The sequence below is a fragment of the Bufo bufo genome, chromosome 2 (genome assembly GCF_905171765.1).
Source record: "Bufo bufo chromosome 2, aBufBuf1.1, whole genome shotgun sequence".
Classification (NCBI taxonomy): domain Eukaryota; kingdom Metazoa; phylum Chordata; class Amphibia; order Anura; family Bufonidae; genus Bufo; species Bufo bufo.
The window spans coordinates 353,084,130-353,228,308 of record NC_053390.1 but is presented as its reverse complement, the minus strand read 5'-3'; the positions used below and the strand labels follow the sequence as shown (position 1 = coordinate 353,228,308).

General features: G+C 44.5%; 1 protein-coding gene across 1 annotated transcript; it reads left to right on the top strand.

The window, feature by feature from the left end:
- The first annotated feature begins 50,372 nt into the window (after positions 1-50,372).
- LOC120989180 (COBW domain-containing protein 2-like) lies at positions 50,373-141,432 on the top strand. The gene is made up of 16 exons (XM_040417105.1): positions 50,373-50,512; positions 81,413-81,540; positions 85,155-85,241; positions 85,770-85,866; positions 87,570-87,661; positions 95,695-95,754; positions 97,303-97,340; positions 102,059-102,105; positions 104,643-104,729; positions 108,554-108,598; positions 112,435-112,491; positions 117,528-117,576; positions 135,723-135,791; positions 135,867-135,932; positions 138,641-138,764; positions 141,122-141,432. Exons 2-16 carry the CDS (start codon positions 81,435-81,437, stop codon positions 141,178-141,180), a joined length of 1,083 nt encoding a protein of 360 aa, XP_040273039.1. The 5' UTR covers positions 50,373-50,512; positions 81,413-81,434; the 3' UTR covers positions 141,181-141,432.
- Positions 141,433-144,179: the final 2,747 nt, after the last annotated feature.

The following is a 144,179-nucleotide window of genomic DNA, read 5'->3' as shown; positions in this document are numbered from 1 at the left end:
AAGCTTAGCGACCTCGGCTCAGTAAACGCTTAGCGACCTCGGCTCAGTAAACGCTTAGCGACCTCGGCTCAGTAAACGCTTAGCGACCTCGGCTCAGTAAACGCTTAGCGACCTCGGCTCAGTAAACGTTTAGCGACCTCGGCTCAGTAAACGTTTAGCGACCTCGGCTCAGTAAACGCTTAGCGACCTCGGCTCAGTAAACGCTTAGCGACCTCGGCTCAGTAAAGCTTAACGACCTCGGCTCAGTAAACGCTTAGCGACCTCGGCTCAGTAAAGCTTAGCGACCTCGGCTCAGTAAACGTTTAGCGACCTCGGCTCAGTAAACGCTTAGCGACCTATTGCTGTGGTGGCCACCTGACACCCAGGTTACCGTATCTCTGACAGCAGCAGCTTTGAGGTTCACAACCAGCAGTACATGTGTTTGCCATTTTTAAATGCAACTGGGACAAAACTCGCCAGTGGTCACCACACCAGGCAGCGTCGGACTGGCCCACCAGAGTACCAGAGGATCCTATAGCCTCCTGATACTAGAGCGGACCCCAAAGGTCCAGAGAATAAAATATTTTAGAGCTGCCTTTGGAGACAATACATTATCACTAGGGTCTATTTCTTTGAATCAAAACCTATTAGACATTATTGATGTAATAGGGGTTGGGCCCCAAGTGCAATGTTCTCTGGTGGGCCAAAAGAACCCCAGTCCGACCCTGACACCAGTGCCTACAGTGCAGGGTGACAGGCAGCATTAGGACCCACAGAATTCTACTGACAGGTTTTCTTCAAATTCTGAGGTGGTTTAAAAATAATTTCCTTCAATGTACTGCAGTGACCACAAAAACGTTGTCTTTCCTTTCCTGCCTTCCGGGGTGTGTGGTTGTCATACACCAAAATATTCAAAGTAAGATTTCTAAAAATACTGGTTTGGCAGCGTGTACTGTGCTGGTAGAAGTTAGTCATTTCCAGAATACTTAGCTCCATTTATACAGCACAAGCACACATTATCGAGAAGCCCGCTGTAGAACATACCCCTCCTGCTGCAGGGGCATACTATGGAAGCTTTCAGATTCTTAGATTTGCCTATGAGTTTCCATTAGTCTTCTAGTTCATGGTTGGCTTTAAATGAATAAACCTAGCTGTAGAGTATGATAAAATAATAATATTTATTTCTATACAGCCACCATATTTCGCAGAGCTTTTGCAAATCCAAAGGGGTCATGTGCAAAACAAAAGACATCACAACGTAACTGGCTAATATACAACTGAAACATTAGGAGTGAGGAACCTGCTCGCAAGAGCTTACAATCTAAGGCAAGCATGTCAAACTCAAAGGCTAACATGGGCCAAAAAAAAAAAAATTTAAGTTTATGTGGGCCGCATCAAAAAAAAAAAAATTTTTTTACAATATAATGCAGACGGATCCGTTCTGAACGGATCCACCGTCTGCATTATATGAGCGGATCCGTCTCAGACGGATCCGCTCTGAACGCAAGTGTGAAAGTAGCCTTAGGGGCGAGAACCTGGGATCTTTCATCCCTTGTCCTATTCAGCTCTATTAGGGTGAATAGGACTTCAGGGATGTTACCATGGCAACCAGGGCTTCTGTAGCGTCCTGGCTGCCATGGTAACTGATCGGAGCCCCAGGCTTACACAGCTGGGGCTCCGATCAGAAGCTGCCACTGCACCACCAATGAGGGGGAGGGGAGAGGTCCCTGTGGCCACTGCCACCAATGATTTTAATACTGGGGGGGTTGAGAGGGGCTGGCGCACTGTGCCACCAATGATTTTAATGGGATGGGGGGTTGAGGGGGGCACACTGCACCACCAATGATAAATTTCCCCTTTATACAGGAGGCTGGTACTGGCAGATCAGCAGTTAACCCCTCAGGTGCGGCACCTAAGGGGTTAACTGCCTCTGATCGCAGCTCCCTGTCAGCGGCAGGGTGCCGGCAATGCGATTCTGCTGCCGGCACCCGCCTCCTGTATTGTGTTAAAGACTGACTCTTACTATCAGGCCACACAGAGCGGCGCCCAGCGATGTCTCAGCACTCACCATTAGTTCTGTTCGCCGCTCCGTTCGCCTGCAGTGCTCCATTACTGTCTCCTCTCCTGCTCCACATGCTGCTGATTACTATCGGAGCGATGGGAGGAGACATCAGCTTCACTAGTGGGCGTTCCTTCTTCCTGGCTGTAGCGCTGTCCAATCGCAGCGCAGGGAGAAGGAACGCCCACTAGTGAAGCTGATGTCTCCTCCCATCGCTCCGATAGTAATCAGCAGCATGTGGAGCAGGAGAGGAGACAGTAATGGAGCACTGCGGGCGAACGGAGCGGCGCCCAGGACTAATGGTGAGTGCTGAGACATCGCTGGGCGCCGCTCTGTGTGGGAAATGGGAATAGTCCGTCCTATCATTGGTGGCTCAGTGCGCCCGCCCCTCCTCCCCCCCTCTCTTCTCATTGGTGGCAGCGGCAGCAGCACAGGGGGGAGGGAGGACAGCTTCCTTCTCCCCGTGCTGCTGAGAGAACATGAGCGCGCCGATAGCAGCGCGCTCATGTTCAGAGATACTAGACTGCCGGGCCGCAAAGATATTCATTGCGGGCCGCATGCGGCCCGCGGGCCGGATGTTTGACACCCATGATCTAAGGTATATGATAGTGTATACAGTACTGTGCAAAAGTTTTAGGCAGCTGTCGTAAAAATGCTGTAAAGTAACAATATTTTCTTATCAATTAACAAAATGAACGAAGAATGAACAAAAAAGAAACTGAAATCCATGGAGGCACATCGCACCCTCCTCAAAGAACTTACGAACAATAAATAAGACACCACAATCTGGGTTGGATAAATAATGGCCACAATGCTTTATTATGGGTTACCTTAATTAAATTAACACCAGAATTAATTATAGTAAATAATTAAATAATTATAAATACTTCTGCAATAAATAATTAATTCAATAACCGATAAGCATAATCAATTAATTAGAACTACATCCACCCAGCTACACTGAGTGATTCTGCTCCACTAACTCAGCAAAGCGACAAAAAACTTTATTTATTTATTTATATTTTTTAAAAAGGGGGGAGGGCAAAGATGCTCCTCTTCTTTCTTCAGACTGGCCTCGAAACCACTGGAGCACCTGAAATATAAAGGGGACAAGATTCCCGCCGCAAGCATCACAACAAATCACAGCTCTGGAATTCTCCCCCAGCAACCGTTCTCCACCAATCAGCTTCCAGGATTCTTCAGCCAGACAATGTCCAAGAACTGGAAAAAAACGGTTACCTCAGAACACCTTTACAGGTACCCTAAAGCAAAAGAGCGGGAAAAGAGAGAGAAGAGGGGGGGGGCAAGGAGGCACTACCTATATATATATATATATATATACAGTACAGACCAAAGGTTTGGACACACCTTCTCATTCAAAGAGTTTTCTTTATTTTCATGACTATGAAAATTGTAGATTCACACTGAAGGCATCAAAACTGTGAATTAACACATGTGGAATTCTAAACAAGTGTGAAACAACTGAAAATATGTCATATTCTAGGTTCTTCAAAGTAGCCACCTTTTGCTTTGATTACTGCTTTGCACACTCTTGGCATTCTCTTGATGAGCTTCAAGAGGTAGTCCCCTGAAATGGTTTTCACTTCACAGGTGTGTCCTGTCAGGTTTAATAAGTGGGATTTCTTGCCTTATAAATGGGGTTGGGACCATCAGTTGCATTGAGGAGAAGTCAGGTGGATACACAGCTGATAGTCCTACTGAATAGACTGTTAGAATTTGTATTATGGCAAGAAAAAAGCAGCTAAGTAAAGAAAAACAAGTGGCCATCATTACTTTAAGAAATGAAGGTCAGTCAGTCAGCCGAAAAATTGGGAAAACTTTGAATGTAAGGGCTATTTGACCATGAAGGAGAGTGATGGGGTGCTGCACCAGATGACCTGGCCTCCACAGTCACCGGACCTGAACCCAATCGAGATGGTTTGGGGTGAGCTGGACCTCAGAGTGAAGGCAAAAGGGCCAACAAGTGCTAAGCATCTCTGGGAACTCCTTCAGGATTGTTGGAAGACCATTTCAGGGGACTACCTCTTGAAGCTCATCAAGAGAATGCCAAGAGTGTGCAAAGCAGTAATCAAAGCAAAAGGTGGCTACTTTGAAGAACCTAGAATATGACATATTTTCAGTTGTTTCACACTTGTTTGTTATGTATATAATTCCACATGTGTTAATTCATAGTTTTGATGCCTTCATAGTCATGAAAATAAAGAAAACTATTTGAATGAGAAGGTGTGTCCAAACTTTTGGTCTGTACTGTATATATACAGTATATATACATATATCTCACACACACATATATATATATATATATATATACATACCTATATACACACATAAAAACTTACCAATATACACATAACCTATATATATAACAGAGGTGCCTGTGCTCCTATGTGTCCCCCAAGCTAAACGCTCTGGGGGACTATTCAATCAATATTTGGTGTGACCACCCTTTGCCTTCAAAACAGCATTAGTTCTTCTAAGTACACTTGCACACAGTTTTTGAAGGAACTCGGCGGGATGTTGTTCTTGACATCTTGGAGAACTAACCACATATCTTCTGTGGATGCAGGCTTGCTCAAATCCTTTTATCTCTTCATATAATCCCAGACAGATAATGATGTTGAGATCAGGGCTCTGTGGAGGCCATATCATCACTTCCAGGACTACTTGTTCTTCTTTACGCTGAGCGCCGCGGCCTCTTCCTGGGCTAGTGACACCATGGCATAGGCCAGTGATGGCGAACCTTTTACAGACTGAGTGCCCAAACTGCAACCAAAAACCCACTTATTTATCTCAAAGTGCCAACACGGCAATTTACCCTGAATACCAGTATAGTATATCTTCCATGTACTTTATCACTTAGCTATAATAGCCTGCCTACAGTGAGTGCACTGCCTGTGCTGTTCATAGTGCACCCTGCGCTGGTGAATGGCAGGAAAAGTCTAAGGCATATTGGTACACCATAGACTTTTTCAGGGTGCGGGTGCCCACAGAGAGGGCTCAAAGTGCCGCCTCTGGCACCAGTGCCATAGGTTTGCCACCACTGGCCTAGGCTATGTAAATTTAGCTGAGCTATAATACAAAGCACAACTTCTATCCAATGAACGACGCTGTACTTGGTAAGCTGCAAGGAGGCCGCAGGACTTACAGGTTGAGTGCTTAAATAGCTGATTAGCGCGGGTGCCGGGTTTTGGACCTCCATGATCTGATATTGATACCGTATCCTGAGGATAGGTCATTAGTATTAAACACCCAGAAAACCCCTTTTAGCAGCAATAATCTGCGCCACATGGTGTCAATTGTGTCAATGCTGTCTGAAATTCATAGCATAAATAGTGGAAAATATGCAGCATAAATTGACGTTGCAAATTTAAAATCCACACCATAGGTTATGTGCGGATTCTATTGCAGATTTTTTAATCTGTAACTGATAGGTCATCAGTATCTGATCAGTGGGGGTCCAACACCCAGGAGCCCCCGCCGATCAGCTGTTTGAGAAGGCAACAGTGCTCGAAGTAGCACTGTGAGCGCCTAGGCCGAGTGAGGACACGTTCATCGGTCACGTGGCCTAGGCATAGCTCAGCCCCATTGAAGTGAGTACAGCTGCTATACAATGTTCGGCGCAGTGCTTGAGCTGCAAAAAGGCTGCAGTGCTCACAGCAGTGCCACTGCCTTCTCAAACAGCTGATCGGCAGGGTGTCGGACAGCCACCAATCAGATACTGATGACCTAAACAGAGGATAGGTCATCAGTTTAAAATCTAAGAAAACCCTTTTAATTTTTATCCAAGTCATGTGTCAAGGCCTGTTTAAAAGGTTGAACATTGACTTCTAGGATAGCTACCATACATCTGGTGGCATTACAGGCAGAACTTGGTAAGAGCTCATTTGCATCTCATCTTCCTAAAATATTTCTAAAATGATTCTAAAGCCGAAACATGGCTGGGTCTTGAAGTCAATACCAGTTAATTCTCTTGCGATGTGACCATCCTATTTTCAGCCCATATAACAAACCTTAGCCCTTGAAATCATTTATTGTGTCATCTGAGTAAATGTATGAATAGCCAAGATGCTATATGACATTAACTCATAAGAGGTGGGATTTAAAAAATAAGTGTGGTTTCCAGAACATGCTGTGAACAAACTAAGAAACAAGACAGAAAAGAAACACCTCCAACAAGATGGGATGAAGAATTGTGAATTGTAGAAATGTAAAAGCACCTGCAGTAGGAACTACCGAAAACAAAGCCATAGCAGGAAGCGAAACAGATGTCAGGCTATTACCAGCGAGCTAGAACAAAGAAAGGAACCTGAAAAGTGTGCTATACAAATGTAAAGAAACAGGATGTGGGTCTTGATGAGTCTACAGTATACTCTTCATGGAAGAGAAAAACTGAGAACAAAACACTGAAATGGCGATAGAGGGACATATCATTGTCTTCCAGGGCTAAGGAACATGTCTAATGGCTGATTTGCACAGCATGATTTTCGGGCTGAATATCAAGAATAAACGTTTGTTCATCGGAAGAAATGATATATTGAACATCTCAGTCATTGTTTCTGGGTAGCAGATGGTGCAGTGTGAACAGTGATCTGCTGCCCAGAAATAATGAATGTGTATGAGGACGAGCAATAACAGTAGCCATCGCTTGCCCCCGTACAGCAGAGGTAATCACTGCAGTGGAGTGCCCAGGGTGTTTGGCACCCGGGGCGGGTCATTTCTCTGGCACCCCCCTAATACTTGACCACATACCTCTTACATCCAGGGACATCTCCTGTCATGTAGACCTTCTCTTTCCTCTTCCCCTCCGTTAGACCGCCATGAGAGATTCTGTCAGCTGCATCTCGTGTCTACAGAGTTTGTAACACAGACACGTTAGATTTCTCAGTTTTTCCATCAACCTCACCGTCCTGGTGTCCCCACAGTGTCATCCTGCTGTCACCCCCAATACTGTGCCCGTTGTGCTTCCCAATGCTCCAGGTACTATACTGCTGAAAAAATAGTGACCCTAATAGACATAATTGGGGTCCTTTATCAAACTGGTGTAAAGTAGAACTGGATTTCCAAAAGAGCTGTCAAATATGAAAGGTGGAATTTGATTTGTTGCTATGAGCAACTAAGCCAGTTCTACTTTACACCAGTTTGATAAATTACCCCAAATGTCCCTATAGTGTCTACAGCAGCTATAATGTCCCCAGGAGTGCCCCCAGTGAAAATAACACCCAATACTGTGCTCCAGGTAATAATCCCTGTATAGTGTCCCCAGAAATAATAGACCGGCCCCTACAGTGCCTCCCCAATAGAAAGGCCCCCACGCTGCCCCCCACACAGTAATTTCCCCCACACTGCCCCCCACACAGTATTTTCCCCCACACTGCCCCCCACACAGTAGTGTCCCCCACGCTGCCCCCACACAGTAGTTGCCCCCACACAGTAATTTCCCCCACACTGCCCCACACAGTAGTGTCCCCCACGCTGCCCCCCACACAGTAGTGGCCCCCACGCTGCCCCCCACACAGTAATTTCCCCCACACAGCCCCCCACACAGTAGTGTCCCCCACGCTGCCCCCCACACAGTAGTGTCCCCGACGCTGCCCCCCACACAGTAGTGTCCCCGACGCTGCCCCCCACACAGTAGTGTCCCCCACGCTGCCCCCCACACAGTAGTGTCCCCCACGCTGCCCCCCACACAGTAGTGTCCCCCACGCTGCCCCCAATAAAATATGACAAACAAAGAAATCCCTCAAAGGAGTTGCTACGCAACTATTTACCAAATTTTTTATTTTTAACGGTCACTAGGACCAAGCGTATTTTTGCAATTCCTCCGACTAATAATATAAAAAACTCAATTTTATTATAATCCTTTTAAAACCAACATATTACTTGGGAACAAAAAAGGTTAAAACCTTCAGGAGTAACAATTCCAGGGTCAGTGGCCAGTATTCATGTGTGCAACTTGTATCCAATATACTTGGACTTGCCTAATTGTTTTTAATCAGTCAGTAGTACAGGGAGTGCAGAATTATTAGGCAAGTTGTATTTTTGAGGATTAATTTTATTATTGAACAACAACCATGTTCTCAATGAACCCAAAAAACTCATTAATATCAAAGCTGAATATTTTTGGAAGTAGTTTTTAGTTTGTTTTTAGTTTTAGCTATTTTAGGGGGATATCTGTGTGTGCAGGTGACTATTACTGTGCATAATTATTAGGCAACTTAACAAAAAACAAATATATACCCATTTCAATTATTTATTTTTACCAGTGAAACCAATATAACATCTCAACATTCACAAATATACATTTCTGACATTCAAAAACAAAACAAAAACAAATCAGTGACCAATATAGCCACCTTTCTTTGCAAGGACACTCAAAAGCCTGCCATCCATGGATTCTGTCAGTGTTTTGATCTGTTCACCATCAACATTGCGTGCAGCAGCAACCACAGCCTCCCAGACACTGTTCAGAGAGGTGTACTGTTTTCCCTCCTTGTAAATCTCACATTTGATGATGGACCACAGGTTCTCAATGGGGTTCAGATCAGGTGAACAAGGAGGCCATGTCATTAGATTTTCTTCTTTTATACCCTTTCTTGCCAGCCACGCTGTGGAGTATTTGGACGCGTGTGATGGAGCATTGTCCTGCATGAAAATCATGTTTTTCTTGAAGGATGCAGACTTCTTCCTGTACCACTGCTTGAAGAAGGTGTCTTCCAGAAACTGGCAGTAGGACTGGGAGTTGAGCTTGACTCCATCCTCAACTTGAAAAGGCCCCACAAGCTCATCTTTGATGATACCAGCCCAAACCAGTACTCCACCTCCACCTTGCTGGCGTCTGAGTCAGACTGGAGCTCTCTGCCCTTTACCAATCCAGCCACGGGCCCATCCATCTGGCCCATCAAGACTCACTCTCATTTCATCAGTCCATAAAACCTTAGAAAAATCAGTCTTGAGATATTTCTTGGCCCAGTCTTGACGTTTCAGCTTGTGTGTCTTGTTCAGTGGTGGTCGTCTTTCAGCCTTTCTTACCTTGGCCATGTCTCTGAGTATTGCACACCTTGTGCTTTTGGGCACTCCAGTGATGTTGCAGCTCTGAAATATGGCCAAACTGGTGGCAAGTGGCATCTTGGCAGCTGCACGCTTGACTTTTCTCAGTTCATGGGCAGTTATTTTGCGCCTTGGTTTTTCCACACCCTTCTTGCGACCCTGTTGACTATTTTGAATGAAACGCTTGATTGTTCGATGATAACGCTTCAGAAGCTTTGCAATTTTAAGAGTGCTGCATCCCTCTGCAAGATATCTCACTATTTTTGACTTTTCTGAGCCTGTCAAGTCCTTCTTTTGACCCATTTTGCCAAAGGAAAGGAAGTTGCCTAATAATTATGCACACCTAATATACGGTGTTGATGTCATTAGACCACACCCCTTCTCATTACAGAGATGCACATCACCTAATATGCTTAATTGGTAGTAGGCTTTCGAGCCTATACAGCTTGGAGTAAGACAACATGCATAAAGAGGATGATGTGGTCAAAATACTCATTTGCCTAATAATTCTGCACGCAGTGTATAGGTTCTCTTATACCAGAGACCTATAAATATCGCCCTGTCTTTCTCCTGCCTAAAAAACAGCACCCTGTGTCCCTACATGTTTCGCCGAGCCTGTCGGCGTCTTCAGGGGAAACTAAACAGGTGGGGGCGGGGTCAGGGCTTTTTAAACCTTCCGGTTAACTTCAATATCCAATCCACCTTCTTGCTTTCGGGTGGACTTTGCAAGGGGACTGCCGATGAGTATACCCTACATCACCAAACTGCCAATGGGTGAGTGCCATGTCTTGCTCACAATGGGTGTGCGCTGCATACTCATGCTGTTGACGTCACCTCATTCATCTACCGTCAGCCTGCCTGGTCATAGTAGTGATGTCATCACCGGTGCGCCGCGCTTGCTTCCCGGATGAATACTCATGCGTCATTCACCTACGTCCTACAACTTCACAATAATACTATGCGCATGAGCAAGAACTTCTTCTCAATTACAGTTGTCAGCTGAATCTGCGCATGCGTGCGAACTTAACCTCCGACGAGATCACAGCAGGATTTTTTGGACTGTGTGGGTAACTGGTAAGGGGATGGTTAATGTGGATATATGTTATGTATTACTGTTTTAATAGCCACTTCTCACATATTATCAGAGATTCCCAATATTTATATCCTCTTGCTTTTAACTACCCTCTTTTTAGATTCTAATTATAGATTTTGCTTTTATAATACCCACTAGTTCTGATTTTAGATACCCAGGTTTATGGTCATGATGGTTGTGTTTTATTGTAGTTTTATGAGAACATTATTATCATGATATTTTATATATCTATCAATTATTGATTTTGACCATATATATTTATAATTCTTAATTATTATTCATAATTATTCTTCCCTTATTGATATCTATTTTCTATTTTATCCCTAGGTACCTCGAAATCCTCCAATCGGATGCCTCCCCAGACGTAAGTATCCCTCATGACGACTTGTGTGTCCTAGTTGTCTCTAAACTCCTACATTTTCTACTTACTTCTACCCTTCCCTAAACGCCCGTACCCCAATTTCTTTTCTGCCTATTCTCCCTATCGGGATAAATATTTATTTATCAATTAATTTTTTCTTCTTAATGTCTGTCTTCGTTTATTTTCATATAGGGAGGAAAGACTTTTTATTTTATTTTTATTTTTTATGCTCCATATTTTTGATATGGTTCTCACTAAATCCATTATATATTGTACTCTAAATGATCCATTTGACCTTACAAGAAAGAAGCAAAGGTAAATCCTTCATTCAGCCCATTCGGGGCAAGAGAGTGGAGACGATAGATCCACTTAGTCTCCTCTTGTTGTAGCTTACGGTCAATACTGCCCTGTCTGGGAGATACCCCGATTTTCTGTATCCCCCAAATTTTTAGTCCATTTGTTTTGCCATCATGGCATGTTAGTAAATGCCTAGAGAGGGGTGTTTCTTCGGTGGTATTTAGTACACTAAAATGCTTGGAGATCCTCCTCCTTAGTTCCTGAATGGTTTTCCCAATATACAGTTTTTCACATTCACACTGTATACAGTAAACCACCCCAGAGCTCTTACAGTTGATGAATTCTCGTATTTGGTATATTTTGTCATCATGGGGATTTTTAAATTCCTTCTTTGGAATCATAAATTTGCAAAAACTACAGGCTCCACACGGATAGGATCCTGTGGTCTTGAGCCATGTAGTTTTGCTTTTAGAAGTTCTTTGAAAATGGCTTCTGACTAGCATCTCCTTCAAATTTCTGCCCCGTCTGTATGTAATACTTGGATTTCTGGGTAGTATCTCTCTCAGATCCTTATCCGCCTTCAGGATATGCCAGTGTTTTTTTTTTTTTTTTTTGTTTTTTTTTTTAGGTGTTGCACAAGATTTAATGGAAAATAGAGATACAATTTCAAAATTTCACTTTTTTGGCAGATTTTCCATTTTTTTTTTTTATATTTAACAATTTTTATTGTTTTAAATAAAAAGATCTTACAATCAAAAGATGTGCAAATATAGTATACAATTATGGTATACATAAAGAAGACAGAGAAATGACAATATGGGATGAATACAATCATACTGTGATCCCTTGTAGGCAATTATAGACATTTCGTATTCAAAAGCATATTTTTTGGAAAAAAGTTTTACAAGTAAAAACAAAATAAACCAAAATAAATCATAAATATGGGCAACTATGCTTGAAGATAACGTGCTTAGCTATCAATAAAAAGCTACTTTTTACATAAATTCCATATATGTCTCTAGGTGTGAAGGGGTAACAGAGGTAAGAAAAAGATATTGTGGGGGGGGGGGGGTTGAAGGAAGATAAGGGGAGTCAAGAGAAACCCCTAAAGCTCTTCCATGGGGACCACACCTCCACAAAGACAGAACGTGTGCGTGTCTCCCAATGGGAGAGTTCCTCCAGTCTATAAATCTGGTCGACTTTTTGGATCCATGCGGCTTCAGCTGGAGCCTCACCAGAGAGCCATGCCGTAGCAATAAGGATTCTGGCAGCAGCTAATAGCGTAAGGAACAGAGACCTAACTTTTTTGCTAACCTTACCTAGCCCCAGACTAAGTAGAGACAGATCAGGAGAACATAAGAGAGCTGTGTTACATATGCTATTGCATTTATTTATTATGTCAATCCACCAGTTATTGATGATATGACAACTCCACCATATGTGGTAGAAGGTGCCCTTCGAGACTTTACATCTCCAACAGATGTCGGAAACACCAGGGAAGTATAAAGCAATGTTTTCTGGGGTCTTATACCATCTCATCATAACCTTGTAGCCATTCTCTTGTATGCGAACGCATCTAGAAATTTTATGAGGTATAGAGAACATCAATTTGGTTTCTGAGGGTGATAGTGAACGATCCAGATCTTTTTCCCATAAACCAACAATAGCTGGTTTGACAAGAGAACCTGGTATTTTCAAACGTTTATATAGGGATGATATGATTTTTTGTGGTGGTAGTTTTGATCCAATTAAAATGTCGAACCAGGAGGACAGCTGTTGCAAAGGAGAAGAATTGAGTATAGATGTAGTTTCGGACATAAGGAAATTTTGCGTAAAAGAAAGGGACAAAGAATCCTTCAGATCTGTAAAGAGAGATGATAAAGGGCGAATTTTACCCTCTGTGTTCAGAATGTCAGCAATAGGCAAATCTGAGCGACTAATCCGAGGGTGGCATGTCTCTTTTAAATCTGAAGGAGCTAAGTCAACAATATCTTTAAGGGTAAGGAGCGGAGAAGGAGTGGTTAATACCTTATTGAATGAAAGAAACCAATCCCATACTGTTAAAGTGCATCTTATCAATGGGTTTTGAATAAGTTGTGGAGGAGGGAAGGGTTTCCCAGCAAGGAGTAAAGCTCTAGGAGAAGAGGGAAGGAAAAGACCTTCCATTGAAACCCACTGCTTATGAGAAGGAGCTCTAATCCAGTCCACCACTCTGGCTAGATGTATAGCCTTTAAGTATTTATCAGGGTCAGGGAGATTGATGCCCCCTAAATGCTTGGGCTTTGCGAGAGTGTCAAAGGAGATTCTGGGTCTGCGGTTTTTCCAGATAAACTTACGGACCGCCCTATTGAACTTATTGAAGAAAGATTTCGGAAGCTTAATAGGGAGGGTCTGCATAACATATGTTAGTCTGGGTAAGATTAGGGCAGATATCAGATTTTTTCTGCCAAACCATGAAAGGTAAGGGAGGTCCAATGAGTCTAACTGAGCAATTATGGAATGTAGGAGAGGGATAAAGTTGAGTTTGTATAAATCCGCCATGTTAGGAGAGATCTTTATCCCTAAGTAGGTAAGTATCTGTGTGGACCAATTGAATGGTGATTGGTGTTTGAGGGATTTAATCTCAGAAAGAGAGAAACCCTTATGTATGAGTTGGGATTTAGTGGGATTGACCTTGAAATTTGATAAGGAACCAAAAAGTTCTAGTAAGGATATAATAGATGGGAGGGATTTTTTCGGATTGGTTGTGAGGATCAAGAGATCATCCGCAAATGCAGCAAGTTTGACCTCTTGTTCCCCCACTTGAAGTCCTAAGATATCTTTTTGTTGTCTCAAAGCCTGTAGAAGTGTTTCCATTACTAGCACAAATATAAGGGGAGAAAGGGGGCAGCCCTGCCTCGTTCCATTTTTTATATGAAAGCTAGGGGATATGATACCATTTACCGATACTGATGCTGAGGAAGAGTGATACATAGCTGCTATTGCGTTTGAGAATTGTTCAGGAATATTGAACTTGGAAAGCGTAAGTCTAATAAAATCCCAGTCTATTCTATCAAATGCTTTCTCAGCATCAGTACCCAGCAAAACTATAGGGATCTTCTTAAGGGAGGAGAAAAACAAAGCGTTTAAAACTTTCATGACATTATCTTTACCTTCTCTACCCTTAACAAAACCTACCTGATCTGAATGAATTAAGGAGGGGAGGAAAGATTGTAGCCTATTTGCTAGCATTTTAGCAATTAATTTTAAGTCTGCATTAAGCAGCGATATGGGCCGATAGTTAGAACATAGTGAGGGGTCTTTTCCTATTTTAGGGATAATTGTGATTGTGGCTCTGGACATATCCGGGGATAGCGGGGAATTCAGAAGGGCATTATTACATATTGGGAGAAGTTGAGGGAGTAATATATCTGAAAACGCTCTGTAGTAAGATACAGGAAGTCCGTCCGGGCCTGGACATTTTCCCATAGGGGAGGATTTAAGTGCCAACTGAATATCGTTTAAGGTAAAGGGAGCAGCGAGGAGGTCATGCTGTTCTTTTGAGAGGGCTGGAAGTTTTAAGGAATTAAGAAAGAGGGATATATTTTGATTTTTATCTAAGTTGGGGTAAGGGAGTGTTGGGGAGGGGAGGTTGTAGAGGGATTCATAGAAGAGTCTGAATTGTTCTGCAATATTTTCAGATTTCAGGTATTTGTCACCATGAGGGGAGGTTATACTTTGCACATAGCTTGCTATTTTTCTATGTTTGATCCTCTGGATTTGATATTTGGTGGCTTTGTCTCCATGGGCGAAGATTTTTTGTTGTGAGTTCAAGAAAAATTTAGCAGAACGTTCATTTAGCATATTTTTAAGCTCAGTTTTTAGGATTAACAGTTCTGATAGGTGCGATTGGAGTAGGGATATTTTATGGGTTTTTTCTAGTGTATTGATTTTGGAGAGAAGGGAGTTCAACTTCTTTTCAGATTCCTTTTTTAAATGTGAGCCAAGGCTAATTAATTGTCCTCTAATGTAAGCCTTATGGGCGTCCCATAAAGTGCTAGGAGAGGTGTCAGGGGATTGATTTAAAAGAAAGTATTCTTCTAATAGGGATAGTATACGATTCTTGTGTGTTGTATTATTCAGGATAGACTCATTGAACCTCCAAACTGTTTTCTTACCCAGATCTAGAGGAGGGCGGAATGTGCAGAGGATAGGCGAGTGGTCTGAGAGCGTCATGGTCCCAATTTTTGCCGAGGAGCATAGTTGTAGATATTCCTTTGAAATCAGTATGTAGTCAATTCTGCTATAGGAATTGTTAGCTGAAGAGAAAAAGGAATAGTCAATAGTGTTGGGGTTAAGACATCTCCAAACATCAGTGAGCCCTAGGTTAAACAGTCTAGCCAGAGTAGCGCGGATTGCCTTTGCAGATATAGCTGATTTTTTCGAGGAGGTGTCTATCAGAGGATTGAGAGCCATATTTAGGTCTCCCGCAAGAATGAGAATTCCTTCCCTGTGTAATTCCACCAAGGAGAGAAGTTTAGCAAGCCATCTAGGTTGATCAGCATTGGGGGCATATGCATTAACAAAAGTGTAAAGCGTTTGGCCTATTTTACCTTTTAAAATGATGTAGCGACCCTCCGGGTCTTGGATATGACTAATGTAAGAGAAAGGGATGCCTCTGCGGAAACCAATGCTGACCCCCCTAGAAGCCGCCCCATCTGCGCCACAGTGGAACCAAGTAGGAAACCTAGAAAAAGACAAATCTGGATATTTGTTATGCTTAAAATGAGTTTCTTGTAAAAATATCACAGAGCCTCTCTCCTTCCAAAGAAGAGAAAAGATTTGGCTGCGCTTTGATGGAGACCTTAAGCCCTTCACATTGTATGAAACTATGTTTAAGTCTGACATATTTTTAATATCTTAAGACATTTAGTGTAGCTGCGAGCGGATAGCTTGACAAGCTCGAAAAGCCCAACAATATAACAATAAAAAAGGATAACATAAACTTGAGTCCACTTTACGTGGAAAAATAACATAAAGATAGGTAGCCTGGATAGCAACCTGTAACGAGTAGGGGGAAAGTGAATTACGATTCACTAATAACCCGCATCTAGGTGGGGACGACAGATGAATAAGAGAAATAAAACCCCAGAAAGGAGACAAACAAAAGTAAAAAGTGAGAAAAGGCCTTAAGTGGGGCTCTAAGTAAGAGAGTGGAGAATATTAACATATTCATGTAGAAGATATAAGAAGGACAACATATTAAGCATTATCACTTATATATATAGGAATAGGAACATAGTCCTCAGGAACCATCTTGAAAGGAGAGGGTCTTCTTAGGTGTTGTTGTTGGATCCTTGGACTTCTTGGCTTTTTGCTTCTTAGGAGTTGCAGAAACCTCCCAAGGCTGAAAGGTAGGCAGAGGAGGCAAGCCAGAGATATCTTGCGCTTTATCCCAGTCCGGGATATCTAATGGAGGGGAGTCCAGAGCTTTGCAGGCTTTCAATAGATCTGGGTAAGAGGAAATGGTGATCCTATTTCCCGCCAACGTGAAGGAAATCCCAAACGGAAAAGTCCATCTATAAAGGATTTTTTTCTCTTTGAGGAGAGATGTAAGAGGTCTGAGAAGCCTCCGTTTTTGTAAGGTTGATGGCGATAAGTCCTGAAATATTTGTATGGGAGCCTCCTCCAGGAGGATCGTGGGAGCGATTCTAGCCGCTTTCAGGATCGCTTCTTTATCTTGAAAGTTCAAGAAACGGCATATGATGTCCCTGGGGGGTTCATTGTCCTTAGGACGCGGGCGTAAGGCTCTATGTGCCCGTTCAATTATGAGCATGCCCGGATCAAAGTCACCTAGCAGAGAGGCAACTATTTTCATGATGGCACTCGGGATTTCAGAGGCCGACACCGATTCAGGGATCCCCCTGAACCGGAGGTTGTTACGCCTGCTTCGGTTTTCCTGGTCTTCCAGGGACACATAAAGCTGATTTACATGAGCTTGGCAGGCTGATAATGAATGTGTTACTGCGGCGCTATGATCCAGCGCCGCAATCTGGATAGTTTCCAGAGAGTCCACTCTCTGGCCTATTTGTTGAATATCTTGCGCCACCTCCTGCAGTTTGGAGTAAATAGGGTGTATAGCTTCTTCTAAAGCTTGTTTGATGAAACGGCGAGAAATAGGGAGGTTATGCGACTCACCGGGGTCTTCCGTTTCTTCCTCCCCTTCAGATTGACTGGATGTGCGTCCTCGTGCAGCACCACCAGAAGCCGCGGCCATCTTGGGATCTTTGGCCGGGCCTGTTGCTGGCTGTTTTTTCAGATATTTCGTCATGTCTGATACGGCATGCAACGGTTTTGCTTGTAGGGAAGCATCCCCTTGTTTCTGGTTGCCGTATTTGACCATTTTTCTCTCTTTAGGCTAAAGGATGTCGTCCCCACAGCAGGTTGTAAGCAGGAGCTCTAGCCGAACGCTGCCATGCAGTTCAGGCGCTAGCCGGCAGCAGGATATGCCAGTGTTTTTGGAGAATCCTGTATATCCTAGCATTCTGCACATCATAGGTCCCTATGCATCTAATGGTCTTCTCATCATCCTTTTTCCTATTATTTAGGAGTTCTTCCCGATTTGTATTGACGGCTCTGTTATACGCTTGATGTAGGACCTTTTTGGGATAACCCCTCTTTCTAAACCTTGAGTATAGGATGTTACTTTCCTTTTGAAAGGTCTCTTCATCAGTACAGTTGCGTCTGGCCCTCAAATACTGGCCTACGGGAATACCTCTCTTTAATTTTGGTGGATGATAGCTCTGCCAATGAAGAAAACCATTAGAAGCTGTATGTTTTCTATACACCTCTGTTCTGATTTCTCCTATCTTGTCCAGTGTAATTTTTAAATCGAGGAAATTAATGCTTTCGGATTGTGTTTATAAGACCTAGTTCTTTCCTACCTGGATCCTGTCTTTCTCTCTCTTTGAATTCTTTATGTAAAGCTAGCTTCCTAGCAAAAAGATTAACATCCTTTACCCAGGAAAAACAATTAAACCCTGGTGTAGGGGTAAAGGAGAGACCCTTTCCCAGTAATAATTCATACTGGGGATCCAGGTCAATCCCAGACAGAGTGATAATCCCACACAGTAGTGCCCCCCACACAGTAGTGTCCCCCACGCTGCCCCCCACACAGTAGTGTCCCCCACGCTGCCCCCCACAAAGTAATTTCCCCCACACTGCCCCCCACACAGTAGTGTCCCCCACGCTGCCCCCCACACAGTAGTGTCCCCGACACTGCCCCCCACACAGTAGTGTCCCCCACACAGTAATTTCCCCTACGCTGCCCCCACACAGTAGTGACCCCCACGCTGCCCCCCACACAGTAGTGTCCCCAACGCTGCCCCCCACACAGTAGTGTCCCCAACGCTGCCCCCCACACAGTAGTGTCCCCCACGCTGCCCCCACACAGTAGTGTCCCCCACGCTGCCCCCCACACAGTAGTGTCCCCCACACTGCCCCCCACACAGTAGTGTCCCCCACACAGTAGTGTCCCCTACGCTGCCCCCACACAGTAGTGTCCCCCACGCTGCCCCCCACACAGTAGTGTCCCCCACATAGTAGTGTCCCCTATTCTGCCCCCACACAGTAGTGCCCCCCACACAGTAGTGTCCCCCACGCTGCCCCCCACACAGTAGTGTCCCCCACGCTGCCCCCCACACAGTAGTGTTCCCCACACTGCCCCCCACACAGTAGTGTCCCCCACGCTGCCCCCCACACAGTAGTGTCCCTGACACTGCCCCCCACACAGTAGTGTCCCCCACACAGTAATTTCCCCTACGCTGCCCCCACACAGTAGTGACCCCCACGCTGCCCCCCACACAGTAGTGTCCCCAATGCTGCCCCCCACACAGTAGTGTCCCCCACGCTGCCCCCCACACAGTAGTGTCCCCCACGCTGCCCCCACACAGTAGTGTCCCCCACGCTGCCCCCCACACAGTAGTGTCCCCCACGCTGCCCCCCACACAGTAGTGTCCCCCACACAGTAGTGTCCCCTACGCTGCCCCCACACAGTAGTGTCCCCCACGCTGCCCCCCACACAGTAGTGTCCCTGACACTGCCCCCCACACAGTAGTGTCCCCCACACAGTAATTTCCCCTACGCTGCCCCCACACAGTAGTGTCCCCCACGCTGCCCCCCACACAGTAGTGTCCCCCACGCTGCCCCCACACAGTAGTGTCCCCCACGCTGCCCCCCACACAGTAGTGTCCCCCACACTGCCCCCCACACAGTAGTGTCCCCCACACAGTAGTGTCCCCTACGCTGCCCCCACACAGTAGTGTCCCCCACGCTGCCCCCCACACAGTAGTGTCCCTGACACTGCCCCCCACACAGTAGTGTCCCCCACACAGTAATTTCCCCTACGCTGCCCCCACACAGTAGTGTCCCCCACGCTGCCCCCCACACAGTAGTGTCCCCCACACTGCCCCCCACACAGTAGTGTCCCCCACACAGTAGTGTCCCCTACGCTGCCCCCACACAGTAGTGTCCCCCACGCTGCCCCCCACACAGTAGTGTCCCCCACGCTACCCCCCACACAGTAGTGCCCCCCACGCTGCCCCCACACAGTAGTGTCCTCCATGCTGCCCCCCACACAGTAGTGTCCCCCACACAGTAATTTCCCCCACACTGCCCCACACAGTAGTGTCCCCCACGCTGCCCCCCACACAGTAGTGTCCCCCACATAGTAGTGTCCCCTATTCTGCCCCCACACAGTAGTGCCCCCCACACAGTAGTGTCCCCCACGCTGCCCCCCACACAGTAGTGTCCCCCACGCTGCCCCCCACACAGTAGTGTTCCCCACATAGTAGTGTCCCCTATTCTGCCCCCACCAGTAGTGCCCCCCACACAGTAGTGTCCCCCACGCTGCCCCCCACACAGTAGTGTCCCCAACGCTGCCCCCCACACAGTAGTGTCCCCAACGCTGCCCCCCACACAGTAGTGTCCCCCACGCTGCCCCCACACAGTAGTGTCCCCCACGCTGCCCCCCACACAGTAGTGTCCCCCACACTGCCCCCCACACAGTAGTGTCCCCCACACAGTAGTGTCCCCTACGCTGCCCCCACACAGTAGTGTCCCCCACGCTGCCCCCCACACAGTAGTGTCCCCCACGCTACCCCCCACACAGTAGTGCCCCCCACGCTGCCCCCACACAGTAGTGTCCTCCATGCTGCCCCCCACACAGTAGTGTCTCCCACACAGTAATTTCCCCCACACTGCCCCACACAGTAGTGTCCCCCACGCTGCCCCCCACACAGTAGTGTCCCCCACATAGTAGTGTCCCCTATTCTGCCCCCACACAGTAGTGCCCCCCACACAGTAGTGTCCCCCACGCTGCCCCCCACACAGTAGTGTCCCCCACGCTGCCCCCCACACAGTAGTGTTCCCCACACTGCCCCCCACACAGTAGTGTCCCCCACGCTGCCCCCCACACAGTAGTGTCCCTGACACTGCCCCCCACACAGTAGTGTCCCCCACACAGTAATTTCCCCTACGCTGCCCCCACACAGTAGTGACCCCCACGCTGCCCCCCACACAGTAGTGTCCCCAATGCTGCCCCCCACACAGTAGTGTCCCCCACGCTGCCCCCCACACAGTAGTGTCCCCCACGCTGCCCCCACACAGTAGTGTCCCCCACGCTGCCCCCCACACAGTAGTGTCCCCCACACTGCCCCCCACACAGTAGTGTCCCCTACGCTGCCCCCACACAGTAGTGTCCCCCACGCTGCCCCCCACACAGTAGTGTCCCTGACACTGCCCCCCACACAGTAGTGTCCCCCACACAGTAATTTCCCCTACGCTGCCCCCACACAGTAGTGTCCCCCACGCTGCCCCCCACACAGTAGTGTCCCCCACGCTGCCCCCACACAGTAGTGTCCCCCACGCTGCCCCCCACACAGTAGTGTCCCCCACACTGCCCCCCACACAGTAGTGTCCCCCACACAGTAGTGTCCCCTACGCTGCCCCCACACAGTAGTGTCCCCCACGCTGCCCCCCACACAGTAGTGTCCCTGACACTGCCCCCCACACAGTAGTGTCCCCCACACAGTAATTTCCCCTACGCTGCCCCCACACAGTAGTGTCCCCCACGCTGCCCCCCACACAGTAGTGTCCCCCACACTGCCCCCCACACAGTAGTGTCCCCCACACAGTAGTGTCCCCTACGCTGCCCCCACACAGTAGTGTCCCCCACGCTGCCCCCCACACAGTAGTGTCCCCCACGCTACCCCCCACACAGTAGTGCCCCCCACGCTGCCCCCACACAGTAGTGTCCTCCATGCTGCCCCCCACACAGTAGTGTCCCCCACACAGTAATTTCCCCCACACTTCCCCACACAGTAGTGTCCCCCACGCTGCCCCCCACACAGTAGTGTCCCCCACATAGTAGTGTCCCCTATTCTGCCCCCACACAGTAGTGCCCCCCACACAGTAGTGTCCCCCACGCTGCCCCCCACACAGTAGTGTCCCCCACGCTGCCCCCCACACAGTAGTGTTCCCCACATAGTAGTGTCCCATATTCTGCCCCCACCAGTAGTGCCCCCCACACAGTAGTGTCCCCCACGCTGCCCCCCACACAGTAGTGTCCCCCACGGTGCCCCCCACACAGTAGTGTCCCCCACGGTGCCCCCCACACAGTAGTGTCCCCCACATAGTAGTGTCCCCCACGCTGCCCCCCACACAGTAGTGTCCCCCACGCTACCCCCCACACAGTAGTGCCCCCCACGCTGCCCCCACACAGTAGTGTCCTCCATGCTACCCCCCACACAGTAGTGTCCCCCACGCTGCCCCCCACACAATAGTGTCCTCCATACAGTAGTGTCCCCCAAACTGCCCCCACACAGTAATTTCCCCCACGCTGCCCCCACACAGTAGTGTCCCCCACACAGTAGCGTCCCCCACGCTGCCCCTCACACAGTAGTGTCCCCTACGCTGCCCCCCACACAGTAGTGTCCCCCACGCTGCCCCCACACAGTAGTGTCCCCCATGCTGCCCCCACTAGTGTCCCCCACGCTGCCCCCACACAGTAATTTCCCCCACACTGCCTCCACACAGTAGTGTCCCCCACGCTGCCCCCCACACAGTAGTGTCCCCCATGCTGCCTCCCACACAGTAGTGTCCCCCACATAGTAGTGTCCCCCATGCTGCCCCCCACACAGTAGTGCCCCCCACACAGTAGTGCCCCCCACACAGTAGTGTCCCCCACGCTGCCCCCCACACAGTAGTGTCCCCCAAGCTGCCCCCACACAGTAGTGTCCCCCACGCTGCCCCCACACAGTAGTGTCCCCCACACTGCCCCCCACACAGTAGTGTCCCCCATACAGTAGTGTCCTCCAAACTGCCCCCACACAGTAGTGTCCCCCACACAGTAATTTCCCCCACACTGCCCCCACACAGTAGTGTCCCCCACACAGTAGCGTCCCCCACGCTGCCCCTCACACAGTAGTGTCCCCTACGCTGCCCCCACACAGTAGTGTCCCCCACGCTGCCCCCACACAGTAGTGTCCCCCATGCTGCCCCCACTAGTGTCCCCCACGCTGCCCCCACTAGTGTCCCCCACGCTGCCCCCACACAGTAATTTCCCCCACACTGCCTCCACACAGTAGTGTCCCCCACGCTGCCCCCCACACAGTAGTGCCCCCCATGCTGCCTCCCACACAGTAGTGTCCCCCACATAGTAGTGTCCCCCATGCTGCCCCCCACACAGTAGTGCCCCCCACACAGTAGTGTCCCCCACACAGTAGTGTCCCCCACGCTGCCCCCCACACAGTAGTGTCCCCCACATAGTAGTGTCCCCCACGCTGCCCCCACACAGTAGTGTCCCCCACACAGTAGTGTCCCCCACGCCGCCCCCCACACAGTAGTGTCCCCCACGCTGCCCCCACACAGTAGTGTCCCCCACATAGTAGTGTCCCCCATGCTGCCCCCCACACAGTAGTGTCCCCCACGCTGCCCCCCACACAGTAGTGTCCCCCACGCTGCCCCCCACACAGTAGTGTCCCCCACGCTGCCCCCCACACAGTAGTGTCCCCCACGCTGCCCCCACACAGTAGTGTCCCCCATGCTGCCCCCCACACAGTAGTGTCCCCCACACTGCCCCCCATACAGTATGTATTGATGGAAGTGCTCATTGCTTCTGGGCCTTCTGGCACCCCTGTCAGAGCCGGCACCCGGGGAGCACTCTTCCCCCCCCCCCCCGGGCACGCCACTGAATCACTGCATGTGAATGCAGCTCTTCCCCTTCACTGATGAGCAGGCATCAGGAAGGATCATCTCCTTCACGAAAATTGTCTGCTCCGTGGTGCGAAAAAATCAGCTTTTTCTCTAGAAACAATGCCACTATTGTCCAAAGGCCGTATCTGTTATAGTTCCTTCACATTCAAGTTTCCTTCCTTCTAGAGGAAAGCTAATTTAAATACTATTTCCCAGGGAGCATTACCTGTAAGATATCCTACACCTGCTGCAGAAACAGAACCGCCTGAGATACATATTTAAGTGAATGGGACTAGCCCAAAAGTAGCGCTATTTATGGGGGAAAAAAATGTTTTAATCCTGAACAGTCCTTTTAAAAATTATAATAACTGATACAGCTCACTTGGCATAGCTCAAAAAGTATTCAAATTTTTTTGAAACTCTTTCATAATTTGCTTCCAAACCATTGGTCATGAGGTGGCTATTTTTTTTACTTACATCTCATCTCCTATGATGAAGCCTATTATAGATTTACAGGATGAAAGGCTACTTTCTTGTGACCTGGAAGATGAGCTTCAGACCAAGCTGTAGATTAGTATTAAGATCTACTGGTGGATGTCTGCCACAAGAGCTTCTCTTCAAATAAAGTAGTTAACATAACTGCAATAGGAAAAACACTTCTTGTAATTAGGCGTCCATTTTAGGGTATATTCACACTGTGCAGTCAAATAGCATAAAATTTTTTTATTTGACAGCACTGTGTGAAAACAGCCTTAGGCCTCATGCACACGACAGTATTTTTTCGCGGTCCGCAAAACGGGGTTCCGTTGTTCCGTGATCCGTTTCCGTTTTTGTTTCCGTGTGTCTTCCTTGATTTTTGGAGGATCACCAGACATGAAAAGTGAAAAAAAAATCTAAGTCAAGTTTGCCTTGCAAATGATAGGAAAAAAACGGACGCGGACGCACGGACGCGGATGACAATCTTGTGTGCCTCCGTGTTTTTTCACGGACCCATTGACTTGAATTTTTTGACGGACTGGAAACACGGATCACGGACGCGGATGACAAACGGTGCATTATCCGAGTTTTCAACGGACCCATTGAAAGTCAATGGGTCCGCAGAAAATCACGGAAAACGGAACAACGGACACGGAACACAACAATGGTCGTGTGCATGAGGCCTTAGGGAGCATTCACACAACCGTGTTTTTCTTCCGTTAAGTTCAAAGGCCATATTAAAACAAATTGTGATTGACATTGTTATGGGAGACCTGTGGATGACACTGTTATGGGGGATCTGTGGATGACACTGTTATGGGGGATCTGTGGATGACACTGTTATGGGGGATTTGTGTATGACACTGTTATGGGGGATCTGTGGATGACACTGTTATGGGGGATCTGTGGATGACACTGTTATGGGGGATCTGTGGATGACACACTGTTATGGGGGCATCTGTGGATGACACTGCTATGGGGGATCTGTGGATGACACTGTTATGGGGGTTCTGTGGATGACACTGTTATGGGGGATCTGTGGATGAGACTGTTATGGGGATCTGTGGATGGCGCTGTTATGGGGGATCTGTGGATGCCGCTGTTATGGGGGATCTGTGGATGGCACTGTTATAGAGGGGATCTGTGGATGACACACTGTTATGGGGAGTGGGATCTGTGCACTGTTATGGGGGGGATCTGCACTGCTATGGGGAGGGGGATCTGTGGATGGCACTGTTATGGGTAGAGGGATCTGTGCACTGTTATGGGGAGGGGTATCTGTGCACTGTTATGGGGAGGGGGATCTGTGCACTGTTATGGGGAGGGGGATCTGTGGATGGCACTGTTATGGGGAGGGGGATCTGGGGATGACACTGCTATGGGGGATGTGTGGATGACACTGCTATGGGGGGGATCTATGGATGACACTATATAGCATCTTATACTATATTGTGTCATCCACAGATCTCCCCCATAACAGTGTCATACACAGATCCCCCTCCCCATAACAGTGCCATCCACAGATCCCCCTCCCTATAACAGTGCACAGATCCCCCTTCCCATAACAGTGCACTGATCCCCCCTTACCATAACAGTGCACAGATCCCCCTTCCCATAACAGTGCACAGATCCCCCTTCCCATAACAGTGCCATTCACATATCCCCCTCCCCATAATAGCCCCGACCCCGCCGCTCACAGCAGTAGACTATTCCTTAACTGGCAGTAACTTTTACTTCAACTTTAAATCAGAGCATCTTTATTACCTGACAATAAAGCTCCAGCAACAGGCAGAGCAGGCGGCAGCGTAACTTCACTCACTCACTCACCTGACGTGCCTGCTCCGCCCACTTTATGAATGAAGCAGGCGGAGCAGGCGTGTCACGTGAGTGAGTGACGTTACGCGGCCGCCCGCTCTGCCTGTTACTGGAGCTTCATTTTCAGGTAATAAAGATGCGCTGATTTAAAGTTGAAGTTACTGCCGGTTAAGGACCCGCAGGCATAGCGCCTGACCGCCCGCATAGCAACGAATCGGCCGATTATTCAATAACGGGATTTGAACAACTAATCCCGTTATCGAATATTACCGATAACTTCGATTAATCGTTGCAGCCCTAGTTCCGCTATCAGATGTTTATCTCCCTCCCTCCTTGCCAATTGCTTTTCACTTTGAAAAGTTCTTTGAATTCCATCTTGAGATGGACCAGCTACAAAAGGAGGATCATATTACACATGCCAATACAAGTCTATGGAGAGGGGAGGAGTGAGCAGCTGCATCAGTAACACAGGATTCAAAAAGAGACACTAAAGCGACTGCACGGCTACATAGAAGATTTATATTTCAGCACAAGTGCTTAATTCACAATCAATACAGATCAGTTCCTCTTGTGATGTCCTTTATAATCCTGGGGTATACTTCAGAGGGAGTATGAGAAGCTTAGGAAGCAGCTTCTCATTTACTTTCTGTGTGCACTGAATGGCAGCTAGTCTCCATCCACCATGTCTGAGAGATCTGAAAACTCCATATGTACAGAAAAAACTGCTAAAAATGCCGGATACAAGTATATTGTGGCCAGAATTTGTGTTATTCCTCATGTACACACACTGCGCTATAGATTAATGCAGAGTTTGTTAAAAGGTTAGGCTTGCTTTAAAGGCGCACTGTGATTTGTTGCTATGGGCAACCAGGCCAGTTCTATTCTCCTTGTCTGTGTATAAATTGCCTTTTTTTTTTTTCCATGCAGATTTCAAAATTAGGTCAAAAAAGGAAAAATTTTGAAGTTAAAAAACGTGACTTGAAATAAATCAGATTCCGATGCAGAATACATGCCAAAATCAGTGAAGAAAATCTGACGCGTAAACGTGCCTTAATAGAGTGTATTCACATGAGTTGTTTTTGTTGCACTTTTTGCCTCGATGCCTTTGAAATCACTGAAAATTGGTGCCTTTTTAAATTGCTGCGATTGTGAAAAATCACAACAGAACCACAATAAAATATACCATCATGTGCAAGTGAAGTTTCTGCTTTATCTACTAGCCTGGGCTAGGTAATAGGAATGGTGTATCCTGATCTCAGGAGCAGTAAGTCATTTATTAACCCGAGCTGTGTGATAAACATTCACTGTTTTATATATTGTTACAGTTTATGGCATATCCTCTCAGGACAGCCTTTTCCCTTCCAAAATAATATAGTGTGATCGGTCATTTACATCGACTGTGTTTTTAAATGTATTTTAAATCATTAGATCTAGGGGTGCACCGAAATTTCGGCAGCCGAAAATATCGGCCGAAAATGCACCTAATCCACTTCGGCCGATATTGTTACATATCGGCCGAAAATATGGGGTGTGGGATTTGTCACCCACCATCTGCGGGCGGGCGGTTTACTTTGTCACTGCATCTTTATTTTACCTTACAATCGTGAGGCTCCAGTAACTAACAACTCTGCAGGCAGAGCGGAGGCCGGCGTAACGTCACTTACTCACGTGACGCGCCTGCTCCGCCTCCTTCATTCATAAAGTGGGCGGAGCAGGTGCGTCACGTGAGTAAGTGACGTTACGCCGCCCTCCGCTCTGCCTGCAGAGTTGTTAGTTACTGGAGCCTCACGATTGTAAGGTAAAATAAAGATGCTGTGAGCAGCAGGGCCGGGGCTGTTATGGGTAGGGGGGATCGGTCTATGGAACTGCTATGGGGAGGGGGGATCTGTGCACTGCTATGGGGAGGGGGGGATCTGTGCACTGCTATGGGGAGGGGGGATCTGTGCACTGCTATGGGGAGGGGGGATCTGTGCACTGTTATGGGGAAAGGGATCTGTGCACTGTTATGGGGAAAGGGATCTGTGCACTGTTATGCCCATAACAGTGCACAGATCCCCCTCTCCATAACAGCGCCACCCACAGATCCCCCTCTCCATAACAGCGCCACCCACAGATCCCCCTCTCCATAACAGCGCCACCCACAGATCCCCCTCTCCATAACAGCGCCACCCACAGATCCCCCTCTCCATAACAGCGCCACCCACAGATCCCCCTCTCCATAACAGCGCCACCCACAGATCCCCCTCTCCATAACAGCGCCACCCACAGATCCCCCTCTCCATAACAGCGCCACCCACAGATCCCCCTCTCCATAACGGCGCCACCCACAGATCCCCCTCTCCATAACGGCGCCACCCACAGATCCCCCTCTCCATAACGGCGCCACCCACAGATCCCCCTCTCCATAACGGCGCCACCCACAGATCCCCCTCTCCATAACGGCGCCACCCACAGATCCCCCTCTCCATAACGGCGCCACCCACAGATCCCCCTCTCCATAACAGCGCCACCCACAGATCCCCCTCTCCATAACAGAGCCACCCACAGATCCCCCTCTCCATAACAGCGCCACCCACAGATCCCCCTCTCCATAACAGCGCCACCCACAGATGAATTTCATTCATGAAAAAGAATTATTAATAAAATCATTAAAAAAAAAGTATTTTAAAAGTATTTGGGCAAAAAGGCAGTTTCGGTTTCGGTTTCGGTTTTCGGTCAAGGGCATCCTGAATTTTCGGTTTCGGTTTCGGACCAGAATTTTCATTTCGGTGCACCCCTAATTAGATCCTTAAAGCGAGCCTTTCACCTGGATTTCACTTAATAAACTATTACCAGTACCTTATAGATTATCCTCATTCTGTTTCAATGCATTCTTGTGCCGCTTTCCTGGGATGTATATTCATGAAAAAAATGACTTATAAAGTCCTCGTCTCCAGCTCCTAAAGTCACGCTAGAAGTCAAGGGGGTAGCCCTTCCCTCACTCCGGGCTGTAACTCCCCTGCCCTAACCCCTCCTCTAAGCAGTGTAACTGACACCCGGCTCAGTCGCCGGGACCGCGCTTGTACAGGCGGCGCATGCGCCGTTGGCCTCAGTAGCAGCGCGATCCCGTCTATCGCGCTGACTCAAGCGCGATCCTGTAACTGAATCGCGCATGCGCCGTCCGTCCCCGATGCCTGCCTGTCTTCTGTTCCTCAGGCGCAGGCATCGGGGACGATTTAGTTACAGGATCGCGCTTGAGTCCGCATCCTTGATGCGGAATGCAGTCCATAATTCCGTTCCGCATCACCGGATTTGCGGACCCATTGAAGTGAATGAGTCCGCATCCTTGATGCGGAGTGCACACGGAACGGTGTCCGTGTATTGCGGATACGCAAATGTGGTCCGCAATACGGCAACGGGCAGCACACGTTCGTGTGCATGAGCCCTTATGCTATTTTCAAAAACTCTCAGCATGTACTGAGCTAAAACCACCTCAAAACCAGTGCAAAGAAAGATGTGGATAAGAATTCATACATTTCCATTGACAAAGATTGACCACAAATCCCAAACACAATGTAAATGTGCTGTGGAGGAAGAGGGGTAGGTGACCCTTCAGGGTAGGTGTCCCATCAGGACGAACCCTGTCCATATGCCCTATTAGGATGTATAGAGGTCATAGTGGAAGACCTAGCTATCTATTGCAAGGCCACTTACTTGAATAGACACCATGAAGTACCATGGAAATGTGTAGGGGATACTACAGGGGAGATGTACAGGCTGGAATTGGGGCCTTCAGCAGATAGACCCCCTACACTCAACTCATCAAACTGTAGAACTGCAAAAGTTTTTCTTTCAATTTTACTTTAATTTATGACACGTAACATTAAGGCTACTTTCCCACTCGCGTTTTGGCTTTCCGTTTGTGAGATCCATCATGGGCTCTCACAAGCGGTCCAAAACGGATCAGTTTTGCCCTAATACATTCTGAATGGAAAAGGTTCCACTGAGAATGCATCAGTTTGCCTCCGCTCCGTCTCCATTGCGCTTTGGAGACAGACACCAAAATGCTGCTTGTAGTGTTTTGTTGTCCGTCTGATGAAACTGAGCTAAACGGATCTGTTCTGACACACAATGTAAGTCAATGGGGACGGATCAGTTTTCACTGACACAATCTGGCACAATAGAAAACGGATCCGTCTCCCATTGACTTTCAATGGAGTTCATGACGGATCCGTCTTGGCTATGTTAAAGATAATAAAAACGGATATGTTCTGAACGGATGCAGATGGTTGTATTATCTGAACGGATCCGTCTGTGCAGATCCATGACGGATCCACACCAAACGCGAGTGTGAAAGTAGCCAGACAACCCATTTTAGGTAAATACTTAAGCATTTGCTGCTTTAACTTAAAAAAAATATTATTAAGAAAATAACAGTAGCCATTAAAGGGTTATCCCATGACATCATATGTTAAATGATAATCTTTTTCTAACATAGCTAAAACCAGCTATGTACCTCAAATGGATTCAGAGACCTCCACCCATGCATTGCTCTAACTGCTGGTTTTATTTCAAGCTGGCAGCTCAAGGGGCATGTTTGGCATTCTGCTGCACCTCTCTCCCTATGACAGCTCAGTGGATGTGTCCTGCCGCAGCTTTCTCCCTGTCACAGCTGAGATGGTGTGTCCCTTTCTCAGCAGATGTAACCTGGGTCCCTAGCAGTCCATCTGGTCTCACAGTGTGCTCTGGTGAAGAACCTAAGGTAGCGTTAGTTTCCTACCAACTAGTGAGGTTAAAGTGGTATTCCCATCTCAGACAATGGGGGCACATCACTAGGTGCAGGTCTCACCTCTAGGACCCTTACCTGTCTCTAAAACTAAACCTAACACGAGGCCGGTAAAGTGATGGCCGGCGTTGCTGGGTCCTGGCACCACAAGCTTTTCTATTGCCCTGCCGAAAATAGACAAGCGGTGTGCTCAGCTTTTTTCGGAATCCCCATAGAAATGAATGGGAGTGCACCGTGCATACACACTGCGCTTTCCGGGACTTTGCCAGCTCCGTTTACGAGATAGGTGCCAGCACCTATCAGACAATGGGGGCATATCCTAGCGATTTGTTCCCATTGTCTGAGAAGACACAACCCCTTTAAGTAAGACTGGTAGCAGTTTCTGAGCTTCCTTACACCAGCATTCACGTTTCAAAAGAAATTCAGAATTATCTAGAATTAAATTCTATCTGCACAAGCTCCAGCCATACATTATCATTCATTCTTATGCACTCCTACATCTTGAGGACGTTTTAAAACGGTCTACATCTTTGCAGTGGATTGCGCACAAGCTTATATGAAGAGCACATGTTAAAGGGAACCTGTCATGAACTTTATGCTGCCCATACTAACGGTAGCATAAAGTAGAGACAGATGACTTGATTTCAGCGATCTGTCATTTAAAAGTTAAAAGTAAGTGGTTGCCGAGAACCAACATCACAATCATTGCAGACTGGGCCTGGAAAATATGAAAATTACTCTTACTGGTAATTGGATTTTATAGCCTCCACAACGGCACCAACAGCAGGATATCCCGCCTCCCAGGGACAGGAAACAACATGGAGACCAATAATTTAAAAGCCCCCTCCACTTTACCTCCTCCAGTTAGTAACCTAGGACAAGGAATTAATGCAGAACAGAATTTTTTGTTATATAAACGACAAAAAACAAGATAATAATAAACATCCGTTCATCATAACTTCTCAAAAACATAACAAATTTGTTAAGCAAGGGAGGGAAATAGTGGTGCCGTTGTGGAGGCTATATGGAAAATCTAATTACCGGTAAGAGTAATTTTCATCTTTTCTATACGTCTCCCCAACGGTACCAGCAGGAGGATTGACAGAGTAAACATCCTCTAGGGTGGGACAACCACAGAAAGGACTTTATGTTCAAAGGATAAGTCCTTGTTATATGCAATATGTGGCTTATAGTGTCTGAAAAAAGTAGATGGATTTGCCCAGGTAGCAGCATTGCAGATTTGAGCAAAAGAATGCTGAGGCACCTTCTGCCCAGGAGGTTGATACAGTTCTTGTAGAATGGGCATTTAACCCTTCTGGAATATCGACCCCTTTCTGAGAAAAAAACTGAGAAATGGTCATTTTTATCCAACGTGCAATAGTTGCCTTACTTGCTGCCTGTCCTTTATTTGGGCCCTAAAACTGGACAAATAAATGGTCTGACTTTCTTAAAGGGGTATTCTCATCTTAATGATCACTGTTAAATCTGTTAATGATTTAACAGTGATCATTTTTCTAAATATACTTAATTAACTAATTCGCACCCCTTAGAAGAAAATAAACATATACTTACCTGACTGTTGTCTTCCGTCTCCCCTGGTTACGGCCACCGCTCTTCTCAGGAAACGCGGTGGCCGCGCTTGCGCAGACGACTTCTTCTCTTCTCCCGGCCGGCCGCGCGCAGTCCAGAAAGCGCACGCCGAGGCCACGCATGCGCTATGGTAATTTCTTCCTGGCCAGTATAGTACAATTGCCAGGAAGAAGTCACCAGGGCGCATGCGCGGCCTCGGCGTGCGCGTTCAGTCCAGCGCGCGGCCCGGCCGGGAGAAGACTTCAATCAAGATGGAGCCCGCCCCCTGCTGAGTGCCGAAACCAGGAAGTGGACAGCGCGCCGGGAGCAGGTAAGTATGAAACGGTGTGTTGAGAATACCCCTTTAACTGCTCTGTGGATTGTAAGTATTGTACAGTAGAACGCACCTCCTGACATCTAGATTATGGAAATTTGACTGTCTAGAAGAATCTTCCTGCATACAAAAAGGAAGGTAGGGAAAACACTTGCTGACAGTGGAATCTAGAAAAACCTTTGGTAAAAAAGCAGGAGAATGCTTCAGGACAATTCTGTCATCCAGGATGGACAAGTAAGGGAGCTTACACAAAAAATCCTCAATTTCTCCTACCCTTCTGGCTGTAGTAATAGTTACTAAAAAGGCCGTTTTTAATGAGAGTAAGTAACTTTAGGGAGATCTCACTAATGGGCCCAAAGGGAGGATCTAATAAGCCAGGTAAAATTAGGTTTAGATCCCAAGGTGGAACTGAAGAATGGAAAGCAGGTCTAATTCTATAGGCTCCCGTTATAAACCTCTTTACTAGCTCTATTTCTACCACTTTGATGTCTAGAAAGGCAGATAGGGCAGCTCTCTGTACCTTCAAAGTACTTACTCTAAGACCTATGTCTAGGCCTTTCTGAAGAAAATTCAAGATGATTTTAATATCCGGAACTATGGACAGGTCCTAGGAACCTGCAGAAAATCCAGAAAGGCCTTCCAGGTTCTTACTATAGATTTTGAGGTAACTGTTTCCTGCTCTTAAGCAGGGTAATCACTGAATCCGAGAGGCCCTTTTCCTTTAAGATGTCGCGTTCAACATCCAGGCCAATACCATGCAGAAGAAGGTCTGGAACCTGAGGAAGACGCCAATAATCCCCTTTTGACAGTTGAAGCAGGAGAGGAAATCAGGACCTTCTTGGCCAACAAGGAGCTACCAGGATTACTTGACAGTTCTCCTCTGCTATTTTTGCTAGACATCTGGGAATGAGGGGAAGAGGAGCGAAGGCATACAGAAAAGGCATCCACCAAAGGTCTGTTTTGATAGGACAAAAGGGAACTATTTTCTTGTTGTCTCTTGTCGCAAAAAGATCCATTATCGGGGACCCCCATCTTTTTAAAATCTGGTCGAAGAGTTTTGATTCAGAGACCATTCTCCTTCTCTGAGGGTCTTTCTGTTCAGTTAATCTGCTAGGCTATTCTGATCTGATTTCAGGTGGACCACTGAGATGGAAAGAAGATGATCTTCTGCCAACCTGAAAATTTTGGCCGCTATAGAGGCCAAAGCTCTGCTCTTTGTTCCACCCTGCTTGTTGATGTATGCCACAGACGTGGGATTGTCTGACAGGATCTTTACATTTTGACTTCGGATTTTTGGAAGAAATCCCCTAAGAGCATTCAGGACTGCCGTCAGCTCTTTTACGTTTGAGGAGGATCTGGTCAGGGCTATGCTCCAAGAGCCTTGTATCACCTCTTGATTGCAGTGTGCTCACGTGGCAATCCAGCTCTATCCCTAAAAAGTTTTTTCTCTTGCAAGGCTGGAGATCAGATTTTTCTGTATTTATCATCCAATCTAAAGAGGACAAAGCTTCTTTCACTATTATGATCTGATCCAGAAGAATCTGTTCTGTTTTTGCTGCAAGAAGAAAGTCGTCGAGATACGGAATAAATAAGATCCCGTTGATGGAACTGGCTTGAATTTTCCGCTATAATTTTCATAAATATCCTCGGAGCTGAAGAAAGGCCAAAGGGGACAGCTTGAAATTGTAAGTGTTGGAGTCGACCTTGAATATAGACGGCTAACCTTAAAAACCTCTGATGATCTACATGGATGGGGACATGATAATAGGCGTCCGCCAGATCTAATGTTCTAATGTTACCATGAAGCAGTCTTTTGTTAAGAGATTTATTGTTGATTTTTTCGTTTCCATCTTGAATTTTTTTGTAGCGTTCAGGCCTTTTTAAGTTTATTATAGCCCTGTGAGTTCAGTTTTTTTTTTTTTTACAAGAAAAATCAGAGAGTAGAATCCTTCCTTCTCTTGATCCGACAGTACTGGAATCAACACATTCTTTTGTAAAATGAGAATAATCTGGGATTCCAAGCCTGGCTTTTTCCAAAATATCATCAAGAACAGGCCCAAAAAGCCTGTCCCCCTCACACAGGATGCTGCACAGTCTGGATTTGGATGTTGCATCCCCAGACCATGATCTTAGCCATATTGTTTTTCTGGCCAAGCTAGATAAGCAGCCAATCTAGCAGCCAGATTAAACACATCAGCGGAGGCGTCAGCAATAAGATTTGAAGCCTGTTTTAGGACTGTTAAAGAAGCCAGAATATTTTCCCTTGGAGTACCTGGGGTTAGGTGCTCTTCCAATTGAGATAACCAAAGGGACAAGGTTCTAGCTGTATAGGTTGCGGCAATCCCTGGTCTAAGAATAGCCGTGTTGGCCTCCCAGGACTTTTTCAATATGGACTCTACCAAAAGTCATACACCCTCAAAGGGTAAAGAGGATTTCTTTGAGATTCTTGCTACTGGAGCATCAACTTTAGGAGTCTTGTCACAGAGAGCAGAAGCCTGTTCCTCAAACGGATATTTTCTTTTGAACAATTTAGAAATACCTGACCTTTTTCATCCAGATCTTTACATTCATTATATTATTAACTTTTTAATTGTGTCATGTACTGGAAATACCCTCCTCTTTTATTTTATTTTTCCAAGCCCTTTAAATTAAATTAAATTGATCTTGGATCGAATGCGTTTCTCTAACGTTTTCTACATTAATGGTAACACGTATGGTTTTTAATAAGGCTTCAGTTTCATCCACACAGCGACCTTCCAGAATCGTCTTCAGAGGAGGCAGAATCTGAATCCTCAGTTTATTCCCCTTCATCCAGCTCTAATTCCTCCTCCATAGACTGTTGAGGGTCCGATTTAGAGGTGGAAGGTCTGTGGGGTAGATTAGATAACTTGGTATCTATGGCAGAGCTAACCTCTTCTTTATTGAGTGCTCTGAGGTTTTCCATAACAGAAGGGCTTTCTTCTGAAACTTCCTTCTCCGTGCATCTAACATAGTAACATAGTATATAAGGCCGAAAAAAGACATTTGTCCATCCAGTTCAGCCTGTTATCTAACACATATCTGCTATTTGTATGAGGAAGACAGCAGCTTCTTGCATAAAGCAAATTTTTTGCTTTTTAGTGATGGTTCTGCGGATTTCCCAGAGGTCTTGCCCTAAAACATAGAGGGAATCCTGATGAAAATAGACTCTAACTCTGAGTAAGGACCACCACCAAAGGCAAAAAGGAAGAAATAGTATTGAAAAAACTTCTCAGGCATTGCCACTATCACCCAGTGCATTAGCCAAACAGGATTAATCTTACCCTAGGAGGGTCAGAGATCTTTTTCCCCACATCTGCCTCAGGAGGGAGAGACATCTGTGATCACCACGCTAAACACACAAGGCTCTGTGTCAGCCTCCATTTTTAAACCGGCTTCACGTGATCGCATCATGACACCGGACCCGCCCCCTTGTGATCACATGAGCGGCCCGGCAGACCCGTAGCGCCGCTTCCTCTCCCGTCCTGCAAGAGGAAGGCTCGGCCCTAGCCTTCCACATATGCGGGCCTGATCCTCCTGCCTGCTGATCCCACTGAGGACTTACAGCCCTCCTGAAATATTCTCAGGGCCAACAAACCAAAGGCTGAGCGTCTTTTCAGGGCAGAGATAAAAAAGGGACTCCTCTACCTGTGAAGGTCTCCATCCGTCCCGGGGACAGGAAACAACTGGGGGAGGTAGGGGAGGGGGCTGTTAAATTATTGGTCTCTATGTTGTTTCCTGTCCCTGGGAGGCGGGATATCCTCCTGCTGGTGCCGTTGGGGAGGAAAAGAGTCATGAAAGGGATTATGTAAAAAGTGAAAATCGGTCATTACATGGTACATGGAAATTTCTTTCTAACAAAGCTGTCCTTTCTGGTGCAGCTCAGGGGCATGTTCTTTCTCAGGGGGCAAGTCCTTTCAGCTGCAGCCTTTTTCATGTAACGATATGGCTACACGGCGCCACTGTTTGCGGTATACAAATAAATAGGATTGCAAAAGGAGTCACAAAAAGTCCAACAATGCTGTAACACTATAGCCGTACTACTATATAGTTTCTAATAAAATATCTGCCTGATGGCATTGGAAGATGGAACTGAGCATGTGCGACCACCTCAGTGATGTTACTGAGATGGACAGAAAGGCACTATATAGTTTCTAATAAAATATCTGCCTGATGGCATAGCCTGCGGGTCAATGTCAGTAAAGCACTGACATTAATATGCAATGCACTATAGGGATAGTGCATTGTATTTTAAAAACAATAAAAATGCGGTAAAAAAAAAAGTTAAAACCCGCACTACATAAATATCTCGTAAACAAAAAAATAGAATAGATAATTTATTCGTGGATGCCACCGAAAAAACTTAACCCCTTAAGGACCGGGCTCATTTTCACCTTAAGGACCAGGCTCATTTTCACCTTAAGGACCAGGCCATTTTTTGCAAATCTGACCAGTGTCACTTTAAGTGCTCATAACTTTAAAACGCTTTGACTTACCCAGGCCGTTCTGAGATTGTTTTTTCGTCACATATTGTACTTCATGACACTGCTAAAATTGGGTCAAAAAAGTTAATTTTTTTGCATAAAAAAATACAATTTTTACCGTAAATTTTGAAAAATTAGCAAATTTCAAATTTTCAGTTTCTCTACCTCTGTAATACATAGTAATACCCCCAAAAATTGTGATGACTTTACATTCCCCATATGTCTACTTCATGCTTGAATTGTTTTGGGAATGATATTTTATTTTTTGGGGATGTTATAAGGCTTAGAAGTTTAGAAGCAAATCTTGAAATTTTTCAGAAATTTACAAAAACTCAATTTTTAGCGACCAGTTCAGGTCTGAAGTCACTTTGCGAGGCTTACATAATAGAAACCACCCAAAAATGACCCCATCTAAGAAACTACACCCCTCAATGTATTCAAAACTGATTTTGCATACATTGTTAACCCTTTAGGTGTTGCACAAGAGTTATTGGCAAATGGGGAGGAAATTTGAGAATTTCATATTTTTGTCAAATTTTTCATTTTAACCCATTTTTTCCACTAACAAACCAAGGGTTAACAGCCAAACAAGACTGTATCTTTATTGCCCTGACTCTGCCGTTTACAGAAACACCCAATATGTGGCCGTAAACTACTGTACGGCCACACAGCGGGGCGTAGAGTGAAAGGTGCACCATATGGTTTTTGGAAGGCTGATTTTTATGGACTGGTTTTTTGACACCATGTCCCATTTGAAGCCCCCTGATGCACCCCAAGAGGAGAAACTCCCTAAAAGTGACCCCATCTAAGAAACTACACCCCTCAAGGTATTCAAAACTGATTTTACATACGTCGTTAACCCTTTAGGTGTTGCACAAGAGTTATTGGCAAATGGGGATGAAATTTGAGAATTTCATTTTTTTGCCTAATTTTCAATTTTAACCCATTTTTTCCACTAACAAAGCAAGGGTTAACAGCCAAACAAGATTGTATCTTTATTGCCCTGACTCTGCCGTTTACAGAAACACCCCATATGTGGCCGTAAACTACTGTACGGCCACACAGCGGGGCGTAGAGTGAAAGGTGCACCATATGGTTTTTGGAAGGCTGATTTTTATGGACTGGTTTTTTGACACCATGTCCCATTTGAAGCCCCCTGATGCACCCCAAGAGGAGAAACTCCCTAAAAGTGACCCCATCTAAGAAACTACACCCCTCAAGGTATTCAAAACTGATTTTACATACGTCGTTAACCCTTTAGGTGTTGCACAAGAGTTATTGGCAAATGGGGATGAAATTTGAGAATTTCATTTTTTTTGCCTAATTTTCAATTTTAACCCATTTTTTCCACTAACAAAGCAAGGGTTAACAGCCAAACAAGATTGTATCTTTATTGCCCTGACTCTGCCGTTTACAGAAACACCCCATATGTGGCCGTAAACTACTGTACGGGCACACAGTGAGGCGTAGAGTGAAAGGTGCGCGGTTTGGTTTTTGGAAGCCAGATTTTGCTGGACTGGTTTTTTGACACCATGTCCCATTTGAAGCCCCCCTGATGCACCCCTAGAGTAGAAACTCCATAAAAGTGACCCCATCTAAGAAACTACACCCCTCAAGCTATTCAAAACTGATTTTACAAACTTTGTTAACCCTTTAGGTGTTGCACAAGATTTAATGGAAAATAGAGACACAATTTCAAAATTTCACATTTTTGGCAGATTTTCCATTTTAATATTTTTTTTCCAGTTACAAAGCAAGGGTTAACAGCCAAACAAAACTCAATATTTATGGCCCTAATTCTGTAGTTTACAGAAACACCCCATATGTGGTCATAAACCGCTGTACGGGCACACGGCAGGGCGCAGAAGGAAAGGAATTCCATACGGTTTTTGGAAGGCAGGTTTTGCTGGACTGTTTTTTTTGACACCATGTCCCATTTGAAGCCCCCCTGATGCACCCCTAGAGTAGAAACTCCAAAAAAGTGACCCCATTTTAGAAACTACGGGATAGGGTGGCAGTTTTGTTGGTACTAGTTTAGGGTACATATGATTTTTGGTTGCTCTATATTACACTTTTTGTGCAGCAAGGTAACAAGAAATAGCTTTTTTGGCACGTTTTTTTTTTTTGTTATTTACAACATTCATCTGACAGGTTAGATTATGTGGTATTTTTATAGATCAGGTTGTCGCGGACGCGGCGATACCTAATATGTATACATTTTTTTTTATTTATGTAAGTTTTATACAATAACTTCATTTTTAAAACCAAAAAAATGTTTTAGTGTCTCCATATTCTAAGAGCCATAGTTTTTTCAGTTTTTGGGCGATTATCTTGAGTAGGGTCTCATTTTTTGCGGGATGAGATGACGGTTTGATTGGCACTATTTTGGGGTGCATATGATTTTTTGATCGCTTGCTATTACACTTTTTGTGACGTAAGATGGCAAAAAATGGCTTTTTTTACACTGTTTTTATTTTTATTTTTTTACGGTGGTCATCTGAGGGGTTAGGTCATGTGATATTTTTATAGAGCCGGTCGATACGGACGCGGCGATACCTAATATGTATACTTTTTTTTTATTTATGTAAGTTTTACAGAATGAGTTCATTTTTGAAAAAAAAAAAATCATGTTTTAGTGTCTCCATAGTCTAAGAGCCATAGTTTTTTCAGCTTTTGGGCGATTATCTTGAGTAGGGTCTCATTTTTTGCGGGATGAGATGACGGTTTGATTGGTACTATTTTGGCGTACATGCGACTTTTTTGATCACTTTTATTACTTTTTTTGGGAAGTAAGGTGGGCAAAATTTCAATTTTCTCATAGTTTTTATTTTTTTATTTTTATGGCGTTCACCGTGCGGGGAAAGTAACATGACCATTTTATAGATCAGGTCGTTACGGACGCGGCGATACCTAATATGTGTAGTTTATTTTATTTTTTTAATTTTTATTCAGTGATAAATGTTTTTTTTTTTATCTTAACTTTTTTCACTTTTTTTTACATTTTTGTGACCCAGACCCACTTGGTTCTTGAAGATCCAGTGGGTCTGGTGTCTGTATAATACAGTACAGAACAATATATATTGTTCTGTACTGTATTTTACTTACACTGAACAGATCTGTGCTTTTAGCATAGATCTGTTCAGCACCATGGACAGCAGGACGCCTGAGCAGGCGTCCTGTTGCCATGGGAACCCTCCCCGTCTGCTCAGAACTTCGCAGACGGGGAAGGGTAAGCACGGGGCTGAGGGGGGCTCTCTGGGGGCTCTCTCCCTCTCCATCGGGGGGCTGCAAAGCCACAGCAGCCCCCCGATGGAGAGGGAGGGAGCTCCCTGACCGATGACAGTTAACTTTTTCCATACAGCGGTCCGTACGGACCGCGGTATGGAAAGGGTTAAACGGCTGACATCTTCACAGATGTCAGCCGTTTATACCAGGGTGCCAGCAATGTGCTGGCACCCTGGTATACCCACTAGAAGCCAACGATCGTTCATGGGGAGGCGGGCGGGGGATCGCGATCCCGCCTGCCGCACCGCCCGCCTCCCGCAACGCCCCCACCGCCTGCGACACCCCCCCCGCACCACCCTCCGGCATAAAATCGTGCAGGGGTGCAGGGGGGGGTGAAAAATAATGATTTTAGCCACTCTAAAGTTTCTGATTCCCGCGGTCAGGGACCGCGGCGATCAGAAACTGCAAAAAGCGCAGCAAACCGCAGGTCTGAATTGACCTGCGGTTTGCTGCGATCGCCGATACGGGGGGGTCAAATGACCCCCCCCTGCATTGTTACGGGATGCCGGCTGAATGATTTCAGCCGAAATCCCGTTCCAATTAACCCCTGGGGCGCCGGAATACAGATTTTAAGTCAGGACGTACCGGTACGTCCTCGGTCCTTAAGGACTCGGGAAATAGGGCGTACCGGTACGTCCTAGGTCCTTAAGGACTCGGGAAATAGGGCGTACCGGTACGTCCTAGGTCCTTAAGGGGTTAATAACAAGCGATTAAAAAGCGAAATTTACCCCAAAATGATACCAATGAAAACTATAAGCCGTTCCGCAAAAAAACAAGCCCTCACACAACTCCATAGAAAGAAAAGTAAAAAAAAGTTAGGGATCTTGGGAAGCGGCGATGCAAAAAGATTTTCTTCCTTTTAAAAAAGGAAGGGTTTTATTGCACAAAAGCAGTAAAACATAAAAAAATATATATGTATTTGGTATCACTTTAATTGTACTGACCCAGAGAATAAAGATATTATGTTATTTATACTGAAAAATGAACGCCGTAAAATCTATAACATAAAAACGCAGTGACAGTATTGCTGCTTTTCCCATCTCCCTCCCTGAAAGAGTTAATAAATAGTGTTGATCGAGCAACAAAGTGCTTGGGTGCTCGGAACGAACAACTCTGGGTGCTCTACCAAGCACTAGTACACAATGGAAGTCAATGGGAGAACCCAAGCATTAAACCAGGTCTGGTTCATAGAAAAAGGTCAGAAATTGATGGAAACACCACCGAAATGGTTCGGGAACAGTATGGGAAGGATGTCTGAATGCATCTTGGACAATGTTGTCCGAGAAGTACGCCACTTTTACAGACTGACACTAATACGCATAAAACTGAAGATAAAATAGATTTTAGAGGAAAAATTGTTAGGAAACATTCTTTCCTATATATTTACTTGTATATAAAGTGCAAGTGCTGACAAAAATTACAAGGAAGAGGCACTCCGATACAACCTGTATATCACATAATGGAGGGCCTCATTCACACTGTGGTACAATTGTTCAGGTAGTGGGACTCCTACACTCATAAAGCCTATGCACTAAGTGAAAGGGCTTCCACAAATTACAAGGAACCTGCACTCCAATACACCTTTTATTACACATAAAGGAGGGAATCATACACCCTTGAAAAATTATGATTGATGGCCTGCTGGTGAGCTGACCCTCTAAAAAATTATATGCGAGGGCCTGCAGGTGAGCTGACTCTGTAAAAGATTTTAGGTGCGGGCCTGCTGGTGAGCTGACCCTGTAAAACATTATATGCAAGGGCCTGCAGGTGAGTTGACCCTGTAAAACATTATATGTGAGAGCCTGCAGGTGAGCTGACCCTGTAAAACATTATATGTGAGGGTCTGCACGTGAGCTGACCCTGTAAAACATTATATGCGAGGGCCTGCAGGTGAGATGACCCTATAAAAACATTATATGCGAGGGCCTGCAGGTGAGCTGACCCTGTAAAACATTGTATGCAAGGGCCTGCAGGTGAGCTAACCCTCTAAAAGATTGTAGGCGAGGGCCTGCAGGTGAGCTAACCCTCTAAAAAATTATATGCGAGGGCCTGAAGGTGAGCTGACCCTATAAAAGATTTTAGGTGCGGGCCTGCTCATGAGCTGACCCTGTAAAACACTATATGCGAGGGCCTGCAGGTGAGCTGCCCCGATAAAAGATTTTAGGTGCAGGCCCCCTGGTAAGCTGACCCTGTAAAACATTATATGCGGGGGCCTGCAGGTGAGCTGACCCTGTAAAACATTATATGCGAGGGACTGCAGGTGAGCTGACCCTGTTAAACATTATATGTGAGGGCCTGCAGGTTAGCTGACCCTGTAAAAGATTGTAGGTGAGGGCCTGCTGGTGAGCTGACCCTCTAAAAAATTATATGCGAGGGCCTGCAGGTGAGCTGACCCTCTAAAAAATTATATGCGAGAGCCTACAGGTGAGCTGACCCTGTAAAAGATTGTAGGTGAGGGCCTACTATATTACTGTATATGTGAGGGCATATATGGGAGGCCATTATATGCAACGAATAAGCATGTTGATTTGATGGAAGAGGAAGAGGAGGATGATAAAAGGAAGATTCAACGTTATACCCTTGTTTGTGGGTTGCAGATCCCTCCCCCTCTGTACTGCTGTCCTTGCTCAGCTTTCCACCTTCCCAGGTTGGGTCAGTGACTTCATCGTCCACCACCTCCTCTTCCACTTCCTCACTCTGCTCATCCTCCTTACTTGTTGACCTAACCACAACCTCAGTGATTGACAACTGTGTCTCATCCTCTTCATCAACCTCTTGAGACAGTAATTGCCGTTAACTTATTGGCAACTGTGTCTCATCATCATCCACCTCATTAAACAGTAATTGCCGTTCCCCACCGTCATCTTCTTGTGACTGTGGATGCTCAAGAGTTTGGGAATAAGGGCACAAGATCTGTCCCTCTTCAATCGTGCTTGGCGAGAGGGCCAAATCAAGGATTGGCGCTGAAAAGAGCTCCTCAGAATATCCGAGTGCGGGATCAGTTGTTTGCCCAGAGTCTCCATGGTGGGAGGAAGGAGGATCAGGGTAAGGATTGTGTTCAGTAGATTCTTGGCTACTGAGACTGGACTTGGTGGAAGACAGGGTGGTGCTTAACCGACTGGAAGCATTATCTGCTGCAATCCAACCGACCACCTGGTCGCCCTGCAAACTGGGACATGAAGCTAGGTATCGTAGATGATTGTTTTTCTTGTGCTCTGGCAGCAGGCACAGTTTCACAGCACCCAGGGCCACGGCCTCTGCCTGCACCATCAGCATCACTGCCCCGTCCCTTACTGCTCGTTTTTTTCATATTAAATGTTATATATGATTGAAAGTCTGTCACACATACAGTAGCGTAGGATTTGGAAGTGTATGCGCAAACAAATTTAAAAAGGTATTTGATATGTGGAAACGTCACACAGGAGATATCCCGCAGATAATGTCAATGCTTTCACCAGCGGCTAATAAATAATGACAGGGAAGGTCACAGGTATTTGGGATGAGAAAACGCTATATAGGAGAGGTACCACCGGTAATGTCACTGTCCGCAGCGTCTGCGAAAAAAGTACACTGTATGTCACAGATACATTTTTTCAGCGCTCACGTTACACTGCAGATGTGGCACTGGTTATGTCACTGTCAGAAGCGGACAGCGTCTTTTGAAAAAGTACATTGTATGTCGCAGATAAATTTTTTAAGCGCACACGTTACACTGCATATGTGCCGCTGGCAATGTCACTGTCCGCAGCAGACACTGTCTACAGAAAAAGTACACTGTATGTTACAGATACATTTTTTCAGCGCACACGTTACACTGCAGATGTGGCACTGGTAATGTCACTGTCAGAAGCGGACACCGTCTATTGAAAAAGTACACTGTATGTCACAGATATTTTTGGGATGCGCACACTTTACACAGGAGATGTGGTGCAGCTAATGTCACTGTCCGCAGCGGACACCGTCTATGGAAAAAGGACACTGGATGTCAGATATTTTTTGGATGCGCACACTTTACACTGGAGATGTGGAGCAGCTAATGTCACTGTCCGCAGCGGACACCGTCTACGGAAAAAGGACACTGGGTGTCACAGATATTTTTTGGATGCGCACACTTTACACTGGAGATGTGGCGCAGCTGTCACTGTCCGCAGCGGACGTCTACGGAAAAAGGACACTGGATGTCATAGATATTTTTTGGATGCGCACACTTTACACTGGAGATGTGGCGCAGCTAATATCACTGTCCGCAGCAGACACCGTCTACGGAAAAAGGACACTGTATGTTACAGATATTTTTTGGATGCGCACACTTTACATTGGAGATGTGACGCAGCTAATATCACTGTCCACAGCGGACACCGTCTACGGAAAAAGGACACTGTATGTTACAGATATTTTTTGGATGCGCACACTTTACACTGGAGATGTGACGCAGCTAATATCACTGTCCACAGCGGACACCGTCTACGGAAAAAGGACAATGGATGTCACAGATATTTTTTGGATGCGCACACTTTACATTGGAGATGTGACGCAGCTAATATCACTGTCCACAGCGGACACCGTCTACAGAAAAAGTACACTGGATGTCACAGATATTTTTTGGATGCGCACACTTTACACTGGAGATGTGACGCAGCTAATATCACTGTCCACAGCGGACACCATCTACGGAAAAAGTACACTGGATGTCACAGATATTTTTTGGATGCGCACACTTTACACTGGAGATGTGGCGCAGCTAATGTCGCTGTCTGCAGCGGCCTTACTATTGCACGCTATTTAGCGCAGGATGCGCTAAAAATAGATATTTCTGCCACACACAACAGTCCTTAAAAGGACTTTTGGGTCTGTAAAGTTTTAGCAATTTAGCACAGGTTGCGCTAAAAATATATATTGCTGCTGCCACACACAACAATAGTCCTTAAAAGGACTTTTGGGTCTCTGAAAAGTTTTTCTATTAAAAATATTTGTATATCACTCCCTACACTGTCTGTTCCTTCCTCAGCACAGCTCTCCCTGACTAAGACTGAGCCGAACACGCGTCATCGGGTGCTATATAGCACCCGATGACGTGTACTAGCCAGCCAATCACTGTAATGCCAGTAACCAGTGAGGGCAGCATTACAGTGAGGGCAGTACTTACCTGCACATTTATTGGCAACGTGCGGGGAGGAGACTCGAGCATTGCGCTCGAGCACATGTGGCATTCGGCCGAATACCACCATGTGCCAAGCATCGAGATGCTCCTGCCGAACTAGTGTTCGGCCGAGCATGCTCAATCAACACTAATAATAAAAGTTAATCAGAAAGATGTGTACCCCAAAATGGCGCCATTAAAACTACTTGTCCCGCAAAAAACAAGCCCTCATACAGCTACATAGATGGAAAAATAAAAAGTTATAGCTCAAAACAGGTTGATCACTAAGAAGTTAAGGGTACTTTCACACTTGCATTAAACTTTTCCGGTATTGCGTTCCGTCCTAGGGTCTCAATACCGGAAAAAAAACCTGATCAGTTTTATCCTAATGCATTCTGAATGGAGAGCAATCCGTTCAGGATGCATCAGGATGTCTTCAGTTCAGTCACTGTACTGTTTTTGGACAGAGAAAATACAGCAGCATGCTGCGGTATTTTCTCCATCCAAAATTCCGGAACACTTGCGGCATTATTTTCCATTAAAATGCATTAATGTCGGATCCGGCCCAAAGTGTTCTGAAAAAACGGATCCGGTTTTGTGGTCTGCGCATGCGCAGACCTTTAATGATGTCAAAAAGATAAATACCAGATCCATTTTTCCGGATGACACCAGAGAGACGGATCTGGTATTGCAATGCATTTGTGAGACGGATCCGCATCAGGATCCATCTACAAATGGTGTCCGTTTGCAAACAGCAACGGAACTGCCTGCCGGAATCCAACAACGCAAGTGTGAAAGTACCCTAAGGCGATTATGATCAACTTATAAAACATGGTGACTTCTAACAAAACAGACAAGACAAAACAAAAGAAATGAGGAACTGGTGACGGAATCAGGCCAGCTGTCTGCAGTCACAGATGCATGCACATATGTTAGCAGAAATCTAAAGACCGGCGTTTTAGTGTTGAATCTATTTTTATTGAATAGAAAAAGAACACAACAATCATACATAGCAACCAAGACATTGTATGAAAAGTATATCTCCAATTCCATTTCCAAGACCATGTAAAACATAAAATAAAGTGCACAGATGGATTCAGAGACCACCATATTTCTCTGGGACGCAACCATGAAGACCAGAGAAAACAAATGCCATCAAATAAATGCTAAAGGAGAGGTTCAGCAATATTAGATACATACAGTACGATATGAAGAACCTTGACTACTGAAAGGGAAGGCAAAAGGAACTTAGGACACAATCCTGAGATACTCAGTGATGGCGTTTTGAACAAAGGGCTACTAATATGTAACTCTTAAGTGAAACAGATTAAATCGTTAACCTAGGAGAGACAGGGGGACAGACAAGAACAAAACACGACGAAACAAAAGACAGGGGAGGGAGGGGGGGTGGAAAGTAGGGGGGGGCGGGGGGGAAGGGGAAAGGACAAGACCGGCGTTTTAGACTGCCCTGGCGGTGGATCGCCTAAGTTATGTAGAGGCGCAGACCTCTACATAACTTCGGCGTATCCACCACTGATTCTAAATGTAAGCCAGCTTCCTTGCTGTCTTACATTTAGACCACCAGAAGAAATATATAGTATATAAGTTAGGGGTCCATTATTGTCAGAGCTTAAGCCCACCGGAGGATCCTCTGGTATCATGGTGGGCAAGTCCGACCATGCTTAGCTTGACTTCCAGGGACAAGTTGCCGCCCTTTGTGACTTCCTCCCGCTCAATAACATACAGCAGGGATGGAGAAAAAAGATTATTTTTACTGCATTCTGAAGTCTGAGAAAAGATATTTGAACACCATCGGGAAACACATGACCCGATTATAAGCGTAATTCGGGGGGCTTGGCCGACATTTTAGGGCTCTTTCACACTTGCGTTGTCCGGATCCGTCGTGCACTCCATTTGCCGGAGGTGCCCGCCGGATCCGTAACACCGCAAGTGAACTGAAAGCATTTGAAGACGGATCCGTCTTCAAAATGCGTTCAGCGTTACTATGGCATCCAGGACGCTATTAAAGTCCTGGTAGCCATAGTAGTAGTGGGGAGCGGGGGAGCAGTATACTTACAGTCCGTGCGGCTCCCGGGGCGCTCCAGAATGACGTCAGAGCACCCCATGCGCATGGATGACGTGATCCATGCGACACGTCATCCATGAGCGTGGGGCGCCCTGACGTCACTCTGAAACGCCCCGGGAGCCGCACGGACGGTAAGTATACTGCTCCCCCGCTCCCCACTACACTTTACCATGGCAAACAGGACTTTAGCGTCCTGGAAGCCATGGTAACCATTCAGAAAAAGCTAAACGTCGGATCCGGTAATGCGCCGAAACGACGTTTAGCTTAAGGCCGGATCCGGATCAATGCCTTTCAATGGGCATTAATTCCGGATCCGGCCTTGCGGCAAGTGTTCAGGATTTTTGGCCGGAGCAAAAAGCGCAGCATGCTGCGGTATTTTCTCCGGCCAAAAAACGTTCCGTTCCGGAACTGAAGGCATCCTGATGCATCCTGAACGGATTTCTCTCCATTCAAAATGCATTAGGATAATCCTGATCAGGATTCTTCCGGCATAGAGCCCCGACGACGGAACTCTATGCCGGAAGACAAGAACGCAGGTGTGAAAGAGCCCTTAACAAACCTGGGAGTTACCTAAACAGTATAGCACATGCTAGTTCTGTAAGTATGGCAGCCGCTGGCTGTTGCATATGAAGGGTGTTCGATCTCAACCATAAATGGCCAAAATAGGTATACATGTTTAAAGCGAATAAGGAATTATGCAGCGGCATAATATTGATGACCTATCCTCAGACTAGGTCATTAATATCAGATTTTGAGGGGTCCAACTCCCGGCACCCTGACCAACAGCTGTTTTAAGGGGTTGCGGTAGGGGCGGGCGATATAAATTTGTGCCACGATATGGATTTTGTGCATATCGCCTGACCGCGATATGATCGCGCTCTTGGCGCGCACCATGTTCTCCTGAGCCGGCCCGGCACAGTGGAGGGAGAAGGAGGGAGTCCCTCCCCACTGTGCGCGGCTGCTGCTGACCACCAATGAGAACAGGAGTAGGAGGAGGAGGGGAGGGACTGTGGCCACTGCGCCACCAATGAATGTGGCGGCCATATAACCGATCGGAGCCCCTGCATTACACTGCTGGGACTCCGATCGGTTACCATGGCAGCCAGGAGTCACGCTACTGAAGTCCTGGCTGCCATGGTATGTTAGTGAGCAGCATTATACTCATGTGCGCCGTGGCCGCCGAGCGCTCCTTTTTCTGTCTGTGCGGCGCATTGCTAATGCTTATAGCATTAGCAATGCGCCGCACAGACCTATGAGTAGAAGGAGCTCCCGGCGATCACGGCGCACGTGAGTATAATGCTGCTCACTAACATACCATCGCAGCCAGGACTTCAGTAGCGTGACTCCTGGCTGCCATGGTAACCGATCGGAGCTCCAGCATTACACTGCTGGGACTCTGATCGGAACTGCCCACTGCCACCAATGATGGGGGGAGGAGGGGGACCCTGTGGCCACTGCCACCAATGATTAATATTGGGGAGGGAGGGGGTGGGTTTGAGTTTCCAGAGGGGGCTGATAAGAGGGAGAGGCTGGGGGGCTGATCAGGGGCTGGGGCGCACATGAGAGGCTGGGGGGCGGATCAGAGGCTGGGGGCACATGAGAGGCTGGGGGCACATGAGAGACTGGGGGCACATGAGAGGCTGGGGGGCATATGAGGGGCTGGGGGGCACATGAGAGGCTGGGGGGGGCAGATCAGAGGCTGGGGGGGCAGATCAGAGGCTGGGGGAGCAGATCAGAGGCTGGGGGGGGGGCAGATCAGAGGCTGGGGGGCACATGAGAGGCTGGCTGCCATGGTCAGCTCCCTGCTGTTTTGTGCACAAAGCACAGGGCAGCAGGGAGAGTGTAAAGTCCTATTCACCCTAATAGAGCTCTATTAGGGTGAATAGGACAAGGGTTCTAGCCCTTAAGGAGGCTAATAGTTATTAAATAAAAAGTAAAAAAAAAAAAAAGGTTTAAACACCCCCCCCAAATATAGAAAACAATATATCGCGATATATATCGCACATGCTTAAAATTATATCGCAATATAGATTTTAGGCCATATCGCCCACCCCTAGGTTGCGGTGCTCGTGCTGCATTCTTGTCACTGTTTACCAGCAAGCCATCTCCATGTTGATCGTCGGGGGTGCCGGGTGTCAGACCGCCATCGATCAGATATTGATGACCTGTCCTGAGGATAGGTTATCAATATCTGTAGCCTGGAAAACAGGGACATGGTAGGAACGCTGTTCACCAGCTATAGAGAGGTATTCTAGAGAGTTCATCACATCACCAGGGACAATAGTCATCATTATGGGGAACTGGATATTATTATTATTACGGAGTTCCGGAGAATTTTTCGTTTTTGCGGTTTTATTTTTTCTCCTTGCCTTCCCGGAGCCATAACTTTTTTATTTTTCCATTCACATAGCTGTATGAGGGCTTATTTTTTTGCAGGACAAGTTGTTTTCTGAGATCCGTCATGGGCTTTCACAAGCGGCCCAAAACGGATCAGTTTTGCCCTAATGCATTCTGAATGGAAAAGGATCCGCTCAGAATGCATCAGTTTGCCTCCGTTCCGTCTCCATTCCGACACCAAAACGCTGCGCCAAACGGATCCGTTCTGACACACAGTGTAAGTCAATGGGAACGGATCCGTTTTCTATGACACAATAGAAAACGGATCCGTCTTCCATTGACTTTCAATGGTGTTCAAGAAGGATCCGTTTTGAACGGATGCAGACGGCTGTATTATCTGAACGGATCCGTCTGTGCAGTTCCATGATGGATCCGCACCAAACGCGTGAAAGTAGCCTAGTTTTATGGGTTTTGTATGGCTTTCAGTATTCGATAAAACTGACCTGTGCGCTTCATTCGGAGCCACAAAATACAGATGTGATCGGTGTATATCCCGCAATCTTCGCAGGGCATACCGTAAAAAAAGCCTATTCTTGTCCACAAAATGGAGAAGAATAGGACAGTATCTATCATTTGTGGTCCAGCCATACAAATGTTTTTTTTGGAAGACCCATAGAAAAGCATGTGTCCGTGCGCAAACCGCAAAAAATGAGCATTGGCCATGGACCAAGAAATAGAGTTGTGTGCATGAGGCCCTAGACTGAGAAGGTACACCCTCCATAGCCCTTTTATCCTGGGACTCATTGGTGAGGGAAAGCCCAGATTTATTCCTCTCTCTGGGGTCTACATTCCGTGTTTTCTCAGGACACCCCCCGAGAGTGCTTCGTGCAGAAGGGGCTGGTGATGTGGGACCTCCACATACAAGAGGTTCTTCTGCGGGCTGATTGGCTGAAGCTGCTGTCTGTCACACTCCACAGAGAGCCTTCTCCTATGGCACGCAGTACGGCGGCTCCAGCCTACGGAGGAGTCCGTGTTTCTGGGGGAAGCATTTAACTGCTGCACCACAAGACGCCGAGCGGGTGCACGTCTCGGGCTGTGATCCGTGTGCGGTGATGTATGCGGCATTTTGTCATAGTTGCTGCTGTCCTAATATTGAAGTCTGTTGGGGGGAGGGAAATCAATGGGCTTCCCCGTGAGGTGGTGACCATGGCAACGAGGCACCGACCTGTGTATAAGTGCAGGACCCTGCGTGACTGTGATAGCCGATCAGATTGTGCTCCGCAGTCATCATGCAGGTCGTGTGGAGTTGGCCTGGAGCTCAGTACTTATGGGGGTCCTCACCCAGTCTGCTGGGGTCTGTGGCTCATCAGCTTTCCTTGCATGATGCTCTTTCCAGTATGGAGGACATAGGCAGGCTTCCCTTAGGTTCAGTGGGGGACTGCTAGCTTTCAGAAGTGCTCTGCTGTGGTTAATAGAGGGTGGTTCTGATCAGGGACCCCTGCTGTTACCTGAAAATGCTCTAATTGGGATATAAAAAGGGGAGGTAACAGTGTGCCAGTCCCTTACTCCAATGTAGCGGGCAGGATTACAACAGGGCAGTCAAGAAAGCCGCAGGTGTATATGGAAAAGAAAGTGGCGCCAGGGCTTCATCAATATGGTGCTCTTTCCAGACGCCCTATTTTGCAATGCATTTATATTAAAAAATTGTGTAAGTACCTTATTTTTCGCTTTATAAGATGCACCTAGGTTTTTGAGGAGGAAAATAAAAAAAATATATTTTGAACCAAAAGGTGTGCTTTTGGTAGGTTTCGAACTAATGGTGGTCTGTGTATGCCGCACTGTTATGGGGGGATCTGTGGATGCTGCACTGTTATGGGGGGATCTGTGGATGACGCACTGTTATGGGGGGATCTGTGGATGCCGCACTGTTATGGGGGGATCTGTGGATGACACTTATGTCATTCGCAGATGCATCAGTGTGGAGGGAGGAGGCGGGGACACTCGTGGCGGGGCCCGGCGCAGTGACTCTAATACACCGGGCCCCTCAACTGTTAAGTACATTCAATCCGATCCATATCTTAATGTATACCGCACTGTTCGGTACTTACTGTAGTACCGTAAGTATAGCATTAAGATGGCGCAGACCTGCAGCTCCCTCCTCATGCGCCGCCTGCCGCAGCTCCCTTGGTCATGCGCCTCCTGCCTGTTCATTCATAAAGTGAGATAAGCGGGCAGGCGGCGCATGAGGAGGGAGCTGCCGGTCTGCGCCTCCTCCCTCCACAATGATACTTCGCTGGCTGTGCAGCATAGCGGCCAGCGAAGTATCCGCTTTATAAGACGCACTGCCATTTCCCCCCCACACTTTTAGGGGGGGAAAATTGCATCTTATAAAGCGAAAAATTCTGTATATACACTACTCACAAAAAGTTAGGGATATTTGGCTTTTTGGTGAAATTTATGGAAAATTTAAAAAGTTCACACTACAGTGATATTATATAATGAAAGTAGGGCATTTAAGTAGAAGCAGCAATGGTGATCTCCTCATCTCAAACAATTTATTGAAACAAAAGTCGACAACCGTGGTGGGTATATCCCACAAAAAATATCACTGTCTCAATAACTTGTCATGTGGCCTTGAGCATCAATTACAGCTTGACAACGATGTCTCATGCTGTTCTCAAGTCGACTTATTGTCTGCTGAGGCATCCCATCCCACTCTTCATGAAGGACGGCCTTCAGGTCATTGAGGTTCCATGGACTCCCGACTTGGCACCACGCTGCAGGGCCTTGCCTTCACACATCGCCAGCGCACTGGCTGACGCTGTGTGTGCCAGGAAGGGTAAGTATAAAGTTAGCACCAGCGGGGGGCGGGGGGTTGGCAATGGGGGCACCTGAGATTTGGCAATGGCATGTATAAAGTTATTGGTGGGGGGGAGGGGTTAATGGGGGCACCTGTGATTTGGCAATGGAAAGTATAAAGTTATTGGCGTGGGGGGGGTTAATGGGGGTACCTGTGATTTGGCATGGAGGGGCTGATCTGGGGCAGTGGGGGACATGGTGGATGGCATGAAGGCACTGGGTAAGGGGGACATCATGGCAGCCAGTGAACTCCTTCCCCCGAACAGACTGCCGGAGTTCACAACATGACCTTAGATACACATTCTGGCAGAAGGACAGCCTGCTGGAGTATACCGTATTGGGTATAGCCGGATACAACCAGCTATATGCTCTCATTGACTATGATGTGGTCCAAGGCCATGGCATACATGCTGCTATCATCCAAAGCTTTTTTTTTTTTTTTTTGTCCTTACAAAACCCAGCTTGAATGCTGTAACAAGGCCGGACCCCATTACAGTCGATCGCTGCACCAGCCGGCAGTAACCAGCTATACCCGATACGGTACATTCTGGCTGTTCTTCTGACAGAATGTATATCGCAGCTGTGAAAGAAGCCTTATGTGTGTGCAATTATTTGCTGTACCACTGTAAGAAATAAAAAATATTGTTTTTATAAAGGAATACGTTATTTTAAGAAGGTTTTTCTTATTAGATTACTCGATTCATCGTAAAAAATAATTGATAGAATACTCGATTACTAAAATACTCGTTTTACTGCAGCCCTAATCAGGATTCATTGTGGGTGCTAGGCGTTAACTTCACGCCTTGCACCCGCACGGAAAACTCGCTCATGTGAAAGGGGCCTAATATGTCACCGCTCACGTGTTGCTATATTAAAACTCCCGCAGATCCATTGGAAGAAAAGTAATGATGTTGTAAGAAATTGGTGAGCCAGTGCTGTGCCCGGTCCTCTTTTTTCCTGGTATCCAGTATTTGTGGTGCAGGTGACTCATGCCAGTGTACCCCCGTCCCTCTTGTGTGGTCCGTGACCCCGCAAGGACCAGTGCACACCATGTGAAGCAGTAGGGCCAGATATGTTTAGGACCTGCTATTCACTAGAAATCTAGCCTGAAGGTACAATTGTCAGAGCCACCATGACAGGAGACGAGATGGAGCTTGTTATTGTGTCGTCCTATGTAATGCCTGTCAGTGCCTCCATTTTGTCCTCTGTGTGAGGAAATGTTTCATCCCTTGTATTCTGTAGGTTTGCAAGGATAAAGACCACACTGCAGGCTCTCCGGGGCTAGTAATAGTGAGAGTGGGGCCCTGGGTAAAACGCAAAGTAAGGCCTCATGCACACGACCATATCATTTTTGGTCAGTGGAAACCTGCTGATGGGTACGTGTGCTGTCCATGGACCTGTCCGTGATTCACTGAAGTGTGAATGAGGCCTTAGGCTGCTTTCACACATCAGTGATTGTGAGCCAAAACCAGGAGTGGAGCCTCCACAGAGATGAGGTATAAGGGAAAGATCTGATCCTGTTCTGTCTTCTGGACCTGCACCTGGTTTTGGCGCACAATCACTGATGGAAATACCTGACCAAAACACTGACGTGTGAATGAGGCAGTTTTCCCCAGAATAGGTAGATCTGAATACTACCATACCCTGCCAAATGATGCAGCCATTCAGAGCCCAAATAATACCATACAATTCCTATATTGTGCCTCCATATGATACCGCCATACCATGCCTAAATGTTTTTTTTTTATATTGCCAGAATAATACTGCCATATACAGCCCACATTATGAATTCAGAATCCAAGTAATTGTCTTGTAAAGATCACATGTAATACTGCAAGTTACTTTCCTAATAACACCATGATTTAGGGTTAATTCAGTATAGGATGGTTAAGGTATATAGTTACTTACAATATCTAGTGATCTAGTTGGTTAATTGGGAGAGTGATAACAATCCTGGGGGTGTAGGTTAGTGCAGGGGTTAATGGCGGTGTCCCTATTTGTCTAGGGCAGTAACATGGGTTATTGATGGTTTAGCTCAGGCATGCTCAACCTGCGGCCCTACAGCTGTTGCAAAACTACAATTCCCTGCATGCCAAAAATTGCCTACAGCATACAGCAAGGCATTGTGGGAGTTGTAGTTTTAAAACAGCTGGAGGGCTGTAGGTTGAGCATACTCTAGCTTAAAGGGTAAGTGGCGTTTATCAAGTAGAAAAAGTTAATACAAGGCACTTACTAATGTATTGGGATTGTCCATATTGCCTCCTGTGCTGGCTGGATTCATTTTTCCATCACATTATACACTGATCGTATCCTTGGTTATGACCACCCTGCAATCCATTAGCGGTGGTCATGCTTGCACAATATAGGAAAAAGCGATGGCCTCTCTGAGGGCTGGGACCCTGGGAGCTCACAAAGGCTGGTACCTTTTTCTAAAGTGAGCAAGCATGACCACAGCTGATGGATTGCAGGGTGGTCGTAACCATGGAAATGAGCAGCGTATAATGAAAAGGAAAAATGAATCCAGCCAGCAAAGGAAGTAATATTGATAATCACAATACATTAGTAAGTGGCTTGTATTAACTTTCTCTACCTAATAAATGCTATTATCTGAAGTGGGACAACCCCTTTAAGTGAAGGGTTAATATTAACATCTATGTAGTTGTTGGATGATGTATAAGGTTAGCATCTTCCTGAATCAGCGATTTTTAACTTTTTTTTTTTTTCTACTCTGGAATTTTTTTTTGCTCACTTAGCTGTATGAGGGCTTGTTTTTTGTGGGACAAGTTGCACTTTCTCATGGCACCATTTAATATTGCATACAATGTAGTGGGAAGCTGGAAAAAAATTCTAAATGGGGTGGAATTGGAAATACAACTATGGCGGAATTGAATTTTATGGGTTTCATTATTACAGCATTCCTTATTACTACGATCACAGCAATACTGCATTTGTGTAGCTATTCTTGTGTTTTAATACGTTAAAAAAAAAAAAAAAATTGAAAAAGATTTTTATTTTGCATCACCATATTCTGACCGCCATAACTTTTTTATATTTGTGTCCTCAGAGCTGTGTGAGGGCTCTTTTTATGCTGGACGATCTGTATTTTTCTTTGATACTATTTTGGGGTTTGTATGACTTTTAGATCACTTGTCATTCATTTTTTTGGGAGGTGAAGTGACCAAAAATCATTAAATTGGCTATTTTGATTGTTCCTTTATATTTTAATAGTTCAAGCATTTGGGACACGGTGGTACTAATGCAGTGCTTCAGATAGCAACCAAACTGGTCGCGACTCAAAAATTGCTTTTGCGATTAGACCTGTGCACCGTGCTGCAGCTGAATACAGTGGCAGGGCACAGATGCCGATAGTTCCCTGCCCCGCCAATCACCCTTATAGGCCTCAGGCTTTGGGCCTAGTAGGCCTGAGGCCTTTGAGATAGTAAATCCTGACGTAGGCGGATGTGATGACATTATCGCTCCCGCCTTTGCCGGGACACGGTACAGTCATGTGTGCGTCTGGTCGCCAGTGTGCCACCATCCCAGGCCATAGACCAGAAGAGGTTGCAGCCTGCATCGTGAACACCAGCGATATGGACATAACTGAGTATTAATTTTTTATTTTTATTTTTTCAGTACCCATGGGAGTTTACTATAAATAGAAATAAATACTGAAGGGGCATGTTGGATGATATTACTATCGGAGGAGCACTGTGGGGGACATTACTACTGGAAGGGGACTGTGGGGGACATAACTGGCAGCATTATTGGGGGCATTCCCCAGGAATTTTTAATACTGGGGACAGTATAAGGGGCATTACTGGTGGCACAATAAGGGGCATTACCAGGGCATTTTTTTTTTGAGGGCATTATATGGGGCATTATTGGAGGCACTGGGAGCATTTTAATACTGGGGCATTATGGCGGATTTTTTGTACAGGGGGCATTATTAGTACTGGGGACACTATAATACTGGGGGTAAAATAGGGGATATTAATGCTGGAGGCACTGTAGGGACATTTCTATTACAGTGATGTTAAAGATGTGTGAATTTTATTCTATATTTTGTATCTCTAGGACTGTAATGAGTTAACTTTTTCTTCTTCAAGTGCCTCCCACCCCCTCTTTGTTTCAAGACTGGAGAAGAGAGGGGGGGGCAAAGAGCTGTGCTGTGGGAAGTGTCTGTTTTCTCATCTTTCTACAGGTGTCCCAAGGGAGGTATATAGATTGTGGAGGAATGCATAAGCCAATTATATGACTTGATGATATGTATATATTATTCACTGCCTATAGAGAAGCACCTCCTTAACCACTTCCCGCCACGCTAACGCCGAAAGGCGTCATTTCTGCGGCGCTCCCAGGTCACACTAACGCCAATAGGCGTCATCTCGCGTGAGCCGAGATTTCCTGTGAACGCGCGCACACAGGCGCGCGCGCTCACAGGAACGGAAGGTAAGAGAGTTGATCTCCAGCCTGCCAGCGGCGATCGTTCGCTGGCAGGCTGGAGATGTGTTTTTTTTAACCCCTAACAGGTATATTAGACGCTGTTTTGATAACAGCGTCTAATATACCTGCTACCTGGTCCTCTGGTGGTCCCCTTTGTTTGGATCGACCACCAGAGGACACAGGTAGCTCAGTAAAGTAGCACCAAGCACCACTACACTACACTACACCCCCCCCCCCGTCACTTATTAACCCCTTATTAGCCCCTGATCACCCCATATAGACTCCCTGATTACCCCCCTGTCATTGATTACCCCCCTGTCATTGATTACCCCCCTGTAAAGCTCCATTCAGACGTCCGCATGATTTTTACGGATCCACTGATAGATGGATCGGATCCGCAAAACGCATCCGGACGTCTGAATGAAGCCTTACAGGGGCGTGATCAATGACTGTGGTGATCACCCCATATAGACTCCCTGATCACCCCCCTGTCATTGATTACACCCCTGTCATTGATCACCCCCCTGTAAAGCTCCATTCAGACGTCCGCATGATTTTTACGGATGCACTGATAGATGGATCCGATCCGCAAAACGCATCCGGACGTCTGAATGAAGCCTTACAGGGGCATGATCAATGACTGTGGTGATCACCCCATATAGACTCCCTGATCACCCCCCTGTAAAGCTCCATTCAGATGTCCGCATGATTTTTACGGATGCACTGATAGATGGATCCGATCCGCAAAACGCATCCGGACGTCTGAATGAAGCCTTACAGGGGCATGATCAATGACTGTGGTGATCACCCCATATAGACTCCCTGATCACCCCCCTGTAAAGCTCCATTCAGATGTCCGCATGATTTTTACGGATGCACTGATAGATGGATCGGATCCGCAAAACGCATCCGGACGTCTGAATGAAGCCTTACAGGGGCATGATCAATGACTGTGGTGATTACCCCCCTGTAAAGCTCCATTCAGATGTCCGCATGATTTTTACGGATGCACTGATAGATGGATCGGATCCGCAAAACGCATCCGGACGTCTGAATGAAGCCTTACAGGGGCGTGATCAATGACTGTGGTGATCACCCCATATAGACTCCCTGATCACCCCCCCTGTCATTGATTACCCCCCTGTCATTGATTACCCCCCTGTAAAGCTCCATTCAGACGTCCGCATGATTTTTACGGATGCACTGATAGATGGATCGGATCCGCAAAACGCATCCGGACGTCTGAATGAAGCCTTACAGGGGCGTGATCAATGACTGTGGTGATCACCCCATATAGACTCCCTGATCACCCCCCTGTAAAGCTCCATTCAGATGTCCGCATGATTTTTACGGATGCACTGATAGATGGATCCGATCCGCAAAACGCATCCGGACGTCTGAATGAAGCCTTACAGGGGCATGATCAATGACTGTGGTGATCACCCCATATAGACTCCCTGATCACCCCCCTGTAAAGCTCCATTCAGATGTCCGCATGATTTTTACGGATGCACTGATAGATGGATCGGATCCGCAAAACGCATCCGGACGTCTGAATGAAGCCTTACAGGGGCATGATCAATGACTGTGGTGATTACCCCCCTGTAAAGCTCCATTCAGATGTCCGCATGATTTTTACGGATGCACTGATAGATGGATCGGATCCGCAAAACGCATCCGGACGTCTGAATGAAGCCTTACAGGGGCGTGATCAATGACTGTGGTGATCACCCCATATAGACTCCCTGATCACCCCCCCTGTCATTGATTACCCCCCTGTCATTGATTACCCCCCTGTAAAGCTCCATTCAGACGTCCGCATGATTTTTACGGATGCACTGATAGATGGATCGGATCCGCAAAACGCATCCGGACGTCTGAATGAAGCCTTACAGGGGCGTGATCAATGACTGTGGTGATCACCCCATATAGACTCCCTGATCACCCCCCTGTCATTGATCACCCCCCCCTGTCATTGATCACCCCCCTGTCATTGATCACCCCCCTGTCATTGATCACCCCCCTGTCATTGATCACCCCCCTGTAAGGCTCCATTCAGACATTTTTTTGGCCCAAGTTAGCGGAATTATTATTATTTTTTTCTTACAAAGTCTCATATTCCACTAACTTGTGTCAAAAAATAAAATCTCACATGAACTCACCATACCCCTCACGGAAACCAAATGCGTAAAATTTTTTAGACATTTATATTCCAGACTTCTTCTCACGCTTTAGGGCCCCTAGAATGCCAGGGCAGTATAAATACCCCACATGTGACCCCATTTCGGAAAGAAGACACCCCCAGGTATTCCGTGAGGGGCATATTGAGTCCATGAAAGATTGAAATTTTTGTCCCAAGTTAGCGGAACGGGAGACTTTGTGAGAAAAAAATTAAAAATATCAATTTCCGCTAACTTGTGCCAAAAAAAAAAAATTTCTATGAACTCGCCATGCCCCTCATTGAATACCTTGGGGTGTCTTCTTTCCAAAATGGGGTCACATGTGGGGTATTTATACTGCCCTGGCATTCTAGGGGCCCCAAAGCGTGAGAAGAAGTCTGGTATCCAAATGTCTAAAAATGCCCTCCTAAAAGGAATTTGGGCACCTTTGCGCATCTAGGCTGCAAAAAAGTGTCACACATCTGGTATCGCCGTACTCAGGAGAAGTTGGGGAATGTGTTTTGGGGTGTCATTTTACATATACCCATGCTGGGTGAGAGAAATATCTTGGTCAAATGCCAACTTTGTATAAAAAAATGGGAAAAGTTGTCTTTTGCCAAGATATTTCTCTCACCCAGCATGGGTATATGTAAAATGACACCCCAAAACACATTCCCCAACTTCTCCTGAATACGGCGATACCACATGTGTGACACTTTTTTGCAGCCTAGGTGGGCAAAGGGGCCCACATTCCAAAGAGCACCTTTAGGATTTCACAGGTCATTTACCTACTTACCACACATTAGTGCCCCTGGAAAATGCCAGGGCAGTATAACTACCCAACAAGTGACCCCATTTTGGAAAGAAGACACCCCAAGGTATTCCGTGAGGGGCATGGCGAGTTCCTAGAATTTTTTATTTTTTGTCACAAGTTAGTGGAAAATGATGATTTTTTTTTTTTTTTTTTTTTTTCATACAAAGTCTCATATTCCACTAACTTGTGACAAAAAATAAAAACTTCCATGAACTCACTATGCCCATCAGCGAATACCTTGGGGTCTCTTCTTTCCAAAATGGGGTCACTTGTGGGGTAGTTATACTGCCCTGGCATTCTAGGGGCCCAAATGTGTGGTAAGGAGTTTGAAATCAAATTCTGTAAAAAATGACCTGTGAAATCCGAAAGGTGCTCTTTGGAATATGGGCCCCTTTGCCCACCTAGGCTGCAAAAACGTGTCACACATCTGGTATCCCCGTACTCAGGAGAAGGTGGGGAATGTGTTTTGGGGTGTCATTTTACATATACCCATGCTGGGTGAGAGAAATATCTTGGCAAAAGACAACTTTTCCCATTTTTTTTATACAAAGTTGGCATTTGACCAAGATATTTATCTCACCCAGCATGGGTATATGTAAAAAGACACCCCAAAACACATTCCTCAACTTCTCCTGAATACAGAGATACCAGATGTGTGACACGTTTTTGCAGCCTAGGTGGGCAAAGGGGCCCATATTCCAAAGAGCACCTTTCGGATTTCACTGGTCATTTTTTGCAGAATTTGATTTCAAACTCCTTACCACACATTCGGGCCCCTAGAATGCCAGGGCAGTATAACTACCCCACAAGTGACCCCATTTTGGAAAGAAGAGACCCCAAGGTATTCGCTGATGGGCATAGTGAGTTCATGGAAGTTTTTATTTTTTGTCACAAGTTAGTGGAATATGAGACTTTGTATGAAAAAAAAAAAAAAAAAAAAAATCATCATTTTCCACTAACTTGTGACAAAAAATAAAAAATTCTAGGAACTTGCCATGCCCCTCACGGAATACCTTGGGGTGTCTTCTTTCCAAAATGGGGTCACTTGTGGGGTAGTTATACTGCCCTGGCATTCTAGGGGCCCGAATGTGTGGTAAGGAGTTTGAAATCAAATTCTGTAACAAATGACCTGTGAAATCCGAAAGGTGCTCTTTGGAATATGGGCCCCTTTGCCCACCTAGGCTGCAAAAAAGTGTCACACATCTGGTATTGCCGTACTCAGGAGAAGGTGGGGAATGTGTTTTGGGGTGTCATTTTACATATACCCATGCTGGGTGAGAGAAATATCTTGGCAAAAGACAACTTTTCCCCATTTTTTTATACAAAGTTGGCATTTGACCAAGATATTTATCCCACCCAGCATGGGTATATGTAAAAAGACACCCCAAAACACATTCCTCAACTTCTCCTGAATACAGAGATACCAGATGTGTGACACTTTTTTGCAGCCTAGGTGGGCAAAGGGGCCCATATTCCAAAGAGCACCTTTCGGATTTCACAGGTCATTTTTTACAGAATTTGATTTCAAACTCCTTACCACACATTTGGGCCCCTAGAATGCCAGGGCAGTATAACTACCCCACAAGTGACCCCATTTTGGAAAGAAGAGACCCCAAGGTATTTCGTGATGGGCATAGTGAGTTCATAGAAGTTTTTATTTTTTGTCACAAGTTAGTGGAATATGAGACTTTGTAAGAAAAAAAAAAAAAAAAAAAAAATCATCATTTTCCGCTAACTTGTGACAAAAAATAAAAAGTTCTATGAACTCACTATGCCCATCAGCGAATACCTTAGGGTGTGTACTTTCCGAAATGGGGTCATTTGTGGGGTGTTTGTACTGTCTGGCCATTGTAGAACCTCAGGAAACATGACAGGTGCTCAGAAAGTCAGAGCTGCTTCAAAAAGCGGAAATTCACATTTTTGTACCATAGTTTGTAAACGCTATAACTTTTACCCAAACCATTTTTTTTTTTTACCCAAACATTTTTTTTTTATCAAAGACATGTAGAACTATAAATTTAGAGCAAAATTTCTATATGGATCTCGTTTTTTTTGCAAAATTTTACAACTGAAAGTGAAAAATGTCATTTTTTTGCAAAAAAATCGTTAAATTTCGATTAATAACAAAAAAAGTAAAAATGTCAGCAGCAATGAAATACCACCAAATGAAAGCTCTATTAGTGAGAAGAAAAGGAGGTAAAATTCATTTGGGTGGTAAGTTGCATGACCGAGCAATAAACGGTGAAAGTAGTGTAGTGCCGATTTGTAAAAAAGGGCCTGGTCTTTAGGGGGGTATAAACCTGTGGTCCTTAAGTGGTTAAAATGTCACATATGACATATGCAGTATTATTGTTAGGATAAACGCCATTACAAAATGGCGACGATAACCAGATGTTTACATTAGTTCACATTCCAAAGTAGTGCGCAGATGCCAGGGTGTTATCTCCTCTCTCTTATCTCTTCTTCCTTTTGAGCCAATGAAATAATGCCTGGGCCTCAGAAAGTACTGCCCTTTTCTGAAGATACATATACCGCTTACTTTCTGTAATAAATTAGAGATTGCTTTGACCAGCTTCTGTGTCAGTGTCCAGTCTCTCAACCACGCGTGGATATTAACCCCCTGGGGGTACATTGATTTGGAGCACCAGAGTGCATCTCAAATGCTCTAATTTAGGGCTACTTTAACAGTGACATATTAGAGGATATTATTTTTGGGGACACTATAGAGGCATTATTACTTGGAGCACAATATAGGGTTTTATTATTATTACTGGGGGCATTTTAGTGGACATTATTATTTCTAGGGAGCATTATAATTGCTGAAGGCACTATAGGGACATTATTTCTACTGGGGTCACTATTTTTTCAGCAGTATAGTATTTGGGGGCAAATTTTGGTGCCATTCTTCATCTTCAAGGGAACTGAAATTGGGCCCAAAACGTTGCAATAAGTGTTAAGAATGTACCACTGGTGTTGAAACTTGAATGAATAAAAACTGAATTTTAACCCATTACTAAGGTCTCATATGGCTTGTATTATTTCTTCCAGTCGGATCGGTTGGTCCAATTGGGCACTTTGTGAATTAGAAAGTTTAGGAAAGGTTACTCCCTCTAGATACGTGGCTATTTCTGTCTCAGATGCTGTTATGCTAGAGCTATACAGGTTCTGATAAAACTGCGTAAAAGTACGTATAATTGTTTCTTGTGTGCAGGATCCTCGTCCTGTTGGGTCCCTGATTGCCAAAATTCCTGATGATGGCGAATCAGCTGAACCAGTAATTTAGCAGATTGATTACCCAACTCAAACGCAGTTTGTTTCATGAAAAACAGTTTCCTGTCTGCTTTAACTTTGAGTATCGCTAGGTATTGTCTGGAGCCAGGCAGTTCTGTTGGCATCAGGCGGGTGACGGATATATTGCTGTTCCAGTGTAGTACACTGAGATTCCAGCTCCATCTACGAGCGTTTGGTGTCCTTTTTAATATATGTTATGCTAGATTGTAAGGACCTGCGTAAATACGCCTTTAAAGTATCCCATACAAGAGCCAAGTTGGGCTTGTCCTCATGCAGTTTCAGAAGTTCACTTAGTTGGTAGGAAATCCTATCTATTGAGCCCAAAAGGTTCAGCCAAAACGGGTGAATGTTCATTCTATACATTACTAAGGGTGCACTACGTAACACCTAGTATTGGCGAGTGATCTGATATCCCCCTGGGTAATAATAATATGGAGCGGAGATTTAACAATGTCATCTCATTACCCAGCATATAATCTATCTGGGTCAGCGAATTATGGCCGCCACTATGGCAGGGATGTTTAGCCCTCCAGAGGTCAGCCCATCTAAATTCTATCAGGAGCCTGTTCAGTCGCAAGGGAGTTCCGGCTCCTGTCGGGTCAGCTTCAACTCGAAGACTGTCTAAGGAGGGGTCTAGCATCATATTTAGATCTCCCATACATATTACCTTACCATGTGGATGGGTAGCCGCAAAAGACGCTGCTAAATGTAAGATCTGCATAGAACCGGGGGGAGGGTTGTAAATGCCTAATAAAGTATACTGTACATTGTCGATAAGAGTGAACAAAGACATATCTGCCTTCTGTATCAATGACTAGACCTCCCTGCGTAATTGTTTGTGTATCAATAAGGCTACCCCTCTTGAAGAAGAGATGTGGTGAGAATGTGCGGCCCATTGAACTCAGGGTTTCTTTAGTACCCGAGAAGTGTTGGTAGTGAGATGCGTCTCTTGCAGACACAGAATGTGTGGATTACAGTTCCTAATAAATGCGAACACCATAGATCTCTTTTGCGGTGTACCCAGTCCCCTAACATTCCATGATACGATTTTTAGCTCAGTCATTGCTTCCATGACAATTATATGAATAACTGTGACTAACTGATAAAACATAGTTATTAGAAACTGGAGAAACAACCTAAATTCCTAACTTTGTATTTTCTATAGTTATAGTGTTAGGCCTGGACCGGTTGACAATCCAGACTATAGGTCAGTCAAACCGGGATGCCTCTGCCTATGATGCTGTGTGGCAGAAGCATGCTGGCTGTGGCTACAGTATTGGTATAAGTACATGTATGTAAATACTAATATTTGAGCCCTGTGTCAGTAACTAGAGTGCAACTAAGCATTGTCAAGGAGTTGCATTTAAATATAGCTGAACATATCAACTTGAGCAAACCAGTCCATTGACTACTTCTAGTGACCAGTCCCAAGATGACGTCGATGGTCTCAACGACTTGGAGATCTTCTCCGTAGGGTCAGCCATTCTGAGACTTCTCCGGGTGAGGTGAAGAGTATCGCTCTGTCGCCGTCCACCACTCTGAGTTTTGCCGGATAGCCCATGAAGTAAGGGATGTTGGCTCCTCTCAGGCGTCTCTTGACATCCATAAAAGTAGCGCATTGTTTCTGCAGTTACATGGAAAAGTCTGGAAAGATGGATACTCTTGTGTTGTACTTAATTTCTTGCTGTCTTTTGGCTAGAGCCAGTATCTTATCTCTATCTTTACACTTGAGAACTCTGGCAAGCATGGGTCTGGATGGGGCCCCCGGTGAGGGAGGTTTTGCTGGTACTCTGTGGGCTCTTTCTACCGCATATGCTGAAGAGAAATCTGCATCAGGAAAGAGTTTTTATCCATTTTTCTATAAACTCATCTGGTGCCCGACCTTCTGCCCTTTTGGGCAAGCCGATGATCCTTATGTTGTTTCTGCGGAGTCTGTTTTCTAGGTCGTCTGCCTTCTGGTTCCATAGCTCCGCTTTAGTGTTAAGGTCAGAGATGGATCTGGGAACAGTAGCAGTAGTATCTTCTATACGTGATATACAGTCAGGTCCAAAAATATTGGGACATCGACACAATTCTAACATTTTTGGCTGTATACACCACCACAATGGATTTGAAATTAAATGAACAAGATGTGCTTTAACTGTAGACTGTCAGCTTTAATTTGAGGGTATTTACATCCAAATCAGATGAACGGTGTAGGAATTATAACAGTTTGCATATGTGCCTCCCACTTGTTACGGGACCAAAAGTAATGGAACAATTGGCTTCTCAGCTGCTCCATGGCCAGGTGTGTGTTATTCCCACATTATCCCAATTACAATGAGCAGATAAAAGATCCAGAGTTCATTTCAAGTGTGCTATTTGCATTTGGAATCTGTTGCTGTCAACTGTCAAGATGAGATCCAAAGAGCTGTCACTATCAGTGAAGCAAGCCATCATTAGGCTGAAAAAACAAAACAAACCCATCAGAGAGATGGCAAAAACATTAGGCGTGGCCAAAACAACTGTTTGGAACATTCTTAAAAAGAAGGAACGCACCGGTGAGCTCAGCAACACCAAAAGACCCGGAAGACCGCGGAAACAACTATGGTGGATGACCGAAGAATTCTTTCACTGGTGAAGAAAACGCCCTTCACAACAGTTGGCCAGATCAAGAACACTCTCCAGGAGGTAGGTGTATGTGTGTCAAAGTCAACAATCAAGAGAAGACTTCACCAGACTGAAAACAGAGGGTTCACCACAAGATGCAAACCATTGGTGAGCCTCAAAAACAGGAAGGCCAGATTATAGTTTGTAATTTCTACACCAATCACCTGATTTGGATGTAAATACCCTCAAATTAAAGCTGACAGTCTGCAGTTAAAGCACATCTTGTTCGTTTCATTTCAAATACATTGTGGTGGTGTATAGAGCCCAAAATGTTAGAATTGTGTCGATGTCCCAATATTTATGGACCTGACTGTTCTTCAGTGTATTGGACTCTTTCTCGCAGGTTCTGCAGGTCTTGGCGCAATAGTCCTAGATCAATCTTGAGTTTGTCTAGTTTCCCTGTTACAGACATCTTGCATACAGTAATAGCTTCCAGAACTTAAGCCGATACTTGCTTGAGAGTGAGCTCTCCATGATCTTCCTCAGGGGTATTTGTAGGAGCCGCTGAATCTGATGTGGTGCTTGCCCTGGTATGCACATTCCTCTGCGGCAGAGGTGACCGCGTGCCGTCATCTAGTTGTCTGGCAAATTCTCGCAATTTTTCGGTGATGCTTTGTGTTTTTTTGCGACCCCATTATTATATCAGATTAGTAGCCAGTGTATATTAGGTGAAACTGACCTAGGACTTTGAATGGCACACTTTATTTGCTCTTATGATAAATCTGCTAGTCTGCAAGGACATGCTCTTGTTTATTTTTTTGTGCCTCTGTAAGTGATCTTCAGATCTTATATGCAGCCAAGCAGTCTACAGTGTTCTCTTTAGGGACTCCATTCAAGAGATTATGCCTGTACTGTGTGGGAAGGGGTATTGACTGTGCCTCAGTCTTAGGAGCCTGCTTATCTCTGAGCTCCTTCCTCCTTCCACGCTGCTGGGGAGCCGCTAAGATGGCCGACTTGTGGGAAAGTGAGGGGGGCTGCAAGGTTGGTTGGGGTCTCTCCCTCCACTGTTATTGCTCTGCCCTTCGCTGCCCGATCCTTTTCCCCTTTCTCTCACCCAGTCTAATATGCTTGGCAAACCACAGGTCGATCTCCTGCGCCTTGCTTACTGCGCACTTTTGTCCGGCTCCTCTCCTGATGCAGTTCCCAGTGCGGCACTCTCGGTGCTCTCAGGAAGGTGGGACCGATGCATGCTTCTTACTATGGGCAACAGGGGTCCGTTCTGCCTTTAAATGGCCTTTGTTGTTTAGGATTTGTCCAGGGCTGCAGCGTCAGCCATGGAGCTCTCCTCACATATGTCCAGCCATCTTGGCTGCTGGCCACGCCCCCTGATTAGAATTTTTATATACCGTATTTTTTGCTCCAAAGACGCACCAAACCATGAAGAGTACCTAGCATATAGAGGAGGAAAATAAGAAAAAAGAGTATTTTTCAACAGACCTCATATTAGACCCCTAATCCTGATCAGACCCCGTTCTTATCACAACTTAGATCCGACCCCAAAATCAGACCCCCCCCCCCCATTCCTCATCAGATCTCAGGTCAGACCACCCAAAATCCAACAGGCCTCAGATCAGACATAGAACAATTAGTAACATAGTTTATAATGCCAAAAAAGACATTTGTCCATCCAGTTCGGCCTGTCATCCTGCAAGTTGATCCAGAGGAAGGCAAAAAAAAAAACCTGTGAGGTAGAAGCCAATTTTCCCCACTTAAGGGGAAAAAAATTCCTTCCCGACTCCAATCAGGCAATCAGAATAAGTCTCTGGATCAACGACCCCTCTCTAGTAGCTATAGCCTGTAATATTATTACCCTCCAGAAATACATCCAGGCCCCTCTTGAATTCCTTTATTGTACTCACCATCACCACCTCCTCAGGCAGAGAGTTCCATAGTCTCACTGCTCTTACCGTAAAGAATCCTCTTCTATATTTGTGTACAAACCTTCTTTCCTCCAGACGCAGAGGATGTCCCCTCGTCACAGTCCTGGGGATATATAGATGATGGGAGAGATCTCTGTACTGACCCCTGATATATGTATACATAGTTATTAGATCTCCTCTTAGTCTAAAGTGAATAACCCTAATTCTGATAATCTTTCAGGGTACTGTAGTCCACCCATTCCAGTTATTACTTGCCCTCCTCTGGACCCTCTCCAGCTCTGCTATGTCTGCCTTGTTCACAGGAGCCCAGAACTGTACACAGTACTCCATGTGTGGTCTGACTAGTGATTTGTAAAGTGGTAGGACTATGTTCTCATCACGGGCATCTTATGCCCCTTTTGATGCAACCCATTATCTTATTGGCTTTGGCAGCAGCTGCCTGACACTGGTTTTTGCAGCTTAGTTTGCTGTTCACTAAAATTTCTAGGTCTTTTTCCATATCAACGTTACCCAGTGTTTTACCATTTAGTATGTACGGGTGACTTGCATTATTCCTTCCCATGTGCATATTCATACATTTGTCAGTGTTAGGCTACTTTCACACTAGCGTTCGGGTGTCCGCTCGTGCGCTCCGTTTGAAGGGGCTCACGAGCGGCCCCGAACGCATCCGTCTGGCCCCAATGCATTCTCAGTGGAGGCGGATCCACTGAGAATGTATCCGCCTGCCAGCGCTAAGCCTCCGCTCCGCTCAGTGAGCGGACACCTGAACGCTGCTTGCAGCGTTCGGGTGTCCGCCTGGCCGTGCGGAGGCGAGCGGATCCGTCCACACTTACAATGTAAGTCAATGGGGACGGATCCGCTTGAAGATGACACCATATGGCTCAATCTTCAAGCGGATCCGTTCCCCATTGACTTACAATGTAAAGTCTGAACGGATCCGCTCAGGCTACTTTCATACTAAGTTTTAATGCAGACGGGTCCGTTCTGAACGGATGCGAACGTCTGCATTATAGGAGCGGATCCGTCTGATGAAACATCAGACGGATCCGCTCCGAACGCTAGTGTGAAAGTAGCCTTAAACCTCATCTTCCACTTATCGGCCCAAGCCTCCAATCTATCCAGATCCCTCTGTAGTAGTATACTGTCCTCTTCCGTGTTAATTACTTTACACAGTTTAGTGTCATCTGCAACAATTGATACTTTACTATGCAAGCCTTCTACAAGATCATTAATAAATATATTGAAGAGAATAGGGCCCAATACTGATCCCTGAGGTACCCCACTAGTGACCGTGACCCAATCTGAGTGTGTACCACTAATAACCACCCTCTGTTTTCTATTACTGAGCCAGTTACTTACCCACATACAGACGTTTTCTCCCAGTCCAAGCATTCTCATTTTATATACTAACCTTTTATGTGGTACAGTGTCAAATGCTTTGGAGAAGTCCAGATATACGACATCCATTGATTCGCCGCTGTCAAGTCTAGAACTTACCTCCTTATAGAAACTGATTAAATTAGTTTGACATGACCGATCCCTCACGAAGCCATGCTGATATGGGAGTGTGTCATCGCTTGTCCTATTGACGGCAATGAATTACCAATGCAGACTATAGGAGTTGTGTTGTTCCTGTGGAGCCCTGACACCTGCAGCCCTCCATAGGTTCTACTGCTGAGATGGCCTCAGTCCCTCTGAAGAATCTAAGCCTATCACAAGGAATGAACGGCTTCCCTGATCACCGTACAGGGGAGCTGTTCGTGCTTCGGGAGCGCAGTGCTTCTGGGGTAAGCTGACTCAGATGCTTTGGTCACAATTGACCACAGCATCTGAAGGGTTAAATGTCTGCAATCAGTGTTATCAGGCAAATTACAAACAGGTCGCAGGAAAGTTGCACCTGAACATGCCGTAAGTTTTATTTCTGTGTATGCTGGCAGAGTCTTTTGCAACCTACAGCCAAGAAAATGTTATACATTTTTTTTCTTTGTGACAGTCATATTGCGGTTGTAGGCTACAATACAGTGCCAGTGACAGTCATAAGATGTGACGGTGCAGCGTCATCTTGCAGTCTTCTTGTTGCACGACACACGTCGCTATGTAGCCCTGGCCTGAGGGTCCCTATGCACATGCTGGTAGTAGCACACAGAAATAACCATGGCACATAACACCTTTTCTAGAAACCAATTTTCCTGTTGCTTCTATGCTAAAATGTGATTTTGGTTTTTCAGGCATAAAATTGGGACAGAAAAGGCATGCTGCCAGAGGTTGCACTACATTTTTTCCGGAAGACTTAAAATAATCTCCTCTTAGCATTTTTGAGGAGTATTCTTAGCAGAGGAGGAGTCCGAAAGTTGCAGTAATTCAAATATATTAACCACCTCCCGTCCGCCCATAGACTATAAACGTCCGGGAGGTGGTTCTCTATTTCTGAATGGACGTTCCAGAACGTCCGTTCAGAAACTGCAGCTGCACGCCAATCGTGCAGCTGCTGATCGGGTTGCACGCTGTCAGTGACAGCAGGGCAACCCTTAGAGAAGGCAGGGACAGTGCCCACGTGTCCCTGCCTTCTGGATCGCTGCATACACAGCGCTCACCGAGTGCTGTGTATGTGGAGCAGGAAGCGCTATGTGCTTCCTGTTCCGGCCCGGCGGTCATGTGATCGCCCGGACCGGAGAGTGCAGGAGCTGTGTGAGGTCTTTCAGAGACCTCAATCAGCCCTGCACTGATGCTGTACAGCGCTGTATTGCGCTGTACAGCCTCTCTGGGGGGATGGGGGGGGGGGGGGGGGTGTATTTCTCCTGTAACTAGGGCTACTATGTTAGCCCCAGTTACAGGAGAAATCAACAGTGAAAAAGAAAAAGTGAAGTAAATGTCCCCCAGAGGTCTTGTATGACCTTATGGGGGACGAAAAGTGTAAAAAAAAATAAAAAATAAAAAAGGTTTCACATGTAAAAAAATAAAAATAATTCCCCAAGTAAGGAATAAAAAAAAATGTTAAAAATATAAAAAATAAAATAAAATAGACATATTTTGTATTGCCGCGTCCGTGACGGTCGGCTCTATAAATATATCACATAATCGACCCAGTCCGATAAACACCATAAAAAAATAAAATAAATAACTGTCAAAAAAAGCAATTTTTCACCTTACATCACAAAAAGTGCAACATCAAGTGATCAAAAAGGCGTATGTCCCATAAAATGGTACCAATAAAACCGTCACCTCATCCCGCAAAAAATGAGCCCCTACATAAGAAAATCTCTCAAAAAATTAAAAAACTATAGCTCTCAGAACATGGACACATTAAAACATAATTTTTTTTTTCAAAAATGCTATTATTGTGTAAAACTTAAATAAATAAGAAAAAGTATACCTATTGGGTATCGCCACGTGCATAACAATCTGCTCTATAAAAATGACACTTGACTGAACCCCTCAGGTGAACACTGTAAAAAAAAAGAAAAGAAAAAAAAACTGTGCTAAAACAACCAATTTTTTGGTCACCTTGCCCCATAAAGTGTTATAATGAATGATCAAAAAATCATATGTACCCTGGGGTGGTAAGAAAGCTAGACTGCCATATAAACAGATAATACAGCGAACTGATGTGGGAGGTCTCGGAGTTCCGGATCTTTACACGTACCATAAGGCAATAGTATGCTCTAGATGCCTTGATTGGTTAAGACCACACGGGAATAGATTAGACATTGAAGTGGAAAATAATATGTCCCCTTTACCGATTAGATCTTTGCTCTTTCTGGATCGTCATCTAATAAACAAAACAGTAAGCTTTCAAAGCCCCATCACGGGTTACACATTACGCATGTGGAAGGAGTCAGACTGGTTGACACGGCTTTCTCCAAATTATCAAACACTATTGCAAGTGAGAGATGTGTTCTTTAACTCCACGGTCCACTTCCAAGAGACTTTACCAGAAAGAGCGAGGTCTATGTCAACGCCAGCCCTAGACCTATGCCCAGATAATGACGTTCCATCATTAGAGATCCTGAGGGAGAATCCTTTACTGACCAGTTTGTCTACCTTTCATTTGATGCATTTTAGTAATTATATGAAAAAACACCTAATAGGATTGTCCAATACTCCAGAACATTCTCCTTTTTGAACAGCTGGCTTTACAGATTAAAGAACCAAAGGGTAAAATCTCAAAGTTGTACAATCTTTGTTATCTTTAATGGGTTCCGACACACGACCCTATATTGCCCGATGGGAAAAAGACTTAAACATTGCATTCACCCCCAATGAAGTCAGAACTGCATTATCAAATCCACCCAGGGTGTCTAGATGTGCCAAACTACAGGAAAACAGTTATAAGATTTTAACACAATGGTATTACACTCCGTTTCGCCTTGGCAGCATGTTCCCTGACTGTACTACAGAGTGCTGGAGGTGCCGGAGGGAAGTAGGTACCCATGGTCACATTTGGTGGTCTTGTGACAAGATAAAGCCTTTCTGGCATAGTTTATGTAAAACCATCTCTGACCTCACTAAGATCACTATTACGCCATCCCCGAAAATGTGCCTTTTTGGGATTTATAGTGATGTTCAATGCTCAAAACACACCCGTACTCTTTGCAACATTCTATTAGCAGCAGCTAGGCTATTGATTGCAGTGAATTGGAAATCGGTAGATCCACCCACGAAGCCACATTGGTTACAGAAATGTGATCAGTTATACCGCCTTGAACGAATAGCACACTGGGACTCCCGTACTACTTTTATATTTGAAAGTATATGGGGTCCATGGAAAAAGTACAGGAATTTCTCCAACACCTAAGGATAGAGTAAATAGAGTGTGGATATTTCCCCAGGTGAATGGTCTTAAGTAGTGCCGTACCTATGAAAATATTGTATGATCTACCATACCTAGCCTTTGACTACACGCTCCTGCGAATCCCTTTTTCGGGATCCCCCCTCCCCCCCCCCCCCTTTTTCGCCTTGACTTTCCCCAGTACTGTTCATAACGGTTTACGTTATTGTAATGCAATGTTATGTTTTATAGATTTGCACAGTGATCTATTATTGTATTTTATATTTGCACTCGGATACTGTGCTTTATGAATATTCAATTGTAACACTAAGTACCCAAAGATGTGATGACTATGCAATAACACTTTGACTAAGGGTACTTTCACACTAGCGTTTTTCTTTTCCAGCGCTGAGATCCGTCCTAGGGGCTCAAATCCGGAAAAGAACTGATCAGTTTTATCCTAATGCATTCTGAATGGAGAGTAATCCGTTCAGGATGCATCAGGACGTCTTCAGTTCAGTCTTTTTGACTGATCAGGCTTTTCAGAAAAACGTAGCATGTTGTATTTTTACCTCCGGCCAAAAATCCTGAACACTTTGACTGAACGCCTGATCCGGTCTTTTTCCCATTCACTTGCATTAACGCCGGATCTGGCGCTGTGTGTTCAGTCAAAACGGATCCGGCTTTTGCATGTTAAACCCGAAAAATGTGAAAAAAAAAGTTAAAGTCCATAAATGGCGGATCCGTTTTTTCCAATGCATTTTTTCATTGTGATCAAGATCCTGATCAGGATTCAAATGTAATCCGTTTTCACACGTCTTCCCGGATCCGGCGGGCAGTTCCGGTGTCGGAATTGAACGCCGGATTAAAACAACGCTAGTGTGAAAGTAGCCTTAGTGTATTGACTAAGCTGGAAGAAAACAATAAAAATAATTTTACAAAAAAAAAAATCATATGTACCCAAAAATAGTACCAATGAAACTGGCACCTTATCCCCTAGTTTCCTAAATGGGTTCACTTCTTGGGAGTTTCTACTGTAAGGGTGCATCAGGGGGGCTTCAAATGGGACATGGCATCTAAAAACCATGTGGAGTTCCTTTTCTTCTGCGCCCTGCCGTGTGCCCATACAGCAGTTTATGACCACATAAGGGGTGTTTGTGTAAACCGCAGAATCTGGGTAATAAATATTGAGTTTTGTTTGGCTGTTAACCATCGATGTGTTAAAGAAAAAATTGGACTAAAATGGAAAATCTGCCAAAAAAGTGAAATTTAAAAATTTGATCTCCATTTTCCTTTAATTCTTGTGGAACGCCTAAAGGGTTAACAAAGTTAGTAAAATCTGTTTTAAGTAACTTGAGGGGTGTAGTTTCTACAATGGGGTCATTTATGGGGGGGTATCCACTATGTAAGCCCCACAAAGTGACTTCAGACCTGAACTGGTCCTTAAAAAATGGGTTTCGGCAATTTTCTTAAAAATTTGAAGAATTGCTTCTAAATTTCTAAGCCTTCTAACATCCTAAAAAAATAAAATGACATTTCCAAAATGATGCCAACATAAAGTAGACCTATGGGGAATGTTAAGTAATAAATATTTTATGAGGTATCACTTTCTGTTTTTAAAAGCAGAGAAATTGAAATTTAGAAAATTTGGGATTTTTTCATAAATAAAGGTGAAATATATTGACTCAAATTTATGACTATCATGAAGTACAATCTTTGAATGACTTGGATAAATAAAGGCGTTCCAAAGTTATTACCATATAAAGTGAGAGATGTCAGTTTTGCAAAATTAGGCCTGGTCAGGAAGGGGGCAAATGGCCCAGATGGGAAGTGGTTAATACTTAGTCATACATAACTGTAAAAGATTGCTATTTATGTGGAGAAACAATTATTAGTCTACTCCAGGACTGTCTATCATGCATAAATAGAAAATGTACACAATTTTAAATTTATCTGGCTTTTATTCCTTTTAAAAACTCATGTTTTCCCATCATTTTTAAAATATAATACTATGTCAAACATTACATCCTAACTGAACCAGCATGCACTGGCTGAGCAGCTGAGCCCCCTTATACCTGGTGAGCGGAACAGAAGACCAGAGGCTTTGCTGGTGCAGTGTAGTCAGGATGTTATGTTTGCCTTGATAAGTCCACATAATGTTTGGGCTGCACACGCAGTTCTGGGTCTCCAGTATTACATTGGCCCATCAACACTATTATTAACCCCACAATGAGCTGTTCTGCTCTGTAGGTCCAGTGCCCCCATATGAGTTGACAGAGCAGCAAAGTTTTTCCACCTCTTTATAGGGATAGTGATGAGGGAACAATTTAAAGAAGCACTACCGCAGAATTTTTTATTCTCTGACCTGTTAGAAAGGCACATCATGTAAACTGTACTGAAGGTAATTTTCTTACTGGTGACTGTATTTGTAAGTTATAGCCTCCCTTCTGATCCTCAGCTGTGTCATGTGATCAACACTCTGATCTCCAACTGACACAGGACAGGAAGTCAGTTACTTCTCTATTTATTCCTATGAGACTGACATTGAGGCTTCCATAGGAATACATAGAGAAACTGACTTCCTGTCTGCACATAAGATGCTGGGTTATTTGGAAAGTCAGAGTGCTGGTAACATGGCACAAAAACACAGATACCAGCTGAGTGCATAGAAACGTCCTATCCTTGTCCGCAAAATGTAAAAAAATAGGACATGTTCTATTTTTTTTTTTTTTTTGCGGGGCCGCGAAATGGAAGTGTGGATGCATACAGCACTCGGGGTATTAGAGGGACACCCATCAGAAAAGGGTATTTGTTTGGCAGTTTTTCTTTTTAGCATAACTATACCATTGAAAATGAAATACAAAATATTGGTCTTCTGTAGCAGTCAACAGAAATGATAAGACCTGATATATAGATAGGCAATCCATGGTCAGTTTACTGCTGCTGTGAATCTGCAAGGCAATTCTCGTTACAATAGTAGGTGTAGAATTGAGATAACTGTATGACAGCTCTGTTGTTCTCTTAGGTCTAGATAAAGATGTCCACAGAAGAGAATTACACTTTTCAGTGTAATTTGTGATTTTGTAATTGAGGCAAGTACTTGGGGAAGTCTCTCTCGCAGCTGACTAAGGGCTCATGTACAAAGTCGGTGCCCAGATTGCGACCCGCTAACAGTGGGTCCGCAATATATACGGGCCATCGGCTGTCTGTGCACTGCATCACGGATGAGGACCCATTCACTTCAATGGGTCCGCAATCTGGAAGGTTGGGTTCAGAACGGAGGCACGGAAGCACTACCTTCCTGCAATGGACTCGCTTGTGTGAAATAGCCCTAAGGGCTCATGGACCGCAAATTGCAGTCCGCAATGCACGCCATTTGCGGATGCAGATACATTGACTTGAATGGGTCAGCAATCCACAAGATACGGAGCGGAGGTACAGATCGGATGCCCACGAAAGCACTGCAAAGCATTTCCGTGGGTTTTTGGTCTGTGCCTCCACACCGCAAAAAAATAGAGCATGTCCTATTTTTTTTTTTTTTGGCGGTGCAGAGGCACAGACTGAAATTCCTCGGAAGCGCTTATTAGTGCGTTTGTGGGCATCCGATCCGTACCTCCGCTCCGTATCTCCGATACAGAGTGCACGCGGCTGGTGCCCGTTTATTGCGGACATTCATGAGCCCTAAAGTTAGCTACGTTGTTTGCTGTACTCAAGGTCCAAACAGGAAGTTAAAGAGCATGGACGGGAATTAGAATACATAGAAAAACTTTAAAAAATTATATCTAAAAAACCACCCACAAATTTTTTATTTTTTTTTACATAGAATAGTCACAAAAAAAAGTGATAAAACCTTTTCAATGGAAGTGTCCCTTTAAAGAAGTATTAACTTATGTTTTAGACTAATTCATTACCAATAATTACCTAATATAATGTAAATTTCACATATTTACCGTTCAGTAGTTATAAAAGTAGTTTCCTCATAAATTACCATGGCATCGACCTGTAGTTCTGAGCCTTTGTTAGGTCGAGCATGCTCAGTGTGTTGTGAAACAAAGGGCGTGTCAGTGTGCTGGTGATTACTGAGTAGAGGGGGCGTGACCGGACTGTATATCAGGCAGCCAATCACTAAACATCAACACTCACTGCAGGAAAGCTAGGGATTGTGGGGGTTGTAGTCTTTGGGAAGATCAGGCTCCATGATACTCTGTGTTGCAGCCTCACACAGGAGCTAGACAAACGGATTGCAGAGTAAATTGAAGCTCTGGTTATATGTATAGGTATGGGTTCTGGTTGGGTCACAGCTTGCAGCCTTAATGCAGTTTTTCAAAAATTAAAGGGGTTCTCCAGGAATTAAGAAAAGGAAAATACTTAAATGTTACTTTATTATAAATATATTTCCAAACACCACAGAAGCACTCCGTAGTGCTTCCGTGAGGTTCCGATCCGTGCTTCCGCAAGTGAATGGGTCCGCATCTGTGATGCAGGGTGCACATGGCTGGTGTCCCGTGTATTGCAGATCCGGCGTATGTGGGCCGCAATACGGCCACGGCGGGGCAATGGCCGTGTGCATGAGCTCTAATACAAATAAATAAACAATTAAAAATAAAGAACATACCCGTAATTTTCGCCCCATAAGACGCACCCCCCACCTAAAAAAAAAAAGCGTCTTATGGAGCGAATGCTGACATTTTTACATTGCAGGATGCGATGTATGAGCGAGCGGGGAGGGACTGGGAGGAGGAGCTGGGGGCCGGCAATTGCGGCGGGGCGGTGCAGTCACTGTAGTCCGGCCCCGCCGCTCCAGTGCTGCACTATACAAATATAAAATGTCTCATTCAATTAAAAGTGATTAAACATGCCCCCCCACTTTTAATATTACCGTACACCCTAACATCTTCTGTAGAATGCAGGCAGGCAGGCCGGGCGGGCGGCAGCGTAACTCCCTGATGTCACGTGCCTGCGCCGCCTACTTTATGAATGAAGCAGGCGGCGCAGGCAAGTGACGTCAGTGAGTGACGCGCCGGCCGTCCGGCCTGCCTGCATTGTACAGAAGCTGTTAGGATGTACGGTAATATTAGGAGTGAGGGGGCATGTTTAATCACTTTTAATTGAATGAGACATTTTAGATTTGTATGTGGATGACCGTTTTATGGGGAACATCTGTGGATGGCACAGTTAAGGGGGTGGGGGGTCTGTGGATGGCACTGTTATGGGCTGGGGAGTCTGTGGATGGCACATATATAAAGGTGCCACCCACAGATTCCTCCCCCCCCCCCCCCCGTAAGGGTGCCAGCCACAGATCCCCCCCCCCCGTAACGGTGCCAGCCACAGATTCCCCCCCCCCCCCCGTAACGGTGCCAGCCACAGATTCCCCCCCCCCCCCCTGTAACGGTGCCAGCCACAGATTCCCCCCCCCCCCCTGTAACGGTGCCAGCCACAGATCCCCCCCCCCCCCCCTGTAACTGTGCCAGCCACAGACCACCATTAGTTCCAAACCCACCAAAAGCACACCTTTTGGCAAAAAAATTTTTTTTTATTATTTTCCTCCCCAAAAACCTAGGTGCGTCTTATAGGGCAAAAAATACGGTAGGCACCACCACGTTCAAAAATGCCCAAAAATTTAAAATATAAATGTATTTATCCTGTAATGAAAAAATAATAATTTGATTTGCAGTTTTTTCATCGGTTCACCGGATGAAATTGAATAAAAAGTGATCAAAAAGTTATACATACTTCAAAATGGTAGCAATAAAACTACAGATCGCCACACAAGAAATGGGCCCTCACACAGGTCCGTAGATGTAAATCTAAAAAAGTTATGGGGGTCAGAATATGATGATATTTTCCAAAGTTTTTTTTCTCTGTATTAAAGCTCAAGAAAAGCTATACATATGTGATATTGCTTGCTGTAATCGTAGTGACCCAGAGACCAAGGGGAACAGGTCAGTTTTACTGCATAGGAAACGCAGCCTCCCACTACATCGTATGCAACATCAAATGGTGCCATTAAAAAGTACAACTTGTCCCGCAAAAAAGAAGCCCTCATACGGCTATGTGAACAGAAAAATAAAAAAAAGTCTTGGCTCCAGAAAGGCAGGGAGTGAAAAACAAAAACTGAAAATCTCTACGTTGTAAGGCTCCATTCACACATCCGCAATTCCATTCCGCATTTTGCGGAACGGAATTGCGGACCCATACATTTCTATGGGGCCGCACGACGTGCCGCCCCGATCCGGAATTCCGGACCCGCACTTCCGGGTCCGCAATTCCGATCCTGAAAAAAATAGAACATGTCCTATTCTTGTCCGCAATAGGCATATTCTCTTAGTGCCGGCAATGTGCGGTCCGCAAAATGCGGAACGCACATTGCCGCTGTCCGTGTTTTGTGGATCCGCAAAGCACACACGGATGTGTGAATGGGCCCTTAAGGGGTTAAGGGAGGATTTTTAATTGTAATAAAAGTATTTAATATTACAGTATGGATAGGTGTGTTCCCCGTCCATGTCACCTTGTCCTTTACTGAGTATTACTTTACTGAGAGAGTAGTGGATGCATGGAATAGCCTTCCTGCAGAAGTGGTAGCTGCAAATACAGTGAAGGGGTTTAAGCATGCATGGGATAGGCATAAGGCCATCCTTCATATAAGATAGGGCCGGGGGCTATCCATAGTATTCAGTATATTGGGCAGACTAGATGGGCCAAATGGTTCTTATCTGCCGACACATTCTAGGTTTCTATGTCCTCCATAGAGATGACAGTCTCCTTCTCATTAGTGCTAGCCATAGTTCCACAAAAAAGGGATTTTTTAGTTACACAAATAAATAACACCAGCATACAGCCTTACTACGTTATAGAAGTCAGATGAAGTTTTTCGGGCATTTTGACTCCTTCAGCATAATTGGGATCTGACCTGCACCCTGTGCTTATAACCCAACGCGAGACTCGCATGAAATGTCGATAACATCAGGTCTTGGCCTCTCCATTCAGACCCCATTTTTCAATACATTGACTCCCTTGTAAAAACCCATTTAATAAGACTTCTACATTTTCTTTTAGCGATTGGTCTCTGTGTATATACCAAACAGGATGTATGTGATCAGAGATGTTTTCATGGAATTTCACAAGGGCGCTGCGATCCAGCCGCACAATGCAGATTGTGTAATCGGAAACAAGAAGAAACAAAGCTTTATGTTAATGGTTACTACAATGCCAACCATGGACGTATCAAGGACAGCCTCCTCTTTATGACAAATCATTCATTCAGTAGCATTTCCTAAGTCAGCGTCCACCCTGTAATTGTTTCAGTTTTTACAACATATCCGATAAATCCAAGAGGCCTACTTCTTCTACAGGATGACATTCTGTGTAAAGAGGTTTTAAAAAAAATTATTATTAATAAAATCAATATATAAATTGAATTGTACTAAAAATATTTAGTCTTTGTTGAGATAACTTGCATTGGTGGCATATTTTGAAGTTCGTGTGCGGGTTTGTGTTGTTGTCTTTACTGAATTGCGTTATGGATTCCGTTACCACGGACCATAACACAATTCCATCATGGAAAGCATAACGGAATGCCTTTGGGGTCCATTCACAAGTCCGTATGTGTTTTGTATGTTCTATTATTTTTGCAGAATGCAAGTGCGGATGTGGACAGCATATTCCGGCCCCATTGAAAATGAATAGGTCCGCACCTGTTCAGCAAAATTGCGGAACGGATGCGGACCTATTTTGCGGAGGTGTGAATGGAGCCTTAGAGGCATATTATAATTCATTCCGTCTTAATAGAAGTCTATGGCCTGCTTAACGGATCCGTCCGGTTTACGTTCTGCTGGAGTCCCCTTATGGTCCGTTGTAACGGAATCCATAACGCAGTTCAGTAAATACCACAACACGAACCCGCAGTGGTTGTGATAACGCCCCCTAGTTTTTCTTCACTGTATATAGCTGTGTCCACCTACTGAATCAAACTGTGGCAGACATGCCTGCGCTGTTTGTCTTGGTCTGCTTACTCAGGCTCAAGCTGCACATTAAGGCTACTTTCACACTGGCGTTTTGAATTCCGTTTGTGAGATCCGTTTCAGGGCTCTCACAAACGGTTCAAAACGGATCAGTTCAGCCCAAATGCATTCTGAATTGATAAGGATCCGTTCAGAATGCATCAGTTTGCCTCCGTTCAGCCTCCATTCCGCTCTGGAGGCGGACACCAAAACTCTGCTTGCAGCGTTTTAGTGTCCGCCTGGCGATGCGGATCCGATTTCACTGGCACAATATGGTGCAGTTAAAAACGGATCCGTCCCCCATTGACTTTCAATGTAAGTCAGGACGGATCCGTTTTGACTTTGTTCTTCATAATGCAAACGGATCCGTTCTGAACGGATACAAGCGTTTGCATTCTAGGTGCGGATCCGTCTGTGCAGATACCAGACGGACCCGCACCTAACACAGGTGTGAAAGTAGCCTAATCCAGTCTGATGATGCTTCTTCTCTGCTTGTCAGAGGATTATAGTATAACTATGCATGCTCATCCCCTCTCTGACAAGTAGAGAGGAAGCGTCACCGTACTTAATGAATTTGCATTCCTGAGTTAGCAGACCGACATGACTGGTGCATATCGGTCCACTACAGCGTGATTGACTTGGTAGACACAGCTATTGGTGGGGGCATTACCACTGTCACCAGTGTAAATTATGTCAACTAAGACAACATATTTTTAATACACTTCAATTGGTATATTAATATGTGCCTTTATTCATAATAGCATTTTTCATGGGATAACCACCCTAAAACTACTGGAAGAAGCAGCTAGGTTTCAAGAGGTTCTGTATCAGTGGCGGTCTCAAGGACTACCTACCAGCATATGCCAGCCATGGTCTGCTTGCTCTATGTAGACATATTGGTTTAAATAGGAAAACTGGCTTAGTTGCCCATAGCAACCTATCAGATTCCGTCTTTCACTTTTCAGAGCTCCTTTGGAAAATGAAAGGTGGAATCTGATTGGTTGCTATGGACTACTAAGCTAGTTTTCCTTTACACCAGTTTTGATTCATCCCCCCACACACACACTTTGTATTGTTGTGGGGTTGTTATCACAGATTTAAATTTACCCCCAAGTAATATAAAGGCTATTGTCTTTATCTTTATTTTTTAGAGTTTAAAGCTCTATTATCTTCATGGAGGAAGATGAAGACTGCCCAGAACTTGTTCCCATCATACAACTGGTACAGGATGAACAAACCCAGTGCAGGATTCCAGTCACTATCATTACAGGTTACTTAGGTAAGTAATACTAATAACCTTTCTTAGGATATATTCACACACAGCAGACACTTCCACGCCCTCATAGCTACCTAGCCGTCCGTCTTTCCACTCTCCCATGTAGAAGTGTTTTCACTGTGCGATATATGAGGGATTTTTTGCATGCAAAGCTGGAGATGACGAGAAGTTATGCAACTGTACAGTTTGCTATTCTCAGGAACTATGGGAAGAGTTATCAAACCTAGTATAAAGTGTTTCCCACTAGTGTTTCTATTTTCCGCTATTGAGTTCCGTCATAGGGTCTCCATACCGGAGAAAAACGCTTCAGTTTTGTCCCCATTCATTGTCAATGGGGACAAGACTGAACTGAACTGAACGGAATGCTCCAAAATGCATTCCAATCCGTTTGGTTGCGTTCTCATACCGGATGCTGCAGTTTTCTTTCCGTCATGGGATGCATAGCAGAACGGATCCGTCATGACCCACAATGCAAGTCAATGGGGACAGATCCGTTTAACTCTGACACAATAGAAAACGGATCCGTCCCCCATTGACTTTCAGTGGAGTTCATGATGGCTCCATCTTAGCAATGTTAAAGATAATAATATAACCGGATCCGTTCATAACGGTTGTATTATCAGTAACGGAAGCGTTTTTACTGAGCCCTGACGGATCCAGCAAAAACACTAGTGTGAAAGTAGCCTTAGTTGTCCATAGCAACTAATCAGATTCCTCCTTTCATTTTCCGGAGGAGCTCTGTGTGCTTCGTATGCCGTGAGGAGGCCGGAGCACCATGGCCTTTTCAAATAGCTGATTAGTGGTGGTGCTGGGAGCCGGAATCCCACCCATCGGGTGTTAATGACCTATCTTGAGGATAGAATATCAATATTTTACCCCCTGAAAACCCCTGTGAGTGGAACCTCTTGTACTCCAGGCTGATGCATTTTACCTATTGCTTGGCTCTGTTCACACAGCACTATTCTGTCCTTTTCAACAAATGCTGAAACATGGAAGACCCATGAAAGCCTGCATTTCCATTATGAGTGTTGTACTATAGCTCTGGTAATAAAAGAAATCCTGATTCTACTGAGAACACAATATATGTGGGTCATCAGTTTCTCACTATCGGCAAGAATATTTACATTCACTGACTGCAAACGCAGATTTTGAGGCTAGTAAGGGATTGAAAGTATTTTAAAAAGTTCCAGAACTTAGAAAGGGCTTTTTCACTAAGGGCTCAAGCACAGAAACGTGTTTTTCTTCTGTGTCCGATCCATTTTTTTTTTACAGGTCCGTATGCGGAACCATTAATTTCAATGGGGCTTGAAAAAAAAAAAACGAAAATGACTCCTTGTGCATTCCGTGTCCACATGTTCTTTCTGCAAAAAAAAAATAGAACATGTCCTGTTCTTCGTTTTGCGGACAAGGATAGGCATTGTTACAATCGATCTGAAAAACAAACAAAAAACAAATGCAACATGGATGTCACACGGACCTCATCCGTTAATTTTGCGGACAGCAAAATACATACAGTCCTATGCATGAGCCCTAACAGTGTCTGATTACTGGAGGTATGACCGCTGGGACGCCCATTGAGTACGAAAATGGAGGATCTGGAATGCCCCCGAAAATGGGAGTGGTGGGGTGCATGTGTGACCACTTCTAGGGCACTGCCAAGTAATGCTAGTAAATCAGATTTGATAGCTTCTCTTTATCTTCGGTTTTGCGGTGACCATGATGTTGTCACATGAAATCTTCAGGCTGATCGTGAGAGGTCCACGTGTTATGGTGTTTTCCTCCTGGGCTTCCCTGTTTGCTTATAAAACACATCTTATCAGATCAGTGAGTTTGCAAAACAAGGAAGGAAGCGTGTCGAGTTTATTTTTCTTCATCAGATCTCCGTCCATTGGTGGAGGCCCATAGCAAATACAATGTGGAGCATTCAAGTTTGTTTTTGTTTTTTCCCCTAGCTTATATAGTACCTATAGCGTGCCTGTATTTGACAGACTGGCTCATGATTGCTATGGCTTTATGTAGAAACTAGTCACAGCTTGCTTCTTTGTGTTTTTTTTTCATGGTAATGTGATGCAGCAGCGCATTCTTGTGGTGACTCATGGTATAGCATGCATTACATCTGCCACCATGCTGATGGTTAAAGGGACACTGTCACCTGGATTTTACTTACTGAGCTAATAACATCACCACATTAGTCTCCATGATTTACATTAAAATATACTAGTATTACTGCCCTGTGTCTTTTATTTGGTCTATAAAATCGGCTTTATTAATATGTAAAGTACCTCAATAAGGAGCCCAAGGGGACGTCCCTCCGGCAGTTGGCGACCAGCCGCTCTCATTACTTCGGAGCCCAGCACCGCCCTCCTGGCATCGGCCTCACAGAACTCATTGTGCATGCGCCAGCTGCACAAATGGGCCCTGCACAAACATTACGTCGGCGCTGAGCAGTGAATAAATTAGAAGTGGGTCGGTGCTGGGCTCAAAAGTAATGGGAACGGCTGGTCTCCAACTGCCAGAGGGACGTCCCCTTGGGCTCCTTATTGAGGTACTTTACATATTAATAAAACAGATTTTATAGACCAAATAAAAGGTGACAGTGTCCCTTTAAGAGTATCCCTAAAATTATGTGCAAAGGAGTTTTCCCATTAATATCCACAGGATAGATGATAAATGGTGGAATGCTACCCCAATAACAGGAGGAGAAGGGTCCCCCCGAGTGAATGCAGTAGTAGCTTGCATGTGTGACCCATACTACATTCACTTTGGAACTACTGAGTACAGCGCTCGGCTATCTACAGCAGTCCCATAGAAGTGAATGGAGCGATAATCAAGCATGTGCACTACTACTCTCTTTACGCAGGGGCACATGGGGACCCCGTTTTCATGATCGGTAGGAGTCCCGGTGGTCAGACCTACAGCCATCATAAATTTATCACCTATGCTGCAGCTAGGGTATGCATGTTATAAATGAGAAAACCCCTTTGAGTGAGATATGTATAACGCCTTACATCGTGCTTTGTAAGGTCATGTTCCCACACAGCGTAAATGGGGAGTATTTGTGAGCAGCATTGTACAGTAACAGCAAAGTGGATGAGATTTTAAACAAATGTAATCTGCACATAACTTGACATGCTGTGTGGATTTCAGATTTGCAGCACGTCGATTATGGAGTGAATGTCTGCTGCGGATTTTCTCCACCACATAGGAACATACCCTAAAGCAGTGATGGCGAACCTTTTACAGACCGAGTGCCCAAACTACCACCCAAAACCCACTTATTTATCGTAAAGTGTCAACACGGCAATTTACCCCGAATACCAGTATAGTATATCTCCCATGTACTTTATCATTTACCTATAATAGCCTGCCTACATTCAGTGCGCTGCCTGTGCTGTTCATAGTGCGCCCTATGCTGATGAATGGCAGGAAAAGTCTAAGGCATATTGGTACACCATAGACTTTTTCCAGGGTGCGGGTGCCCACAGAGAGGGCTCTGAGTACCGCCTCTGGCACCCGTGCCATAGGTTCGCCACCACTGCCCTAGGGTATTCTTGGTATGTCAGTGTATATTATTTTTGTCCTTAGTATTCTTATTCATTTCACTTTTTATGGTTTAGGTGCCGGGAAGACTACGCTTTTGAACTACATTTTGACAGAACAGCACAACAAAAGAATTGCAGTCATTGTTAATGAGTTTGGTGAAGGTAAGATATCATGACTGCATAAATGATAGCCACAGCATGATAACTTCTAATATAATGGAGTACTAACCCATCTAATAAAGTGGTGGCATATCATAATAATAATTATCTTGATATAGCACCAACATATTCCACTGCAGTGTACATTCAGAGGACAGAATCCGACATTACAGAGTAAGGCTACATGCACACGACTGTACCTGTTTCGCGGTCCGCAAGATACGAATGCGGTCTGTGTGGCGTCCGCATTTTATTCGAGGGCCTATTGTTTTCAAGGGGTCTGTGGTCTGCGTTTTTGCTTTCCGCATCTGTACATCCCATACTATGATAAGTTTGGGACTCTGCAGTAGGGCTCCTGAGATCCAATCAGGTAGATCCCTTCTTGATATTGTACCCAATGTATTCACTTTGCTGGCGTACCACAGATAGGAGAGATAGGAATGTGAAACCTCCACAGCAGTAGGAAAGTAGAAGGGACTTTGATCATACGGTGTGGATCTCACGTGTTACATTTCATTGTTTGCTGTACAGGCAGTGTCGTGGAAAAGTCTTTGGCTATCAGCCAGGCTGGAGAACTTTACGAGGAGTGGTTGGAGTTAAGAAATGGTTGCCTATGCTGCTCTGTAAAGTAAGTGGCATTTAGGAAAAGTCAATATATACACTATATGGACAAAAGCATAGGGTCATCTATACGTTACACCTACAGGAGCCTTCTGGACATCACATTATAAATCCATAGGCATTAATATGGAGTTGACCCTCTCCCCTCTTGTAGATAAAACAGCTTCCACTGTTCTGGGAAGGACTTTTACAAGATTTTCTTTGAGGTCAGACACTGATGTTGGTCAAGAGGGCATGATGGAGAAGTGTGATTCATCACCCCACAGAACATGTTTCCACTGCTCCAGAGTCCAGTGGTGGCATGCTTTATCCAACTCCATCTGACGCCTGGCATTGTGCTTGGTGATGTAAGGCTTGTATCCATCCAGCCATGAAGTTTCTGGTGCATAGTTATTGTACTGATAATAATGCCAGCAGTTATTGAGTCAGCAGAACATGGTGACCTTTATGCACTATGCTCCTCCGCACTTGATGACCCCACAATATAGCTTTACACAGTCTTCCACTTCATGGCTGAGGTACTGTGGTTGTACTGAGAGAAGAAATTTAATGTAGAGACTTGTTACAATGGTGACATGCTGGAATTCGATGAACTCTTTAGAATAACCCATTCTTTCCCAAATGTCCGTAAAGGCTGACTGCATGGCTAGGGGCTGGATATTATACAACTGTGGCAAAGGGACTGAATGAATTTAATGTTTAAGAGGTGTGTCAGAATACTATTCTCCATATAGTGTATCTATAACTGCCTATGGTGAATGCTGTGAGACAGAGATCCCTTACTGTATTCTATCTTGGGAGCCATGATCAGGTATTATAATTGGTATAGTATATGAAATGCAGTATATTGTTCTTTATTATCCTGTCGTATGTGTCGATTCGCATAATACTTCGTTAGAATACTGTACCGAGCGAGCGCTCCGTACAGTATTAGAATGTATCGGCTCCTATAAGTGGTACCTTGGAACCAAACCCGTACAGTATTTAAGCAAAGTATTATGCGAATCGACTTCGGATGTTTCATCCCTAATGATAACCTTACTAGATGATGTTTATTGCATAGACCTGTACGCCCTCTAGTGGACACAGCTATGCAAATGAAATATTTTGAGAACAAGTAAGTCACTGATGAACCTGTTTCATTCTGCACCTACCTCTTCTGTTACAGTATTACATTTCTGATTAAGGGTACATTCACACGACCGTATAATTTTTTTTTTATCTGCATCTGTTCCGCCTTTTTGACAATAGATGCGGATCCATTCATTTCTATGGGTGAATAAAATGTGCGGACAACGTTCAGTGTGTTGTCCGCATCCGTGTTTCCGCATTTCTAGTCCGCAAAAATATGAAGCTTCTCCTACTATTGTCCGCACACAGATCGGTCCGCAGCCCCATTCAAGTCAATGGATCCGCAAATTGCGGATGACATACGGAATGGTTTTCGTATGTCATCCGTTTTTTGCGGATCCATTTCCATATTTTTGAAGGCCTTAATAATTCTTTTTTTTTTTTCCTTCCATTTTTTGCGGACCGTAAAAAACTGAAGACACACGGAACACAAACGGAAGTCATTTGTCCGCAAAATGCAGACACACGTTTCCGTTATTTGCGAACCGCAAAACGGAAAGGATTACACACGGTCGTGTGAATGTACCCTAAGGTTCATTGTTTTACTATGGGCTGACAGTCTACAAACTTTTATTTAAGGGACAATGGACTAAAAGCAATAGAAAATCTAATGCAGAAGAAAGGAAAGTTTGACTACATACTGCTGGAAACCTCGGGTTTAGCAGATCCAGGTAACCAAATGAATCTGTCATTTTCTATACTTGTAAAGGCATATACAGAATAGCTGCAGTATATGGCCATGTTTCCAGACGGTAAAATACTTCTGCCCAGTACAGGATTTCTCTACAAGCAGGTTCCCTATTTATCCCGTGCTATTTTTCTTTCTTACCCTTCCGCCCCATAGACTTTTAGGGGTTTTCCAGCCTTTGGCAATGAAGCTATGTATATTGCTATGATTTGCAATCATTTCTCACTGGTAAGGGTCTGCCCTGTTTGGGTCCCCACAACACCTAGAACAAAGGGGCTGCAATGCTAGGGCACAGTGCCCCTTTTGGATTTTTTCCTATATGGCATCATTCACAAACATGCAAAATTCCTGTCATGGATTTTGCCATCTGGTAACAAAGATGTTGTCTGTGTTTAGAGAACCCCTTTAATTGAATTGTAAACTTGGCCTTTTAGAGTCTTTAAGAGTTTTAGACATCTGTACCTGATGCATGACAGACACTCTAAACTGGACCTGTTAAAATATAGATGAAGATAAGAGGGTATGGTAAAATGTAATAATCCTGCCCCTTATTTTATACAAATGTAACTATCCTGTAGGCACATTGTCACCCCTCACTTTATCTTTAAAGGGGTTGTCCGAATTAATTTAATAAAATGGTGAAAGGCAGGAAGGTGCTAAAATAACAATGTACTCAATTACCATACATTAACAAATTTTACGCAGTTATACTCACCGGTTCAAACCCCCTCCACTCTAGTGCTGACTCCCTGGTCCTCCCGGACGGGCTTTGTTTACATGGCTGCAGCAATGACATGTCTTATACCACATTTGACCACTTCATCCAGGCACTAGCCTCAGCGCTCTTTTTTGATGTATACCACTGAGGGCAGTGATTGGCTGCAGCTGTCACATGTATACGCATGTCATTGCTGCAGTGGTGTGGAGGATTCAATTAGCCCCACTGGAGAAGTGGGGGGTTACTGAACCAGCGACTAAAACTTCTTTTGTTATTCCCCAATCTATTAGGTTGGTTTTACACGGGCGTTGCGGGAAAAGATGCGGGTGCGTTGCGGGAACCTGCGCAATTTTTTTTTTTGGGTTAGGTGTTTTGTATTATTTTCCCTTATAACATGTTTATAAGGGAAAATAATAGCATTCTTAATACAGAATATATAGTACAATAGGGCTGGAGGGGTTAAAAAAAATAATAATAATAATTTAACTCTCCTTAATCCACTTGTTAGCGCAGCCCGGCTTCTCTTCTTTCTTCAGGACCTGGGTAAAGGACCTTTGATGACATCACTGCGCTCATCACATGGACCATCACATGATCCATTACCATGGTGATGGATCATGTGACAGACCATGTGATGAGCGCAGTGACGTCACCACAGGTCCTTTTTCTGTGCACAGCAAAGATGAAGACAGAAGAGAAGCCGGGCTGCGCGAGCAAGTGGATTAAGGTGAGTTAAATTATATATATATATATATATATATATATATATTTTTTTTTAACCCCTCCAGCCCTATTGTACTATATATTCTGTATTAGGAATGCTATTATTTTTCCCTTTATAACCATGTTATAAGGGAAAATAATAATGATCGGGTCCCCATCCCGATCGTCTCCTAGCAACCGTGCGTGAAAATCGCACCGCATCCGAACTTGCTTGCGGATGCTTGCGATTTTCACACAGCCCCATTCACTTCTATGGGGCTTGCGTGCGTGAAAAACGCACAATATAGAACATGCTGCGATTTTCACGCAACGCACAAGTGATGCGTGAAAATCACCGCTCATGTACACAGCCACATAGAAATTAATGGGTCCGGATTCAGTGCGAAAATCTCGCCCGTGTGAAAGGGGCCTTAGGGAAAAAAAAACTTTAAAGGGAACCTGTCACGTTGAACATGGTGTCTGAGCTGCAGGCACTATGTTATAGAGCAGGAGGAGCTGAGCAGATATGATATATAGATTTGTGGAAAAAGATTCAATAAAACTTGTATTTTATACTTTAACCTCTTAAAGAGGACCTTTCACCATAATAAAACCTCTAAACTAACTATACAGACGTGTAGAGCGGCGCCCCAGGGATCCCCCTGCACTTACTGTGGCGCCGCTCAGTTCTCCGGTTATAGCCTCCGGTATCTTCATAGTTAGGCTCCACCCAGGGGAACCTGCCGGCGTCTCATTCTTCCATGCTGTAGCGCTGGCCAATCGCAGCGCTCAGCTCATAGCCTGAGCTCCCTGGGTGGAGCCTAACTATGAAGATACCGGAGGCTATAACCGGAGAACGGAGCGGCGCCCAGGTATAACAGTAAGTGCAGGGGGATCCCTGGGCGCCGCTCTCCATGTCTGTATAGTTATTTTAGATGTTTTATTATGGTGAAAGGTCCTCTTTAAGGACACAGGGCGTACAGGTACGCCCTGATGTCCTGGTACTTCCTGTGTAGTTCCGATCACCGCTGCACGGCGGGCGGTGATTGGAACTGGGTGCCTGCTCAAATCATTGAGCAGGCACCCTGGGTCAATGCGCGGGGGGGGGGGGGGGGGGGCTCCTGTGACCGTGTTGGCGATCGCAGCAAACCGCAGGTCAATTCAGACCTGCGGTTTGCTGCGTTTCCAGGTTATTCGGGTCTCTGGGGACCTGGAACAGTATAGTGATCGGTGGTGTAATAATACACCACCATTCACCATCCTGCGATCCTGAGAGGTGATGGCGACATCACCTCTCAGGATCGGCTCTGATTGGCAGCAGGGGCACGGGCAGTTCAAATTATTGCAGTGCTCCTCTCCTCCTCCTTTCTGTGTCCGGGAGCCGAGGAGAGAGGAGCGCTGCACGGATCTCCAGAGCCAGCACCCCCTTTACCTTACCAAAAGGTATTTAGGGAAAGGTTAGGGACAGGTTAGGTTAGGCAGGGATATTCAGGAAAAGTTTAGTTGAAAAAAAAAAAAAGGTTTTGGTTGCAACACCCTAAATCGGGTGTCTGGGGTGACCCTAGACCCCCCCAGGGGTGCTGCTGCAGCTTTTTTCCAATAACAAAGCAAGGGTTAACTGCCAAACAAAACGCTATATTTATTGCCCTAATTCTGTAGTTTGCAGAAACGCCCCATATGTGGCCGTAAACTACTGTTCGGGCACACGGTAGGGCGTAGAAGGAAAGGTGCGCTGTGTGGTTTTTGGAAGGCAGATTTTGCTGGACTGGTTTATTTACACCATGTCCCATTTGAAGCCCCCCTGATGCACCCCTAGAGTAGAAACTCCATAAAAGTGACCCCATCTAAGAAACTACACCCATCAAGGTATTCAAAACTGATTTTACAAACTTTGTTAACCCTTTTAGGTGTTGCACAAGAGTTATTGGCAAATGAAGATGAAATTTGAGAATGATGCACCCATAGAGTAGAAACTCCATAAAAGTGACCCCATTTTGGAAACTACGGGATAAGGTGGCAGTTTTGTTGGGACTATTTTTAGAGTACATATGATTTTTGGTTGCTCTATATTGGGGATCGACCGATTATCGGTTTTACCGATATTATCGGCCGATATTCAGTATTTTGACCGTTATCGGTATCGGTATCGGCATCTATTTTGCAGATATTCCGTTAACGTATTGGGACACAGATTGCGCTGCTGACAGCGCTCTCCGTGTTCCCTCAGCAGCACAGGGGAGAAGGAAGCAGTGTCTCCCTCCCCCCTGTGATGCTGCTGCCGGTGCAGCCAGTGAGAGGAAGGAGGACAAGAGGAGGGGAGGGGCTGTGGTCGCTGCGCCACCAATGAAGAGAAATCTCTCATTAATTCATATACAGGAGGCGGGAGCTGGCTGCAGAATCACATAGCCGGCTCCCGACCTCTATGAGCAATAGCTGCGATCTGCGGTAGTTAACCCCTCAGGTGCCGCGGATCGGAGCTACCGCTCATAGAGGTCGGGAGCCGGCTATGTGATTCTGCAGCCAGCTCCCGCCTCCTGTATATGAATTAATGAGAGATTTTGCTTCATTGGTGGCGCAGTGCGCCCCCCAGTATTAATCATTGGTGGCGCAGTGCGCCCCCCACCCCCATCCCAGTATTAAAAACATTGGCGCAGTGCGCCCCCCCACCCAAGCCCCCCCCAGTATTAATCATTGGTGGCAGTGGCCACAGGATCCCCTCTCCCCTGCTCCTCCGATCGAAGCCCCAGCAGTGTAATCCTGGGGCTCCGATCGGTTACCATGGCAGCCAGGACGCTATTAAAGCCCTGGCTGCCATGTTCAGCTCCATTCTGCTGTGTGCACAAAGCACAGAGCAGCAGGGACAGTGTGAGCTCCTATTCACCCTGATAGAGATCTATCAGGGTGAATAGGACAAGGGTTATAGTCCCTAAGGGGGCTAAAAGTTAGTAAAAGAAAAAACAAAAACACCAAAATATTAAGTATAAATGAAAGAAAGATTTTAAAAAAATAAAAAATAAATACACGTTAACAATAAACATTAATTTTCAGCAGATTTGTGTAGGAATTTTTTTTTCTTTCAAAAATTAAAATTACCAGAATATCTGTATAAATTATCGTCTATCGGCCTGAAAGTTCACAAATTATCGGTATCGGCCCTAAAATCAATATCGGTCGATCCCTACTCTATATTACATTTTTGTGAGGCAAGGTTACCAAAAATAGAAATTCTGAAATTTCATCTCCATTTGCCATAAACTGTTGAGGAACACCTAAAGGGTTAATAAAGTTTGTAAAATCAGTTTTGAATACCTTGAGGGGTGTAGTTTCTTAGATGGGGTCACTTTTATGGAGTTTCTACTCTAGGGGTGCATCAGGGGGGCTTCAAAAGGGACATGGTGTAAATAAACCAGTCCAGCAAAATCTGCCTTCCAAAAACCATACGGCGCACCTTTCCCTCCACGACCTACCGTGTGGGGTGTTTCTGCAAACTACAGAATCAGGGCCATAAATATAGCGTTTTGTTTGGCTGTTAACCCTTGCTTTGTTATTGGAAAAAAATGGATTAAAATGGAAAATTTGCCCAAAAACTTAAATTCGCAAATTTTATCTCCATTTGCCATTTACTCTTGTGGAACACCTAAAGCAGGGATGCTCAACCTGTGGCCCTCCAGCTGTTGTTAAACTACAACTGGGCAAATAGAGCCACAGTGAGGTTTAATAAGGCCAGCTTGGGATTGTCTGGACATGAGCATATGTTTAGGTTAGAGGGGTTAAATCTGATGACAGAATCCCTTTAAGGTGAAATATGGCCGTGTCCTTTAGGGGTTAAGGTTTTGAAGTTAAGGAGGCGGTCCTATCAGTGATTGACAGCCTTCCCTCTATGACTGTGTATACAGAGACAGCTGTCCTTCACTTCAAAGACCAGAATGAGCAGGAATTTAAATGTATAAAATACAATTTTTACAGAATCTTTTGCCATTAACTACATATCAATCTGCTCAGTTCCTCTTGCTCTAGAACATGCTGCCTGCATCTTAAACATCATGTTCAGTGTGTCACATTGGCCGAGCATGCATGTTTATTTCAGAAATCGCTGCTTGTGTCAGCCCAGTCATAGGATGCTGAAGTGACAATTGTCCAGTGGCAGAATGTTTTAATATCGGCATTGGTTTCGAATAATGATCTTCACTTTTATAGGGAAAGAAATCTTCATAAGGAAATACGTCCGCTGTCACTTCATTACGACATTCCCCCTTTTTGCAGTAATTGATAGTAACGTGCGTCATCCCTTCACTGTGCAGATTGGTGAGACTGGACTTTAAAGAGGACCTGTCACCACTCCTGACAAGTCTGTATTAATAGCTTCATGCATTCCCCATGATAACCATTCTAGATCATCTTTTCTTATGATTCTATGTTGTGCCATTCCTCTATTATTTCTACTAGAAGTTATGAATGAATTATTAGCCTTCAGTAAGGGTACTGAGGGGGGCAACCAGTTGGGGGGGTGTACCTGCACAGACTCACTCTCTCCTATCAGTGCTGCCATTTTCAGTCTGTGCAGGGACACACCCCCAACTGGTTACCTCCCTCAGTACCCTTACTGAGGGCTAATAATTCAGTCATAACTTCTAGTAGAAATAATAAAGAAATGGCACAACATAGAGCCATAAGAATTATTATTACACAGGGAATGCATGAAGCTATTAATACAGACTTATCAGGAGTGGTGACAGGTCTTCTTTAATTGTACCTTTCTGGTGATATTTGTCCTTCCCATTGAGGAGCTGGCCGTCCTCTTGTCACTAGGGATCAATCCCCATTGGCACTTCGGTTATTTCGCATTCTGATCACTGACATGCAGGTTCCCAGCCTAATAATTGTCATGCTACAGTAATCCCTTTTAAAGGAAAGGACATTGATTTGGCCCTCGTTACTTGTAAGGTCCATTTCAGCTGAATTGGAAAACAATTAAGCTTTTTGGGCGAGAAATCAATTGGTATCAGGACACGGTCAGGTTGGGTGGCCCTTGCAGGAAGCTGCTGGAGCAGATGACAGGTATTGCAATGTTGACACAAAGTGATGGTCGGAGGAGCACATGTGATCATGTCAGGAAGACGGCTCCAGACACCGCAGCGAGGCCCCTTCCCATCGCCTCTCATCTGTTTGGACAGGCCTGTCATTCACGTTCTTGTGATTCTTTTCAGAGAGCGCTATAGCTATCTGTGCTGTCAGCCGTCCTCTCCCAGTGATGTTTCTGCAGAGCGACATCTTATAGCAAGTTATTGAAATATAGATGGCAGAGTTTTATTACTTACAAGAGTCCTAAAGAGGCCCCTGTCACTCCGAGCTTAGAGTGTATCAGATACATAGGGCTCCCCAGGTCAAATGCCGTGTATTATGGTTGGCTTTGGAAATGTATGTAGAGTAAAGTTCTATGGTCCTTGCTAAACATTAACCTAGCAGAAAATAGGTAGAAAATATACCAGACGGTTACAGACATAGGCGAGAGAATTAAAATGTTCCAAAAGTATGGCTTAAAGAGGTTATCCTATAATTGTGTAAAAATGACAATTCTACATAATCTAGTAGATGGCAGCCTCTAGAACCAGCCCTGTACCTCCCATGGAACCAGAGATCTCCCCATTCATTGGCAGCTCAGGGAGTGTGTCCTTTCTCAGAGGACGTGTCCTGTCTGCTGGTGGCAATTAAAAGAACTGAGCATGTGCTTCAATTTCAAGAAGCAGGAGGTAGAAATTGCAGACGGAACCTGTCTTCTCTCCTAATATGTCTGTTCTAGGAAATTCTTGCATTTGCACTGAAATAACAGTTCAGAATCATCTTTTCTTATAATTCCCTTGTCGCAGGACGTGTCCCTGCACAGTCTGACACTCGCATTGTCCAGCCAGTGCTGCCAGAATGTGCGGTGACGCTCCCTAGCCGGTAACGACCAATTGTCAGTTAATTCATACATTTCTAGGAGGAGTAACCGAGAACCAGCACAATACAGAGTTCTAAGAAAAGATGCTTCAGAAATGCTATATTATGGGAAATACAAGTATTTACTAAGGAGAGATGACAGGCCACATCATTGGTGAGAATCCATGAGCATTGTGCTGCAGACATATGGAACATAGACTGTTAGGCTGGGTTCACACGAGTGGATTTAACAATCAGTAGAAGACTTTTTTTTTTGTGTGTGCATTTTCAGTGTATTTGTATGAACGCATTCATAGTCTCCAACTGTCCCTATGTATGCCAAAAGAGCCTTTTTTGGTATATGTTTGGGTGGTACTGTTTTTTTTTTTTTTTTCAAATTTGCATTGAAAAGTGTAGTTGATTGCCTCACGCTTTTAAAACAAAATATAATACATGGTATGCATTCGTGGGTGATGGATGCTACTTTCTAACACGCAGTTGTGTAGGTCAGGGCATTGGTACTCATGTGCCAAGCATAACGCAAATGCGACAGAGGCTAAACAATTAGTCATCGGGGGGGATTCAGATAGACTATTATAGGAAAGCCAAATAAGTGGAAAAGTATAAAGGAATATGGTTCAGGTGCCAGTTGACTTTTTGTTTTTTTCTATTCTTAGGTGCTGTTGCTTCCATGTTCTGGGTTGATGCTGAGCTGGGAAGTGACATCTATCTAGATGGTACGTGCAGTGCAGTCAGAACATGACCTATATTTAAAAGTGCTTGTAATTTTATTTTTGCGTAATTTAATTTTCCATCCTCCACCATACAGTGGTTATTTTCTCACAGTATTCATGGAAGCTGAGATCTGGGCTGTTTGAAGGGTTATTGCTGAGATGTAGTAGTCGCCACTGAATTCATTTCTCTAAGGCCTCATGCACACAACCGTTTCCGTTTTGCTGTCCGCAAACTGCAGATCTGCGAAATATGGATGTGGTCCATGTGCCGTCTGCATTTTTTTGCCCACCCATTGACTTCAAGTGGTCTGCATTTTGCGGACCCACTATATCTTTTTGCAGAATGGACATATGGATGTGGAAAGCACACAGACGATCCCGTCTGCTTGCGTTTGTCGATTGCACAGAAAGATAGAACATGCCCTATACTTGGCCACAAAATGTGGACCACAGACCCATTAAACTCAATGGGTCCGCAAAAATATGCAACATGGACGGTATCTGTATTTTGCAGATCCGCAAAATACACACAGGCATGTGCATGAGACCTAACAATGGTCAATAATTGTATGACTTCAAGGTCAGCAGCAGCAAGCCTTGAATTTAGCACTGTCATCCATATCAGATCCGTGGGTTTCCAACTCCCGACACGCCCACTGATCATCTGTTTAAAGAGGCTGCGGTGCTTCAGTGAGCGCTGGGTGTGTGCCCTTTCTGCTGTAGCTCTTAGGCTACATGCACACGACTGTGTGTGTTTTGCGGTCCACAAATTGCGGATCCGCAAGAAAAACGGATGCCATCCCCTTTTTTTTTTTTTGTTCTATTGTAACACTGCTTAAAACGGACAAGAATAGGACATGCTCTATTTTTTTTTTGCGGGGCTACGGAACGGACATACTGATGCAGACAGCACATGGTGTGCTGTCCACATTTTTTGCTGACCCATTAAAATGAATGGGTCCGCATCCTGTCCGCAAAAAAAACGGAACGGACACGGAAACAAAATACGTTCGTGTGCATGTAGCCTTATCCTGTAACTGCCACAGCTTCTAAGAGAACATATGGCTGGTGGCAGTTGAAGATTTAAACTGAGTGTGTGCGACCACTTTAGTCAGGTGGACAAGGAAAAAGGAAAAGAACAAAACACAGGTGATGCTATACAGATATATTTTACTGAATAACTCTATACTATTATATAGTGACTATACACATTTTTAATTAGATGCAATTAGAAAAGTATTCAGATCCAGGTGCTGGTTAGTAAAATGTAGAATATTTTTTGTGGCACAACCCCTTTAAGAATAAATTGAGGTTTCCAGTCTAATACATGACGCAACATACGAAATTATGGTAATCTTGTAAAATATCTACAGAATACAACTCTGTCCAAATTTGCATATCCTTGGGGATGTTTTTTTCATGGTATGCTGTGCTGTCAGTGGATCCTCTAACAATGGGAGCCATAACCTAGTGTGAACAAGCTTATTGAATCAAAACCATATCCGGCTACAAAACGGTTTTCCAGTCTAAATACCTGTATACTTTTTACAGGCGTTGTGTCGGTGGTGGATGCCAAATATGCCCTGCAGGTATGTAACCTTATAGGGTATAATTTATACTGATATAGTGATAATGGGTTAACATCACGTTTTTGTCTTCTGTTTAATGTATAAAAAGTATACGTTAAATGGAACATTGGAGTTCCATTATTTAAAAAAATCTGTTGGTGTATCCAATTTCTGCGGGATGGAAAAGTGTAGTGAGCTACGCTTTTGCATCCTTTTTTTCCCCCCAACAGATATGTTAAACATTAGGACAAACACATGATGTGAACCCAGCCTAAGATGTCTGACAGGAAGAGGCAGCCTTACCTACTTCCTGTCCTAGAAACTAGAGGGAGAGGTCTCTACACAGTGAGTAGAATGCGTAAGACAAAGAATTAAGTCAAAGGAACACTAAACACGAAAAAGAACACAAAATAATATCTCAACCCTTTCTCCCTTCACTTCTCCTCAATGCGATGTGTTTGACTGTTAGACAACTGGCTGGAGCAGGAACCTCCCAGCTGTGCCATATCTGCAGTAGGAAGAAACAGTATTCGGCCGAATGCACGCGGCCGTGTTACATGGCCGAGAGTGGTCCGTGGTAACACGGCCTGCATTCCTGTTGAGAGCAGGAGCGCACGGCGTCATTGGTTGCTATGACGCCGTGCGCTTCATGCCGCCGCTGCACTACAGTAATACACTATACGAGTGTATTACTGTAGTGCAGCGGCAGCAGGAAGCGCACGGCGTCATAGCAACCAATGACGCCGTGCGCTCCTGCTCTCAACAGGAATGCAGGCCGTGTTACCACGGACCACTCTCGGCCATGGAACACGGCCGCGTGCATTTGGCCTTAAGCTCTGTCCCTTTTGTTAAATGGATTATCCCATGGTTAATAAGAAAATCAGACATCATATAGTACATGACAATCTCTTTCTAACAAAGCCTGCCCTGTACCTCACACTGATCCAGTGATCTCCACATTCATTGCTCCAATTATTCTGCTACATTTATTTTAAAGAGGACCTTTCACTTGTAAAAACAATGTGAACTACGTATGCTGACATATAGAGCAGCGCCCGGGGATCTCACTGCACTTACTATTATCCCCGGGCGCCGCTCCGTTCTCCCGTTATGCCCTCCGGTACCTTTGCTCTGTAAGTTATAGTAGGCGGTGTCTGCCCTTGTCCTGTGGGCGTCTCCTTCTCCTAGGCTGCAGCGCTGGCCAATCGCAGCGCACAGCTCACAGCCTGGAAGGTTTTTTTCTCCCAGGCTGTGAGTTGTGCGCTGCGATTGGCCAGCGCTGCAGCCTAGGAGAAGGAGACGCCCACAGGACAAGGGCAGACACCGCCTACTATAACTTACAGAGCAAAGGTACCAGAGCTTATAACGGGAGAACGGAGTGGTGCCCGGGGATAATAGTAAGTGCAGTGAGATCCCCGGGCGCCGCTCTATATGTCAGCATACTTAGTTCACATTGTTTTTACAAGTGAAAGGTCCTCTTTAAGCTGGCAGTTTAGGGGGCGTACCCTATCTCAGAGGGCGTGTTCTGTCTGCGGCAGTGAGTGGCAGTTGAAGGATGGAACTAAGCATGTGTTTCCATCTCAGTGAGCAGCGAAATTAGACAAAGCACAAACAGCAGGTGGCGCTATATAAATAGATTTCATTGAATAACTCAGTGACTATACAAAATTGTTAATTACATGTAATTACTAAAGTATTCAGATCCAGGTGCTGGGTTGAAAACTGTAGAATATTATTCGTGGGACAACCCCTTTAGGCCTCACCCTAACATGCAGACAATGGGAAGCAGCCATATTTGTTTGTTTAGTAGTCATTTCTAGATTTAGTGTTCTTTTAAATTACATTTAACCTCATCCAGAATGAAAGTGTCCTGAAGGTTATGACATGGAATGTTCCCATTAGTGAAGTCTTTTCTTAGTTATATATATATATATATATTAGTTATTGTATTTATTATATGTATTCTTTATAAGGTTCCTCAGCGGTTAATCCCAAGGTGGGAAAACAATACTGATAGCAAAGTCTTAAAAGTTGACCACCCTCGTGAGCCTCTTAAAACCCATCAGATCCTATAACTCTCAATCATGACTAAATTGGAATTCTGTCATCAGAAGAGAACTCCTCAGAGCTCAGCTGCCGTAGAGAGAAGTAACTTTCCACTTTCCCGCAGTAGATTTGCTAGCTTGTTCAATTCCTTTGGCTGTACGCCTTGACCTCCATAGCTGAATAGCGCTGGATTTCTCTCAAGCCAATACAAGCAGTGACAGTAGAACAATACGGAGCAATTTAGAGAGTGTCATGCTTCACAGACCTGGCTCACCACAGGGCACTCCGGGAGACATCGCTATATCACCACATAGCCAAATTGAAACTGAAGTGGTAATTGATATCATGGGCGATCACTCTAATGAGACTGTCACCCACAGATCTGAAATATTTATTTTTTCATCATGGACAAATGATTGGACAACACGACATGACAGTTGTCTTCTTACTAGAGCTGACATGTGCAGAATTAACATATCTTTTATTTTCTTTTGTTGATGGGTAAATGCTATTCATTGGGACCAGTTTTACACAAAGAAACTGTTGCGGAGCTAACTACGGTATATTAGAAGGTGTATATGCATGCAAATATTTTCTATATAGCACATGCTCTACATCGGCACTCCCGTGTTGTAATCTAGGATATATTAGCATACATACTGTGGTGCTTGAAGCCATCCGAATTTTCTATATTTCTGCATAAATTTTTCCTTTCTCTATTAGTCCGGACCGTGCGCCGCCCAGGACTCCATGCGCAGCTGCGCTTAGCATAGCGGAGTTAGAAAACTTAGCAGAGCTAGTATTGCGGGCCGGCCGCATTCAAGGGGCTAAAGAGCCGCTTGTGGCTCGCGAGCCGCGGTTTGCCGACCACTGGATTAGCAGATCATTTGAAGGTGAAATTGGAGTCGGGTGTTTTCAATCAATGGCATAACAATCAGGTGTGAGTGGGCGACCTGTTTTATCTAAAGAACAGGGATCTATCAAAGTCTGATCTTCACAAGACATGTTTGGGGAAGTGAATCGTGGCACAAACAAGGGAGATTTACGACATCAGAAGAAGAGTTGTTGATGCTCATCAGGCTGCAAAAGGTTACAAAGCATTTATTAAAGGATAACTAAATATATATTTTTTTGCTAGTTTACTAGAGCAGGCATGGCCAACCTGCGGCTCTCCAGCTATTGCAAAACTACAACTCCCAGCATGCAAAAACTGCCTACAGCTATCAGCCTACAGCAGGGCATGGTGGGAATTGTAGTTTTAAAACAGCTGGCGAGCCGCAGGTTGGCCCTCCCTGTACTAGAGATAGGCATGTATACCTGAGTTAGTCTGTCAATGATTGCTAAAAGATCTGTAATTACCTTATAATAACCGCTTTCATTAATGTCTCCTGTCCCTTTCCACTGCTCCCTTAAAAGACCATTACTAGGGCTCATCAGTCTCCCAACTTAATGTAAACAGAAGACAGAGGGGCGGTCCTTCACACTGCATGCCTGCATTAGGCTTCAGAGTGAGGAGGCGTGTCTTTCAGTAATCCAATCTGATTGGCTGGCAAGAAGCTGCTGGCTACAGCAAGTGTGTATGGGAAGTAAGGGAAGGCAGTTTTGGCCTCAGAGAACTGGCAGAGGAGACATCTTGAGAAGATCCTCATATTGTAGGATTCAAGACTGCCGTAACTAAGGGGAAAACTCAAGGAAAACGGTGGTATGTGAAGAAACTAAAGATTGCTTTATGCATAATGCTGCTGCAGCAGTAACATATGATGAAATTGATTTTTTGATGAAAACATGAGTAATCCTTTAACAGTTTGGACTCCACCAATCCGCAGTTATCGGTAGAGTGAGGAGGAGACACCAAGGTTTCTCGGTCGGCGTCTTCTTCTCCCTGGCTGTGCCGCGGTCCGCAGTGTTTGGACTGCGGCACAGCCAGCTGTCTGTACTTTACAATCATTCTATCTTTATTGTAGTTGAAATCATCTCATCAGGCATTAGTGAGCTTGTCCTGGTTTTATGTTCAGACACAACAGCCAATCTAAGCGCACACTGCTGCAGTGTAAAGCATGAAAGAGAGACAGAGACAGCCTGAGAACATTATTAGACAGGATCTTTTCAGATTGCTCCACATTTTCTTGGTAACTAACATTGCTATGGAGCTAAGGCTACTTTCACACCTGCGTTAGGTGCGGATCCGTCTGGTATCTGCACAGACGGATCCGCACCTATAATGCAAACGCTTAGATCCGTTCAGAACGGATCCGTTTGCATTACCATGAACAAAAAAAAAAATTGTAAGTCTGGACGGATCCGTTTGCCTCCGCACGGCCAGGCGGACACCCGAACGCTGCAAGCTGCGTTCAGGGGTCCGCCTGCTGAGCGGAGTGGAGGACAAACGGTGCCAAACTGATGCATTCTGAGCGGATCCGCATCCACTCAGAATGCATTAGGGCTGGACGGATCCGTTCGGGGCCGCTTGTGAGAGTCTTCAAACGGAACTCACAAGCGGAGCCCCGAATGCTAGTGTGAAAGTAGCCTAAGCGGCATTCACAGATCATAGCTGTGCCCCAATGAAGCAGAAAAGTTACAGTAACACTCGATTTGGTCAATACGGTGTTCATGGGCATTCTACCTCTTATATGTGTGATAGTAGTTTATGTAAATTGTAAATTCAGACACTGTCTCTTCAAATTATTTTAAAGCACCTACTGGAAGAGAAACCAGAGGGTCTTATAAATGAAGCTGCTAGGTAAGTGAATATCTGCCTTAACATCTTGCTGTACATGATAAAACTGCATTGTCAGGATAGGGGTCCAGTTTTAGAAACATTTCAGGCCGACGTATGCTCCAATGAGCTCAGTGGAGAAGTGGCCATGCTTGTGCACGACCCTCTCCATTGAAGTCTATAGAAGCTAAAAGGGTCTTCTGGATAGAACAAGTTATGCACTGGATAGGAATAACTGTTAGATCGGTGGAAGTCCAACCGCTAGGACCCCTACTGATCATGAGAAAAGTGATCCTGTGCCCCCAGATGAAGTGACTGGTTAAGCATGCACACTTCCTCTCTATTAATCTCTATGCGACTGCCGGAGATAACCAAGTACAGTACTTTGCTATCTTCAGCACTCCTATAGATTTTGAGTGGAGCAGTGGTGCTTATGCTCGACCATCGCTCCATTTAAATGGGGGACACAGGAACAGTGGATAGGGGATAACTAACGGGAATACCCTTTTAAGGAAATAACTGATTGCTGCTTGCTTGGCTCTTTCCATAACTCCTATAGACGTCAAAGAAAAGGCCACACAATCTCAGCCACCTCTCCCACTCAGTAGAGCATGTGAGAGCACCCCAGGGTGGGACTTTCATTCATTAGGCATTTATGACACGTCCTGTGGATATGCCATAAATGATTAAATGGTCACTCTACTTTCAGAGACCTTTGCCTAAATCGGCAGTACAGAAGACTATAAGAAACTTTGTAGTACAAAAACCTCTGAAATGATATGTTACAAAGTTTCTTATGTCCACCTGTACTATTACTATTTATGTTGAAAATACAGTGACTGTTTAACCCCTTAATAATAAAATAATTTTAGCCTTAAAGGCGTTGTCTCACCTTCATAATCCACTTTATATCAATTCCTTGGCCTCCAGTAAACGTTTCTTTGATATACATCCATTTTCTAATCTGGGTATAACGCCTGTAAATCTTATGTTTCTACTCCCAAACTGTGTGCTCATTTGTAGGGGTTACGGCCACTGCTGTAATGTTAGGAGCGGTGGCCGCGCAAGCGCACTTATCCTCTATGCCCCGGCTGCAGAGGTGGCCGGCTTTGACAGGAGCAAGTGCGCATTCACTCCTGGCCCCGGCCACCTCGTATGAGCTGTCAATACAGCAGGGAAAATGATCACAGTTACAGGCCATGCGCTACAGCCCCTGTGGCACTGTTGTATTTTCCTATAATTCACATACTGGGCAGAGTAAACTGTAGGTAGATGACAAGAAGGGAACTTTTACACTGCACACAGAACAGATGGTGACAAGCAACTTACCATTGGATGTCCCGATCTGCTCTGCCCTCCCAGAGGCTGACACAGCCTCGGCAGTGAGCACGCACAGACAAGGGGCGGGGTTACTTCATCCCTGCCAGGCTTGCTGTGCTTTGTATCTCAGAGTTCAGCTCCGCCCCCAGCAAGCAGGAAAGAGAGGCCCTGAGAGCAGTGAGGCAGCCAGCAGCTAGGGAGGCGAGACAACCCCTTTAAAAACAAAGATTTTTTTTTCTTTTTTGCTTCCTTGCATTCCATCAGCCCTAACTTTGTTTAGCTACTTCGCTACTATTTGCGGCCTTGTTTTTTTAAGAGACCTATTTTTTGGCATCAAATTCAGATAATTGTATGGTAAAATTTAGTTGATATGAATTTCTTTGTATAAATCAATTCAAAAAAAATTTATTCCTCCAGTGTTTTTTTTATTTATTTTATTTATATTTTCTGCTGTTAACCGTTAAAATTAAAGAGTTGAAATTAGATCTCCTGCTCTCCTCGCCAACCTGCTTGATGATTGGCAGTTCTCTCCTAGGGGAAAAACTAAGAAGAAAACGGCCAATCATCAGCAGGGAGAGCAGGGGCTCAGAAGTAACAGTGACTCTTCAAAGGCAGCCGTGACTCTTTCAATCCCGGGCTTCATTTATTATAAAGCTGGTACTTTTATCTCATGTGTGGCACACCTCGGAAATCAGCATGGCTGTCACCACTTTATATTGCCCTCAGCAGGGGCGGATTGGCCGTATACCTTACAGGGAAATTTCCCAGTGGACTGATGCCCATGGGGCTACTTGAGCCCTCCTCACGGCCGACCAGTGGAAGTTTTGGGGGATGTATTTTGTGCTGCTGGCAATATTTTGTGATGGACTGTGGTATTTGGCTCTGTTGGGGTGGTATAATGTGCCACAGTATGGTACTGCTGGTCCTGCCTTCCATCAGTTTGGACCCAACTAAAAACAGGGCCACTTTTAGTAATTTTTTTCAGGGCCCATGTGATCTGTAAGCTTGGCTTTACTTGCATTGTATTATAAAGCTGTTTGGTTGATCATCCAGTTTCACAGACATACGGTAACCCAAAGGTTTTCTGTACGGCGTTGTCTTTCAAATTTTACGTCACCCTATTCCAAATTTTTTATTCCATATTAGCCATTCAGCAGAAGCCAGTATTATGCCATAGTCTATTCCAGATTCATAACCCAATAAAAAATACACAAACATTAAAAAAAAAAATTCTATTGCAGGCAGGTAGCACTGGCGGACGTGATCATTATCAACAAAACTGATTTAGTATCAGTTCAAGAACTGGAGGATGTGAGATCTGTTGCCAGGTAAATATAAAAATGCTTTCTACTGCATTGTAGTGCCAAAGTATAGCCTGAAACACCTGATGTAGTATAGCAGGGATGGCTTCTAACTATTGTGTTTGAAGCCCTAAAATGGCTTGCTGTTGCACAGGAGCCTCAAGTATGTAAAATGTAAACAAGTGCCAAAGAAAATAGTACTTGCTGTACTTTAAAGGGGTTTTCTGGTTTGCATCAACATCCTTTAAAATTGTCATTTATGAAGGTAGCTGATTAGCAATGCATTTAATTTACCTTCATTGCTCCTGGGCAAGTATCTGGGTGGGGGAGCTATAAACTAGCAGGACATTCATTGTTCAGGGTGGTGTTGGAGCTGTGGAACAGAAAAGTGCATCATCGGTTTGGTTGGATACAGCAACAGAGAGTGCTACATACAGGATAGAAACAAACCAGATGATTTGTTTACATGGTCCAAATTGAAAAAAAAAAAAAAAAAGCATGGGAAAGATGTACATAATCAAACATATAAGCATATTTGTTAAAAACCATAGTAATCCTGGAAAACCCATTTTACCTATTAGTGACTGCCAGTATGCCTTTTTTCAGCGGCCTTAGCCTACATGCACACAAACGTTTGTGTTTTGCGGTCCGCAAAAAAAACGGATGACGTCCGTATGGCATCCTTTTTTTTTGCGGTACCATTGTAACAATGCCTATCCTTGTCTGCAAAACGGACAAGAATAGGACATGTTCCATTTTTTTTCCCGCGGGGCTATGGAACGGAGCAACAGATGTGGACAGCACACGGAGTGCTGTCTGCATCTTTTGCGGCCACAGTGACGTGAATGGGTCCGCACCTAAGCAGCAGAAAATGCCTGTCGGATGCGGAACCAAACCACGTTCGTGTGCATGTAGGCTTAGGCTAAGCCATCACCTTCATATGGTGGCCTAGTCTAAGCATGGGTCTCCCGTGCAGCGCAGAACAGGAGCATGGCTTTCTTATGAGAGCCAGACTCCTGCTTTAATGGCTCGGACCGGCAGCAGTGCTAATCCTGGCCCTTTAACCCCTTAGATGCAGTTAGCAATAGCAGTTCAGATTGAGGAAAGTCCCTCAGTCAGGCATCAGCACCCCTGCAAACGAGATTGCGGGTTGCCAATGTCTTGGCATAGCAGCCAGGGGCCTAATGAAGGCCCCAGGCCTGCCTGCATTGTATGTAAAAAGTTATGGGTCTTGGGAGGCAGCGATGCAAAACATCTTTTTAGTTTTTATTTTTTTGCTGTAATTGTACTGACTCAGAGAATAAAGTTATTTATGTTGAAAAATGACCACCGCTAAATTTATAATGTAAAAACTCAGTAGCACTATTGCTGTTTTTTTTCCTTCCCACCTCCAGAAAGAGGTAATGGTAAGTAAGTTATGGGTACCCCAAAATGATGCCATTAAAAACTACAACTTGTTCTGCAAAAAAACAAGCTTTCATACGGCTACCTTAAAAAAAAAATATATAAATGTCTAAGCTCTTGGATCACAACAATTAAAACAGTTGCTTGGTCACTAAGGCCCGAAACAGGCTGGTCACTCAGGGGTTAATAACGCCCTGTCTGCACCACATAGGGAACATACAATTGCTGCATATGCAGTGCCCTATAATACGAAGTATTTCATCCCGATGATCCTGGCTTGTGTCATATGAGCTACTTTCCAGTTCTAAAGTAGATAACCTAATCAGATGGAGGTTCAGATACTACTAATGCAGCCCAACCACTGATAAAGAACATTTCTATAGAAACAGTAGTATATCTATCTTCCAGTGGAATAAGCTAATAGTTACCAAAAAACAACAGTTAAAAAAATAAGGTAATAAAATAGTTAAAGGGAACCTGTCACCTCTGGCAAGCCCTATTAAAAGGAACCTGTCACCTGGATCTTGTGTATAGAGCTGAGGACATGGGTTGCTAGATGGCCGCTGGCACATCCGCAATACCCAGTCCCCATAGCTCTGTGTGCTTTTATTGTGTAAAAAACCGATTTTATAGATATGTAAATTAACCTTAGATGTCTCCTCCAAGCTTGAGAGGTGAGTCCAGCGTTCTCTGACTCTGAGCCCAGCCACGCCCACTGTGAAGGAGCCCAGCACCGCACCGCATCCTCCGAATCTCCTCCTTGCTCCCCGACGTCACAAAGCTAGAGCGCCGTAATCTCGTGATGTGCAAGCTAGCGCATGCGCAGTTCGTTCCCTGAGGCTGATGCCAGCACAGGGAAGGAACACTATGCCGACACTGCGCATGTGCTGGGCTCCGGAAACGTTAGTAGCCTCATTTACATATCTATAAAATTGTTTTTTGACACAATAAAAGCACACAGAGCTATGGGGACTGGGTATTGCGGATGTGCTAGCGGCGATCTAGCAGCTTATGTCCTCAGCTCTATACCCAAAATCCAGGTGACAGGTTCCCTTTAAGTACTAGGGAAAAGAGGGAGAGGAGTCTGAGACTCTTGGTCCCGCCTTCCCTTACCTCCTGCCCATGACTAGCAGGTTTCTTTCATGTTACTCATAGGAGAGAAGCCTTCCGGTCATGGGCAGAAGGCCGGGGGGGTCGGGGCCAAGAGTCTCATTGGACGCATCTCCCTTATAGCGCTGGCACACGTTGCGAGCTTCGGCCTGGGAATACTGTAAAAGTACTGAATGCAAGCCCAGAAGTGACAGACTACTGAGCACAGGGCTGCACAGTACAGGTGCCAGGTTCCCTAAAATTTTTATTTTTTTATTTTACCGGCTCACACCTCATGTAATGTACAAGTGAACCAGGTACCATATTTTTGCCCCCATAAGACACCCCCCCCCCCCCCCCAAAAAAAAAAAAGTGGGTGTAAAATGGCAGTGTGTCTTATGAGCGAATGCTGTTGGAATCGCGGCGGGGCCCGTTGCAGTAACTAGTCTATTACACCGGGCCCCGCACACAGCAGTATTCATATGTGAAGTGTAGGCAATCCATATGTAAAGTGTAGGCAATCCTCTGCGGTAGCACTATGAAACTCCCATACTAGCAGGCAGGCTGGCCAGTCACTCACTTCGTCACGCGCATGCTCCGCCTACTTCATTAATAAAGTGGGAGGAGCATGTGCGTGACGAAGTGAGTGACCGGCCAGCCTGCCTGCTAGAACGGGAGTTTCATAGTGAGTACTACGTGGATTTCGCTACCGCAGAGGATTGCTATACTTTACATATGGATTGCCTACACTTTACATATGAATACTGCTGTGTGCAGGGCCCGTAATAGAGTACCGCGATTTCAATACCAGTTGCCGGCCTCCACCCCCTGTATTGGGGGTCACTATTTACACAGGGACACTTTTATGGGGAGGGGGATCTGTGGATGACACATATATAGCATAAGATGCTATATATGTGTCATCCACAGATCCTCCCATAGCCGTGTCATCCACAGACCACCATCAGTTCAAAACCCCACCAAAAGCACACCTTTTGGTTAAAAAAATGTTTTTCTTATTTTCCTCCTCAAAAACCTAGGTGCGTCTTATAGGGCGAATAATACGGTATATTCGTTTTCCATATGCAAATGAGCAGTTAAGCTCACAGAGAGCCGGGCCCAAGCCACTCTGGGCATCCTTGCTATTTCCCCTTCTGCCAGCCTCTCCATCTCCTTCTTGATTGACAGTGCCAGTTGAGATGACTGCAGGAACCTGGTCCTTTCAATCAGGACGCAGAGGAAGGATGCAAGGGTGCACAGTGTATAGGCTCACTTACATAGTACCAAGAATTTCCATTATATATTTTATGTGTATGTATTTATGACTTGTATTTACTTTACCTTCTTTATTTTTCAAGGTCAATAAATGGACTTGTGAAAATTTTGGAAACTCGAAGAGCTAGGTATTGATTTATTGAATTCAATATGTATACATGTTTCTTATGCGATATCTTTTTGTGTATAGATGTGTGGTATGAATTTCACACATTTTTTAGGGATATGCAGTCTGAGTTTTAAAATGAGTGCCTAAGCCTGGGTTTTACAGGATATCTGTATAAAATTCTACAAAAAAACTGAGCATTCCAAAATTGGTTTCAGTGACATAAAGCTGGCTCTTTATTTACCCATATGTGTGCAACATTTCAGCTCATGTACGGCCTTTAGACCCTTTCACTTTTTTCGCATTTTGTTGTTTTGCAGTCTTGTGCTAAAATAAAAATTGACAGTTTTTCTGCCATCATTCTGCACTCAATACCCCTTAATGAGAAAATTAAAACAGAATTTTAGAAATCTGCTAATTACTTGAAAAAGAAAAACCAAATCTTGCATTGACATAAGTATTTAGACCCTTAAGGGTCCATTCACACGTCCGTGTGTGTTTTGTGGATCCGCAAAACACGGACATCGGCAATGTGCGGTCCGCAAAATGCAGAACGCACATCGCCGGCACATAATAGAAAATGCCTGTTCTTGTCCGCAATTGCGGACAAGAATAGGACTTGTTCTATTTTTTTCGGGAACAGAATTGCGGACCCGGAAGTGCGGATCCCGGAAGTGCTGCCCCATAGAAATGAATGCGGAACTAAATTGTGGACGTATGAATGGACCCTTACTCAGTAATTCGTTGAAGCACCTTTGGAAGTGATGGCACAAGGTTTGCACACCTGTATTTGGGGATTTTAGGCCTTTCTTCCCTGCAGATCCTCTCAAGTTCTGTCAGGTTGAATGGGTAATGTCTGTGGACAGCCATTTTCATGACTTTCCAGAGATGTTTGATTGGACCACTCAAGGCGATTCACAGAGTTGTCCCTAAGCCACTCCTGTGTTGTCTTGGCTGTGTGCTTAGGTTCATTGTCTTGTTGGAATGTGAACCGTTGGCCCAGTCTGAGGTCCAGAGCACTCTGGACTCTATTTCATTAAGAATATCTCTGTTCTTTGCTCTATTCAGCTTTCCCTCAACTCTGACTGTTCTCCCTGTCCCAGCAGCTAAACCCCCCCCCCCCCGAGAGTCTGATGCTGCCACCACTGTGCTTCATTGTAGGGATGGTATTGAACAGTGCCTGGTTTGGCCCTAGAATTGAGGCCAAAAAGTTCAATCTTGGTTTCATCAGATCAGAGAATCTTATTTATCACAGTCTGAGAGTCCTTCAGGTGCATTTTTGCACACTTTCAAGTGTCTTTTACTGAGGAGAGGATTCTGGCCACTCAGCCATAACGTCCAAATTGGTGGAGTGCTGGTTGACCTTTCTGTAAGCTTCTCCTGTCTGTACACAGGGTCTTTAGAGCTCAGTCAGAGTGACCACTGGGTTCTTGGTCACCTCTCTTACTAAGGCCCATTTCTCCTGATTACTTAGTTTGGTGATGCAGCCGACTCGTGGAAGAATTTTGGTTGTTCAAAACTTCTTTTATTTCAAAAGTATGGAGGCCACTGTGCTCTTGGGAACTTTTAGTGCGGACATTTTTTTTGCACTGTTCCCCATATCTGTGCCTCCACACAGTCTTGTGTCTGACCTCTACAGGCAGTTCCTTCCTCCTCATGGCTTTGTTTTTGCTCTGATATGCATTGTCAACTATGAGAACTTATATAGTAAGGGTTGTGTCTTTCCAAATCATGTCCGATCAACTGAATTTACCATAGGTGGGTTCCAAACAAGATGTAGAAATATCACAAAGATGAAATAGGAAGCCCCCCCGAGCTAGGCTGACAGCTGACAGCAAAGGGTCTGAATACTTAGGTCCATGCAAAATTTTAGTTTTTTTCTTTTTAATAAATTTTCTAATATTTCTAAAATTCTGTTTTAACTTTCTCTCTATGGGGTATTGAATGCAGAATGATGGGATGATGGGGAAAAGTTTTTTTTAGTTTTTTTTTTTTAGCACAAGGCTGCAACATAACAAAATGCAAATATTTTTTAAGGGTATTTAGCTTTCTTATTTTTCAAGCATTACAATAAAAAAACACCCTCCCTCACAGAACCAACTGAGCATTACAGTGCTGTTTAAGTCCACACATGGACTTTCCACCCTGCCACTACACTAGGCTGCTCATGCAATACCTATATGTACTCACCTGCTTCCCTCCTTTATACACATGCTGCGCCGAACATGGGGTCAGGCGAGTAAGGCTACTTTCACACTACCGTTCGGAGCGGGTCCGTCTGATGTCTGCTCAGACGGATCCGCTCCTATAATGCAGATGTTTGTATCCGTTCAGAACGGATCCGTCTGCATTATAGTTTGAAAAAAATTCTAAGTGTGAAAGTAGCCTGAACGGATCCGTCCAGACTTTACATTGAAAGTCAATGGGGACGGATCCGTTTGAAGATTGAGCCATATTGTGTCATCTTCAAACGGATCCGTCCCCATTGACTTACATTGTAAGTCTGGACGGATCCGCTTGCCTCCGCACGGCCAGGCTGCAAGCAGCGTTCAGGTGTCCGCTTGCTGAGCGGAGCGGAGGACAAATGGTGCCAGACTGATGCATTCTGAGCGGATCTGCGTCCACTCAGAATGCATTAGGGCTGGACGGATGCGTTCGGGGCCGCTTGTGAGCCCCTTCAAACGGAGCTCACAAGCGGACACCCGAACGCTAGTGTGAAAGTAGCCTAAGCCGATGTCAGACACCTCTGGTGGCGGGTTATATACCAGAGAACAACCTGATCCTTATATCTCCTGTATCTACCATTCTGCCATTGGACGAAAGTTGGGAGAACCTATACACACAAGATGGTTGGCTGGTTTGGCTGATATACATTCTCACCGTCTGTGCAATATACTAGACACCTGGACATATATTAACCATATAACACTATAATATTATAATAACCATTCATTTCCTTCTCTCAGATTTTGCGGAAGCGCAGAGTACCGCCTGGCCTGTGCATTAAAATGCATACTGTGTGTACTGCCTATGTTCTGCGCATGTGCTGCTGACCTGCACAGTACAAGAACCACTAGAAGATTAAGACGGGCATCGGGAAAAAAAACAGGACTGGAGCCTCACAGCTCATGCGCAGTATATACTATGAAGCCACTGCCCACAATATGTATTGTAAAGAGCAGGTCCGGGCCATGTGATAGTCTGCGTGAGATTTGGCAGAAGGAAAGTGTGATGTCAGATGGCGAGGAAAACGACTTCAGAGAGCAAGGGTGAGGGGCTGGAATTGGGCACTTTAAAGAAGGTAAATGCCCAGCTGGGCACTTGGTGCCTCACTTGCATATCAAACAAAGGTCATTTTCTGGTTGATTAAAAACAAGGTTATACATTCATGAGAACAATGCACAATGGCAATGTTAATCTGATGGCAAGGTAACTATTGAAGGGTTTATTAAAATGTGCATGGAGTATTGTAGCAGTCTGCTACTTCACTGGTGGAGCCTCTAATCCCAATGCATCCTGTGTGTGTATTGTTTCTAACCTTGGTAAGTCAGTACCCTGCTGGCATGAATTTCAAGAGTTTCTATCAGTTTGTACCCTGGCTGTCATGTCCACTTACACGGCACACTTCCATGCTCTTTCTGAGTCTTTAACTTGAAATCAATGTATCTAATGCCTCATTATTGCTCTATGTCAATAGCATTCCCTCTGTGTTTAAGAAGTGCAAGCTGCATGAAAAGCAATTTTCTAATTAAACCTGCTGGATAAAGACTGAAGACTACATACAGAGCATCATGCTAGAAGAAAATACTGCACAGCCATAGCTCTACTAACATGGACTTTATTTTGTTTGTTTTCCAGGGTGGACCTAGCAGAAATTTTAGATTTACATGCGTTTGACAGTTTGTCTGGGAAGAGGTAATATATGTGTAATACATTTTTCTTTTACAGGAGATTATTTTGCTAAAGTACAGAGATTTTCAGCACCCAAATCAGTCCCTGTCCACACAGTGCTGACTGTCTGATTTCCTTATCTCACATACATACTCTAGGACCAGTTAACCTGACCGCGAGGGCTGATTCACACGGCTGTGATCGGCCCCGGAAATATGACACATGTGTCAGCCACATCTCCCAGGCCAAGGAAAATACGGCAGCACAAATGCGTTCGTCAGTGCTTCTTTATTTTCTTGTATAGTACAGTCAGAACGCGTTTCAGCCCATCCAAGCCTTTATCAACCGATTGATAAAAGCTTGGATGGGTTAAAACGCTTCCTGACTGTATTATATGAGAAAATAAAGAAGCACTGAAGAATGTATTTGTGCTGCCGGATTTTCCTTGTGCTGAATATTGAAATTCTCCGTAGCAGCACACCTGGGATTGAGTGCTGAGAGGTTTGTGCTGGTGAACATCTCCCAGGCCGAACGCGGCTCCCCTGACTCGAATTGACTGAATCATTGTGATTTATGATGCAATCAATTAATATCAGGGGTGTATTGGCCATCAACCCTACAGGGAAATTTCTCGGTGGGCCAATACCCTGTAAAACATTAGGAGCGAGGGCAGCCTAATAAGCATGTTGATATGATGGAGGAGGAGGACGAGAAAAGGAAGATTGAACCATATACCCTTTTTTGTGGTGGAAGGGGTGCATGGGAATACAGTGTATTCAATACACCATAAAAGCCACATTTAAAGTGCCTTTATGTTCAGCCGCTTTCCTCTGGACAGGGGATTGACCAGCAGGTAACACAGGGGAAGAGGAGGCAGTGGTGTGACCCGCAGACACTGATTGTGGACCCAGGCGTTCGGCCCACCTATTAGGGTGCTTTGATGCCATGTGGTGGATCATGCTGGTGGTGGTGAGGTTGCTAGTGTTCACGCCCCTGCTCATTTTGGTACGGCACAGGTTGCAAATGACGTTTCTTTTATCGTCCGCACTTTCCTCAAAAAAGCGCCACACTGCGGAACACCTACCCCTTGGCAAGGGAGATTGCTGCAAGGGGGTGCTCCGGGGAACAGTTGCGGGCCTGTTTGGTGTGGCCCACCTTCTCCCTTTTGCCACCCCACTGCCTCTTCCAGCCTGTTGCGGTGCTGCGGTTCCCTCCCCCCTCTGTACTGCTGTCATTGCTCTGCTTGCCACTTTCCTAGGTTAGGTCAGTGATTTTATCGTCCACCACCTCCTCTTCCACTTCCTCACTCTGGTCATCCTCCTGACTTGTTGACCTAACAAGAACCTCACTTATTGACAACTGTGTCTCATCCTCATCATCAACCTCTTAAGACACTAATTGCCGTTCCCCACCGTCATCTTCTTCTGACTGTGGATGCTCAAGAGTTTGGGTATCAGTGCACAAGATCTCCTCATGTCCCTCTTCAAGTGGGCTTGGCGAGAGGCCCAAATCAAGGAATGGCGATGAAAAGAGATCCTCGGAATATCCGAGTGTGGGATCACTTGTTTGCCAAGACTCTCCATGGTGGGAGGAAGGAGGATCAGGGTGAGGATTCTGTTGACCAGACTCTTGGCTACTGAGACTGGACTTTGTGGAAGACAGGGTGGTGCTTAACCGACTGGAAGCATTATCTGCTGCAATCCAACCGACCAACTGGTCGCACTAGTGTGACTTCGAGAGTGGTGTCCTGCGCCGCCCTGCAAACTGGGACATGAAGCTAGGTATCGTGGATGAATATGTTTCTAGCAGCAGCTGCAGTTTCACCATGCCCAGGGCCACGGCCTCTGCGTGCACCATCAACAGCACGGCCACTTCCCCGTCCCTTACTGCTCTCCTAGAGCATGTTAAATGGTATATATGCTTGCAAGTATGTCACACGTACAGTAGCGCAGGTTTTGTAAGTGTGTGCGCAAATAAATTACACTGAATGTCACAGATATTTAGGATGTCCAAATGTTATACAGAAGATGTAACGCAGGTAATGTCGCTGTCACCAGCGGCAAAACAATTGCGCTGAATGTCAGATATTTAGGATGCGCAAATGTAACACAACAGATGTAGCAGAGGTTGTGTCACTGTCAGCAGCGGCCAAACAATTGCACGCAATTTAGCGCAGGTGTCGCTAATAATATACAGTATATTGCAGTCAGATAAAACAATAGTCCATAAAAGGACTTTTGAGTCTCTAACACATTTCAACACTAAACCCTGCCTAAAAAAAACAAACCAATTCCAGTCCCTACACTATCTGCCCCTTCTGCTGCAGCTCGCTCTAAGACTGAGCCGAACCACGTATCATTGGGTGCTATATAGCACCCGATGACGTGTTCCGGCCAGCCAATCACTGTAATGCCAGTAACCAACATGGCTACGGCATTACAGTGAGTAACTCCATGTTGTGCCATTCCTTTATTGTTCCTGGTAGAAGTTATAAATTAATTACTAGCGGTATGCAATGAAGGTCCAGATGGATGTTACCAGTTAGAAGTCACACCATGAAAACGTTAGATGGAGAAAACTCTTGACATCTCTGTATCATCAGGCCCCTTTCACACAGTAGATTCTGCAAAGGCAAAACCATTGTGTATTCTGCAGCAGAAACCCCTCTGGTTTCTACTGTTATTTTTTAACTTGAATGGCACGGAGACGCTCGCTGTTCATCCCCATTGAATGGAGCTTAAAGGGGTTATCCGACCCCTGAAATGAACCCCATATGCCCGGGCCCCCTCACACCTCGGGTGACACTATGTCGGCTCGTTCCCGTTAAAGCCTGCTATTGGTTGCCCATCCCGTCAGAGAAAGGCTCAGAATGAACCTTGGTATGTTAGATGAGCTGTGGGATGACAGCTAGCTAAATAGATGGGATGACAGCTAGCTAAATAGATGCTTTCACACATAATTTTTTAGTGGCACCAGCTTTAGATGTTAGCTGAAGGTCTATGGGAAATATGAAATGCAGTACACACACTGAGATGGTGTAAAGTAGAACTGGCTTAGTTGCCCATAGCAACCATTCAGATTCCACCTTTCACTTTTCAGAGCTCATTTGGAAAGTAAAAGCTAGAATCTGGTTGCTATGGGCAACTCATCCAGTTTTCCTTTACACCGGGTCATGTGACCACCGATCAAATACTGATGACCTATCCAGAGCATAGGTCATCAGTATAAAAGTCTTAGAAAACCCCTTTAAAGATGCACCAAATTTATGAAACATTGATACTTTTTAGCGCAAATTATGACTCCTGCAAAACTAGCTTTAGAAATTCCCCTCCTGATAAATTTCCCCCCATGTGCACAAGTGTTCTACATTTTGTAATATTAGTATTACGTATTATCTAGTTACAGCTAATAGTGTGCTAAATGTCTTTATCACACATATGCTCTGTGTGTGTGTGTGTATATACACATGATGAATGAATGCAGCAAAGTAACATACAAAGTGTGAACAAATCAAAACTTTCAGCCATAGCACAAAACTGAATATACCCAAGTGACATTCCTCAGCAGACAATCTAGCTCTTCATGATGGGATTTGCAGCTAAATATTGTCTAATAGATTCCGTCCATTTGAACTGGAGAATCCCCTTTCCTGCAGGGGGCTGGCAAGGACTTCAAAACGAAACATCTGCAAGGACTAAGCAGATCTGCAAGGGGTAAATTGGTAACAGTGGGTTTGAAAGAAGGGAGGGAAAGTGTATGTGTAGACAAGCTGCTGGAGTGAATGGCGCTCTGCGGGAACTGAGGCGAGAAGGGTGTCAAGTTTAATCCAGTGCAGCTGGTTAATCTTGAAAGGGTTGCATTAGTTATTTAGTGCCTGCACCTAGCCCAAATCTATGTGACAGCGAGAAGGGCCATTATTGATATTGATGACTTATCCTATTAATATCCGATCGGTATGACAGGTCTGACACCCCGCACTACCACCTTCAGCCTCCGGCACTGGAACTAGCACTTTCAGTGGAACAGGAAGAACAGCTCCGTTCAATGTGTAGTAACCCAGCAAGACCGCTACACTTTAAATGAAGCTGTTCTTTCAGTTCCATTCAAAGTGTTGGTTCTGGCGCCAGAGGCTGCAGGGAACAGCTGATCGGTGGGGGGTGCAGGGTATCTGTCATTTGTCAAATGTGGCATAAAGTACGCCAATTCAGACTCAAGCAAAACTGACTTCAAACATTCCACCCAATAAATTCCCCCCAAAGTCCCTCCCATATGTAATTGCAAAAATGCAGTTGGAGGAAACTATTCACAGAGCCTCTCCATAGACATTGGTTTACATGATTTTTGGTGAACATATAAGTCTATTAACTTGTATTGCTGACAGAATAACATTAAAGGGCTTTTTCTGGAGATCCAGTAACCTACCGGGCTTTCCATTGGTTCCGCCTAGCAGTGAGCTTGGTGACGTCACCGGGCCTAATGGGTGGGCTTTAGCGCTGCCCTAGCCTGCCCTAGCGCTGCCCTAGCCTGTTAAACTGCTAGGGCAGCACTAAGTCCGCCCATCAGTGCCGGTGACGTTGTCAGGAACACTGCTAGGCGGAAGCCTCCGCCTAGCAGTGAAAAAAATATAAAGAAACAACCCTTGCCCTACCAACCCGTGCAATACAGCGCAGGGCAAGGGAGAGCATCTGCTCTGATGCTCATATCGGGGGAAGCTGCCTGGGTGAAAATGGGGATATGCCGGGTTCAGCGCTGAACATGGACAACCCCTTTAAGTTGTCCGTCACACAGCTGTATTTTTCTTCAGATAGCGCACTGACCCATGCAAATCAATGGGGCTATTCACACATCCGTTTTTTTGTTTGGTTTTTGTTTTAATGGATCTGTGTGCGTGGTCAGAGAATCTCACTGAAGATCCTAATCAGATCTATTTTTGTGGTTCAGAGGCGGCAATTCAATGGAAAAAAAAACAGAAGCCGTCCATGTGCTATTCATATTTCACAAATCCGTTTTTACGTCCACTATTGTGAGTGAGCTCTAATAAATATTTTTTTGTCTTGCAGTTTGCAGGACAAGCTGATCAGCAGTACTGCTCATCCACATCTGGATAAGGTACGGTCTGAATGGAGGCGCTCTTGTACTAGATTTCTTTTTAAGAATAGGCTTTGTACTTTTATGATTATGGAACATTACTTTAGTAACTTTCCATCAAACTTATTATGGGGAATGAAGCAATTCTAATCTGCATTTAGGCCTTTAGCTATATACAGCTATATACAATTCAAGTAACAAGGTGCGATCTGTTTGCACATGAAATCTCCTTGTCATTTGTCATGCGCAGCAGTGTTTCTGACTGCCTGGTCCTAGAACAAGCTGCCTGTAATAATTTCCTGCCCATTGGTAAAGTCCAGTTTTGCTCTTATCCGCTTCAAATAGAGTACTGTGAATAGGCTTCCTAGGCTATGGAAGTGTTTTCTGGTGGAAGCATACAATGGCAGCTCAGGGGACACATGCTGGGGGGATAGTCTCTCTTTCTTTATTCATTGTAGTGAGACCCTTTATTTTAAAGATCACGACATCGCACATGTACAAATTCAGATACAAACCGCATGGAACCCAGTCAGGAGCTTCCTGGATTTCATACTCTCTTAGCATCTCAATGCCTCTGGAGCTGCAGAGTGCTCCCTAGGATTCTCACTTTTCAAGCGTGTACTGTGATTCTGTAGGATACGTTTATTACTCGAATCGCTCCTTTTACAAGTAGAGGGAATTGGGGAAAGCGGACTATCCTGTGGCTGTCCTCTGTAGCGCCATGCACAGAATATTCTGTCATGGAGAAAGGACAGGGTACGAGTGTGTCATGACAACCCTTCCATGATCCGGAGCTCGGTATTTGCCTATTGCTACTCATAAAGGAATTAGATAATAGGAATATGTCCGGGATCTGCATTGCATACATACTGGTATGAAACCTGCCGTTTACCACAGCGTTTTATCGTAAAGCTCCTGTACAGAGTTTCATTCTCTTTCGAAAGTTTTTCTGGGGGTACAGTATTGATGACCTACCCTCAGAATAGGTCTTTAATATCTGATCGTTGGTGCTCCGACTACCAGCACCCCCGCCGATCAGCTGTTTGAAGGCACTCCGGTGGTCAAGCACAGCACTGTGCATTTGTATGGCAGCTGTGCTTGCTATTGCAGCTCAGGCTCATTCACTTGAATAGGACTGAGCTGCGCCTAGGCCACTTGACCAATGACTGTGACGTCATGGGCCTAGGAGGAGCATTTACTGGTGCTCTGCAGCGTCTTCAATAGTTGATTGGCAAGGGTGCCGGGAGTTGGACCCCCACGATCAGGTTTTGATGATCTATCCTGAAGATAGGCGATCGATATTGTATACCCTGAAAACCCTTTTAGTATTTTACAACCACTGCATAATGCTATTCTCAGAACGACTGGTTGCAATTGTGATACTAGAGCAAAGTGGCGGAGAGATGAAATACCCTATAACTTCCATTGCGTTGGCCATCAGCAAAATATAAAGCCACTTCAGTGATACAGCAGCGTAGTAATAGTCATTGCAGCAATGACGTGAAAATGTCATTTGTATGGTACGATAGTCTGTATATGACCATGTTGAGTAGTACTTAGGGGCAGTGTTGTAATTTTAAACATGCCGAGGTGCTGGTTCTTCACATATATGGATGTCAGAGCTTCTCCCATAACCATGTTTCAATACTTTTAATGCTCAGATCAGCCAGATTTGTAGTGCACATACTTGTAAGATTTCCCTGTATTACCAATTCACAAAAACTAAGAAAAACTACAGTAAGGCATCAAACCCATCTCATCATGAGCTACTTACATTATAATGCTTGGAATGTTTGTGGTATTTCTACCCAAGCTGGATGACCGCCCCACCCAGTGTGTCCTCCATGATAGCCCATTCTCCCCTCCTCTTCACCCTCTCCAAAATTGCAGAGGGGGAGCTCGTCCTGCGCTCTACACAGAAACCTATGGGACACTACTTTTTGTAGGAATATCCTTCTCACCTACCTAAGCACTTATGGACATTGCTGTAGGTAGACCCAGCAGTATAAATCAAGGACAAGTACAGATTTGTCTCGGACATATGTACCTTTTAGTCTGTTGTTAAAAAATATAGTTTAGAACTATGGCCCTGATTTAATGTACCCTCACTCCAGCTTTCTGGCTTCAAAAAGTTGCAAAATGGAGCACCTTGCAACTTTCTGGACTTGTTTGTGCAAAAATGTTGCGCCTTTTTGCATTTTTACACCACTAACTTCAGTTTTGAAAGATGGGTGAGGAAGTAGGCCTGGTTAGCTATGTTAATGAGTTTCACTCCAGATTTATCACTGAGACTTTTTTTTAAAAGTTGCATAAAAAGTCTCAGTCTCACTCCAGTGTACTAGGAAAACTGAAGTAACTTTTCTAGACAGAAGTGTTAGATTTATGGATGAGACAAACTTATCAAAAAAACATGTGACATTTGATGAATGTGGCATAAAGTACTCATATTCAAGAAAAACTGGCTTCAAATATTCCCCTCATGATAAATTCCCCCCCAAAGTTCCTTCCATATGTAATTGCAAAAATGCATTTGGATCTTTTGAAGGAAGGGAGGAAAACATTCACAAAGGAAACGTCCCTTCTGTCCTTTTCCATTTTATTTATAGAAATATACGGTAATATGGAGGAAACGGGAGGATGAATTTTTATGGCTGTGTGAGGGAGAGTTAACATCTGTTTCATTTTCCGTTCTTCTGATCTGGCTATGAATGCCAAATGTGCATCAGTTATGCATCCGTTTGCATCGGTTATGCACAGGATAATTTTTTTTTGGGCCATATCTGAGTCCCATATCATGTCAGAGATCAGTTTTTGTTTTTTTTTTGGACTGAAAAAAAAGGACTGCATTCAAAAAAAATAAGATATCAGGCAGAAATGGCTCAAGCGGATGCCTATTGTGCAAAAGACACAGTTCCGGCCGTGTGCATGCTGACATTTTCTTTTTCACTTCATTAGAAATGTCCTATCCACACAAAATGGACAAGAATGGGACATGCTCAATGTTCTTGGCGAGGGCTGGGAACGGAAAATGAATGGGTCCACATTAGATCAATTGAAATGAATGGGAACGCATCCAATCCACAAAAAATGCTAATCTGATGCGGACCAAACATGCAGTTGAATGCATGAGCCCTGACACTGCATGCTGTAATTTAGTCTATGATCTACATGTCTTAATAATTGCAAAGACAGGTGCACTCTGCAGTCTTACTAAACCCTCAAACTGATGTTAAAATTGAGAGATTAGCCAACATGTCCTACTATGGAGGACATGTCTGAGCCCGAGCACCGCGCCAAGGTTTCTCAAGTAGCTCGGGTCCTAACACTCGCCTACCTGGCACGGCACAGTGTTAGGACCCGAGCTACTTGAGAAACCTTGGCGCAGTGCTCGGGCTCAGACATGTCCTCCATAGTAGGACATGTTGGCTAATCTCTCAATTTTAACATCAGTTTGAGGGTTTAGTAAGACCGCAGAGTGCACCTGTCTTTGCTATTATTTTGTTATATTGTTATATTGATTATCACATCCACATAATTGCTATCTTGTGTAGGATGTCTATTGTGGTACTTGTGGTTCGCTGCAGGCATCCTCCACTGTATGCATTTTTGCGGGGGATCGCCATTAGCAACGGGCCACAAGTGCAGGATTTGCTCCCCTGTATATACATGCACAACTGCATATGGGTTTGAGCACTTCCTGCCTGTTTAACACCATGCCATTCTTTTCAGTTTGTTTGTATATGATCTACATGTCCACCCAAGTTCTTCCTTCATTATTCATTATAAGGAAAATATAGCGACATTGAGATTGCCGCAAAGTCCCAGCATGATTAGAATCTTTACGATAGCTAGAATGTGTAGCTGGTGACAGGTCTATTTTAATAGTTATATACAGTACCTCATTTGTAGCATTTTAGGCTTTTATAGCCTTTCTTACATTTGCTATTTTTTTTTGTCTGTAGTTAGAAGTTAGACTTAAAAGTGACCTGAAGTACAATGAACTTCCTGTGCACAGATGTGTCCCCTTTAACAGCAAGAAGTGTAAAGAGGGATTAGCAGTAAATTGAGCGTGTTAGTGTTAATATGTCTGTGATCTGTAGTTAATTATCTGTGTGTTTGTCTCTAACGATCCTGGTATTTAAGTGTTTGTTCACCTACTGTACATCACAGCTCTACTGATACCATACTCTTTATTACAGATTCCCACTAGCCATTTTGTGGAATTTTCCACTTTCTCTTCTTTTGGGTAAAACAACATCTGGCATCTGTCAGAACATGGACAAATATGATTTCCCATTCACAAATACGCTTTTCTTTTGTTTTTAGTTTATTACAGTTTATTTGGCAGTGTACTAGTTAAATGATGTAGGCTCTAAATGTAGTTATTTATTCCTATTGACTTGATTAGAAAAAAAACACAATGTGTAGGTGTGACTTAACTAGAAAGAGGTTTGGTTTAGTAGGGAAGGGGTGTGACTTAAGTTGCGACGTTGTGTACCAAAATTGTACCAGAAATTTGGCACAGAGTAAGTCAACTAAAAGGTGATATAAACTTAGACAGTCTAAGGATACACCAGTTTTATCATCCAGCATCATCCACTGTGATAAATCCGGCACATCTTCACGCTGTCTAGTCGAAGGCTACATTCAGATGAATGGGAAAAATGGTAATGGTTGAGGTCCATGTGTGTTGTAATGGCCGTTTTCAGAACCAATAGAAGTCTGTGGGGTTATTCTCATGGCCATTTTTTTTTTAACAGCCCTTGAAAAGCAGCTATCAAAAAAAGTACATGGACATTTTCACGGCCAGATTGACCCTATTGACATCCATCTGCCGATTTTTAACAGTCATTTAGACAGGCGTGCACCCATCTAACGGGTAAAAGTGCCTTTCAGGGGTTACATAGTTGATACGGTTGAAAAAAAGACATAAGTCAATCAAGTTCAACCAAGGGATAGGTAGGGACATGAATCCCAGAAGGAAGCGAGACTGAGATTTCTACACGTTTTCATAAGCATTAATGTGGTTTACTTTTAAGAATTTATCTCAACCCTTTTTAAAACTGTCCTCTGTTCCTGCTGTGACCACGTCCTGAGGAAGTCTATTCCACAGATTCACAGTTCTTACAGTAAAGAAGCTTTGACGCTTCTGGAGACTGAACTTTTTATTCTCCAGTCAGAGGCAGTGCCCCCTTGTCTTTTGAGGGCATTTTACATGGAACAGTTTTTCACCGTATTTTTTGTATGGCTCATTTATATATTTGTATAGGTTAATCATGTCCCCCCTTAGTCTCTTTTCAAGACTAAATAAATTTAATTGTTTTAATCTTTCTTCATAACTAAGACCCTCCATACCCCTTATCCGTTTAGTCGCTCTCCTCTGTACTTTTTCCAGCTGCAGTGCATCCTTTCTATGGACTGGTGCCCAGAACTGAACTGCATATTCCAGATGAGGCTGCACCAATGCTTTGTGGTAATATTACATCCCTGCCCCTCGAGTCCATGCCTTGTTTAATGCATGACCATATCCTGGTGGCCTTAGAAGCAGCTGATTGACATTGTATGCTGTTATATAAAGGGGTTGTCCGGGTTCAGAGTTGAATCCGGACATACCTCCATTTTCACCCAGGCAGCCTCCCTGACTTGAGCATCGAAGCAGTTCATGCTCCGATGCTCTCCTTTGCCCTGTGCTAAATCGCGCAGGGCAAGGACATTTTTTGGAGATCCGGTGACGTACCGGCACCATGGGGCTGCCAGGAAGCCTGGTGACGTCACCGGCACTGTTGGGCGGGATAAGCACTGCCCTAGCGAGTAAAATGGCTAGGGCAGCCCTAAAGCCCGCCCATCAGAGCCGGTGACGTCACTGAACACACTGCAGGGCAGAAGTTTTGGCCCGACAGTGTGTTATTGAAAACAAAAGAGACCTTGCCATGCGCGATTTAGCGCAGGGTAAGGGAGCGCATCGGAGCATGAGATGCTCCGATGCTAACATCAGGGGGGCTGCCTGGGTGAATATAAGGGTATGTCCGGGTTCAGCTCTGAACCCGGACAACCCCTTTAATCTACCATCTACAAGAACACCCAAATCCTTCTCTATAAGTGACTCTCCCAGTGTTAAATCACCTAGGACATATGAAGCATGGAGATTATTACTACCAAAATGCATAACTTTACATTTGTCCACATTGAACCTCATTTGCCAAGTTGATGCCCAATCACTCAGTGTTCAAGTCAGCTTGTACAGTTGTGTTCAAAATTATTCAACCCCCACTGAAATTGAGTGTTTTGGCCAGTTTGACATTGATTTTGATCATTTCAGTCATCTTGTTTACAATTAAATCAAAGAGGCCCTTGTAAGTCAGACAAATATAACATAACATTTATAATGAAATAACCACAAATGTCTTTTCTGTGCTCACATCATTATCAGTTTTATTCAACCCCCAAGTGACATTCAATCTTAGTACTTAGTACAACATCCTTTTCCAGTTATAACAGCTTTTAAACGTGAAGCATAGCTTGACACAAGTGTCTTGCAGCGATCTACGGGTATCTTCGCTCATTCTTCATGGGCAAAAGTCTCCAGTTCAGTCACATTCTTAGGCTTGCGCGCTGCAACTGCTTTCTTTAAGTCCCACCAGAGGTTCTCAATCGGATTTAAGTCTGGTGACTGCGATGGCCACTTCAAAATGTTCCAGCCTTTAATCTGCAACCATGCTCTAGTGGACTTGGAGGTATGTTTGGGATCATTGTCCTGTTGAAAGGTCCAACGTCTCCCAAGCCTCAGGTTTGTGACGGACTGCATCACATTTTCATCCAATATCTCCTGGTACTGAAGAGAATTCATGGTACCTTGCACACGCTGAAGCTTCCCTATACCTGTAGAAGCAAAACAGCCCCAAAGCATGATTGACCCCCCGCCATGCTTCACAGTAGGCAAGGTGTTCTTTTCTTCATAGGCCTTGTTCTTCCTCCTCCAAACATAGCGTTGATCCATGGGCCAAAACAGTTCTGATTTTGTTTCATCAGTCCACAGAACACTATCCCAAAACTTTTGTGGTTTTGTCCACATGACATTTGGCATACTGCAGTCGACTCTTCTTATTCTTTGGAGACCGCAAGGGGGTGCGCCTGGGAATTCTGCCATGGAGGCCTTCATTATGCAGTGTGCGCCTTATTGTCTGAGCTGAAACTTCAGTACCCACATCTGACAAATCTTTTTTCAGTTCCTCAGCAGTCACACGGGGACTTTTCTCCACTTTGCGCTTCAGGTAGCGCACAGCAGTCAAAGTCAGCATCTTCTTTCTGCCACGACCAGGTAGCGTTTCAACAGTGCCCTTTGCCTTGAATTTGCGAATGATGCTTCCGATGGTGTCTCTTGGTATGTTTAACATCTTTGCAATTTTCTTATAGCCATTGCCCTTCCTGTGAAGAGAAATCACCTCTTCTCTTGTCTTCCTGGACCATTCTCTTGACTTCACCATGTTTGTAAACACACCAGTAAATGTCTAGAAGGAGCTGAGTATCACAGTCCTTTTAAATCTGCCTAATTGGTGCTTATTATGCTTGATTGCTGCTCCTTGACATCCACAGGTGTTTTCAATACCTGATCGAAAACACTTGAATGAACCTCTGTTCTTAAGAGTGGTAGTCTTTAAGGGGTTGAATAATTGTGTCAAGGAAGAAATCACAAAAAAACATTTAATACTGTATTACAAAAACAATTGATGTCATTTTAGTTGCATTTGGTTCTTTAAAAAGTCCTTGTAAGATTTCATTCTGAACACAATTACAAATGTACACTAAATTCTCTAAAACCCTTTACAGCATTGGGGGTTGAATAATTTTGAACACAACTGTAGTTTATGGACATCTTCCATAGACTGTACAGCACTATATAGCTTAGTGTCCTCCTCAAAAATAGAAATGGTGCTATTAATCCCGTCCTCGTTATCATTAATAAATGAATTAAATAATAGAGGGCCCAGCACTGAACCTTGGGGTACACCACTTATAACCCTGGACCATTCTGAATAGGAATCATTGACCACAACTTTCTGGACACGATCCTTTGGCCAGTTTTCAATCCAATTACATACTATACTTTCCAAGCCTATAGGTCTATAATTACCTGTGAAGGACCTAGATCCTTTTTTGAATACAGGCACCACATTTGCCTTGCGCCAATCACTTGGCACTGTACCAGTACCTAGCGAATCTTTAAAAATTATAAACAGGGGCACAGCAATGACTGAACGGAGCTCTTTAAGCACAATTGGGTGTAATCCATCTGGACCCTGAGCCTTGCTCACATTTACCTTATTTAACTTAGCTTGGACCATATCTACAGTTAGCCAATTGAGTATATTACTGGATGTACTAACAGCTCCAGCACCACAGATATCAGCTCTTTTCTCTTCTTTTGTATATACAGAGCTAAGAAAAACCATTTAGTAACTCTGCCTTTTCCTTATCTTCAGTGACTACCCCCTTTACCATTATTTAGGGGCCCTACCTACTCGGACCTTTGTTTTTTTTACCATTTATATATTTAAAGAATTTTTGGGGATTTGTTTTGCTCTTTTTTGCCACCTGCTGTTCATTTTGTATTTTTTTTACAGATTTTATTAAGCCCTTTGTAATCTTCAAACGCTACAGCTGACCCCTCAGATTTGTATTTTTTAAATGCCCTTTTTTTCTTTTATTGCCCCTTTTTTCAGTAGCTGTAAGCCATGGGAAGTTTAATTTTAGCTATTTATACTTGTTACCTAAAGGAATACATTTTTAGTGCAGTTACTCAATGTGGATTTGAAGCTCCCCCATTTATCCTCTGTATTATTGTGTGACAGTAGTTGCTCCAAGTCTATGCCCTAAAATGCTGCCCTCAACCCAGGGAAATTAGCCTTTTTAAAATTCAGTGTCTTTGCTCTGCCTGACAGAGTTTGCTTCTTATAGTTTAGGGGGAATATAATTATATTGTGATCCCTCTTACCTAGTGTTTCTCGAACAGTAACATTACCAACAAGCTCTGCATCATTTGAAATTACCAGATCCAACAGAGCATCGCCCCTAGTGGGAGCTTCTACAAACTGGCCCATAATGTGGTCCTGCAGCAAGTTGAGGAATCTTCTCCCCTTTGCGGTTGAGGCAGAATCATGACCCCAGTCAATGTCTGGGAAGTTAAAATCTCCCATTATGACCACTGTACCAGCCCGTGCAGCCCGCTCTATTTGGTTATACAGTTGCATTTCTATCTCCTCTGTGATGTTAGGCGGTCTTTAGATTACACCAAGTATTATTTTGTCAGTGTTTATATATCCCTTTGAACTTCCACCCATAAGGTTTCCACATCCTCACCATCCTCACCCACAATTGCCTCTTTCACACTTGTCTTCAGATCACTCCTCACACACAGGCACACACCACCACCTTTTCTATTGACCCGGTCTTTCCTAAATAGTGTAAAACCCATATTTACAGACCAGTCATGCGGAGAATCCAACCATGTCTCAGCCACACCAACTACATCTATGTGTTCTTCTAGTACCATAGCCTCCAGCTCCCCCATTTTGCTAGCTAGATTTCTGGCCTTTGTGAAAATACATTTTAAGTTACTATTACCTATAAAGTGAATATCTGGGATTTTTGGGTTAAAAACCCCCCCCAAAACTCACTGACTTGAACGCTAGGGAACACTCGCTCTGCACTGGAGGAAACAACGTTGTGATGTCCATGGATGCAGAATGGCCATGAGAAACTGACAGTGTGTCCGTTTTTAATGGCCAATTTTTTCCTAATAACTTCTTGATCGTTGAGTCTGAACAATGATTTTATGTGTCATGTAAACAATCTGATCATCAGTGAATGACCTTTGCTTGTTATTGGCTAACCAATGGCACCATTTACATGGGGCAATTATTGGGAACGAGCATGCCTATATACATTCATCCCCAATAATTGCTGTGAGCCTTGGTCTGTGTAAAAGAGTCTTAACACTGTCTCAATCTTAGATAGTATTAGTAGTTCAGCCCCAATATGTAGGACTGGTCAGTGTAAGATTTTTAGTAATTAAATGGGTTTTCCTCTGGATAGGTCATCAGTATCTGATCTTGGGGTCTGACACCCGGGACCCCCGTCGATTAGCTTTTTGAGCAGACACAGGCAGTCCTGTGAGTGCCGCAGCCTTCTCTTGTTCACCAAGCGCAGCATCATACATTGTATAGCAGCTGTGCTTGGTATCGCGCTGAGCCCTATTCACTTCTATGGGGTTGAGCTGCTCCTAGGTCATGTGACCGAGGAACATGTCACACAGCTGTGAGAAGGCCGCAGTGCTCACAGGAGCGCCGGTGCCTTCTGAAACATCGGTGGGGATCCTGGGTGCCGTTACGGATGACCTATCCTGAGGATAAATCATCAGTTACAAAGTCTCAGAAAACCCCTTTAACTTTAATGGGGTTCTCTGACACTGGGAATACCACTTCATATGGCCAGATGGGGTTCATGGTTTAAAAAAAAAAAGAAAAAAGACACCTGCTATCAGAGCTTTGGTTGCAGCACTGGACCAGAAGGGTGATGTGCCATATCACCAATGCCTGTCAGTCACTAGCTTTAAATGGTGACCTGTATAAGCACGGCACATGATCACTGCCACCACTGAGGCCTGATGAGGCCTGCGTGTGTGCAGAAGGCACGTCACACTTCCAGGCCAGTGGAGATCGGAAGCAGAGGTGAAAGGAGCTTGGCACACTAATAAAGAAGTCTCAGGTACACGTTCACAAATCATTACTGAAATCTCTGCCTGATAGAACGTTAAAGAAAAAATTTAATAAAATATCTGTAAAACGGGGCACATTAACCCTGATAAATCTTAAACAGGCGGAGGAGTTTTTCAGAGCTAGAGGACTTCAAGATAGCTGCCCTTGACCTCAGAACCCGCTTTAGTAAACGGGGTTATCCGCAGGAGATCATTAAACAGGCGTTTCATCATTCCTTGAGTTCCAATCGTGAACAACTTCTACTTCTATGCCCCAAAGCTCCCGTGCAGGATAATACTGACGCAAGAACCTATAAGGCTCACAAACAGGTGCAGGAAATTTTACAGACCCATTGGTCGATCCTACAGTCGGACCCAGATGTAGGGGATTTAATTGTTGCAGCTGGAATTTACGCGATCGGCTGGTCCAAAGCCTATATCACCGTCCTGAATCAGAGACATGGCTTAAAAATACCCTGATGGGTACTTTCCTATGTGGCTCCTGCATTGCATGTAGCAATGTGATGAAAGGTGCATACTTTACCAGCTCACTTACTAGTAATAGATACCTAATCAGATCTTTTATTAACTGCAAATCAGTGGGGGTCATCTACCGGTACTTGCTCAAATGCCATTGCGGGTTGCAGTACAATGGCAAGACAAAGCGAGAATTAAGAAGAAGAGTTGGTGAGCACTTTTCGGACATTCAAAATAATAAAGAAACACCAGTGGCATGTCACGTATGTGAGCATCATGGTGGGAACATAGGAGCAATAAGGTTTCAGGTCTTCGAGCAGATCAAGAGACCCATTAGTGGCGGTGATTTTGATAGAATAAACTCCAGCGAGATTTGCTTGGTTGTTGTTGGTATTTTATTGTATTGCGGCAAATAACACTTGGTGTGACGTTTCGGCACAAATGCCTTTTTCAAACACACACCGCTAAGGAGGAGGGAGCCAGGTAATGCTGCGCTGAAAAGAAGATATAGCATGCAACTGCATGTAGTTGGTGTGAGCGCCACACCAACTACATGCAGTTGCATGCTATATCTTCTTTTCAGCGCAGCATTACCTGGCTCCCTCCTCCTTAGCGGTGTGTGTTTGAAAAAGGCATTTGTGCCGAAACGTCACACCAAGTGTTATTTGCCGCAATACAATAAAATACCAACAACAACCAAGCAAATCTCGCTGGAGTTTATTTTATCATTTATACGGGGTGGGAACCCGACTCCATGCTCCATCACCTAGTGTGCCACACTGGTCTACTACCTGGTGATTTTGATAGGATATTACTTCGCAAAGAGACTCATTGGATCTTTAAACAGGACTCAATGAAGCGATTTCTTATGCTTGCTTTATTTAGAATGGCAACTTTGTAACCACGTTGAGTTCAAAAGGACTCATTGTGGCGATCTCCTATGCCTGCTTTATTTAGAATAGCAATCATGTAACCATACGTATATTACAGCTGTAGGTTACATTTCCTTGCATTTGAGTACAATGTGTCTTTACGAATCTTTTAAGGTGATCTTATTATGTCTTTAATATTTTATATGACGATCATTGAACTGTAGATAATTGCCAACTGAAGGCACGCATGCCGTTTGTGTCCCTCAGCGTTCTCTTGAGGAGCTGGGGTCACCGCTCCAATAGTATAGTTTATTTTTACTTTGTCTCAGGGATAATTATAGCCACTTTTGAGTTTCCCCCTTATCGGTCTAGCGCGGCTGTGCTTAGTCCCCCGGGCTGTAACGCTACATTTGTCACTCCACTGGTGGGGGGCGTGTCAGTGACACATCTGTACTCCTTACTGGTCGGCAGTAACGGCACACACCTCCAGGGGGAGGGGCCAAGATTATTTCACGGCCAATACAGCGCCGGAGCTAGGGTGCCCACACGCCATAAGTTGCGGACAGATAGCATCTTTAGCCACAAATTATTTATGCCGCTCCTGATGAATAAATATCCACGTGGAAAGGCGTTGAGCGAAATGCATTAGGATTTTGAATGATGTGAGGCAGGGTTTTGGTGACCACATTCACATTGCAGGGCGCTAAACATATGTGCCATGCATTAAAGGGTTTCTGTCATCGGAAAAATCGTTATGTAGCTGGCTGACATTAGTGATGTCATGTACTGCTGACATGAGCACTTCTATCTCCCTGCCTTCCACCGTTCACGCTAAATAATGACTTTTATAATATGCAAATAAGCCTCTAGGTGCTAATGGGGCGTTGGACCTAGAGGCTCCGTCCTCTCACCGTTTGGCACGCCCTTGTAAAGGTGATTGACATCCTTGGTCTCCTCCATGCCCCGCAAATCCCACGCCTACGCCGTCCTTTTTAGTATTAGGCGCAGTGAGTGAAGGACGCTCGCCTGCTGGGCAGACACTAGGGTGATTTATTGCAAGCAGATTGTTGGTGCCACTTCACCTGTCCTTAGTGGCTTGTTGGTTACACCTGTGTGGGATACGTACTCCCTGTTAAAACAAGAGTGAGTCTATCCAATGGTAGCGCTCCATGGGTGTTTCAATTAGGAGACATGTCATGTAGATGGCATATATATTTTAGTCCGTCTGTACATGTGGTGTGTCCTGTTTAAGATTCATCAGGGTTAATGTGCCCCGTTTTTTATAGATATTTCATCAATAAAGATTTTTTATTATTTTTCAGCAGAGATTTCAGTGAAAGGAGCTTGGCAATGGAACAAGTGCCGTTGACAAGTGAACTTTTTTTTTAAATACATTTTTAACGCCTGCACATATAAAAAGGGGTCCCTATCTACATAAAGCATACTTTGTCATCTGTCTGGACTTTGATTGTACATATGTTGAAACATGCCTTTTGTTCTTTGTGTCCTAAAAACTCAATAAAGAACTATTGAAACAAAACAGGGGATCCTGGTTTAGGAGAACCCAATGAAAACACTTTCTAGTTATGCTTTCATTACCTTTTCCTACATGTTCTATATATGTGTATCCACATATGGTACCTCGGGCACAGTGATACCTCATTGCTGCTTTCCAGTCTTGTACAGTATTGAAAAAATTAATAAAAAAAAACATGCTGCCCTTCTCCGATCGGGCTGCAAACCCTGCTGATTTTAGTGTAGCCGGTTCATTATTGTCCTATGTAGTTGGTGCTGAAGCCACTACCATTCATTGAGTTGATCAGGTTACCCATTTATTTCTTCTCATACACCACATGGGAAAGTCAAGCATGCAGCTTGATCACTACTGCCTCTTTAATTTTAGAGAACAGTGGTGGTCTCCGCACCTGGACTCCCACCAGTCAAAGTTTGTTTGATAAGTACCCTTTAAAATCTATTAAGAAACTCCATGTGCTAGAATGAAGGATTCAAGCACGTTGTCCGTCACTTAGCTGTATGTTCCCCTTCACTAGACATTGCTATGCTGTAATAAATGCAATGACGGAAATAGCTCAGTGCATTTAGAAGAACAACATAGCACCAAAAGGTGCGGAGGATCCATTCTGGGGAAAGTCCAATAGTGTTTTCTGAGGAAATGATTTTAGTTTATTTAACAGAAACCTATTTAGATGGCCGTCCTCTTGTCACTTGGAAATGAGTTTGTGAGTACACATCACTATTTACTTTGGCACCCAGACAGATTAAAGGACATCATTGCTTCAGATGAAGTGTAATGAGGATAGGATTATCTCACTAAGGCAAATCTTCCTATAATGCGTTTTAACGCGTACGTAGAGTGTGGGTGTAAACTACTGTCACAAGTCAATGAATGGTCTTTTCCTTTACAGCTCCTTAGGTGAATCCCCTAGGGTACTAAAAGTGACAGCTCTACTTCCTTGTAGTAAATTCACACATGCTTTAGAAAATAAAACAGCTGGCTCTTTAAGGGAAACAGAAAGGGGAATTTGTCTTAACTTTTACTAGGGAAAGTTTTTGGTGATTCATCATCAGTAAAAACTGGGTAACAGGCTGTATGTTCATTATGATACCTCTGGCAGGTCTTATCACCCAGCGAAAACGGAGGCAGTACTGCAAGCATGGGTGCCGTCTCAAACAGCTGATTGGTGGGTGTGGGACCCCCACCGATCAGATACTGATGACCCATCCTGAAGACATGTCATCAGTATTAAAGTCTCGGAAAACCCCTTTAACCTATTTTGATTTTGTTTTTTTTCGTTTCTTACACACAAAAATGTATGTAATGAAATAAGTGTCATGGGGCAACTAAATATGACCAGTCTCCTAAAAACCTATTTGTGTATGGTACATACACTATATGGGCAAAAGTATTGACGCCTACACATTACATCTACAGGAGCTTTTATGACATCCTGTTTTAAATCCATAGCCATTAATATGGAGTTGGTTTCCACTTTAGAGGTAAAACTGCTTCCACTCTTCTGGGAAGGCTTTCTACAAAATTTTGGAGTATGTCTGTGGGAATTTTTGCCCATTCATCCAGAAGAACATTTGTGAGGACAGACACTGACGTTGAGAAAATTGCCTGGCTCGCAATCTCTGGCCAAGTAATCCCAAAGGTGTTTGGCATTATCCTTCCTCCTCCATCAAACTTTACAGTTGGCACAATGCAGTCAGGCAGGAAATGCTCTCGTGGTATTCGGGAAAGGCAAATCCAGACTGTTCCATCAGACTACCAGATAGAGAAGCCTGATTCATTACACCACAGAACACGTTTCCACGTCTTCAGAGTCCAGTGGCATCATGCAGATGCTCAGCCATGGAAACCCATGCCATGAAGCTTCTGGTGCAGTTTTTGTGCTGATGTTGATATCGAAGAACGTTTGGAACTCTGTAGTTATTGAGTCAGCAGAGCATTGGTGACTTTCATGTACTATACGCCTCAGCACTTTACATGGTCTACCACTTCATGGCTGAGTTTCTGGGGTTCCTAAAGGTTCCACTTTGCAATAATACCACTCACAGTACGGAGCAATCTCTCCGTACAGTATTAGAATGTATTGGCTTCGATGAGCCGAAGTTATTACTTCTCGAAGTCTTGCAAGACTTCACATAACTTCAGAAATTGATTTATACTGTAAAAAATAATTTCCCGAACTCTGGTTCGGGAACTGTTTTTTTTTTTTTTTACCGTATAAATCAATTTCTGAAGTTATTGAGTGATGTCTCGCGAGACTTCGAGAAGTAATAACTTCGGCTCATCGGAGCCAATACATTCTAATACTGTACGGAGAGATTGCTCCGTACAGTTTTGAACCTAAGTTTTATGCGAATCGACTTTCGATGCTTCATCCGAAGTCTATTCGCTCATCCCTAGTTATAACAAGTCAGTTCATGTAATTTCTTTCTCCTAGATATTCCACCATTAATGGTGAGTGGTATTATTGCAAAGTGGAACCTTTTAGGAACCACAGTAACGGTGGCATCCTATTACAATATCATACTGGAAGGAATTCAGTGACATCTTTAGAATGCCCCATTCTTTCACAAATGTCTGTGGCAATGGGACTGAATGAAGCACCTGAATTCAGTCATTAAGAGGTGTGTTCCATAACTTTTGTCCATATAGTGTATGAGTGAAGCTACTGTAATTCCTGCCTTTACTATAGAAGTGTAATTTTTACCAGGGTTCCGAAGAGCACGATCACATTTAGAGATAAGCTAATCGAATCCTACGAAGTGGAATTTGATCCGAATTTCAGGATTAACTCGATTCGCCTCAAAGCCGAATTTCCTCGTGCTTTGTGTTAGCGAATCAATTTAACCTGAAATAGTGTAAAAAACATTAAAACTTACCGCCTCCATTTGCTTGCGACGGGCCACCAGCTGCCATCTTGATTAAAGATCTCGGCTGAAATACCGTGTGTGGTGACAATTCATTGTGGGTATGTGTTGTCAGTGTGATTGTGCCAAATCTGAACAGATGTCAGAACCCACTGAACTAAAGGGACTAATTGTGATGTGATTGTGTTCTACATTTATCAAGCTGAGAGTGAGTTACCGTAGGCTACTTTCACACTCGCGTTCGGTGCGGATCCGTCATGGATCTGCACAAACACTTCTGTTCAGATAATACAACCGCATGCATCTGTTCAGAACGGATCTGTTTGTATTATCTGTAACATAGCCAAGACGGATCCATCTTGAACACCATTGAAAGACAATGGAGGACGGATCCGTTTTCTATTGTGCCAGATTGTGTCAGTGAAAACTGATCCGTCCCCATTGACTTACATTGTGTGTCAGGACGGATCAGTTTGCCTCCGCATCGTCAGGCGGAACGGAAGCAAACAGATGCATTCTGAGCGGATCCTTATCCATTCAGAATGCATTAGGGCAAAACTGATCCGTTTTGGACCGCTTATGAGAGACCTGAAACGGATCTCACAAACGGAAACCAAAACGCCAGTGTGAAAGTGGCCTTAGAGCGGGGTAACTATACTCGGGCACCCAGCACACCGACAACACACACATGGATACTAGTTAGTCAGCCACTTCACAGTAGCAAATCATTCCATTATACCTTATCTCTGTGGAGGCTCCAATCCTGGCTTTGGCTCACTATCACTGATGGAAATCACTGACCAGAACACTGACTGTGTGAACTAGGCTAGCCATGGTGACAACACACGTACACACAGTTCTCCCTGTGATCCACTGATCAGCTCCATCGTAGAAAGAGACACTGCTCTGCATTTTGTTATTGTTTTATTGTAATTGCTATGAAATATCTAAAAATTTTTGAACCTGATCACTGCAGTGGCATGCTTTCACCCATCCTGACCTTTGCAATTAAACCACTGGTGCAAAGAACAAGAAAGGAAGTCAGCTTCTATCAGGCGGGTCTATGCTTGTTGCCTCCATGATATTCCTCTGAAGAATGTGTCTCCACTTGCAGATTTATATGTAGGTTGGCTGGTATTCCACCTAAATAAAAAGGCTTGTAGTGGGATACAAATAATGTAAAAAAATAAAATAGTGAGCTTATACTCGCCTTACCGATTCCGCACTGCTGCCATTCTGACAGTGCTGAGCTGCACACTGACTCCACTTCCTGCTGATGTCCTGACATGAGACAATCATGGCCTGATGAAAAGGCATGGTCACCAGTAAAGCTTTCATCTTGAACCCTGGCGGCAAGATTCTATTCCATTCCACTGGTGGCACAGCTCAACACCTCATTTCTCCTTCTCATCGGATGTCCTGACATGGCAGGAAATGCCTGTGAAGGCCGCTCAGACAAACACTGGTTGAGCTGGATCACCAATGCAGCTAGTGATTGGCTGAGCAGCACTCACGGATATTTCCTGCAGTGTTGGGGCTTGAGAAGGAGGTGGAGCACAGCAGGTCCCTGCGCAGTGGCAGGAAATCGGTAAAAGTGTAAGCATTTTTTCTTTCTTTTTATTTTGCTGAAATTTCCCTTTTAACATTCTGATTTTTTTCCACAGAGTATTGTCACAGTTACATTTGAGGTCTTTGGAAATGTGATTGAAGAAAACCTCCATTTGTTTATACAGGTAAGTCCCATCCGTGCACTAGAAGGAAGCTGTATTTTCCTGCTTCATATTTATTGTGTCTGTTTGGCTTTACAGAATTTGCTTTGGGAGAAAAATGTTAACAATAGAATTGGTGTTTCCATGGAGGTGATAAGATTGAAGGTAGGTCAGAAGGCTGACAACGGGGCTGCATAAAATGAAATCGACTTTCATAAAGGGGTACTCTGAGAATTAAGAAAATAAAATTACTGAAAATGCTGAAATATTACTTTTTTTTATAAATATATTCCTAAATACCTTTCATTAGATATAATGGCTTGTTTTGTCTAGGGAGCAATCATCAGGGGAAATCAAATGGCCTCTGTCCTATTAGTACACACAAAACCTGATTCTAATCACACAGCAGGACAAGTTACTTCAGAGCAGTGAGCTAAAGAGCTGCTTCAGTCTTCGCTCTGCTCTACTTGTCAGGCATTATGATCCCGAATACAGTTTTAGGGTCCATTCACACGTCCGCAAATGGGTCCGCATCCGTTCCGCAATATCTGGAACGGATACGGACCCATTCATTCTCTATGGGGCCGGAAGAAGCCCCGAACCTCCGGGCCGCGGCTCCGCAAAAAATAGAACAAGTCCTATTATTGTCCGCATTTGCGGACAAGAATAGGCAGTTCTATGGGGGGTGCCGGCCGGGTGTATTGTGGATCCGCAATACACTACGGACATGTGAATGGACCCTAATATGATCTTAAGATGAATCTCTGTAGGAATGAGTTCATGAGGAGACATGAAGTACAGAGTGTGGGGTGAGTATGTGGCTAATGAGCAGCAGCACTTATATGCAGTCTCCATTATCACAGTGTCCTGTCTGTCCTCTCTGTACTTCATGTTTCCTCATGAACTCCATTCCCATAGAGATTCAGTTGAAGATTATATTAAACTGTATTCAGCATCATAATCCCTGACTAGCAGAGAGGAGGATGAGCTAGCTCATTAACTCAATGTTTTGAAGTCACTAGTCCTGCTGTGTGATTAGGACAGGTTTTGTGTGTACTAATAGGACGGCGGCCATTTTATTTCTAATGAGTGCTCCTTATAACTAAGGACAGATATTTGTAACAAAGTAATATTTAAAGGGGTATTCCCATCACATAAAATAAGAACATATCGCTAGGATATGCCCCCATTGTCTGATAGGTGCGGGTCCCACCTCTGGGACCTGCACCTACAAGTAGAACGAAGCGGGGAGAGTGAATGGGAGCACACCACGCTTGCGCGGCCCCTGCTCCCATTGATTTCTAAGGGGCAGACGGAAATAACCGAGCCAGTGCTCAGCTATTTTCGGCGGCCCCATTGAAATGAATAGAGGGCAGCTGCGCATGCGCAGTGCGCACTCCATTAATTTCCATGCTCCATTCTCGTTGTAGGTGCGGGTCCCAGAGGTCCTAGCGATATTCCCCCATTGTATGTGATGGCAAAACCCCTAGAGTCCTAAAAGCTGAGATATAAGGTGCTATTTGGCAGCGTTCTTACTGTAGGGTTGTTTTTGTATTCTTTGTGCTTTCCTGAAAAGGAAGAGAGGGGGGGGGGGGGGGGGGCATGAGGTTGTCAGTGGTGATTGTCGAACAAAAAAAGAGGTCATGAAAGCTTAAAGGAGGTATTCCAGGAGTTTAAAAGGACAGTCTTTCCAAACCTTCATATTATATACACACGGGTGCAAGTTTTATACGCTGTGGGTCAGGTTTCTTCTTGTCATATTAACTTTTCATACAGCGAAAATTAAGCTGATGCCAGATTTATTAGTGTTAATATAATAACATGGCAGCTGTATGGATGGGGGGGAAATCATATCATATACACATGTACAGTGTCTTGTCCAGTTTTGGGGGCAGGAGGGTAAGCTCCCATAACATAAGGGAGCTACGTTGTTAATATAACTTACATTTATTTGTATTAAAATGATCACTTATGGTCAGTCTTAACAAAACACTTAAAGGGGTTGGATCAAGAAAATGATTTTACATTTTTCAAACCAGCACCTGAAATGGAATACTTTTATAACTGCATGCAATAAAAAATTTAGTATGGCCACTGAGCTATTCAATAAAATCTGTATACCGCCACCCACTGTTTATTCCTTTAATTATTTCTCCGTCCACCTCGCTGAGGTGGTCGCACACGGTCAGTTTAAATCTTCAACTTCCAACAGCCATATGTTCTATTAAAAGATGTGGCAGTTACAGAGAGAGCTGCAGCAGAAAGGACGTGCCCTTTGAGTTGCCAGGCTGAAGATACCCTAGCAGAGCAATTGGAGGAATAAATGGTGAAATCTCTGGACACATGTGAGGTACAGGGCTGGTTCTAGCTTTGTTAGAAAGAGGTTGTCGTGTACTGTATGATGTCTGATTTTCATTTCACATAACCCCTTTTAATCCAGGATAAACCCTGTAGGAGAAGTTGACATGTTGCAGACTTGTTGTGGATGAAATCTGCACCAATTCTGCCAGTAAATCTGGAGCACACTTGTCAGTTTATTTAATTGCAGGTTCAATCTACATTGAGATTAATGGATAAATCTGTGAATAATCTGTGCAAGATAATAGGCGTGCTATGAATTTGAAAGTCCAATCCTCATTATCAACTCTGCATGTAGAAAATCTGCAGCGTGTAGATGGGGATTGGAAATCCCATAGTCTAACATTGTCCTGTACTTTGCTGCGGATTTGTGGTGCAGAATCCACACTGCAAATCTGCAAGAAATCTGCAACATGTGAACTTAGCCTTACAGTACCACACGAGGTGCACATATTCAGTTGAATATTTCTTTAAATCTGGTTTCCATGTTCATAAGATCTTCTGTATCTGATCAGGGTTTGGTGGCAATAGACGATAAGCATCAGCAGGTTATTGTACAAGGAGTTCATGAGTTATACGACCTTGAAGAGACACAAGTGACCTGGGAAGGCGAAAGGCTAAATCGGATGGTGTTTATAGGTAACTGGATTGTTGTCTCCTTAGTTTTGATGTGGCATGCATTTTCTTTTGAAGAAACAGTCTACAGAAGAGATCAGCAACCTTCGGCACTCCAGATGCTGTGAAACTACAACTCCCAGCATGCGAACATGCTCGGCTGTTCTCACAGCTTCCATAGAAGTGAATGGAGCATTCTGGCAGTTGTAGTTTCAGAACATCTGGCGTACAGGAGGTTGCTGATCCCTGGTCTACAGGGACCTTTATAGAAAACTACATTGTAAATAAATAAAAAATAATAAAAAAAATAAAATAAAAAATACTTTGCTTTCCACATACTCTAAAATGAAGGCCCTAGATCTGCCATGTGTGTGAGCTTTTGGCAGGGTTTAATAGGCTGCCTGTCATTGTAAAACAGACAAGCATAATACACTGCGTAAGAGCAGCTTTGCAATGTGTTATACCAGTGATCAAACATTTGCATGGTCAGGTCTCCCAGTAGAACAAAAATAAAGGAGTTGTCCACTTTCTGAAAAGATCTCTAGAATTCCATAAACTTGTGGGCTCTAGCATGGGAAACCCCAAATCTCCCTTATTTTTTTACCATAGCACCCAAGTTCAAGGTCCCTCTCTGGCCGTGGATTCCATGTATGAACAGAGGATTCTAGCCACTGCTACATCAATGGTGATCAGGATGGCAGTGGCCGTATGATTTACCACGTGACTGCTGCCTGCATCCTCTTCTGTGACGGCACTGGCAGCATCCATTGGTATATGCACTGATACAGGAGAGTCCACTGCTTTCAGCCCTAGCGCAGAAGAGGATGCATCCAGGGCAGCAGTCACGTGGGTAAATCATGCGACAGCTGCCATCTGGATTGCCATCATCCACTGTGTTAGAGATTTTATATTCAGAAAGTGGTCAACCCTGACAGTAAGATTGATAAGAATGAGTGAGTTTGTAATAAAAATGCATCTTGTGACTGACATTCTAATCTATAGTATACACAGAGACATTCTCTCGGCAAAAAAATGGTGAAAAAAATAAGAGAATTTATACTTACCTCACCCATCCCCTAGCGCTGCCATTCTGATGGGATCCCCGCTGCTCTCTACTTCCTGCTGATATTTTGACACAACAGGAAATGACTGTGAATGCGGTAATGACCCGGCTCAGCCAGTGATTAGATGAGCATTAGTCCCAGACATTTCCTGCCTTATCGAAACAGGAGCAAGAAGTGGAGAACAGCAGGGACCCTGGCATCATCGGAGCAACAGGGGATGGGCAAAGGCCATATACATTCTATTATTTTTTTTCTAGGGTTGTCACAATACCAAAATTTTTATTCAATTTCGATACCATAAAAAAGTATTGCAATACTCAATACCATTCGATACCAGTCCGATACTATTTTTTGGGGAGACAAGTTGACTAAAAAATGGCAAATCGCGCGGTTTTGATTTATTTATTTTTATGTTATGGCATTCACCGCATGGGAGAATTTTTTTTTATATTTTAATAGTTTGCAATTTTTCGGGCGTGGCGATATGTAATATGTTTATTTATTGTTTTATATATTTATTTTTTTACTTTTTATTTAATAACTATTAGCCCCCTTAAGGACTAGAACCTGGGATCTTTTAATCCCTTGTCCTATTCACCCTAATAGAGATCTATTAGGGTGAATAGGACTTTACACTGTCCCTGCTGCCCTGGGCTTTGTGCATATGGCAGCAGGGAGCCGACTATGGCAGCCAGAGCTTCAGTAGAGTCCTGGCTGCCATGGTAACCCATCGGAGCCCCAGGCACCCACCTCCTGTATTTGTATTAATGGGTTAGTTATCTTCATTGGTGGCACAGTGGCCACAGCCCCTCTCTTTTCTTATTGGCAGCAGCAGCACAGGGGGGAGGGGGAGAGCAGCGCGCGCCATGTTCTCTGATACTAGGCTGTGCAGTAGCGCTACTGCACAGCCTAGTATCGGTAAATGTCAAATCCCAGTATCGAATAGATACCCAATCAATACTTTTGTACCGGTATCGATAATTCGATACCCGGTGCAACCCTAGCTTTTTCATTTTCAGCCTGGGTAGAAAGTATTTCTTTGTGCTGAAATACCCCTTTAATGTGAGTCCACAACCTAACCCCCATTTTATATAGATAAAATGCATAAATAACATTCCTAATATATACCTGTATTTGAAGGGTGTTTCTATTTATACAAGGCAGTAGTGAGAAGGGTGGTAGCTGCCTTGCAGCCCATCAACAGACTTGGGGACTTTTATGACAGCCTGTGACAGCAGCTTCCTTGGCAGAATTCATTCTTCATGTTCTTGTATTATCAAGTTTTTTTATTTTTTTGTTTTGTTTTTCCGTCTGTAGGCAGACATTTGGATAAAGACGTTCTTAAACAGCTCTTTGAATCTACTCTGAAAAGCTAACACTCCCATCCTATCGAAGTTGATGATTGGCTGGTCTCCTAAAACATGAATATGCAGTTCTTCTGGATTCTGTCGTTTAGACAGACGGACACGTTTTATCTATAGATTTGTAATATATTGTTAAATATCAAATTACATGTAATAAAACATTTTTTTTCTGAGACTCTTAATAGATGACTTACTAAGGTTACTTTCACACTAGCGTTTTAGTTTTCCGGTATTGAGATCCGTCATAGGGGCTCAGTACCACAAAAAAAAGTTTTGTCCCCATTCATTGTCAATGGGGAAAAAACTGAACTGAACAGAGCGGAATGCTCCAAAATGCATTTTGTTCTGTTTAGTTGCGTTCCCAGACCGGAGAACAAACCGCAACATGTTGTATTTTGTTTTCAGTCCTGGGATGCGGAGGAAGACGGATCCGGCATTACCCCCAATGCAAATCAATAGGGACGGATCTGTTTTCTCTGCCACAATAGAAAATGTATTGGGCCCCTATTGACTTTCAGTGGAGTTAATGACGGATCCGTCTTGGCAATGTTAAAGATAATACAACTGGATCTGTTCATCTGTTTTGCCGGATCCAGCAAAAAAACGCTAGTGGGAAAGTAGCCTAATGTGGTTATGACTGCTTCCATAGCAGGTAAATGCTCTAGTACTTCACAGCTAAATTTTATGAAGTATTTTTCTAGGACAGACAGACATAGTGTAGATAATATTTTCTTTTCCATTAGTATGTGTTACAAAATCTAAATGCATGTAAGGACAGAAAGAAGAGTATTTCTCCTAAAACTTGACATTTAATGATAACTGAAAATGACAAAACTGCAACCAACTAACAGAAATTAATAATAGAAAATACATTAAAAAATCTTTTTATATTTTTTTAATTTTCTATTATTATTTCTGTCCGTTTTCTCATTTTTCTTTATCATTAAAAGTTAATTTTTAGGAGAAATACTCTTCTTTTTGTGTTTTGTCCTTTTGCTGATTTACTTTTACTTTTGAACAAGTATAAAAGATACCTCGCACTCCTTTCCCTAAACCAGTAAGATGCCCCTGCTAGAAATAGATCGCAGACCCTTATAACCAATTGAAACATAAGTTACCTTACTAGTGGTTCTCGTTTTGCGACGTTTATCTTCCTCTCTGTGCAGTATAGGGGTCAAGCTGGGTATGGGTCTGGTTTCTAAGATGCGGATCGCGCCCCGGCCGATGGCGCGATACCGTGCATATAAGTTATACCTCGCGCTCTAAAGGAGCGAATAGTGACGTCACTATACAAACTACGGATAGTTGCGAGTGCCAGGAAGGAAGTTTGGCACTCGCAACTATCCGTAGTTTATATAGTGACGTCACTATTCGCTCCTTGAGAGCGCGAGGTATAACATATACACGGAATCGCGCCACCGGCCGGGGCGCGATCCGCATCTTAGAAACAAGACCCATACCCAGCTTGATCCCCATACTGCATAGAGAGGAAGATAAACGTTGCAAAACGAGAACCACTAGTAAGGTAACTTATGTTTCAATTGGTTATAAGTGTCTGCGATCTATTTCTAGGAGGGGCATCTTACTGGTGTAGGGAAAGGAGTGCGCGGTATCTTTCATACTTATTCAGTTTTACTTATATTGTGCAGTAGTTTGTGCGGTCCTGCTGCGATACCGCAGTCAAGTGTAGAGAAGGAGGGTCTAAGCGCCAGGGAGACACTATAGCATACTGGTGATTCCTTTTACTTTTACCTTGACTTTCTGGTAGTGGACAGACCAGCTACTGTGAATTACGTCGGTCCCATAGAAGTGAATTTATCTCTGGGCCTACACACGCACTACCACTCCATTCAGATAGGGGACTCTGGGCCCCCTCGTTCTCAGGATCTCTGAGAGTTCCAGCTGTCAAACCTCCTGTGATCTGATATTTATCACCTATCCTGTCGGAAGGTGATAAACTTTATCCTGTTGGTAGGTGATAAACTTTTTATTGTGCGATAACCCCCTTTAAATTGTTCATTAGTTTAAGTACAGTTTCATTACTGGCGGCAGCACATCTTACAAGGGCCATGTGCTACTGACAAGCAGTCATTTTGATGTCCGTATAAGTGATCCAATTTAGCTGGCAAACAAAATGTTTTATATAGGGCAATATTCGGGAACAAGCGTTTAGAAATCAGTTCAATAGAGAGTGAAGAGGAGGTCTTGTTACATCATGTGAGAGTGGACGGGGAGCAGCGGAGGGAGGCAGCTGACTGATCACAGCATACAGACCTCTAGTTCCATACCATCCACTCGGCAAGGCCTCGCATACAAAACTGTGCCTCTATTTCTGTCTGCAAACCACTGATGCACAAAATATGGATACCTTCCGTGTGTATTCAGCAATTTTTTAAAGGTTAACTTGCTTGGCCCCACAGAAATAAATGGAAAGGTTTTTGTGCGCAATAAATGTTCCATTGATAAGGGATCTCTTTCATTCATCATACTCCATGGTCAATGCCACACTCCCTGACACTAAATTAGCCTTTATGTGTGGCTGGGAATTGGATTTAGGGGAATTCATTACCCTGGAACAATGCCATGACTGTTGTATGGTGACTAGCAAAGGAAGTTGGCAAGTGACGCTGATGGAGACATCATTGAAAGTAGTTCATAGAGTTTTAGAGGTTGCCAAGAGACTGGTAACATTCTCCACATATGGTGGACCTGCCCTATAGCTAGGCAATTTTGGACTAACATCCAGACGAGAGAGGTCTATTTGAAGTCTTTCCTAAGGTTATTCCTCTTTCAGCACCTGTTTACCTGTTAGGTCTTAAACCTCCAGCATCTACTACTATAAGCTTCTACAATATATATTGATGGCCGCAAGGATACATGTTGCTTCCAGATGGAGATGCCCTCCTTATCCATCTTAGTGATATAGAGAATCAACTAAATACTACTTTATGAGAAGCTTAATGCAACTTTCTGATTCTAGAGAGCAGTTCTCTAAGATATGGAATCCATGG

Bases quoted from the DNA above. Each gene is read 5' to 3' on its own strand.
- LOC120989180 (XM_040417105.1), top strand. From the start codon at position 81,435: ATGGAGGAAGATGAAGACTGCCCAGAACTTGTTCCCATCATACAACTG. The intron at 85,242-85,769 runs GTAAGATATCAT...TTTGCTGTACAG, and splicing joins TGTTAATGAGTTTGGTGAAG to GCAGTGTCGTGGAAAAGTCT. The intron at 117,577-135,722 runs GTACGGTCTGAA...TTTTTTCCACAG, and splicing joins CTCATCCACATCTGGATAAG to AGTATTGTCACAGTTACATT.